Source organism: Sebastes umbrosus, chromosome 7 (genome assembly GCF_015220745.1).
Source record: "Sebastes umbrosus isolate fSebUmb1 chromosome 7, fSebUmb1.pri, whole genome shotgun sequence".
Lineage (NCBI taxonomy): Eukaryota > Metazoa > Chordata > Actinopteri > Perciformes > Sebastidae > Sebastes > Sebastes umbrosus.
This window is the reverse complement of record NC_051275.1, coordinates 35,937,031-36,055,772: the sequence shown is the minus strand read 5'-3', so window position 1 is coordinate 36,055,772 and position 118,742 is coordinate 35,937,031. Positions and strand designations below refer to the sequence as shown.

General features: G+C 39.9%; 14 protein-coding genes and 1 pseudogene across 17 annotated transcripts; 10 read left to right on the top strand and 5 right to left on the bottom strand.

The window, feature by feature from the left end:
- The first annotated feature begins 11,013 nt into the window (after nucleotides 1-11,013).
- LOC119490981 (putative gustatory receptor clone PTE03) lies at nucleotides 11,014-11,974 on the top strand. Its single transcript, XM_037774532.1, has one exon. The coding sequence runs from the start codon at nucleotides 11,030-11,032 to the stop codon at nucleotides 11,972-11,974; it is 945 nt and encodes a 314-aa protein (XP_037630460.1). The 5' UTR covers nucleotides 11,014-11,029.
- Nucleotides 11,975-13,673: 1,699 nt separating this feature from the next.
- Nucleotides 13,674-24,856, bottom strand: pgm2l1 (phosphoglucomutase 2-like 1). Its single transcript, XM_037776262.1, has 14 exons — nucleotides 24,553-24,856; nucleotides 20,482-20,649; nucleotides 20,241-20,347; nucleotides 19,047-19,131; nucleotides 18,881-18,964; nucleotides 18,577-18,773; nucleotides 17,902-18,091; nucleotides 17,729-17,826; nucleotides 17,267-17,447; nucleotides 16,846-16,939; nucleotides 16,539-16,668; nucleotides 15,374-15,563; nucleotides 15,115-15,248; nucleotides 13,674-14,962 (listed from the first exon to the last, which is right to left on the bottom strand). The coding sequence occupies exons 1-14, from the start codon at nucleotides 24,661-24,663 to the stop codon at nucleotides 14,860-14,862; spliced, it is 1,872 nt and encodes a 623-aa protein (XP_037632190.1). The 5' UTR covers nucleotides 24,664-24,856; the 3' UTR covers nucleotides 13,674-14,859.
- Nucleotides 24,857-25,736: 880 nt separating this feature from the next.
- On the bottom strand, nucleotides 25,737-29,375 carry lipt2 (lipoyl(octanoyl) transferase 2). 4 transcript variants are annotated; one of them, XM_037774807.1, is made up of 4 exons: nucleotides 29,222-29,375; nucleotides 27,872-28,186; nucleotides 27,675-27,801; nucleotides 25,737-26,400 (listed from the first exon to the last, which is right to left on the bottom strand). In XM_037774807.1, exons 2-4 carry the CDS (start codon nucleotides 28,178-28,180, stop codon nucleotides 26,141-26,143), a joined length of 696 nt encoding a protein of 231 aa, XP_037630735.1. In that variant the 5' UTR covers nucleotides 28,181-28,186; nucleotides 29,222-29,375; the 3' UTR covers nucleotides 25,737-26,140. The 4 variants fall into 4 exon arrangements, with proteins under 4 accessions (XP_037630735.1, XP_037630733.1, XP_037630734.1 ...); XM_037774805.1 differs by having other exon boundaries at nucleotides 29,194-29,353; XM_037774806.1 differs by having other exon boundaries at nucleotides 27,872-28,196; nucleotides 29,187-29,308.
- Nucleotides 29,376-30,318: 943 nt separating this feature from the next.
- rnf169 (ring finger protein 169) lies at nucleotides 30,319-44,210 on the top strand. Its single transcript, XM_037774760.1, has 6 exons — nucleotides 30,319-30,753; nucleotides 38,010-38,080; nucleotides 38,225-38,287; nucleotides 38,388-38,488; nucleotides 41,033-41,123; nucleotides 41,507-44,210. The coding sequence occupies exons 1-6, from the start codon at nucleotides 30,441-30,443 to the stop codon at nucleotides 42,641-42,643; spliced, it is 1,776 nt and encodes a 591-aa protein (XP_037630688.1). The 5' UTR covers nucleotides 30,319-30,440; the 3' UTR covers nucleotides 42,644-44,210.
- A 672-nt stretch (nucleotides 44,211-44,882) lies between these two features.
- On the top strand, nucleotides 44,883-54,253 carry spcs2 (signal peptidase complex subunit 2). Its single transcript, XM_037774810.1, has 7 exons — nucleotides 44,883-44,888; nucleotides 46,896-46,967; nucleotides 51,716-51,799; nucleotides 51,886-52,046; nucleotides 52,537-52,671; nucleotides 52,779-52,968; nucleotides 53,947-54,253. The coding sequence occupies exons 1-6, from the start codon at nucleotides 44,883-44,885 to the stop codon at nucleotides 52,963-52,965; spliced, it is 645 nt and encodes a 214-aa protein (XP_037630738.1). The 3' UTR covers nucleotides 52,966-52,968; nucleotides 53,947-54,253.
- A 2,451-nt stretch (nucleotides 54,254-56,704) lies between these two features.
- Nucleotides 56,705-74,670, top strand: abcg1 (ATP-binding cassette, sub-family G (WHITE), member 1). Its single transcript, XM_037774757.1, has 15 exons — nucleotides 56,705-56,835; nucleotides 58,580-58,811; nucleotides 61,268-61,385; nucleotides 62,433-62,565; nucleotides 64,709-64,759; nucleotides 64,849-64,994; nucleotides 66,539-66,662; nucleotides 66,749-66,863; nucleotides 69,578-69,723; nucleotides 70,224-70,325; nucleotides 72,901-73,069; nucleotides 73,223-73,323; nucleotides 73,460-73,618; nucleotides 73,735-73,853; nucleotides 73,936-74,670. The coding sequence occupies exons 1-15, from the start codon at nucleotides 56,773-56,775 to the stop codon at nucleotides 74,162-74,164; spliced, it is 2,007 nt and encodes a 668-aa protein (XP_037630685.1). The 5' UTR covers nucleotides 56,705-56,772; the 3' UTR covers nucleotides 74,165-74,670.
- A 3,661-nt stretch (nucleotides 74,671-78,331) lies between these two features.
- On the top strand, nucleotides 78,332-81,197 carry LOC119490979 (annotated as a pseudogene).
- Nucleotides 81,198-83,158: 1,961 nt separating this feature from the next.
- LOC119490978 (olfactory receptor 11A1-like) lies at nucleotides 83,159-84,109 on the top strand. Its single transcript, XM_037774531.1, has one exon. The coding sequence runs from the start codon at nucleotides 83,159-83,161 to the stop codon at nucleotides 84,107-84,109; it is 951 nt and encodes a 316-aa protein (XP_037630459.1).
- Nucleotides 84,110-86,861: 2,752 nt separating this feature from the next.
- LOC119491114 (olfactory receptor 11A1-like) lies at nucleotides 86,862-88,076 on the top strand. The gene has a single exon (XM_037774787.1). It carries the CDS (start codon nucleotides 86,994-86,996, stop codon nucleotides 87,957-87,959), a length of 966 nt encoding a protein of 321 aa, XP_037630715.1. The 5' UTR covers nucleotides 86,862-86,993; the 3' UTR covers nucleotides 87,960-88,076.
- An 8,395-nt stretch (nucleotides 88,077-96,471) lies between these two features.
- On the bottom strand, nucleotides 96,472-97,401 carry LOC119491118 (olfactory receptor 49-like). The gene has a single exon (XM_037774792.1). The coding sequence runs from the start codon at nucleotides 97,399-97,401 to the stop codon at nucleotides 96,472-96,474; it is 930 nt and encodes a 309-aa protein (XP_037630720.1).
- A 4,712-nt stretch (nucleotides 97,402-102,113) lies between these two features.
- LOC119491130 (olfactory receptor 11A1-like) lies at nucleotides 102,114-103,034 on the bottom strand. The gene has a single exon (XM_037774818.1). It carries the CDS (start codon nucleotides 103,032-103,034, stop codon nucleotides 102,114-102,116), a length of 921 nt encoding a protein of 306 aa, XP_037630746.1.
- A 1,308-nt stretch (nucleotides 103,035-104,342) lies between these two features.
- On the bottom strand, nucleotides 104,343-105,266 carry LOC119491119 (olfactory receptor 11A1-like). The gene has a single exon (XM_037774794.1). The coding sequence runs from the start codon at nucleotides 105,264-105,266 to the stop codon at nucleotides 104,343-104,345; it is 924 nt and encodes a 307-aa protein (XP_037630722.1).
- A 1,581-nt stretch (nucleotides 105,267-106,847) lies between these two features.
- On the top strand, nucleotides 106,848-107,780 carry LOC119491117 (olfactory receptor 11A1-like). Its single transcript, XM_037774791.1, has one exon. It carries the CDS (start codon nucleotides 106,848-106,850, stop codon nucleotides 107,778-107,780), a length of 933 nt encoding a protein of 310 aa, XP_037630719.1.
- Nucleotides 107,781-109,881: 2,101 nt separating this feature from the next.
- On the top strand, nucleotides 109,882-110,814 carry LOC119490977 (olfactory receptor 11A1-like). Its single transcript, XM_037774530.1, has one exon. The coding sequence runs from the start codon at nucleotides 109,882-109,884 to the stop codon at nucleotides 110,812-110,814; it is 933 nt and encodes a 310-aa protein (XP_037630458.1).
- Nucleotides 110,815-114,373: 3,559 nt separating this feature from the next.
- Nucleotides 114,374-115,303, top strand: LOC119490976 (olfactory receptor 11A1-like). The gene has a single exon (XM_037774529.1). The coding sequence runs from the start codon at nucleotides 114,374-114,376 to the stop codon at nucleotides 115,301-115,303; it is 930 nt and encodes a 309-aa protein (XP_037630457.1).
- The last annotated feature ends 3,439 nt before the right edge of the window (nucleotides 115,304-118,742 follow it).

Below are 118,742 nucleotides of genomic sequence, written 5' to 3'. Positions count from 1 at the left end.
CCTGAGCACCCGGCGTAAACCCACACTAACCTGCATGTCTTTGGACTGTGGGAGGAAACCGGAGCACCCGGAGTAAACCCACGCTAACCTGCATGTCTTTAGACTGTGGGGGAAACCGGAGTACCCGGAGTAAACCCACGCTAACCTGCATGTCTTTAGACTGTGGGGGAAACCGAAGTACCCGGAGTAAACCCACGCTAACCTGCATGTCTTTGGACTGTGGGGGAAACCGGAGCACCCGGAGTAAACCCACACTAACCCAGGGGAACATGCTAACTCCTTTCTTGCTTTCCTCACTTCTGTTTCGCTTCACGTGCTCTGAAGCCGAATCGGCGGAAAAACTTCCAACATGGGCAGACTCGAGCTGACGATGCGGGACACTCCGAAGAAACTCGTCCGTCGGCTTGGTGTGTCAGGACCTTTCGTCTTGAGCCCTGAACAAACGAGTACCGTCACCTTTTCAGAGTTTTGGCATGGACTTGGTACCGGTATCATCGCTGGTGACATCCCTCTCGCACCATATGTATATATTGCGTTGATATTTTATTACTCATATTATGTCCAGTACAGTAGCGGAGGGGGCAACCAAGCATTTCACTGCACAATGTAAATGTCGAGTATCTGACAGGAAACATAGAAACTTGATCTGTTCCTCCTCTATCAATCTCTGCCTATTTCTTTATATCTTTTTATTCTTTATTATTTGTTTTCCATGCATCAATTAGGAAATGAGACTAGTGCAGCAGTTCAACATACAACTGTGTATTTAGTGATAAAAGCAACACGTTGGTCCCAGATGTAGGTTTATATGTTAGAATAGATATAGATATAGATATAGATATAGATATCGATATAGATATCAGGACGCTGTTGGCCCCTGAGGGCCGTGGTGGCCATTTTTCTTTTTTGCTGGTTGTCATTCTATCATGAAGGTAAAGGAGGTGAAGTTTGACCCTGAGTTGACCTTCATGCGTTTTTCTTTAAAAAGTACCCTTAAAACCATCTGATCTGATTCACCAGCTGGTCTGACCTGGTTGGTACTGATGGACTCTTCAGGTTCAGGGTTAGAATTAAAACAAATTAGTGTCAACGCGTTATTATCACGTTAACTTTGACAGCCCTGATTATTATTATTATTATTATTATTATTATTATTATTATTATTACTATTATTATTATTATTACTATTATTATTATTATTACTATTATTATTATTATTATTATTACTATTATTATTATTATTATTATTATTATTATTATTATTATTATTATTTTATTATGTTATTATTACTTCACATCTCCAGCAAACAGTCGACTTCATTATGACTCACATAACTGATGATATCTGTGTTTTATTCTTATTATCTGTGTTGTATCTTCAGTTAACAGTTATCAGCATTTAGTTTTTATTCTTTGACAAAAATACATTTTATTATAGTTTTTATTTAGTATTCTTCAAAACGTTGGATAAATATTAGTGTGATCGTTTTCTGTGAGGAAGTGAACAGCTGACGGCCAACATCTGGAAACAAGCAGCTGTGATTGGCCAGAGGAGGTTACAGCTGGTTCAGGGTCCGTCACAGGAGACCTCCTGGAAGGTTCTGAATCGGGTCGGGGTCCGTCACAGGAGACCTCCTGGAAGGTTCTGAACCGGGTCGGGGTCCGTCTCTGAGCCGGGTCGGGGTCCGTCACAGGAGACCTTCTGGAAGGTTCTGAACCGGTTTGAGAGTCCCTGGAAAGGTTGTCGGGATCCTTGTGAAGGTTCTTCGAGGCCCTGATGATGATCCGGTTCAGCACTGAGGAGGTTCTACCTGTCCTCGAGCAGGTCAGAGAGGTTCCTAGAGAGGTTCTTTTGGTGCTTGAAGAGTTCTAGTAGCTTGTTCTGGAACAGGTTCTTATGGAGGATCAAGTAGTTCTTGAGGATGTTCTGGTTGTTGAGAGGCTCATGGAGACCCCTAATCGGGGTTGTAGGGGCCCCTGAGGACTGTGGATCGGGGGCCATTGTTGAGGATATGAGGAGGTTCTCGGTACCGCCGGGCTGGAGGCTCTATCACACTACATCTGCTCCGTTAGTCCCGTAAACTGAGACCTCGGGTTGAATCGGGACAACAAACCGGACTTACATGCAGGAGAACGGCGTCTGGTTTCCTAGGTTACGTATGTTGTGATGTTTGTGACGTGTTTTCCGTACGTATTTTACTTAGTTTATGTACTTATGTTAAACCCAACCGTGACATTCTAGTTCACTACGGTACCGGGATCTTCACTTTAACTCTGAGACACTACAACCTCCGAAACATCACACGTTATCGTCACGTTCACGCGTTATCATCACGTTAACGCGTTATCATCACGTTAACGCGTTATCATCACGTTAACGCGTGATCATCACGTTCACGCGTTATCATCACGTTAACGCGCTATCATCACGTTCACACGTTATCATCACATTCACGCGTTATCATCACGTTAACGCGTTATCACGTTAACGCGTGATCATCACGTTAACGTGTTATCATCACGTTCACACGTTATCATCACGTTCACGCGTTATCATCACGTTCAGGTTGACAGCTCAGATAAAAACCTGCATGTTCTACGACAGGACGTCTGTTAACCTCCCGTTGTCTTCCCGTCGACCCGATCTGGTTTGACTGTTTTTAAAGTATAAACTATAAATTATCACCAAATTCTGAGTTACACCTTTTTGGCCAACTTCATTCCAACTCATTACCACAAAGTTTACACTTTTCTGGGGGAATTTAAGGTTAAAAAACTTAACTTCCATGAAATTAAACCTAATTTATGAGTATGGATGGAGATGGATCATCACAGGCTGGTATATGTAGACATGTATATGTCAACGTTTAGTCAGAAAACATCTTTGAAACCATTTCAACTTTTTAAATGGGAGCAAATACTGACACCTCTTGTACCAGCTGTTGCACCACAGGTGCTATACATTTGGATAAAATACCCATAATGCAACAAAAGTAGTGGTCATTCATTTGTTTTTTCGTGTCATTTAGATTAAAGAAATCCATATTTATGATATAATGAAGTTTGGACCCGAGGACAACAGGAGGGCTGACATCATCGCTGGGTGATGATGTTGCTGAGCGGTCTGAGGGGAGGTCATTACCGGCCCCTGAGGACCGGTGGAACCAGAGCTCCGGTCTGCTCCGGCTGATTGGTCTCACTGTGACTGATGTGAAGACAAACATGTTGACTGAGAGGCTGGAGTGACCTTTGACCTCAGGGAGTTGGTATGGTGATGTAACACCAGCAGACCTTCAACTAACATTCATCTCAGCTTTTATTTATTACTTTATATCTTTATTGAGTTTAAAAGGACATCAACAGGAAGCACATATTGATATTAGAGCTGTTTATCTGTTCTAAATGAACCTTAAAGGGAGATCAGTCAAGTAGTTAATCCTTTTTAGAGAGTCAAATACGTCTTTTCTTTCATGTTCGTTCTTTTATGAACATAAATAAATACTAATATAATAAATATATTTTGCACTCTGTGGCTCCCGTACATTAAACGGTCAGCTCTGTAATCAGGAGGATTTTAGATTTTTTGAAGAGTCATTAAATTATAAGAACCGACCAGTTCATGTGTGTATCGTTCGGTCTTAAATAATAAAGATATATTCCCTAACGTAGCAACGTTACTACGGTAAAACACGTAGCAACGTTACCACGGTAAAACACGTAGCAACGTTACTACGGTAAAACACGTAGCAACGTTACCACGGTAAAACACGTAGCAACGTTACTACGGTAAAACACGTAGCAACGTTACTACGGTAAAACACGTAGCAACGTTACTACGGTAAAACACGTAGCAACGTTACCACCGGTAAAACACGTAGCAACGTTACTACGGTAAAACACGTAGCAACGTTACTACGGTAAAACACGTAGCAACGTTACCACCGGTAAAACACGTAGCAACGTTACTACGGTAAAACACGTAGCAACGTTACCACCGTTAAAACACGTAGCAACGTTACCGCCACTAAAACACGTAGCAATGTTACCGTCGGTAAAACACGTAGCAACGTTACCGCCGGTAAAACACGTAGCAACGTTACTACGGTAAAACACGTAGCAACGTTACTACGGTAAAACACGTAGCAACGTTACTACGGTAAAACACGTAGCAACGTTACCACCGGTAAAACACGTAGCAACGTTACTACGGTAAAACACGTAGCAACGTTACCACCGTTAAAACACGTAGCAACGTTACCGCCACTAAAACACGTAGCAACGTTACCGTCGGTAAAACACGTAGCAACGTTACCGCCGGTAAAACACGTAGCAACGTTACCGCCTCTAAAACACGTAGCAACGTTACCGCCGGTAAAACACGTAGAAACGTTACCGCCGGTAAAACACGTAGCAACGTTACTACGGTAAAACACGTAGCAACGTTACCACCGCTAAAACACGTAGCAACGTTACCACCGGTAAAACACATAGCAACGTTACTACAAGCAAAACACGTAGCAACGTTACCACCGGTAAAACACGTAGCAACGTTACCGCCGGTAAAACACGTAGCAACGTTACCACCGCTAAAACACGTAGCGACGTTACCACCGGTAAAACACGTAGCAACGTTACTACGGTAAAACACGTAGCAACGTTACCACCGTTAAAACACGTAGCAACGTTACCGCCACTAAAACACGTAGCAACGTTACCACCTCTAAAACACGTAGCAACGTTACCACCGGTAAAACACATAGCAACGTTACCACCGGTAAAACACGTAGCAACGTTACTACGGTAAAACACGTAGCAACGTTACCACCGGTAAAACACGTAGCAACGTTACTACGGTAAAACACGTAGCAACGTTACCACCGTTAAAACACGTAGCAACGTTACCGCCACTAAAACACGTAGCAACGTTACCGCCGGTAAAACACGTAGCAACGTTACCGCCGGTAAAACACGTAGCAACATTACCACCTCTAAAACACGTAGCAACGTTACCACCTCTAAAACACGTAGCAACGTTACCACCGGTAAAACACATAGCAACGTTACCGCCGGTAAAACACGTAGCAACGTTACTGCCACTAAAACACGTAGCAACGTTACCGCCGGTAAAACACGTAGCAACGTTACCGCCGGTAAAACACGTAGCAACGTTACCGCCGGTAAAACACGTAGCAACGTTACCACCTCTAAAACACGTAGCAACGTTACCACCGGTAAAACACATAGCAACGTTACCACCGGTAAAACACGTAGCAACGTTACTATGGTAAAACACGTAGCAACGTTACCACCGGTAAAACACATAGCAACGTTACTACGGTAAAACACGTAGCAACGTTACCACCGTTAAAACACGTAGCAATGTTACCACCGCTAAAACACGTAGCAACGTTACCACCGGTAAAACACATAGCAACGTTACTACAAGTAAAACACGTAGCAACGTTACCGCCGGTAAAACACGTAGCAACGTTACCACCGGTAAAACACGTAGCAACGTTACCACCTCTAAAACACGTAGCAACGTTACCACCGGTAAAACACGTAGCAACGTTACCGCCGGTAAAACACGTAACAACGTTACCGCCGGTAAAACACGTAGCAACGTTACTACGGTAAAACACGTAGCAACGTTACCACCGCTAAAACACGTAGCAACGTTACCACCGCTAAAACACATAGCAACGTTACTACGGTAAAACACGTAGCAACGTTACCACCGGTAAAACACGTAGCAACGTTACTACGGTAAAACACGTAGCAACGTTACCGCCGGTAAAACACGTAGCAACGTTACCGCCGGTAAAATACGTAGCAACGTTACCGCCGGTAAAACACGTAGCAACGTTACCACTGGTAAAACACATAGCAACGTCACTGCCGGTAAAACACGTAGCAACGTTACCACCACTAAAACACGTAGCAACGTTACCACCACTAAAACACGTAGCAACGTTACCACCGGTAAAACACGTAGCAACGTTACCACCCCTAAAACACGTAGCAACGTTACCACCGGTAAAACACGTAGCAACGTTACCGCCGGTAAAACACGTAGCAACGTTACCGCCGGTAAAACACGTAGCAACGTTACTACGGTAAAACACGTAGCAACGTTACCACCGCTAAAACACGTAGCAACGTTACTACGGTAAAACACATAGCAACGTTACCACCGCTAAAACACGTAGCAACGTTACCACCGGTAAAACACGTAGCAAAGTTACTACGGTAAAACACGTGGCAACGTTACCGCCGGTAAAACACGTAGCAACGTTACCGCCGGTAAAACACGTAGCAACGTTACCACCGGTAAAACACGTAGCAACGTTACCACCTCTAAAACACGTAGCAACGTTACCACCGGTAAAACACATAGCAACGTCACCGCCGGTAAAACACGTAACAACGTTACCGCCGGTAAAACACGTAGCAACGTTACTACGGTAAAACACGTAGCAACGTTACCACCGCTAAAACACGTAGCAACGTTACCACCGGTAAAACACGTAGCAACGTTACCACCGGTAAAACACGTAGCAACGTTACCACCCCTAAAACACGTAGCAACGTTACCACCGGTAAAACACGTAGCAACGTTACCGCCGGTAAAACACGTAGCAACGTTACTACGGTAAAACACGTAGCAACGTTACCACCGCTAAAACACGTAGCAACGTTACTACGGTAAAACACATAGCAACGTTACCACCGCTAAAACACGTAGCAACGTTACCACCGGTAAAACACGTAGCAAAGTTACTACGGTAAAACACGTGGCAACGTTACCGCCGGTAAAACACGTAGCAACGTTACCGCCGGTAAAACACGTAGCAACGTTACCACCGGTAAAACACGTAGCAACGTTACCACCTCTAAAACACGTAGCAACGTTACCACCGGTAAAACACATAGCAATGTCACCGCCGGTAAAACACGTAACAACGTTACCGCCGGTAAAACACGTAGCAACGTTACCACCGCTAAAACACGTAGCAACGTTACCACCGGTAAAACACGTTCAGGTCAGGTACGCAGCGATTCTCTAAAACTGGTTGACTAGCTCCCACTGATTATAGAGTAACATCTGTAACATCTGTAACACTTCAATGTGGGTAGCCCCGGTGTCGATGGTAAACAGTGTATTCTCCTGTTGGTATTGACTCTTGTTGTGAGTTGTTTGGTGGATGATTGAACTCTCTATCAGTAACAAGGAACAAACAAGACATATTGATTGATTGAATCCACCGTCAGGAGCCTCAGTAGCGGTAGAGGATCCATACGCAGCCACAACAGCCTGGCACCTCCTCCTCATGCTGGTCACCAACCTGGTCACACGTTGCTGTGGGATGACGTTCCATTCCTCAACCAGGATTGGTTGCAGGTCAGCCAGCGTGGTTGTGTTGGTCACTCTAACACGTACAGCACGCCCAAACTGATCCCACATGTTGAATTGGGTTGAGGTGTGGACTCTTGGCAGGCCGTTCCATTCTCTCTCCTCCCACATTGTGGAGGTAGTCTGTGATAACCCTGGCTCTGTGGGGGGGGCGTTGTTTCTTGGAGGATGAAGTTAGGTCCCAGATTGTGGAGATATGGGATCACCACTGGCTGCAGAATCTCATCCTGATATCTCACTGCATTGAGATGGCCTTCAATGATGACAAGCCTTGTTTTGCCAGTGAGGGAGATGCCCCCCCCACACCATGACACTGCCCCCACCAAAAGCTGTTACTCCATCGGTTCAACAATCAGCATAGCGTTCTCCACGTCGTCTCCAGACTTTGACCCTGCAATCTGACTTTGGCAGACAGAACCTGGACTCATCACTGAACATGACATTCCCCCACATGTTCAGGTTCCATTGTCTGTGTTGTCGACACCAGCGCCAACGGGCCTGACGGTGAAGGGCAGTCATTGCAGGCTTCCTGGTCGCCTTATGAGCTAGACACCAAATGATCCCTTTTGTAGAGCGCAGCACACAGCAGGCCCTATGCACACAAACAAAACAAGAGCTCAGAACAAGAGTCAACACCAACAGGAGAATACACTGTTTACCATTGGCAGAGCATTTTGGAACATGTTTCTTGGGCGCTCCCCACATCATCAGCTGTGCTGCTCATCCCACAAATGCATGATCCTTACAAGTGTGACATCATTTTGAAGGTCAATAAACAGGCTTTCAACCATGTAGAATACAATGACCATTAGCATTGTAACAACAGAGAAATAATCCACCAAACACAAGTTTAACTACTTTCTTTTCCCAGTTTATTTGCTCAGTGACCTCTCAGGAATCATCAGCCACATCTGGTGCTTCTATCAACATCTGCACCGTTTCACTGAAACATTGATGTTATCCACTCGATTATGTTTAATATCAGCGTTGACTTCTTCTTTAAATATTATTTAAATTATTGATATGAATGTCTGCCAAGATGATCAGAAGGGGGCGTGGCCTCAGCCTCGCCACTGTCTACCTGTCTACCTGTCTACCTGTCTACCTGTCTGTGAGCAGCGTTCAGGTGTATAAGAGCTGCTGCTCTCTGACTCTGTTCCTCAGCAGGACAGTCGGCTGCTCACCGTTTATTACTTATTTATTACAATTTATTAGTTTATTAGTTATTCGTGACTGATTATTAATCTGGTTGATGATGTTTTATTTATTCATGTGAAGAACAATCAGAGCTGCAGTCGTTTGTGTTGTTAATAATAATAATAAAAATAATAATAATAATAATAATAATAATAATAATAATAATAATAATGTCACTGAGCAGTTTACGTCATGTTTTCTCATTAGTAGTTTATAACTTTAAAGAGTTAATAACATTCAGTTTGATGTTATATACAGTCTGATGTGGAGTTTTTGATGTTATATACAGTCTGATGTGGAGTTTTTGATGTTATATACAATCTGATGTGGAGTTTTTGATGTTATAAACAGTCTGATGTGGAGTTTTTGATGTTATATACAGTCTGATGTGGAGTTTTTGATGTTATATACAGTCTGATGTGGAGTTTTTTGATGTTATAAACAGTCTGATGTGGAGTTTTTGATGTTATATACAGTCTGATGTGGAGTTTTTTGACGTTATATACAGTCTGATGTGGAGTTTTTGATGTTATATACAGTCTGATGTGGAGTTTTTTTTACGTTATATACAGTCTGATGTGGAGTTTTTTTTACGTTATATACAGTCTGATGTGAAGTTTTTGATGTTATATACAGTCTGATGTGGAGTTTTTGACGTTATATACAGTCTGATGTGGAGTTTTTGATGTTATATACAGTCTGATGTGGAGTTTTTTTTATGTTATATACAGTCTGATGTGGAGTTTTTGATGTTATGTACAGTCTGATGTGGAGGTTTTTACGTTATATACAGTCTGATGTGGAGTTTTCTTTACGTTATATACAGTCTGATGTGGAGTTTTTGACATTATATACAGTCTGATGTGGATTTCTTTTACGTTATATACAGTCTGATGTGGAGTTTTTGATGTTATATACAGTCTGATGTGGAGTTTTTGACGTTATATACAGTCTGATGTGGAGTTTGTTTTACGTTATATACAGTCTGATGTGGAGTTTTTGGTGTTATATACAGTCTGATGTGGAGTTTTTGATGTTATATACAGTCTGATGTGGAGTTTTTGATGTTATATACAGTCTGATGTGGAATTTTTGATGTTATAAACAGTCTGATGTGGAGTTTTTGATGTTATATACAGTCTGATGTGGAGTTTTTGATGTTATATACAGTCTGATGTGGAGTTTTTGATGTTATATACAGTCTGATGTGGAGTTTTTGATGTTATAAACAGTCTGATGTGGAGTTTTTGATGTTATATACAGTCTGATGTGGAGTTTTTGATGTTATAAACAGTATGATGTGGAGTTTTTGATGTTATATACAGTCTGATGTGGAGTTTTTGACGTTATATACAGTCTGATGTGGAGTTTTTGATGTTATAAACAGTCTGATTTGGAGTTTTTGATGTTATATACAGTCTGATGTAGAGTTTTTTGATGTTATAAACAGTCTGATGTGGAGTTTTTGATGTTATATACAGTCTGATGTGGAGTTTTTGATGTTATATACAGTCTGATGTGGAGTTTTATTTACGTTATATACAGTCTGATGTGGAGTTTTTGACATTATATACAGTCTGATGTGGAGTTTTTGATGTTATAAACAGTATGATGTGGAGTTTTTGATGTTATATACAGTCTGATGTGGAGTTTTTGACGTTATATACAGTCTGATGTGGAGTTTTTGATGTTATAAACAGTCTGATTTGGAGTTTTTGATGTTATATACAGTCTGATGTAGAGTTTTTGATGTTATAAACAGTCTGATGTGGAGTTTTTGATGTTATATACAGTCTGATGTGGAGTTTTATTTACGTTATATACAGTCTGATGTGGAGTTTTTGACATTATATACAGTCTGATGTGGAGTTTTTTTGATGTTATATACAGTCTGATGTGGAGTTTTTGATGTTATAAACAGTGTGATGTGGAGTTTTTTTTACGTTATATACAGTCTGATGTGGAGTTTTTGATGTTATAAACAGTCTGATGTGGAGTTTTTGATGTTATATACAGTCTGATGTGGAGTTGTTGACGTTATAAACAGTCTGATGTGGAGTTTTTGATGTTATAAACAGTGTGATGTGGAATTTTTTTTACGTTATATACAGTCTGATATGGAGTTTTTGATGTTATAAACAGAGTTTCTGACGTTATAAACAGAGTTTTTGAAGTTATATACAGAGTTTTTGAGGTTATAAACATAGTTTTTGAGGTTATAAACAGAGTTTCTGATGTTATAAACAGTTTCTGAGGTTATAAACAGAGTTTCTGAGGTTATAAACACAGTTTTTGTGGTTATAAACACAGTTTCTGAGGTTATAAACAGAGTTTCTGAGGTTATAAACAGAGTTTCTGAGGTTATAAACACAGTTTCTGAGGTTATATACAGAGTGTTTGAGGTTATAAACAGACTTGATGGAGAATAAGTCTGAGCTGGTGTTGGAGCTTCAGGGTCTCAATGACTCGCTGACCAACCGCCAGACGTTCTTCGCCTTCGCTCTGATGTCGTACGTCTTGACGATCTTCGTCAACGTGACGCTCATCGTCACCGTCTGTCTGGAGAAGACGCTCCACCAGCCGATCTACGTCTTCATGTGCAACCTGTGTTTTAACGGCATCTGCGGAGCGTCCAGTTTCTACCCGAAGCTGCTTCACGACCTTCTGGCCGACTCTCACGCCATCACGTACTCCGGCTGTCTGGCGCAGCTGTTTGGCGTTTACTGTTACGTCTTCTGCGAGTTCACCAGTCTGACCGTCATGGCGTACGACCGCTACCTCGCCATCTGTAAGCCGCTGCAGTACCAGACGCTGATGACGGGGCAGAAGGTGGCGCAGCTGCTGCTGCTCACCTGGTGCTTCTCGCTGCTGGAGACGGCGATCGGCGTCACGCTGACCGCCAACCTGCCACTCTGCAGACGCCACGTCAAGAAGATCTTCTGCACCAACTGGGAGGTGGTGAAGCTGTCGTGCTCCGACACGACGGTCAACAACATCTACGGCTTCGTGCTGACGTTCTCGCACATCCTGCAGACCGTCCTGATCCTGGTGTCCTACACCCACCTGGTCCGAGCCTCGCTCCGGTTGCACTCCGACCGCAGGAAGTTCGTACAGACGTGTCTGCCGCACCTCGCCACGCTGCTCGTCTTCCTCGGCTCGCTGATGTTCGACATCATGTATTCCCGTTACGGCGGCGGCGGCGGCGGCACGCTGCAGGCGCTGCAGAACGCGCTGGCTGCAGAGTTCCTGGTGGTCCCGCCCCTCATCAACCCCATCATCTACGGCATGAATCTGCACCAGATCAGGACCAGAATCCTCCAGAACTTCACCCACAAACCAGAACCCCACAAACCACGCCCATGAAAACCACATCAATAAAGTCCTGATTCTACTGATTCTACTGACTCACCTGATTCACCTGATTCTACTGATTCTACTGACTCACCTGATTCTTCTGATTCTACTGATTCTACTGACTCTACTGATTCTACTGATTCTACTGATTCTACTGACTCTTCTGATTCTACTGATTCTACTGACTCTTCTGATTCTACTGATTCTACTGACTCACCTGATTCTACTGATTCTACTGACTCTTCTGATTCTACTGATTCTACTGACTCACCTGATTCTTCTGATTCTACTGATTCTTCTGACTCTACTGATTCTACTGATTCTACTGACTCACCTGATTCTACTGACTCTTCTGATTCTACTGATTCTACTGACTCACCTGATTCTACTGAATCTTCTGATTCTACTGATTCTACTGACTCACCTGATTCTACTGATTCTACTGACTCTTCTGATTCTACTGATTCTACTGACTCACCTGATTCTACTGAATCTTCTGATTCTACTGACTCTCCTGATTCTACTGACTCTCCTGATTCTACTGACTCTTCTGATTCTACTGACTATACTGACTCTACTGACTCTCCTGATTCTACTGACTCTTCTGATTCTACTGACTCTCCTGATTCTACTGACTTCTGATTCTACTGACTCTCCTGATTCTACTGACTCTACTGACTCTCCTGATTCTACTGACTCTTCTGATTCTACTGACTCTCCTGATTCTACTGACTTCTGATTCTACTGACTCTCCTGATTCTACTGACTTCTGATTCTACTGACTCTCCTGATTCTACTGACTCTTCTGATTCTACTGACTCTCCTGATTTTACTGACTCTCCTGATTCTACTGAGTCTCCTGATTCTACTCTCTCCTGATTCTACTGACTCTTCTGACTCTTCTGATTCTCCTGATTCTACTGACTTCTGATTCTACTGACTCTCCTGATTCTACTGACTCTACTGACTCTTCTGATTCTACTGACTCTCCTGATTCTACTGACTCTCCTGATTCTACTCTCTCTCCTGATTCTACTGACTCTACTAAATCTACTGACTCTACTGATTCTACTGACTCTCCTGATTCTACTCTCTCTCCTGATTCTACTGATTCTACTGACTCTACTAAATCTACTTTGTCGCAATGTTCTTGAATGTTTCTGTAAAGCACTTTGAATTGCCCTGTTGTTGAAATGTGCTATACAAATAAAGCTGCCTTGCCTTGCCTTGCCTTACTGACTCTACTGATTCTACTGAGTCTCCTGATTCTACTCTCTCTCCTGATTCTACTGATTCTACTGACTCTACTAAATCTACTGACTCTACTGACTCTACTGATTCTACTGAGTCTCCTGATTCTACTCTCTCTCCTGATTCTACTGATTCTACTGACTCTACTAAATCTACTGACTCTACTGATTCTACTGAGTCTCCTGATTCTACTCTCTCTCCTGATTCTACTGATTCTACTGACTCTACTAAATCTACTGACTCTACTGACTCTACTGATTCTACTGACTCTACTAAATCTACTGACTCTACTGACTCTACTGATTCTACTGATTCTACTGACTCTACTAAATCTACTGACTCTACTGAGTCTCCTGATTCTACTGACTCTCCTGATTCTACTGACTCTCCCGACTCTACTGACTCTACTGATCTTTTGACTCTACTGATTCTAAATAATGAACAAATAGAAAATATGTAATAGTTTTACTAAGTTTTATTGGTGGATCATCAGAGAACCACGTTAACAAGAGGTCTCACTCTGTCCTCCGTCCAAACAACCAAACTGAGGAACACATTTAACCATTTAACCGAGTTAACCGAGTTAACACGAGGAGCTGAATGATTCTTTAACACAACAACAACATGAAGCGTCTCATAAATATCTTTTATCTCAGAGTATAAAAATAATAACATCACAGGATGTGAAGGGAAACTTTAACATTCAGCTAAACATCCAAAACTACAAAGAAGATAAACAGCTGATTTTCACTCCATATATGGAAGTTCATTGATAACAAAACTGTTGACCCAAAACAAACTAAATGTAAAAGTCTAAATTTAAAGTTGTCTGAATCCACGGTGACGTCTTTAAATGTCTCGTCGTCGTCCGACCGACAGACCGGAGAGGAAACCAGCAGACTGAGCCGGAACCACAGAACTCACGATTCAAACGATCAATCGATTATTACAATTGTTTTGTTGAAATTGAACAGTTTCAACTTTAATAAGATAAATAAGATGAAAATAAAAAAAAGCTTCATTGCAAAAAAGTAAAAAAAAACATTAAAAAAAATCTTTAGGAGAGAAGTCTACTACAAGTCCCAGAGTGCATTGCTGTAAGAACTATCCAATCAGAGAGCTTCAGACTCTCTACTGTTAGACTATGGATTTTTGGTGAATTCTTGGTTAATCAAAATACTCTAAAAAGCAACTCTTCTTCTGTGGTCTTTTGGTTTTTATTAATGATGAAGAAAATGATCTTGTTATAACATAACAAAAAAAAAAATTTTTTGTTGCGGTGGCAGCATTAGGCCACCGTACAGAAACTCGTCGTGTTTGTTTTGTCGTTAATGAACTTCCTTATAAAACTAATTTATTTCAAGTCTTCACAGTTTTGATTTTTACAAACTGTTTAATTTATATTTCTTTCTATGAAAATACATTTATCAATACTTTAATACTTCCTCTGTCCTGATAACCAATCACAATGATCTCTCTTTGGTTGTCCATCATGCTCTCTGCTCTATGACGGACACTAAATATCGATCTATTGATGATATTGATCGACACCACAGGGAGGAGCAGCGGGCTGCTCTGATTCGTCTACGAACACGACAGGATGTGACATCATCGACAGGAAAACAGCAGCGGGGGAGGCGGAGCTAGTCGCAGCGGCGAATCAGGCGGTTCCTCTCCGGCTCCAGGAACTCGTCCAGCAGGGCGGCGGTGATCTTCTCCAGCTCGTCCTCCAGACGGGACGCCTCGCTGCAGCGAGACGGTGATGTCATCATTTTAATATCATTCATAGTTTTAACACATTTAACCAATTTCTTTAACACAACTTGTGATTTTTAGGTTGCAGCGTTTTAAAGCTAAAGGGGAGATCCTGGTATCATATATATATATATATCTCCTACCTGTTCCCCGGTGCGGCGCAGTACTCTGTATAGTATTTGATTTTGGGTTCGGTTCCGCTGGTCCTCAGCGTCGCCACGACGCCGTTCTGGAGAGTGAAGGTGATCATGTGACTGCTCCTCGTCACAGGAAGTACCTCCACAGGAAACACAACTACATTTACTACAGGTACTTCACAACACGTTGTACTAGTACTACGTTTACAGCTGCAGTACATAATGAGTACTTCAACACATTGAGGATTCATGGATGGTTTCTCACTGATCGGAGGTCGGGCCGGCTGCTGTCGTATCCCGTGGTAACGTCTCTGACGTGGTCGATCCGGACGCCGCCGCACGTCTTCGGGTACGAAGCTTCACCGTCGAAGTTTCTGATGCGGCAGAAGATCCTCGCGATGGTTTGGGGGTTGTCACAGATGACGTACGAGGTTTTGGACACGTGGTGACCGTACCTGGAGACAGGAAGTCACAACAGGAAGTAGTGATGTCACCATACCAGAAATCTAGAAGTCGATACCAGAACCAGAGAAACCCACCATGTTCTTTATTTAATCATTAAATAAAGAGAATAGAACGTTATTAATCCTTCAGTTATCTGATCGCGTTTCATGGATGTCAGAGATAAAACAACACTGTCAGGAAATACATAACTCAAACTGAACTCTATTAATAACTCTGATAACCCTGACCGTGATCTAGAGGAACTAAAGCAGCGTGAGAACGTTATAACATTGTAACGTTGTAACGATGTAACGATGTAACGTTGTAACGATGTAACGTTGTAACGATGTAACGTTGTAACGTTGTAACCATGTAACGTTGTAACGATGTAACGTTGTAACCTTGTAACGATGTAACGATGTAACGTTGTAACCTTGTAACGATGTAACGTTGTAATGTTGTAACGATGTAACGTTGTAACGATGTAACGATGTAACGTTGTAACGATGTAACGTTGTAACGATGTAACGATGTAACGTTGTAACGATGTAACGTTGTAACCATGTAACGTTGTAACCATGTAACGATGTAACGTTGTAACGTTGTAACCATGTAACGTTGTAACCATGTAACATTGTAACGATGTAACGTTGTAACGTTGTAACCATGTAACGTTGTAACCATGTAACATTGTAACGATGTAACGATGTAACGATGTAACGTTGTAACGTTGTAACGATGTAACGTTGTAACGATGTAACGTTGTAACGTTGTAACGTTGTAACGATGTAACGCTGTAACGATGTAACGATGTAACGTTGTAACGATGTAACGATGTAACGTTGTAACGATGTAACGATGTAACGTTGTAGCGTTGTAGCGTTGTAGCGTTGTAACGTTGTAACATTGTAACGTTGTAACGTTGTAACGTTGTAACGATGTAACATTGTAACGATGTAACGTTGTAACGTTCTAAGCGTACGTACGTCTGGTAGATGTTGTGCAGCTGCTGCTTCAGACTCAGGTTCTTGTTGTGGAGGTAAGAAGTCAGTTCAGCCACGACCGCCGCCGAGCTCACGCCGTCTTTCTCAGGAACCAGACTGCCACACAGGAACCCTGAAGACATGGAAGCACAACGGTCTGACTGGGACCGGCTCACACCGTCGGTCTCAACTGGACCACAATCAGAGATATTTACCTTCCAAATATTTAAATACTAATAATAATACTACGGAGCCGAGAGAATAAACCGATCAGGATCTTTCTAGAAAACTCAGTAAAATGTAAACTCACCTATTGACTCCTCGAAGGCGAATATGACGCTGTTTCCTGTTTTGGAGAGTTCGTGTATTCTGTTCCCGATCCACTTAAACCCAGGAAGAGTTTCCTGTTGAACACAGACCATCATCATCATCATCATCGTCATCACTTTAACAGATGTGATAACATCTCATTAGTCACTACGACTGGCAATCGATTAAGATATTTAATCACGATTAATCGCAAATTAATCACACATTTTTTATCCGTTCTAAATTGAAGGTACCTTAAAGGGAGATTTGTCAAGTATTTAATACTATCTACTAATACTACTACTAATCTACTAGTACTACTAGTACTACTACTAATCTACTAGTACTACTACTAAAACTAGTCTTTATTTTAGATCAACGGTTAGTTTAACAGAGTCGTGCCAGTAGTAACGTTTGCTGACCTCGAAGTGGAACCCCTCGATGCGAGCGAAGGCCTGCAGGATCTTGGAGGACACTGTGGTGGCCAACATGTAGACCCTCTGAGTGTCTGCAGGATCTGGATGAGCCTCCTTCCAGTTGAAGAACATCCACCAACCCAACAGAGCCGCCAGCTCGTTACCGGTGAACACCTTCCAACCGCACCTGGAAGACAGCCGGGGACAGGTGAAATACACCTGGAAGGTTTCTGGCTTTAACGCCGACAGCCTGCAGAGGTCTTGGGTCTGGGTACTAGCTGCGGAGGTCTTGGGTCTGGGTACTAGCTGCGGAGGTCTTGGGTCTGGGTACTAGCTGAAGAGGTCTTGGGTCTGGGTACTAGCTGAAGAGGTCTTGGGTCTGGGTACTAGCTGCGAAGGTCTTGGGTCTGGGTACTAGCTGCGGAGGTCTGGGGTACTTAAGTGCCTTTGAGCAAACATTACAGTTACCCGTCAGACTTCTCTGCGACAGCCAGCCGGTCGGCGTCGGGATCCGTCGCCAGGACGATGCGAGCGTTTTCCCGCTCTGCCAGAAGAAGAGAGAGCTCCTGAAGAAGAAAAGAACCGATCACTAAAACAGAAATAATAAAACCCTGAACTGAAGAACCAGATCGGCCTCCTACCAGGACCGACTCCCCCTCCTCGGGGTTGGGACAGCGAACCGAGGAGAAGTTGGGGTCGGGGTCTTTCTGCTCGGGGACGGGGATGGGCGGACTGAAGCCAAAGGCGTGGAAGGCCTGCTGGACGAAGACGTGTCCGACGCCGTGGAACGACGAGTGGACGAACTTCAACGGACAGCTTCTGTTCAGATCCCTGAGAGACACCAGAGATACGTCAGACATCCGGTCGTCCCGGTCCTACCTGAGGACGGGTTTGTCCAAAGTAACCGGAGATATGTGGGTTTTTTAACAACGCGTTTGCGTCACATAAGTGTCGTGTTCATTTCTGATGACGTTCACATCCAACGCTCAAAACAGACGCAGGATACGTGAGGCAGCGTCACGCACAGTAGTTCCCTTCACTGCCCTGTAGACCTTGAATCCTCTAGAGCTGTAGAGGTCTAGGGACTAGCTGTAGAGGTCTAGGGACTAGCTGTAGAGGTCTAGGGACTAGTTGTAGAGGACTGAGGACTAGCTGTAGAGGTCTAGGGACTAGCTGTAGAGGTCTGAGGACTAGCTGTAGAGGTCTAGGGACTACCTGTAGAGGTCTGAGGACTACCTGTAGAGGTCTAGGGACTACCTGTAGAGGTCTGAGGATTAGCTGTAGAGGTCTGGGGGGGACTGGCTCCGTCTTCTTACCTGTGGAAGCAGAGGGAGGTGAGCTCGTCCATGTAGCAGCGGTTGATCTGGGTCAGGGGGTCGGTCCTCAGGGAGCAGCTCTCCACCAGCTCCTCCTCCCAGCAGGAGGCGCTCCAGGGCTCCAGCTGCTCCTCGATACTCTGCAGGATCTCCTTGTCGTGAGGCGAGGAGATCTGAGCACCGTTACACCAGTACACCTGCAGAGGGCGATGCAGACCTGAGGGGGGGTTGTATTTGACCAGCAGCAGTGACCCGTTTCCTGTTTGGCGTTTAACACCAGCCTGACTCCTGGCGGTTCTCTGACCTTGTATCCGTTGTCTTCTTTAGGATTGTGAGAGGCGGTGATCATCACTCCGGCGGCGGCGCCGAGCTTCTTCAACGCGTACGGCTGGAAACAAATACACACATTTAATAACAAACTACAACACACGGCACAGGTGACAGGAAGTGATGCGTTACTGTCTCCTCACCACATATGGCGTCGGGACGAACGTGGAGAAAAGATGAACGGGAATGCCTCTGGTTAGCATCACAGCGGCCGTCAACTTCGCCAACCTCAAAGAAACAAACAATAAAATGTGTACTGTAATTCGTATACATCCCATGAAACCAATTCGTATTTAATCCACGTAATCGTGAACCAGGAAGTATAAACAACGGCGAACGGCGTATAGGGAGGAGGTCGTGGTGGACGGGTGGGTCTAAACACACCAGACTGTCACCAGGAGACCGCTACTATTGGTGCCCCGTGTGAGGCCAGAAGTCAACGTTGATTTATTTGTTATGTAACTTCCGTACTTAAGTTAACGCCACTTCCGTAGTTGTTTTAACCCAAACCACCATCTTTTCCCATACTAAGTAGTTTCCTGTGAAGACGGAAGTTTATTTTGAAAAGACTGCATGCATGTAACGAGCGGAAACTGACACGTGTTGTCGGACATTTGTAGAAAAACGGACGAAAAATGAGGAATAACTTTTTGTAAGATGTCACACGAACCGTTGATATGAGGATACGTTGGAGATGGTCATCCTGTTGGACACTTCCCTCTACTTTCAAAATAAAACACACCAGACTTTCACCCAGGAGGCCACTATTGGTGCCCCGTGTGAGGCCAGAAGTCAACGTTGATTTATTTGTTACTTAAGTTAATGCCACTTCCGTAGCTATTTTAACCCAAACCACGATCTTTTCCTAAACTAAGTAGTTTCCTGTGTAGACGGAAGTTTATTTTGAAATAACTGTATGCATGTAACGAGCGGAAATTTCCACGTGTTGCTGGACATTCGTAAAAAAATGCTTGAAAAATACACGAACCGTTGATATGAGGATACGTTGGAGACGGTCATCCTGTTGGACACTTCCCTCTACTTTCAAAATAAAAGCTGGACCACCAGATGTTGATGGTTATCTTAAAAGTCAAAACGACTAAAATCACATTCAGTTTGTTGGAAAATGATCTCGTTTTTAATAATAGTAAAATTAATTTAAAAGTAGATATTAGCTAAATATCATAGCGGCCGTGTTAGCTTCGTTAGCTTCGTGGTAACTTCTATTCTGAACCAGATGTTTTTCTTGATTGGTTCTTTCTCCTTTTTTATGAATAATTGAACCTCGTTATTAGAATCGTGATAATAAAGTCTGTTCATGGTGTGTTAGTGGTCACCTCTGACTGCTGCAGCCGCTCTCCTCCTGACCTCTGTTGTCAAAGCCAACAACCAGTCCTCTGCTGCTGAAGTCTGAAGAACACCTGCACAGGTACGAGTATAAGCCCTGCAGACGGACAGACGGACAGACATCAGGGTTAGAGGCTGTAGTCAGTCACAGTCAACGCTGTAATAACGTGTTGTTAACGTGTTGTGTGTTCCCAGTAGACTGGACCAGTAGGTGGGTTTAACTGGTCTGACCTGGGTGGACTGGATGACGGTGAGGTCGTTGATCCGGTTGAATCCGGCTCCCATCGGCGCTCTAAGTCCCGCCGTGCCGAAGCTCATCCTGCTGCCGAGTCTCGTCCTCAGATCCTCCAGACGACCCGCCGCCACCAGAGACTCCACCTGGGCCCGGGTTCGCCGGTTCTACACCACAGAAGAAGAAGTCCATCACGGTCTGATATACACTCTGTAGTTTATCTCATCCAGCGTCTAGTCCAGCAGTCAGCAGCTCTTCAGCTCCTCTCCCCTCTAACCCTAACCCTCTCCAGAGGCTCCCTGTGATCTTTAACCATGGACATGAATAACTGTTCTTTGTTTACACTTTCATGTTTATTGATCATTGTTGTAGGTCTATGACACGACGGTACGACGGAGTATTAGGGCCCCATTGAGGAAAAACAATAAACCTGAGATTTAGAGAATAAAGTAAGAATATTATAAAGTAGTCATTTTACGTGTTATTTAATTTTTTTCTTGTAAACTTGTGGCTTTATTCTCGTTATATATTACAACTTTTTTTCTCGTAAAGTTATGACTTTATTCTCATAATATTACGCCTTTATTCTCGTAATATTATGACTTTTATTTCTCGTAAAGTTATGACTTTATTCTCGTAATATTACGACTTTTTTTCTCGTAAAATTATGATTTATTCTCGTAAAGTTATGACTTTATTCTCGTAATATTATGACTTTTTTTCTCGGAAAGTTTAGACTTTTTCGTAATATTCCGACTTTTTTTTCTCGTGAAGTTATGATTTATTCTCGTAATATTCCAACCTTTTTTTCTCGTAAAGTTATGATTTATTCTCGTAATATTTCGACTTTTTTTTCTCGTTAAGTTATGATTTATTCTCGTAATATTATGTATTTTTTCTCGTAATATTCTGACTTTTTTTTCTCGTTAAGTTATGATTTATTCTCGTAATATTCCGACTTTATTCTCGTAAAGTTCTGACTTTGTTCTGTAAATCTCAGATGTTTTTTCCCTCAATGTGGCCCTAATACTCCGTAGTCCATTGTCTCTTTGGCCCTCACTGCATTAGACTGATATACTATATACTTAGACTATAAACTGTGTCACCTTCATCACAAAGATCACATGTGTTTTGTGGATCCAGACAGATTTATTTGTTTTTTTTGGCCTAAAATAGCTCTTTAGATAGTGAAGGCTGCTGACCCCTGACCCCTGACCCCTGGTCTAGAGCTCCACACGAAAATAGTCCCTAACAAAGTCTCTGTTTCCTCTGTTTGTTGATAAAAACTACAGAAATTAAACGACTATATATATATATATAAACTAGAGATCAGAGTCTTTAACGTCCTCAGTAGGAACCAACGAGCTCTCAGCTGAGAGACACACACAGGAAGTCAGACAGTATTTAGAGACGCACTAACATGAGATTTAATAACAATAAGTAAAAATATAGAATAACACCAGACTGATCCTTTAAAGAATAATGACCTAGATATGATACATAAATAATGTAATAATACATTTTAAACAGAAAACATATCAACAAAATAGTAAAGCTGAAATAAGAAAAATAAGAGTCGAATATAATAAAATGCAGCTTTCAAAATAAAATAAAAACACACCACAATAATATTAACAATATTAATTCACTTCATCATTTCAGTCATTTATGAATCAAAACTTCCTCTGAATCTCTTTAGTTTTATAAACTAAACACGTGACGATGTTAACAACACAAATAAATAAATAAATAGTATTATTTATTAATATTATTATTAATAATAATAATAATAATAATATTAATATTAATAATAATAATAATAATAATAATGAAAATGATAAAATAATGAAATAAGTTGTTAGTTGCAGCCTTAACTGGAACAAAATCTTATGAATTTCTATTAATAATCTCTGTCTGACAGATATGAGAGAGATCACACTGATAATGATATACACAAATAAATAATAATAACCAATAATAATAATATAATAATAATAATCAATAATATTAATAATTAATCATAATAATTAATAATAAGGAATACATAATTAATAATACAAAAATAATAATAATAATTAATAATAATAATTATTATTATAATAAGTGACACAGCCTGCTGTCTGTCTGTGGATTTCTTCCAGGCTGTTGACATTTACACTGGAGGTCAGAAACATTCATGACCTTTAAAATTACATAGCAGCGTGTGTGTCCGTGTGTGTCCGTGTGTGTGTGTTCTCAGTTACTACAGTAACTGGTCTCAATCTAGTGATTTATTAAATCAGTTTAAAGACTGTACATTATAATGTAATAATGTGCATTAAAGACTGAATTATAATGTAATAATGGGTGAGTGAGTGCAGAATGAGGATGGATGCTCTGTATAAAGACATGACTCTAACAGGAGTCCCGCTGACTGTTCGTGTCTTCTTGCTACCTGTAAACCAGCTGAGTCATGCTGCGGTTTAATCTTCTGATAACCCACTAAAATAATCTGCATCATGACCCAGACAGCCGGCGCTGTTCCGCTGTTCCGCTGTTCCGGCCTCCAGCTCCACACTGCGGATGACTCAGAACTCCCATTTACATTCTGGCAATATTAGAATTTCCTGCATTACAAAACAACATTAATGACGATAAGAAGCGTGGTCTGGCGGGTTTTCTGAAGTGGTTGGTTCTAGTGAAAAATTTGGCATTCAGAGTTTCAACCCAGACGCTCTTATTTAAAAGGACTGTTTTAACTTTTTACACCTATAAATGTACCGGGTCGGGACACATGCGCTCGCGTGTGGCCGGAGTCTCTGCTCCTCTGCTCCTCTGCTCCTCTGCCTGCCTTCACTCACACACCACACTCCTTCTCTCTCTCTCTCTCCACCTCTCCCGTGCATGCTGCTCACTCCACACTGCAGAAGAGTTAGTTTAGCTCTGAGAATATCTAGTGAATGTTCAGTGGACGTTTGTGCAGAAATAACTGCTGCAGCTCCTCCAGACCAACAGAGGTTTCCCGTGTCTTGTGAAGTGACGGGGCTCCGCAGAGAGAAACGTTATCGTCTCCGACCAAAACTCCGGCGTCTCCCCCGTTCCCTCCGGCCGCGGTCGGGAGGCTGAGGCGGGAAAAGCCAACACTAGGATCAGCATTGATTCATGGAGAGACCTTGGTCTGGTCAGCTAACATTACTGCCAAGCAGCTGAAATATAGAGTGATATTGTGCTTTTAGCTGACGTGTGTCTCCTCACTGTGTTGAGCGATGCTCCTTCATGTCTATGTAGAGCGAGCACAAGCGCCAGCAACAGGACGCTGACTTTAGTTGACTTAACGGACACAGGTGAAGCTGTTAACAACACATTTAGGATTCTTACAAACAGTCCCTTTAAAATATTCCTAATTAATTATAGCTGCAGCGCCAGCTTTTCCTACACGCCTCAAACGCAACGGAACTCAGCATCTCAGTTTCTTACAAGTTTCTGTTTAATGAAATTAAGAGCTCCTTTAATGATGAAATTAAGAGCTCCTTTAATGATGAAATTAAGAGCTACTTTAATGATGAAATTAAGAGCTCCTTTAATGATGAAATTAAGAGCTCCTTTAATGATGAAATTAAGAGCTCCTTTAATGATGAAATTAAGAGCTCCTTTAATGATGAAATTAAGAGCTACTTAACTGTGTGATTTATATGCCGATGTTACCAGACCATCCTGATAATCTATAAAATGCAGTATTTTAAACCGTTATTACTGCATGTGTTTATCTAAATGAAATCTGTGTTTAAAATGCTAGATTCTTTAATGGAGTCTGGTGTGACAGTCCCTCCTCAGTCACGTCCAGTAGCACACACTTCAGTTCCCAGCTGTGTTTAAAGAAATTAAGAGCTACTTAACTGTGTGATTTATATGCCGATGTTACCAGAACATCCTGATAATCTATATAATGCAGTATTTTAAACCGTTATTACTGCATGTGTTTATCTAAATGAAATCTGTGTTTAAAATGCTAGATTCTTTAATGGAGTCTGGTGTGACGTTCAGGACTTCAGCTCCAGCTGTTTGAACTTGACGCCCTGACAGACGCTCACCTGGTCCCAGGTGAGCCACCGGAGCACCGCCTGGTCCAGCTGCGGGTCGCCGGTACTCTGAGTCCCCGGGTCGGCGTTCAGGTCCCCGGTGACTCCGGTAAAGTCTCCCATGATGACGGACTGAGCCCGGCGAGCTAACGGGCTGCTGTTAGTGCTGCCGGTGCTCAAATCTCCGACTCTGAGGGTGGACCTTAAACCTCACACACCGAGGCTAATGTTAGCTACACAGCTAGCAGCTAGCAGCTAGCCTCATGCTAACCGGTAAATATTAACTCAAGTTTCACAAACACCGTCAAGTCCTCAGGAGGCGGGAAAAAGAACTTCCGGTCAATTTGTAAAATAAAAGTCCCCTTTTATCAAAAGATAAACAAGTAAACTTTTTTTTATGGAGGACACAACCTGACAAAATAAATAAATACTAAATAAATAAATGTCATTAAATGTAGCAAAAATAATATTAAAAATAAATGTAGCCATTAATTAATTGATCAAATGTGACATAAATTGATATTTTTTTTTATTCATCTTTGTATTAATTCCCTTATTTATTTACTATTCTCTTTAATTTTCCCTTTTATTTATTTTTATTATTTGTCAAAAACTATTCATCTAGTCTTGCATTTATTATTTATTTATTTTTTCATGCACTTATTTGATTTATTTTTAGATGTATGTATGTATTTATTTGTGCACGATTTTCCCTTTGCATTTCAGCTCTTATTTATTTCTGTATTCTTTTCGTTATTTACAATTCTGTTTAATTTTTCCTTTTCTTTATTTGTGTTCACTTTATTATTTTTCAAATTTATTTATCTAGTTTTGCATTTATTTTTTATCATTTATTTATTCATGCACTTATTTATTTTTAAATATATTTATTAATTTATTTCTGCACAATTTTCCCTTTACATTTCAACTTTTATTTTTTTCCCCCCTAACTTATTTATTTCTGTATTTTTTTCTCATTCTGTTTAATTTTCCCTTTCATTTATTTATGTGTTCATTCTATTATTTTTCAACTTTATTTATCTAGTTTTGCATTTATTTTTTATCATTTATTTATTTATTCATGCACTTGTGTATTTTGAAATGTATTCATTAATTTATTTCTGCACAATTTTCCCTTTGCATTTCAACTTTTATTTTTTTCCCCTAACTTATTTATTCCTGTATTCTTTTTTTTCATTTCTTTATACATTTCTGCCTCATTATGCAAATGAGAGGGCTGTCACTGATCATTTGTCATCGTGGGGTCAGAGGTCATGACTATATGCTAACTAGCTATACATAAATAAATAAAAGGTCAAATTAAACAAAGAGTAAATAAATAAGAGAATTATATATTGATTGTAATATATTGAGGTATTTCTCATATCCCCGTCATATTTACCAAGTAACAAAGCAACACGGAATCTGAACCTTAAATGAAAAGTTAAGGATATTTCTAGCTACACATTCAGAGCTGCTTTTAGAGGTAAACTTTAAAGGTCTTTTTCAGCTCACAGGATACAACACGTTAATCAGACAGATTTAGATGAACACAGTTCCAACAGAACGTCTGCTGTGTTTTAATGGATAAAGTCTGTCTCTACGCTGACGACGCTCCGCTGTCCGGCTCAGTTTCAGGTATTTGTGCGTCCGTCAGCCGACAGTCGAACTGATCCCTGAAGGCGTCCAGCAGGTGAGGGATGGTTTCCTCCACGCCGACGTCTCTCTGCAGCTCGGCGCTCAGCGACGTCACGCCTTTACCTTCGATGCCGCACGGCACGATGTGGCCGAACCACGACATGTCGGTGTTACAGTTCAGAGCCAAGCCGTGAGAAGTGACGTAGTGACCGCAGTGGATTCCTACGGAAACACAACAACAAGAAAACAACATTCACCCGACAGGACTGGAGGAAGTTAAAGCTGCAGTGCGTAGAAATCCGGAAAACGCAAAATCCTGCATCCCCTCGAGCTGCTCTCTCCTCTCTCTCCTCTCTCCGCTCTCCCCCCTCTGTCCGAAGCCCCTCCCCCCACACGAGAACGGGCATACGCATGCGCTTCATACGTGCTCGCTACATCTGAGGAGGCTACCGCAGCGAGCTACACATTACCTTCTAACGACATCAACAGTTTGGACTGTCTTTTTGAAAGTCTGTCTTTCTTTTTTTGGGTTGTTTTGAGGTGTAGGCAGTTGCTGCCAATGCTGGAATAGCAAGCTTTCCAGTAGGTTGTTCCGCCATTGACCGAGGCTTTCACTATCTGCAGAGACCAGACGTGAACGCGCATCTCCTTTTGTGGAACAGCCAATAGGAACGCTCTCTCTGAAATGCCCTGTGATTGGTCAAAGTCTGCCGTCACGGGCAAGATTTTCTAAAGCCTGTAAACAGAGCCATGAGGAGGTGCAGAGGTGTAGTTTTCTCTCAGATCACTTGAATTACAATATGCTGAAAGGTTATTATGGAATTTTTGCCAAATTATGCCAAAATATTGTTGCCTACTGCCACTTTAAGGGAGGTTAACGGAGGTTAAGGGTACAGAGTCGACTGTATCTGCTAAAGGTCTTCTGTTGGTGACACTTTCTCCGACTAAAGGGTTTGTAAGGGGCTAAAAGCTTCAGATACCCTTAATTTGTACCTTAAAAGGGTCTTGATTTTTAATTGCAAATTCAGGGATTCAACACAAATTTGAGGTTAATCAATGGATCATAATATATTTTTTAATGGTTTATTTAATTCAGTTGTTTAAGGTTTTTTTAAGGGATCAAACCTTAACCCTAATGTACTAAATAACATCATACGTACCTTTTATTAATTTGTACTTTAGAAAGACTTTCATTTTTTCAGATGAACTGAGGGATTTGTTTGTAATTCAGTGAGTTAAGAGGTTTTATGAATCTAAACTTTAAAGGGGTTTAAGGTCTTTTTCAGCTAACAGGATACAACTTGTTAATCAGACAGATTTAGATAAACAACAGAACGTCTTCTGTGTTTTAATGGATAAAGTCCGTCTCTACGCTAACGACGCTCCGTCGTCCGGCTCAGTTTCCGGTGGTTTTCGTCCGTCAGCTGACAGTCGAAGAAGAATAAATAAAGTAAAGTCAGAGCAGTAGAAGGACGGCGGCGGTGGTGGCGGCGTACCGATGGCACAAATCTTGTTGTCTCCGACCCAGACTCCGGTATGAGGAGACGTGGAGGCCTGGATGCGGAATCTGCTGCAGACGGAGATGATGGTCTTCTCCAGCTCACAGACGTACCAGCGAACGCTCTGAGGGGAACAGATCACACCTTTGACTCACATTCAACCACATTCAACTCAACCGTGAACCTCTTCACACCTTCCTGAAGCTGCTCAGGTGGAGGACCGGGTAGCAGACCAGCTGGCCCGGCCCGTGGAAGGTGATGAGTCCTCCTCGGTTTGCGCGGTGGACATCGGCACCCAGCATGCGGAGGCGGTCCAGCAGGGCGGCCGGGTAAGGTTTGTGGCGGATCCCCGTGGTGTAGACCGGCGGGTGCTCACACAGCAGCAGAGCGTGAGCCGGACCGGACCGGTGCCGGTTCACGTAGACCTGCTGCAGCCGCAGAGCCTCCTGGTAGGAGACCAGGCCCAGACGGACCACCTCCACCACTGGCCTGCTGCCCTGCATCCAGGACTGGAAGTAGGAAACCACACCCTGACATTAATACACAAACCTCCAGTTAAATGAGGCAGACTAACGGGGTTTTTATGGCCCTGAGCAGCTTTTTGTGACAGGAAGTGACCGGTTAGAGGTCTACGGTTTGGACTGCTGGTTCTGGGTTCAGCCAGAACAATCTACCTTCATTTCAATTAAATTCATATTACTTTATGTTCTGTGAGGAACTTAATTTACATTAATAATCTTCTTCATGATTATATGAAACAACAGTCCTTTAAAAAAAAACTTTAATTAACCCCTGATAATACACCTTAATCAATAACACACCTGGAGTTATTAAGGTTTACGTTAGTATTCATTATTATTTAACAGGGTTAACCCAGATCTGGGACACACTAATTAATTAAATTAATCAATTTCTGCAGGGATTAAGGGGGTTTGTAAGGGACTAAAATCCTCTAAACATTTCACAAAACAACAACATACCCTTAATTTGTACCTTAAAAATGGCCTTGATATTTAATTAAGAGTCACATTCAGGGATTCATCAAATTTGAGGTTAATGAATGGCTCATAATGTGTGTTTTTAATGGTTTATCTCAGTGGTTTAAGGGTATTTTAAGGGATCAAACCTCAAAATTACTAAATAAAATCACAGGTACCCTTTAATTCGTACCTTAAAACGAAAGTTGGAGTTAATTGATGGATTACATTAAATATATTATAATATATTAAGGTATTTTTTAACTGTTTATTTTCACAATTTTAACACTTAATATAGCAAATAGTATTAAATCCATCCAGGAATTTCTACCAATTGTTTTAATTTTATTTGGTGAACTTTAGAAGAGATTTACTCTTTAAAAAATACCTAAATACTATTACAATTAATTAATTGATTAATTAAACCATGAACATCCCATAAAAAGCCTCTATTGGTTAAACCTCTCTGACTGACTGCACACTCTCTCAACGGTTCCGCTTTAACATCACTTCAGTTCCATCACATAATCGATGTTTACCTGTCAGGTGTGTTGGTACCTGTCTTACCTGTCTGACCTCTCTCTCCTCTCTCTCCTCTACCGGCTCGCCTCTCTGCGCTCCGCCATTGTTGTTGTTGTTGTTCTTCTTCTTCCTCGGTGAAATAGGTCTATTTCCGGTTCCTGCAGCACTCCGCTGCCATCAGCCGACCTGAACATTGAAACCTTTCACAATAAGAGATAGATTAGTTTATTTTATTCATTAGAAATGTGTTAAAGTACTTAATTTAATTAAAAGACGTTGCAATAGTTTGGAAAAATCCAATGTGGTTCATTTTATTTATTTAATTTTACCTTTATTTTACCAGGAACTAATTATTATTATTACTATTATTGTTATTATCATATTATTATAATGATAATTATAATTGTTCTTATATTATTATTATTATTATTGTTATTATATTATAATTATTGTTGTTATTATATTATTGTTATTATAATTATTGTTTTTATATTATTTGTATTATTGTTATTATTATAATATTATTATTATTATTGTTATTGTTATTTTAAATATTCATCTACATAAAAATGTCATCAGTAAGACCTTTAATTTTTACATCTGGTCATATCTTATGGTTAAATATAAAACTCGTTACGGTCATAATAAAATAAAATAAATATATAAACGCGTTTTATTTTGAAGTCATGATTCAAACATCAGAGGGGCGCTCGCGCCGTGCTCCAGCTCCGCTGTTGGCGGGCTTCACGAGGAGGAGGAGAGGAGAGGAGAGGAGGAGGAGGAGGAGAGGAGGAGGAGGAGGAGGAGGAGGAGAGGAGGAGGAGGAGAGGAGGAGGAGGAGGAGGAGGAGGAGGAGGAGAGGAGGAGGAGCGGAGAGGAGGAGAGGAGGAGGAGGAGAGGAGGAGGAGGAGGAGGAGGAGGAGGAGGAGAGGAGGAGGAGGAGGAGAGGAGGAGAAGCGGAGAGGAGGAGAGGAGGAGGAGGAGAGGAGGAGGAGGAGAGGAGGAGGAGGAGGAGGAGGAGAGGAGGAGAGGAGAGGAGGAGGAGAGGAGGAGGAGGAGGAGGAGGAGAGGAGGAGGAGCGGAGAGGAGAGGAGGAGGAGAGGAGAGGAGAGGAGGAGGAGGAGCGGAGAGGAGGAGAGGAGGAGGAGAGGAGGAGGAGAGGAGAGGAGGAGGAGGAGAGGAGGAGGAGGAGCGGAGAGGAGAGGAGGAGGAGCGGAGAGGAGAGGAGGAGGAGCGGAGAGAGAGAGAAGACTCAGCAGGGAAGATGGCGACCGCAGGGTCCGCCGAACGGCCCGGCAGACCGGCCAGCGCCTCCGCCGGCAAGTACCGGGCCGGGTCCGGAACTAGGTGCGGGTCCCGGTCCGGGTCCGGGTCCGGCCCGCTGGAGACCGCCGGGTGTCCGCAGGCCGGCGGCAGCGGCAGCGCGGCGCCCTGCGGACACCCGGCGGCCTGTCCGCTCCTCACAGCCCAGAGACGCTCCGGCAGCGGCAGCAGAGACCGAGACCGGCTCCGGAGGAGGACTCACCCGGAGAGGAGCAGCAGCAGGCCGGCCAGGAGGGACTGCGACAGCCGCAGAGGTCTGTGTGTGTTCACCGGCTGAAGCTGCAGATCACAACCTGCTAGAGACTAACTTTCCTCCAACTTTAACCTGAGAGAGCAGCAGGCCATGTTACACTAGCATTAGTACTAATACAGGAATAATATAGTACTAATATAGTACTAATACAGGAATAATATAGTATTAATACAGGAATAATATAGTATTAATACAGGAATAATACAGGAATAATATAGTACTAATATAGTACTAATACAGGAATAATATAGTATTAATACAGGAATAATATAGTATTAATACAGGAATAATATAGTATTAATACAGGAATAATATAGTATTAATACAGGAATAATATAGTATTAATACAGTAATAATATAGTACTAATACAGGAATAATATAGTATTAATATAGTACTAATACAGGAATAATATAGTACTAATACAGTAATAATATAGTACTAATACAGGAATAATATAGTATTAATACAGTACTAATACAGGAATAATATAGTATTAATACAGGAATAATATAGTATTAATACAGGAATAATATAGTACTAATACAGGAATAATATAGTACTAATACAGGAATAATATAGTATTAATACAGGAATAATATAGTATTAATACAGGAATAATATAGTATTAATACAGGAATAATATAGTACTAATACAGGAATAGTACTAATACAGGAATAATATAGTATTAATACAGGAATAATATAGTACTAATACAGGAATAATATAGTATTAATACAGGAATAATATAGTATTAATACAGGAATAATACAGGAATAATATAGTACTAATATAGTACTAATACAGGAATAATATAGTATTAATACAGGAATAATATAGTATTAATACAGGAATAATATAGTATTAATACAGGAATAATATAGTATTAATACAGGAATAATATAGTATTAATACAGTAATAATATAGTACTAATACAGGAATAATATAGTATTAATACAGGAATAATACAGGAATAATATAGTATTAATACAGGAATAATATAGTATTAATACAGGAATAATATAGTATTAATACAGGAATAATATAGTATTAATACAGTAATAATATAGTACTAATACAGGAATAATATAGTATTAATACAGTACTAATACAGGAATAATATAGTATTAATACAGGAATAATATAGTATTAATACAGGAATAATATAGTACTAATACAGGAATAATATAGTACTAATACAGGAATAATATAGTATTAATACAGGAATAATATAGTACTAATACAGGAATAATATAGTATTAATACAGGAATAATATAGTATTAATACAGGAATAATATAGTATTAATACAGGAATAATATAGTACTAATACAGGAATAGTACTAATACAGGAATAATATAGTATTAATATAGTACTAATACAGGAATAATATAGTACTAATACAGTAATAATATAGTACTAATACAGGAATAATATAGTATTAATACAGTACTAATACAGGAATAATATAGTATTAATACAGGAATAATATAGTATTAATACAGGAATAATATAGTACTAATACAGGAATAGTACTAATACAGGAATAATATAGTATTAATACAGGAATAATATAGTACTAATACAGGAATAATATAGTATTAATACAGGAATAATATAGTACTAATACAGGAATAGTACTAATACAGGAATAATATAGTATTAATACAGGAATAATATAGTACTAATACAGGAATAATATAGTATTAATACAGGAATAATATAGTACTAATACAGGAATAATATAGTATTAATATAGTACTAATACAGGAATAATATAGTACTAATACAGGAATAATATAGTACTAATACAGGAATAATATAGTATTAATACAGGAATAATATAGTACTAATACAGGAATAATATAGTATTAATATAGTACTAATACAGGAATAATATAGTACTAATACAGGAATAATATAGTACTAATACAGGAATAATATAGTATTAATACAGGAATAATATAGTACTAATACAGGAATAATATAGTACTAATACAGGAATAATATAGTACTAATACAGGAATAATATAGTATTAATATAGTACTAATACAGGAATAATATAGTATTAATACAGGAATAATATAGTATTAATACAGGAATAATACAGGAATAATATAGTACTAATATAGTACTAATACAGGAATAATATAGTATTAATACAGGAATAATATAGTATTAATACAGGAATAATATAGTATTAATACAGGAATAATATAGTATTAATACAGGAATAATATAGTATTAATACAGTAATAATATAGTACTAATACAGGAATAATATAGTATTAATACAGGAATAATACAGGAATAATATAGTATTAATACAGGAATAATATAGTATTAATACAGGAATAATATAGTATTAATACAGGAATAATATAGTATTAATACAGTAATAATATAGTACTAATACAGGAATAATATAGTATTAATACAGTACTAATACAGGAATAATATAGTATTAATACAGGAATAATATAGTATTAATACAGGAATAATATAGTACTAATACAGGAATAATATAGTATTAATACAGGAATAATATAGTATTAATACAGGAATAATATAGTATTAATACAGGAATAATATAGTACTAATACAGGAATAATATAGTATTAATACAGGAATAATATAGTACTAATACAGGAATAATATAGTATTAATACAGGAATAATATAGTATTAATACAGGAATAATATAGTACTAATACAGGAATAATATAGTACTAATACAGGAATAATATAGTATTAATACAGGAATAATATAGTACTAATACAGGAATAATATAGTACTAATACAAGAATAATATAGTATTAATATAGTACTAATACAGGAATAATATAGTATTAATACAGGAATAATATAGTATTAATACAGGAATAATATAGTATTAATACAGGAATAATATAGTATTAATACAGGAATAATATAGTACTAATACAGGAATAATATAGTATTAATATAGTACTAATACAGGAATAATATAGTATTAATACAGGAATAATATAGTATTAATACAGGAATAATATAGTATTAATACAGGAATAATATAGTATTAATACAGGAATAATATAGTACTAATACAGGAATAATATAGTATTAATATAGTACTAATACAGGAATAATATAGTATTAATACAGGAATAATATAGTATTAATATAGTACTAATACAGGAATAATATAGTATTAATACAGGAATAATATAGTATTAATACAGGAATAATATAGTATTAATATAGTACTAATACAGGAATAATATAGTATTAATACAGGAATAATATAGTATTAATACAAGAATAATATAGTATTAATATAGTACTAATACAGGAATAATATAGTATTAATATAGTACTAATACAGGAATAATATAGTATTAATACAGGAATAATATAGTGTTAATACAGGAATAATACAGGAATAACATAGTCATAATATAGTAATAATATAGTCATAATATAGTCATAATATAGTACTAATATAGTCATAATATAGTACTAATATAGTCATAATATAGTACTAATATAGTCATAATATAGTCATAATATAGTAATAATATAGTACTAATATAGTCAGAATATAGTACTAATATAGTCATAATATAGTCATAATATAGTAATAATATAGTCAGAATATAATAATAATATAGTACTAATATAGGAATAATATAGTACTAATATAGTATTAATATAGTACCAATATAGTCATAATATAGTAATAATATAGTATTAATATAGTCATAATATAGTCATAATATAGTAATAATATAGTATTAATATAGTCATAATATAGTACTAATATAGTATTAATATAGTCATAATATAGTCATAATATAGTACTAATATAGTATTAATATAGTCATAATATAGTATTAATATAGTACTAATATAGTACTAATATAGTATTAATATAGTCATAATATAGTACTAATATAGTATTAATATAGTCAGAATATAGTATTAATATAGTCATAATATAGTATTAATATAGTCAGAATATAGTACTAATATAGTATTAATATAGTCATAATATAGTCATAATATAGTATTAATATAGTCATAATATAGTACTAATATAGTATTAAAATAGTCATAATATAGTCATAATATAGTATTAATATAGTCATAATATAGTACTAATATAGTATTAATATAGTCAGAATATAGTACTAATATAGTATTAATATAGTCATAATATAGTCATAATATAGTATTAATATAGTCATAATATAGTACTAATATAGTATTAATATAGTCAGAATATAGTACTAATATAGTATTAATATAGTCATAATATAGTATTAATATAGTCAGAATATAGTATTAATATAGTCAGAATATAGTACTAATATAGTATTAATATAGTCAGAATATAGTATTAATATAGTCAGAATATAGTATTAATATAGTCAGAATATAGTATTAATATAGTCAGAATATAGTACTAATATAGTATTAATATAGTCATAATATAGTATTAATATAGTCATAATATAGTACTAATATAGTATTAATATAGTCAGAATATAGTACTAATATAGTATTAATATAGTCAGAATATAGTATTAATATAGTCAGAATATAGTACTAATATAGTATTAATATAGTCATAATATAGTATTAATATAGTCAGAATATAGTATTAATATAGTAAAAAATATAGTACTAATATAGTATTAATATAATAATAATATAGTATTAATATAGTATTAATATAGTCATAATATAGTACTAATATAGTACTAATATAGTCATAGTAACTCTATCCTGGTCTCACCCGGGTCACTGGTCTAACTCGGATCAGAACTCTATCCTGGTCTAACCCGGGTCACTGGTCTAACTCGGGTCAGAACTCTATCTTGGTCTAACCCGGGTCACTGGTCTAACTCGGGTCAGAACTCTATCTTGGTCTAACCCGGGTCACTCAGTGACCTGTATACAAGCTGCAGACAGACAGTATAATATAAACCGGGTTATATTTTATAGTTGGGGTCAGATTTGTAATGAAGTCTGGTGGAGGAGGACTAGTCTAGACATGTACAGCTGGAGGAGGAGCTGATGTACTACAGTACAACTGTAGTACAACTGCTCCTACTACAGTACTACTGTAGTACTGCTCCTACTACAGTGCTACTGTAGTACATCAGCTCCTCCTCTAGTACTACTGTAGTACTGCTCCTACTACAGTGCTACTGTAGTACATCAGCTCCTCCTCTAGTACTACTGTAGTACTGCTCCTACTACAGTGCTACTGTAGTACATCAGCTCCTCCTCTAGTACTACTGTAGTACTGCTCCTACTACAGTACTAAGGTAATGCTGCTCCTACTACAGTACTACAGTAGCAGGAGCTGATGTAGTACTGTAGTTGGAGCAGTACTACAGTAGTACTGTAGTAGGAGCAGCATTACAGTAGTACTGTAGTAGGAGCAGTACTACAGTAGTACTAGAGGAGGAGCTGATGTACTACAGTAGCACTGTAGTAGGAGCAGTACTACAGTAGTACTGTAGTAGGAGCAGTTGTACTACAGTTGTACTGTAGTACATCAGCTCCTCCTCTAGTACTACTGTAGTACTGCTCCTACTACAGTACTACATCAGCTCCTGCTACTGTAGTACTGTAGTAGGAGCAGCATTACCTTAGTACTGTAGTAGGAGCAGTACTACAGTAGTACTAGAGGAGGAGCTGATGTACTACAGTAGCACTGTAGTAGGAGCAGTACTACAGTAGTACTAGAGGAGGAGCTGATGTACTACAGTACAACTGTAGTACAACTGCTCCTACTACAGTAGTACTACTTGTGTCCAGCTGTGTTCATCTCTGTTTTCACCATTAGTTCTTTATATTCTCACAGTGATTGATCAGTTGATGAGGACTAAAAGTGATTGATCAGTTGATGAGGACTAAAAGTGATTGATCAGTTGATGAGGACTAAAAGTGATTGATCAGTTGATGATTGATCAGCTGATGACTAACAGTGATTGATCAGTTGATGAGGACTAACAGTGATTGATCAGTTGATGATTGATCAGCTGATGACTAACAGTGATTGATCAGTTGATGATGACTAACAGTGATTGATCAGTTGATGAGGACTAACAGGGATTGATCAGTTGATGAGGACTAACAGTGATTGATCCGTTGATGATTGATCAGCTGATGACTAACATTGATTGATCAGCTGATGATTGATCAGCTGATGACTAACAGTGATTGATCAGTTGATGAGGACTAATAGTGATTGATCAACTGATGATTGATCAGCTGATGACTAACAGTGATTGATCAGTTGATGAGGACTAATAGTGATTGATCAGCTGATGATTGATCAGCTGATGACTAACAGTGATTGATCAGTTGATGAGGACTGATAGTGATTGATCAGCTGATGATTGATCAGCTGATGACTAACAGTGATTGATCAGTTGATGAGGACTAATAGTGATTGATCAACTGATGATTGATCAGCTGATGACTAACAGTGATTGATCAGTTGATGAGGACTAATAGTGATTGATCAGCTGATGATTGATCAGCTGATGACTAACAGTGATTGATCAGTTGATGAGGACTAATAGTGATTGATCAGCTGATGATTGATCAGCTGATGACTAACAGTGATTGATCAGTTGATGAGGACTAATAGTGATTGATCAACTGATGATTGATCAGCTGATGACTAACAGTGATTGATCAGTTGATGAGGACTAATAGTGATTGATCAGCTGATGATTGATCAGCTGATGACTAACAGTGATTGATCAGTTGATGAGGACTAATAGTGATTGATCAGCTGATGATTGATCAGCTGATGACTAACAGTGATTGATCAGTTGATGAGGACTAATAGTGATTGATCAGCTGATGATTGATCAGCTGATGACTAACAGTGATTGATCAGTTGATGAGGACTAATAGTGATTGATCAGCTGATGATTGATCAGCTGATGACTAACAGTGATTGATCAGTTGATGAGGACTAATAGTGATTGATCAGCTGATGATTGATCAGCTGATGACTAACAGTGATTGATCAGTTGATGAGGACTAATAGTGATTGATCAGCTGATGATTGATCAGCTGATGACTAACAGTGATTGATCAGTTGATGAGGACTAATAGTGATTGATCAGCTGATGATTGATCAGCTGATGACTAACAGTGATTGATCAGTTGATGAGGACTAATAGTGATTGATCAGCTGATGATTGATCAGCTGATGACTAACAGTGGTTTTGCTGGTTCGTCTCTTCAGAGTTCTTCGTCTCTCCGGCTCTCGTCCCAAAATGTTGTGACGTTTCATCAGGACCGACCGGGAAGCACAAGGTGAGCCAGGTTTCCTTCTGTCAGTGAACGCAGCAGCATCCATAGACATACATACACATAGATATATATATACATAGATATGCTTTATATACATAGACATATACAGTCTTTCTGTGTATTCAGACGGTGGTTTGTGTGTTTCAGCTGTTGTTGTCTGAGGACAGAGAGGAGGTGAAGAGGAGGAACTGTAAAGACGATGAAGAGCCTGTAAGTCCTGTGTTATACAGTATTTAAACTACTATTATTTATTGATACTGTACATTTAAAGTACTGTTCTGAGTGTTTAAATGTGCTTGTTGTCCTGTAGGGAGTTCTGTCTGACTCTGAGAACGAGGAGCCGATCAGCAGGAGGATCAGAAACATCTCAGCCTTCATCAGGAAAACCAAAAGCTGTGCAGCCTTCACAGGGTGAGCTCAGCCTGAAACCTGTCTGACCTGAGATAGACAGATAGATAGACACCACATTGGTCTTTGGATCGTACGTCAGCGTCGCCGCCATATTGGGGAGGTCAGGACCGGCCTGTAAACACACACTAGTGAACCGGGAGCTGCTGTTTCTCTGGACAAAAACACTGAACACGTTGGCTAAAGCTGACTAGCTAACGCTGGCTAGCTAACGCTGGCTAGCTAACGCTGACTAGCTAACGCTGGCTAGCTAACGCTGGCTAGCTAACGCTGGCTAGCTAACGCTGGCTAGCTAACGCTGGCTAGCTAACGCTGACTAGCTAACGCTGACTAGCTAACGCTGGCTAGCTAACGCTGACTAGCTAACGCTGGCTAGCTAACGCTGGCTAGCTAACGCTGGCTAGCTAACGCTGACTAGATAACGCTGGCTAGCTAACGCTGACTAGCTAACGCTGGCTAGCTAACGCTGGCTAGCTAACGCTGGCTAGCTAACGCTGGCTAGATAACGCTGGCTAGCTAACGCTGGCTAGATAACGCTGGCTAGCTAACGCTGGCTAGATAACGCTGGCTAGCTAACGCTGGCTAGATAACGCTGGCTAGCTAACGCTGGCTAGATAACGCTGACTAGCTAACGCTGACTAGCTAACGCTGACTAGCTAACGCTAGCTAGCTAACGCTGACTAGCTAACGCTGGCTAGCTAACGCTGGCTAGCTAACGCTAGCTAGCTAACGCTGGCTAGATAACGCTGACTAGCTAACGCTGGCTAGCTAACGCTGGCTAGATAATGCTGACTAGCTAACGCTAGCTAGCTAACGCTGACTAGCTAACGCTGGCTAGCTAACGCTGACTAGCTAACGCTGGCTAGCTAACGCTGGCTAGCTAACGCTGACTAGCTAACGCTGACTAGCTAACGCTGACTAGCTAACGCTAGCTAGCTAACGCTGACTAGCTAACGCTGGCTAGCTAACGCTGACTAGCTAACGCTGGCTAGCTAACGCTAGCTAGCTAACGCTGACTAGCTAACGCTGGCTAGCTAACGCTGGCTAGCTAACGCTGGCTAGCTAACGCTGGCTAGCTAACGCTGGCTAGCTAACGCTGACTAGATAACGCTGGCTAGCTAACGCTGACTAGATAACGCTGGCTAGATAACGCTGACTAGCTAACGCTGGCTAGCTAACGCTGGCTAGCTAACGCTGGCTAGCTAACGCTGACTAGCTAACGCTGGCTAGATAACGCTGGCTAGCTAACGCTGGCTAGATAACGCTGGCTAGCTAACGCTGGCTAGATAACGCTGGCTAGCTAACGCTGGCTAGATAACGCTGGCTAGCTAACGCTGGCTAGATAACGCTGACTAGCTAACGCTGACTAGCTAACGCTGACTAGCTAACGCTAGCTAGCTAACGCTGACTAGCTAACGCTGGCTAGCTAACGCTGGCTAGCTAACGCTAGCTAGCTAACGCTGGCTAGATAACGCTGACTAGCTAACGCTGGCTAGCTAACGCTGGCTAGATAATGCTGACTAGCTAACGCTAGCTAGCTAACGCTGACTAGCTAACGCTGACTAGCTAACGCTGGCTAGCTAACGCTAGCTAGCTAACGCTGGCTAGATAACGCTAGCTAGCTAACGCTGGCTAGCTAACGCTGGCTAGCTAATGCTGGCTAGCTAACGCTGACTAGCTAACGCTAGCTAGCTAACGCTAGCTAGCTAACGCTGACTAGCTAACGCTGGCTAGCTAACGCTGGCTAGCTAACGCTGGCTAGCTAACGCTGGCTAGCTAACGCTAGCTAGCTAACGCTGACTAGCTAACGCTAGCTAGATAACGCTGGCTAGATAACACTGACTAGCTAACGCTGGCTAGCTAACACTGACTAGCTAACGCTGGCTAGCTAACGCTGACTAGCAACTATCGTTGTCTTGTTTTTTTAACAATGGCTGAAGAGAATCCTAGTAGCGTTTCAGAGACGGAGAGAAAGGGTTGCTAATAGATTAGCATCATTTCCTCTCCGTCTCTGAAACGCTTCTCTGATATTGTAGCTCTAGAGCTCCAATCACAGTTACTCATCTCTAATGTCTGAGATCTGGATTCAGACAACAACACAGAGGACATTTAGATGTGGAGCTTTAGCCCACTGCTAGCGTTAGCCTCCAGCTAATGTTAGCCAATTGCTAGCGTTAGCCTCCAGCTAATGTCAGCCCACTGCTAGCGTTAGCCTCCAGCTAATGTCAGCCCACTGCTAGCGTTAGCCTCCAGCTAATGTCAGCCCACTGCTAGCGTTAGCCTCCAGCTAATGTCAGCCCACTGCTAGCGTTAGCCTCCAGCTAATGTTAGCCCACTGCTAGCGTTAGCCTCCAGCTAATGTTAGCCCACTGCTAGCATTAGCCTCCAGTCTTTCCTTTGTTTAGCCTCCAGCTAACACCGTGACCTCATCATGACCTCATCGTGACCTCATCGTGACCTCACCGTGACCTCATTGTGACCTCATCATGTTAAAGGGTCTATAGTAATGATGTGTCTGACCAGCTGACCTGTGTTGTTCTTCTTCAGTGGTTCTCAGAGGAGTCAGAGCTGCACCGACCCGATGGAGGACAGAGGAGCGAAGCTGAAGGTCGTCACCCAGCCGGCCCTCATGGACACAGTACGTAGTGTATATGTCTATATATGTTTATATATATTTATATATAGGCCTGTCACCATATCGTATTTAGTTGGATGATATATAAGACCATTTTATTCCACTGGTTTAATGATCATATATCATCATACATCATAATAAATCTAAAGTCTGACCCTGCTGCTGAATATTAATGTCCACCAATACTTTTAAAAATATTACAGAAGGTCAAGAGATCCACACACACAGGACAGAGAGTCCGCTCCATCATAGGAGATAAAGATCAGAGTATAGTTAGGTTGTCTGTCTGTAGTATGAATCTGCTAAAAGACGTTATAATAAAGACGTTTTAATATGATTCTAGTGGCTACATGAGCTAACGTGGTTGTGTTGTTCTGGTCCGTCAGGTGGGCATCGGTCACAGTTCCACAGCAGGAATCCTCCTCTCCTCTGAGAACAGTCGCTCCGTCTCGGCTCCCATCACCGCTCCGGACCGGAGGCTCACCTGGCGAGCTGTCGTCTCGTCGTCGTTATCGTCGACTCCTCTGGGCGTCCCTCCGCCGCGCCCCGAGCGCTCCATCAGCCCCGAGAGCAACGACAGCATCTCGGAAGAGCTCAACCACTTCAAACCCATCGTCTGCTCGCCGTGCACGCCGCCCAAACGCCTGCCAGACGGCCGTCTGATGGAGCCCAACATCGTGAAGTCCACGCCCCGGAACCTGACCCGCGGCCTGCAGAAGGCCACCAGCTACGAGGCCAGTCCCGCTGTCCTGCAGAAGTGGCGGCAGATCGAACTCGACCGCCAGAGCCTCAAAGTGAACTCCAAGGCGACGCTGACGAGCCCCGTTAACGAGCTCCACGGCAAGACCGGCGGGGGGGAGGAAGCAAAGACCCGTCGGTCCCTGGCGGGACGGGACGGAGACGGAGTGACGGCCGTCAACAAGAGGAGGCTGCTGTTCGACCCTCCGGCCGGAGACGCGGACCCCTTCCAAAAACAGTCTGTGAAGATCCGGGTCCCCGCGATCCGCTACAGCAGCGAGGCCACTTTCAGAGGAAGTTCAGACTTTGAGCCGACAGTCGGCGCTCCAGAGTCCTGCAGCGGGGGACCGCTTTTCAGCCGGAAACAGTCCTTCTCGCCGTACACTAAGAACTCCGGGTTCCAGTCCTGTAAGTTAGTGCCAAAGGACTCGCAGAGTCCGAGGAAGGAGTCCGACAGTAGCCTCCACAACCAGTCTACCTCAAGGAGGGGCAAGAAGCGGGAACAGAAGACCAAACACCTGGACTCGGAGCGGGACTCGGATCTGAAGAGGAGCTGGTCGGTCAGCCAGGAGGCCTTCGACGAACGCTACATCCGTCAGATCCGGCAGGAGCGTCAGGACCGGGCGATCGCCCTGAAGCTGCAGAGACAGTTCGACCTGGAGAACCAGACCGTCAACCGCCGGAGGAGCCCCGACAAGTACTTCCTGCGGTCCTGGATGTCCAATCAAAACCACCGCAGGAGGCGTGGCCTGAGGAGATCTCGACGAATCAACAAGAAGCACTAGAGAGCGAGTCGCCTGCTGGAACTTGGAACAAAGAGGGACAGGAAGTGGTTCATATTATGCAAAGTGACGAAAGGTTTGAATGTTTTTACACGAACAGTGGAGGAAAACGTTCCATCAACTTCCTCCAGACGTTGTTTAGTTTGATCGTTTCACCAGCAAATCACCAAAAACTGAACGAGGATCAGTCTGAAACCTGAAACCTGGACTGCCATCGGCACGTCTCTGGAGGACCCACGAGATCCTGGACCAGAACTCATAAAATACACAACTGTTGCTGTATAAATCTGACTTCAGGGTCCACTGGAGGTCTGAGGCTTCAGGGTCCACTGTAGGTCTAAACCTTCAGGGTCCACTGGAGGTCTGAGGCTTCAGGGTCCACTGGAGGTCTGAGGCTTCAGGGTCCACTGGAGGTCTAAACCTTCAGGGTCCACTGGAGGTCTGAGGCTTCAGGGTCCACTGGAGGTCTGAAGCTTCAGGGTCCACTGGAGGTCTAAACCTTCAGGGTCCACTGGAGGTCTGAGGCTTCAGGGTCCACTGGAGGTCTGAAGCTTCAGGGTCCACTGGAGGTCTGAAGCTTCAGAGTCCACTGGAGGTCTAAACCTTCAGGGTCCACTGGAGGTCTTAAGCTTCAGGGTCCACTGGAGGTCTGAAGCTTCAGAGTCCACTGGAGGTCTAAACCTTCAGGGTCCACTGGAGGTCTGAGGCTTCAGGGTCCACTGGAGGTCTGAAGCTTCAGGGTCCACTGGAGGTCTAAAGCTTCAGGGTCCACTGGAGGTCTAAACCTTCAGGGTCCACTGGAGGTCTAAAGCTTCAGGGTCCACTGGAGATCTGAGGCTTCAGGGTCCACTGGAGGTCTGAAGCTTCAGGGTCCACTGGAGGTCTGAAGCTTCAGGGTCCACTGGAGGTCTGAAGCTTCAGGGTCCACTGGAGGTCTGAGGCTTCAGGGTCCACTGGAGGTCTAAACCTTCAGGGTCCACTGGAGGTCTGAGGCTTCAGGGTCCACTGGAGGTCTAAACCTTCAGGGTCCACTGGGGGTCTGAGGCTTCAGGGTCCACTGGAGGTCTAAACCTTCAGGGTCCACTGGAGGTCTGAAGCTTCAGGGTCCACTGGAGGTCTGAAGCTTCAGGGTCCACTGGAGGTCTGAAGCTTCAGGGTCCACTGGAGGTCTAAACCTTCAGGGTCCACTGGAGGTCTGAGGCTTCAGGGTCCACTGGAGGTCTGAAGCTTCAGGGTCCACTGGAGGTCTGAAGCTTCAGAGTCCACTGGAGGTCTAAACCTTCAGGGTCCACTGGAGGTCTGAGGCTTCAGGGTCCACTGGAGGTCTGAAGCTTCAGGGTCCACTGGAGGTCTAAAGCTTCAGGGTCCACTGGAGATCTGAGGCTTCAGGGTCCACTGGAGGTCTGAAGCTTCAGGGTCCACTGGAGGTCTGAAGCTTCAGGGTCCACTGGAGGTCTAAACTTTCAGGGTCCACTGGAGGTCTGAACCTTCAGGGTCCACTGGAGGTCTAAAGCTTCAGGGTCCACTGGAGGTCTGGGTCTTCAGGGGCCCCGTATCTCCTCCCACTCTGGGTCCTGGTCCACCTCTGTAGCTGACTGGAGTCTTCCAGTCTGAACGTCTTTCAGATGTTTTGAAGCTCTGGATTCTGGCCCGCTGAGGCTCATGGGTACTGTAGTCTTTGTTTAGAGCCAGACCGGTCTGGAGCCGCGTGATTGGACGAGAGGAAGAAAAGCTTTGAGGAAACAAAGAGAAGAAGAGTCAGAGTTTAATGTCTGAAGCTGCGTTCACGTTTAGTATTTCCTCCTGGAGTGTGCCGGTGTAGAAGTATAAAGTACCTCAACTTGTACCTCAGTACTCGTACCTCAGTACTCGTACTTCAGTACTCGTACTTCAGTACTCGTACCTCAGTACTCGTACCTCAGTACTCGTACTTCAGTACTTGTACTCCGTTGTTTCCTCTCTAATGTGAACGCGGCTTCACTGTTAATCCTTTATTTCACATTCCTGCAGCTTCACATTCGTCTCTCTTCTGTTTGTTTCTGTTAAAGTTGTGACATCATCAGGTCAGGAGAAGGGAGACGGCTGTTATCCTTATTATCATCATTGATATTATTATTATTATTATTGTTATTGTTATTGTGTGTTATTGACAGAGTTTCTAGTGTTTCTCTTCAGAGACTCTGAAGGGCTTCTTTTCTTTCAGCTTTACAACACTGATATGCACATTTTATAAAGTGTTCAGATGTGTGTGTGTGTGTGTCTGTGTGTGTGTGTGTGTGTGTCTGTGTGTGAGTGTCTGTGTGTGTGTGTGTGTGTGTCTGTGTGTCTGTGTGTGTATGTGTGAGTGTGTGTGTGTGTGTGTGAGTGTGTGTGTCTGTGTGTGTGTCTGTGTGTGTGTCTGTGTGTGTCTGTGTGAGTGTGTGTGTCTGTGTGTGTGTGTGTCTGTGTGTGTGTGTGTGTGTGTGAGTGTGTGTCTGTGTGTGTGTGTCTGTGTGTGTGTGTGTGTGTGTGTGTCTGTGTGTGTGTGTGTGTGTCTGTGTGTGTGTCTGTGTCTGTGTCTGTGTGTGTGAGTGTGTGTGTGTGTGTCTGTGTGTGTGTGTGTGTGTGTGTGTGTCTGTGTGTGTCTGTGTCTGTGTGTGTGAGTGTGTGTGTCTGTGTGTGTGTGTGTGTGTGTGTGTGTGTGTGTGTCTGTGTCTGTGTGTGTGTGTGTGTGTGTGTGTGTGTGTGTGTGTGTGTGTGTGTGTGTGTGTGTGTCTGTGTGTGTGTGTGTCTGTGTGTGTGTGTGTGTGTGTGTGTGTGTGTGTGTGTGTGTGTGTGTGTGAGATGGGGGGGGGTAATGCTGAGTGCCAAATGATCAGAGACGTCTGATGGACCATGTGACCGTGTTGATAGTTGATAGTTTTGTATGAGAGGAGATCTGTAGCTGCTGGAACCAAGAACAACCTGAATGACCTGAAACACCAACGTGTCCTGTCTTCTTCTTGCTGTGTGTATATTTATTTATAGGGATATATATATTTATATAAATTTAAAAAAAATAGCTGAAAAAAGTGAAAAGATATCCAAAAACTGTAAAAAGAAAGAAACATTTTTCAAAAATCCACAGACGGTAACAGAGTAAAGAGAAGAAGTTGAAACGTCCAAAAACTAATGGACAATTATTCTAAATTTATTAGTAAAATATGTGAAAATGGTTTTGAAAATATCCAATAAATATGTGAGAAATGTCTGAAAAATATCCCACCAAAAAATCTGGAAAACATCCAAAACCGAATTGGAAGAGCAGGTGAAACATCCCAAAAAATATTACACAATTATCTGAAATATATTAGTAAAATGTGTCTGAAAAATATTCGAAAAATTCTTAGTAAAATAAATTTAAAAGAAATATAAAAGATTTTAGAAAAATAGCTGAAAAAAAGCGAAAAAATACCCTAAAAATTAAAAGAAAAAGAAATATTAGAAACATTTTCAAAAATCTATATATGGTAACAGATTTAGGAGAAGATTGTTGAAACATAAAAAATATCCCTTAAAAATCTGGAAAAAGTCTGAAAACGTTGGAAGAGCAGGTGAAAAATATTAATAAAATATGTGAAGAATATTTGTAAAAAATGTCTGAAAAATATTCGAAAAATCATCAGTAAAATATGTGATAAGATTTTTGAAAAATAGCTGAAAATAATATTAGAAACAATTTTTAAAAATCCACTGACGGGGAACAGAGTAAAGAGAAGAAGTTGAAACATCCATAAAATACTGTACTTTATTAAATACTGTAGAAGTGAGAACATTAAGTCCCCATTCAGCTGAAGGTTATAGAGTTATAGAAAGAACTGATCTTTTCATTATTTATAGTATTATACATATATAATACTAGATATTATAGAAAGAGCTGATCTTTTATTATATCTAGTGTTATATAATATCTTATACTAGATATTATATATATATATATATTATAGAAAGAGCTGATCTTTTATTTTGATGGGGTTTATTATTTTTCTGTTTCGTGTTTTTGAGCGCGCACCTTGCTGCTGCTTCCGCCTCGGGCACGCGAACGCGATGACGTGTCGGCCGTTGAGATGTCGGTGAGGGCCAAACAGAGGCGTCTACGTCACACAGGGGGCGTCGGTGAGAGCCAATCAGAGGCGTCCACGTCACACAGGGGGCGTCGGTGAGAGCCAATCAGAGGTGTCTACGTCACACAGGGGGCGTCGGTGAGAGCCAATCAGAGGCGGCCAGGTCACAGGAGGCGTTTCCTGTTTCCGGAGCGGAGGAGAAGATGGCGACCGCGAGGAACGGAAAGGCTGGCCTGCTGGAGAAGGTTCGTTACTCTGTTAAAGAGTTACTCTGTTACTCTGTTACTCTGTTAAACTGCTCAGTAGACTGAGATGCTGGTGATGGTGGTGTAGACCTGCTCAGTAGACTGTTAGAGCTGATGCTGCTCAGCCTGCTGCACCAGACTCCATACAGAAAACAGCCCATTCTAGTTTATTTACTATTTAATTTCACTCAGAGATCAGTCAGTAATCTGCTTCATTTACAGCCTAAAGATGAACGTTTCGGCTCACTGCTCTTGTAAAGGGATGTATTGTTATAAGTCACTGGTCTTAGTTATATCTCAGAGATGCTGGGGGTCTGTCTACCAGCAGAACCTCCAGAACAATGTTCAGCCCTTATATCACACACATTCACCTCAGGAATGTTATTCTAAAGGCAATATATCATATCAACGTCTGCCATCAAAAAATATGTTTTATTATATACACATATATATTATTAATAATAATAATAATAATAATAATAATAATTTGTATAGACAGGGAGGAGAACTGATTATTATTATTATTATTATTATTATTATTATTAATAATAATGATAATGATAATAATAAAGCATATAGGCAGGGAGGAGAACTGATTATTAATAATATAATAATAATAATAATAACAATAATAATAATAAAGCATATAGGCAGGGAGGAGAACTGATTATTAATAATATAATAATAATAATAACAATAATAATAATAAAGCGTATAGACAGGGAGGAGAAGTGATTATTATTAATAATAATAATAATAATATAATAATTAAAGCTGCAAGCAGCGATGAACGGGCCCTCGCCCCCGCGGGCACGTCTGGGGAACCCGCACGTCGGGATACCCGCTGTCGTGCATTCCCGTGAAAGTCGGAAACTGCACGCAACAGTTAGAGTGAATTTTCTGCTTGGAGCATGTGGCGCTGGAAATGAACTGTTGAGAACATGTGGGGCATCCTTTAAAGCACTTCTATGAGGGTGGCTGGCAGTATACAACCATTTCCTGTTGTCAGTAGGTGGCGCTATGACTATCACTCATAATGGCACGTATATGTCTTCAGGCCTGGACTCTTATAAAACATGTCAAATTTGGGGAAGATTGGACAATGTATCGTCAATTTACAACAATTTCCTGTTTCCTGTAGGGGGCGCTATGACTTTCACTTTTAATGTCACATATATGTCTTCAGGCCTGGTCTCTTATCCAGCTTGTGAAGTTTGGGGCAGATGGGACTAGGTAAAGTCAAGTAACAACAGCATCCTGTGTCATGGCGAAACATCAAAATTCGCCGCGCCGCCACAAGAACGCCGTTGCACGAAAACACAAAAGCTTCGCAATTTAGCATCGTGAAGGTGTTGAGATTCTGCTGCCCGACTTTGAGATGGATCGCTTGTATCCTCTAGGAGGAGTATCGCAAAGTTCCATACCTAAAAAGAGACAAAATGGCGTCTTTGCACATGACGTATGACATCACCGTTCGAGCGATCAAATATTTCTTCGCAATTTAGCATCACAGTAGTTTGAGGGCTATACCACCCAAATTTGACGCGGATCCGATAAACTCTCTAGGAGGAGTTCGTAAAAGTATGCAAAAAATACATGAAAAACGCACATATTCCAATATGGCCGACTTCCCGGTGGGCGTAGCTAATGAAACCCGATGAGGAATATGTCTGAAATAATGAGCAGGATGTACCTACCAAATTTCATGAATATAGGATCAACTTTGACCAAACTATGGCGTTCCATGCGTTAGGGGGCGCTATAGAGCCGGCTAAACATGCTGAACCCAATAACTGTACATTTACATAAAGTTCACAGGTGTCCATCATTTTGCCAAGTTTCATGAGTTTTCGAGTACCTCAAGGTATGTTCAAAACCTAAAAGACATAAGGGGGCGCTAGAGAGCCAACATGCCACGCCCAAGCAAAATTTCACCACTAAATCAAAGTAATTACGAGTTTGGATGTTCGTGTAAAGTTTCATGAGTTTTTGTGCATCCTAAAGTCTTCAAACATGTGTTCGTAAATTTTAAAATCACACAGGAAATCCAAGTTGGCTGACTTCCTGTTGGTCGAAAAAATCTCAAAAATATTTAACACGAACTTCAAGACGTATGCAATTACATACTTGAATTTCGTGAAGATCAAAGAAACTTTCCCTGAAAAACTGCCTACATTAGGGGGCGCTATCTCGCCCGCTGGCGACACCCGATCCGAATCACTACAGAACTTTGAATTTCGCACCACTTCTGACGCATATTCCACTTTTGGTGAGTTTTTGGGGATGGAAAAGGTCCCAAAAACGCGATCTCCCGGCAGAAAAAGAATAATAATACATAGAAAAACAATAGGTTTCCTTGCACTTTCGTGCCAGGACACCGTTGGGGTCCTGGCACTTTCGTGCTCGGGCCCTAATAATAATAATTAAAGCTGCAAGCAGCGATGAACGGGCCCTCGCCCCTACTTGCGCGTTGAGGATGCTGGCGGGACGCCGACCGACGCGGCCGGGCACCGTGAAACCGAAACTCTGACGAGCGCCATGACGCCTGCCGCAAGGCTCTACGACAAGCGGTTCACGAGTTATGAAGGGGGGCGTGGCTAATGTGTAGGGGGCGGGGATAACAACACCAACTTAACAGGCACTCTCTGCTGAGTGATATAACACCTCCCACAAGACTCTACGACAAACGGATCATTAGTTATGAAAGGGGGCGGGGCTAATGTGTAGGGGGCGGGGATAACCTTCACCAATGAAACAGGCACTCTCTGCTGAGTGATATGACACCTCCCACAAGACTCTACGACAAACGGTTCATGAGTTATGGAAGGGGGCGGGGCTAATGTGTAGGGGGCGTGGCTATGACTATATTTTTGCATTTACATATAATCAGGACTGGACCCTTATCATACCTGAGAAATTTGGGGAAGATCGAACTATGTACAGTTGAGTTAGGGTTAACCCACTCTCTGCTGAGTGATATGACACATCCCGCTAGACTCTACGACAAACGGTTCATTAGTTATGAAAGGGGGCGGGGCTAACGTCTTGGGGCGGGGCTATGAGTATAATTTTTCATATACATGTCATCAGTACTGGACCACCATCATACCTGAGAGATTTGGGGCAGATCGGACTATGTACAGTTGAGTTACAATAACTGCCTGTTTCATGGCGAATGGCTCAAAATGGCCGCCACGCTACGGTCAGGTCGTTAAGTGAAAACTCACGATTTTAATAACTTTTCATCCTCAAGGTCTTAAGATGGTCCTGACCAAATTTCAACTCGATCTGATTAAATCTGTAGGAGGAGTTCGTTAAAGTACGCGGCCTATAAAACGCTAAAAGTGACATGAAATCCAATATGGCCGACTTCTGGGTGGGCGGGGCTAATGAAACCCAATGAGGAATATGTTTCAAATGATGAGTGGGATATGCATACCAAATTTCATGAATATCGGATCAACTTTGACAAAGTTAAAATTTCAACGCGTTAGGGGGCGCTATAGAGCCGGCTAAACACACTGAGCCTAATGGCTATACAGTTACATAAAGTTCACAGGTGTCTATCATGTTGCCAAATTTCATGCGTCTACGAGTATGCCAAGGTATACAAATGGATGTTCAAAGGCAAAAAGGACATAAGGGGGCGCTAGAGAGCCAACATGCCACGCCCAAGCAAAATTTCACCACTGAATCAAAGGGATTACCTGTTTGGATGTGCGTGTAAAGTTTCATGAGATTTGGTGCATCCTAAAGTCCTCAAAAATGTGTTCGTAAATTTTAAAATCACGCAGGAAATCCAACATGGCTGACTTCCTGTTGGCCGAAAAAATCTCAAAAATATTTAATGTGCCATTGAAGATGTGAGCAATGACATACTTAAATTTCGTGAAGATCGAAGTAACTTTTTCTGGCAACCTGCTTTCTATAGGGGGCGCTATCGAGCCCGCTGGTGCACCCGAGCCCAATCACTACAGAATATTGCAATTTTCGCCACTTCTGACGCATATTCCAATTCTAGTGAGTTTTGGGGATGGCTAAGGTCGTCAAAAACGCGTTCTTGCAGCAGAAAAAGAATAATACTGACAAAAACAATAGGTTCCTTGCACTTCGTGCCAGGACACCGTTGGGTCCTGGCACTTTCGTGCTCGGGCCCTAATAATAATAATATAATAATCTAGACAGGAAGGAGGAGTGATGAGTAGTCATGTTATTCATATTAATAATAATGAGAAGTGATGAGTAGTCATGTTATTATTATTAATAATAATGAGGAGTGATGAGTAGTCATGTTATTAATATTAATAATAATGAGGAGTGATGAGTAGTCATGTTATTATTATTAATAATAATGAGGAGTGATGAGTAGTCATGTTATTAATATTAATAATAATGAGGAGTGATGAGTAGTCATGTTATTAATATTAATAATAATGAGGAGTGATGAGTAGTCATGTTATTAATATTAATAATAATGAGGAGTGATGAGTAGTCATGTTATTCATATTAATAATAATGAGGAGTGATGAGTAGTCATGTTATTAATATTAATAATAATGAGGAGTGATGAGTAGTCATGTTATTCATATTAATAATAATGAGGAGTGATGAGTAGTCATGTTATTATTATTAATAATAATGAGGAGTGATGAGTAGTCATGTTATTATTATTAATAATAATGAGGAGTGATGAGTAGTCATGTTATTCATATTAATGAGTAGTGATGTTATTAATATCTGTGTTTCAGTGGAGGATCGATGAGAAGCCGGTGAAGATTGATAAATGGGACGGAGCCGCTGTGAAGAACTCTCTGGATGACGCCGCTAAGAAGGTGAGCTTTTATTGTGAAAGGTGGTCAGACTGCTGATGTGATGGTTATGGATCAGTGATCAATAATCGGTGCTGCGCCCCCTTCAGGTGCTGCTGGAGAAGTACGGGTACGTGGAGAACTTCGGGCTGGTGGACGGCCGGCTGCTCATCTGCACCGTCTCCTGTCTGTTCGCCATGCTGGCTCTGGTCTGGGACTTCCTGCACCCCTTCCCCGAGTCCAGACCGGTCCTCGCCTGCTGCGTCATCTCATATCCTTCAACAGGCAGGACACAGGAAGTCCACCTGAGACCACCTGAGACCACCTGAGACCACCTGAGACCACCTGGGCTCATTAACGGCTCATAATGTGGTCTGTGGGTCAGTTTGTGTGTGGGAGGACTGGGGGGTCTGGGAGGACTGGGGGGTCTGGGAGGACTGGGGGGTATGGGTGGACTGGGAGGACTGGGGGGTCTGGGAGGACTGGGAGGACTGGGAGGACTGGAGGACTGGGGGGTCTGGGAGGACTGGGGGGTCTGGGAGGACTGGGAGGACTGGGGGGTATGGGTGGACTGGGTGGACTGGGTGGACTGGGGGGACTGGGAGGACTGGGGGGTATGGGTGGACTGGGTGGACTGGGTGGACTGGGAGGTCTGGGAGGACTGGGAGGACTGGGAGGACTGGGGGGGTCTGGGAGGTCTGGGAGTTCTGTTGGTAATGTTCAGGTTGTGGTTGTGGTCCCTAACCGCCCCCCTCCATCACGTACTTCATCATGATGGGCATCCTGACTCTCTACACCTCCTACCAGGAGAAGAACATCTTCCTGGTGTCGCTGCAGAAGGATCCGGCCGGGATGGATCCGGATCACATGTGGCAGCTCTCCTCCTCCCTCAAACGGTCTGAACCTTTTACCCAGCATGCACTCTGATGACGCACTCATATATATATATATATATATGTATATATATGTATAGCATGTTAACGCAGTGTGTTGTGTGTCTCAGGTTCGATGACCAGTACTCTCTCAGAGTTTCCTTCTCTGATGGAACGTCGAGGAACTCGCGGGAAGCCGAGTTCACGAAGTCCGTGTCGGCGTTCTTTGACGAGAACGGGACGCTGTCCATGGACCAGTTTGAGAAGTGTGTCTCTAAACTTCACGACACGCTGGCCTCCGACAAGAAGACCAAATAACACGTCAGTACGTCAACGCGTCAACGCGTTAACGCGTTGACGCGTCAGGTTGTTTGTGATCTCTGGTTTCATTTCTAACCTGCAGAGAAAATCCATCACAGTCAAAGTTTAGTTTCTGTTTGTCACGATGACCTCATCGTTCCCTGTTAACGCAGCACCTGGTGCTGTGTTCAAGGACCGTCAGAGATTTGAGAGTCAGCTGTAGTACAAGATATAGATCCAGTATAAATCTGAAGGTTTGTGCCCTCAGCCTCCGTCCTCTCCACGCCTTCCCATTCATCGTCTGTGTGAGCAGCCGTGCAGCAATGCATTCTGGTAGCGTGGCGGCGCGATTCGAGAGACGCTGGCCGCTCCTCATTTACATAAAGTTGAGGTCTCGGCTACTTTATGTAAATCAGGGGCGTCTGACGCGACTCGTCGCCTCTGGAAACTCCCTAGAAACTTTAAACTAACCGTTGATCTAGAATGAACAGATTCATCAAAAATGTTTTCAGAAACACATCTCTGAACTATTTACATGAAATAAGAGGAGAAGTTTCCACACGAGCCGCCATGTTGGTTCCGGTTTCAAAGCTGGGAGCAGCAGCTCACGGAGGGAAAGAGTTCGTCCAATCAGGAGTCTAGAAGCAGCCCGTCAAGCGTCCAATGCTGGGAAGAGAGGCGATCCCTCGCTGTGGACACGAACCCTCACTGTTAATGTTAATGTTTACAAAATCACCTCTTGTATATCAAAAAAACAACTTGATTTTGGTCGGAGCTTTCAGCTGCATCGTGTGGCCTTCATCATCCACAGAGGAAGACCACACGTTGTGGCTGAAAGCTTCTTCGATCCAAATTTAAAAGTGAGCTTTCTGTGTGTTGACGTGCGGTCGTCCTCATCAGATTCAGTCCTTTGAGTCCTGAGAGACGGATTCTGTCTCTCTGGGTTTATTGACACATTCATCATTTAGTTATTAAATATTCCTCCTTCTATTCTTTCAGCTGATGGAAGTCGCCGCCGTCGTCTGCTGGTTTTATTTCATCACTTTCTTGGCTCTCTTTTGGTCTCGAGTGTTTAATTCTGTTTTAAATGGTCATAACATTATTAGCATCAATCAGTGAATGCTAACGAAGGTAAACACGGACGCAGTGGTTTTCCTCCTCACGGACAAACTCAACAGGAAGTGGACCGAATGTCGACCAAACTTGATTTTGATTGTTTCATTTAATTCCTGTTATTATTTCTCTGTAATTCTCATCAGTGGAAACATGTCTGAACTTATTAAAGATGGAGATTGTTACCAAAACACTGATGGTCTCGTATTCTGTAGTACCACAGCCATCCAGCAGGTGGAGCTGTTCACTGATGGTCTGGTATTCTGTAGTACCACAGCTCATCCAGCAGGTGGAGCTGTTCACTGATGGTCTGGTATTCTGTAGTACCACAGCCATCCAGCAGGTGGAGCTGTTCACTGATGGTCTGGTATTCTGTAGTACCACAGCTCATCCAGCAGGTGGAGCTGTTCACTGATGGTCTGGTATTCTGTAGTACCACAGCTCATCCAGCAGGTGGAGCTGTTCACTGATGGTCTGGTATTCTGTAGTACCACAGCTCATCCAGCAGGTGGAGCTGTTCACTGATGGTCTGGTATTCTGTAGTACCACAGCTCATCCAGCAGGTGGAGCTGTTCACTGATGGTCTGGTTTTCTGTAGTACCACAGCTAGTGATGGCGAGATGAAGCCTCATGAAGCTTTGAAGCTTTCCAGCAAATTGGTTCGGAAAAGGGTTCATTGCTCGAGGCTTCATGTGCTCACGAAACCGCCTGGTGGTCAAAGAGTGTAAAACAGGCAGATATGATCTTAACCATGTGATAAGATAAGATAAGATATTCCTTTATTAGTCCAGCAGTGGGGAGATGTGCAGTGTGCAGCAGCAAAGGGGAAAGTGCAAAAAACAAAATGCATCAGCTAACACAGTAAAAAAAGAGCTAAACAAAGTGTAACAAAATATGAACCAAGTATAAAGATAGGAAGTATAAAAATAGGAGCAGTATATACTGCATTGACAATAAACAGACTATTAACTAAATTGCACAAGTGGAAAATGATATTACACAGAGAGAATGAATGAATGAATGAATGAATGAAAATCCACTTGAAAATATCAGGTTATTGTCAGTTTGTCAGTTTTTGTTGTGTAAGTGCTCTACTGGGAGCCGTGCTGGTTGAGGTCTACTGGGAGCCGTGCTGGTTGTGCTCTACTGGGAGCCGTGCTGGTTGAGGTCTACTGGGAGCCGTGCTGGTTGTGCTCTACTGGGAGCCGTGCTGGTTGTGGTCTACTGGGAGCACAGATCTGTGATATTCTGTATTTAGAGCCAGTAAAGGCTGTTGGGAATGACTATAAACAATGAAAAAAAATCTATTACCATGTAATCAATTTATATATATATATCATATATAATAAAATGTCTATTTAGTAAGTATATTATGAGTATATAACATACATGTATAATAAACTGTCATTGTTTTGTGAGTAATGCATCTTATGTGTGTAAACCAATCCTTTGGTCAGTAATTGTATTGTAGTGTAGTGTAATATAATATAATAATTGCAGGAGGGGTAATATTAGTGTTCTGTGTCACTTCTGGAAAGTGGCATTGGTTTAACCAGTGAAGATCTGAACCACTTCATGAACCAGTCAGCGGTACGGCCGGGCAGCGAGGCTTCGGATGCCATCAATGACGTCATTGGTCTAAAACGATACAAGCCCCGATACGCGCATCGCAGGAAACTTCCTGGATTACTCGACACACGCTCCGAAGCCTCGGCACAGCACGTAACATCACTAACCACAGCGCATCCAGCAGGTGGAGCTGTTCACTGATGGTCTGGTATTCTGCAGTACCACAGCTCATCCAGCAGGTGGAGCTGTTCACTGATGGTCTGGTATTCTGCAGTACCACAGCTCATCCAGCAGGTGGAGCTGTTCACTGATGGTCTGGTATTCTGCAGTACCACAGCTCATCCAGCAGGGGGAGCTGTTCACTGATGGTCTGGTATTCTGCAGTACCACAGCTCATCCAGCAGGGGGAGCTGTTCACTGATGGTCTGGTATTCTGCAGTACCACAGCTCATCCAGCAGGTGGAGCTGTTCACTGATGGTCTGTGTGCTTTAAATGCAGTTAGTAGTTACTGTATATTCAAACTGACTTAATTCTTTATTTGGATCAAAGTGTCAGTCGTCTTCCTGACTGTTCTCCACTAAAACAGCATTAATAATAATAATAATAAAACTAATTCAGATCACACATGAACAAGAAAACAAGAAAAGACAAATACTGTATAATAAATATCAGAAAATAAGTGAAATGACACGAAAACAAACAAAACTGTCACAAATCAATAACTACAAAAACAAATAATAAAAAACAAAATGTTTCCATAACATCAAAATTTAAATCTATATACTGTATATGTGTGTGTATATATATATATATATATATATATACAGTATATATATAAGTATACATATTTCTATATGTATGTCAATATTAGGGATATATTGTATCTATCCATAGATAGATAGATAAGGTGTCTGATCTTTACTTCAGTAAAGAAGTACTTATACCACAGTGTAGAAATACTCTTTGACAAGTAAAAGTTCTCTTTACTTAGTAAGTAAAGTAAGTGAAATGGGCGGGGCCAGCAGCCCAGTGGGCGGGGCCAGTAGCCCGGTGGGCGGGGTTAGCAGTCCGATGTGTGTCTCTGATCGGGATCAGACCAGTGTGGGGGGAGCAGAGTGTCGGAGTGTTGCTGTCTCTCGGCCATGGCCTGTCTGATGGCCGCCTGGTCCGTCCACAACCCCACCGTCACCAACTCCATCATCATGGTGAGTACTGACAACACACACTGGGGACATGGTGGACATTTGCTGGGGACATTTATCAGAGACATATTGGACATTTATTAGAGATATATTGGATATGTTTTGGAGACATATTGGACATTTTTTCTAGAGACATACTGGACATTTATTGGAGACATATTGGACATTTTTTCTAAAGACATACTGGACATTTATTAGAGACATATTGGACATTTTTTCTAGAGACATACTGGACATTTCTTGGAGACATTAGACATTAATTGGAGACACATTGGACATTTATCAGAGACACATTGGACATTTATCAGAGACACATTGGACAATTATTAGAGACACATTGGATATTTACTGGAGACATATTGGACATTTATTAGAGACATATTGGACATTTACTAGAGACATATTGGACATTTATTGGAGACATATTGGACATTTATTAGAGACACATTTGACATTTATTGGAGACACATTGGACATTTATTAGACACATATTGGACATTTATTAGAGACATATTGGACATTTATTAGAGACATATTGGACATTTACTGGAGACATATTGGACATTTATTAGACACATGTTGGACATTTACTGGAGACATATTGGACATTTATTGGACACATATTGGACATTTATTGGAGACATATTGGACATTTATTGGAGACGTATTGGACATTTATTGGAGACGTATTAGAAACATATTGGACATTTGGACCATATAGATCAGGCTTGGGTCATATAGACGAGGCGTGTGCTTGGCGTGTTTGTGTGTGTAGACAGTGTGTCCCACAGTGTATCCCACAGTGTGTCCCACAGTGTGTCCCACAGTGTGTCTCACAGTGTGTCCCAGTGTGTCTCACAGTGTGTCCCACAGTGTGTCCCACAGTGTGTCTCACAGTGTGTCCTACAGTGTGTCCGACAGTGACCTCCTGCTGCTCCTGTATGGAGGCAGATTAGTGCCCTGTATGGAAGCAGGAGGACGCCGACATTCACAACAGCAGAGAAGCAGCTGACAGATAATCTGCTGATGGTCAGGTCCGATAGGACGACCTCGGTCCTGGTTCCTGTTGGTCCTCTAGCTTCAGTCTCAGTACACAGAACAACAAAATATAACAACACACAAACCTGCTCCATGTTCTCCAACATTATAGACCACCTGTAAGGTAGAACCTGTTCCATGTTCTCCAACATTATAGACCACCTGTAAGGTAGAACCTGTTCCACGTTCTCCAACATTATAGACCACCTGTAAGGAGGAACCTGTTCCATGTTCTCCAACATTATAGACCACCTGTAAGGAGGAACCTGTTCCATGTTCTCCAACATTATAGACCACATGTAAGGTAGAACCTGCTCCATGTTCTCCAACATTATAGACCACCTGTAAGGTAGAACCTGTTCCATGTTCGGTTCAGGATCAGGGTCAGGATCAAAGAAAGGTTGGTCAAGGTCAGGATCAGGGTCAGGATCAGGATCAGGGTCAGGATCAGGGTCAGGATCAGGATCAGGATCAGGATCAGGGTCAGGGTCAGGATCAGGATCAGGGTCAGGATCAGGATCAGGGTCAGGATCAGGATCAGGGTCAGGATCAGGGTCAGGGTCAGGATCAGGATCAGGATCAGGATCAGGGTCAGGGTCAGGATCAGGATCAGGATCAGGATCAGGATGCTCTGAGGTGTTTGTGATGATTTACAGGTAACAGATACTATCGATGACATCATCATGGCGTCTCTGATTGACTCCCTCAGAACACCAACGGGCCCCCGGACCTCATGTTGGACCCCCGGACGGTGTGCGTTTGTATGGACGAGGTGGTCAACAAGCGGCCGGCGGGCGGCCAGCAGACGCCGCTGAAGAAGGTGGACAACAACGTGACGGAGGCCCAGAGGTTCTCCTCGTTACCACGACGACCGGCGGTCAACATGGAGTTCCAGGACGTCTCGTACTCCGTCAGGGAGGGGCCCTGGTGGAGGAAGAAAGGTATGATGTCATCGCTTTACTGTGATGTCATCGCTTTACTGTGATGTCACCTGGTTTACTGTGATGTCATCAGTTTACTGTGATGTCATCGCTTTACTGTGATGTCACCTGGTTTACTGTGATGTCATCGCTTTACTGTGATGTCATCGCTTTACTGTGATGTCATCAGTTTACTGTGATGTCATCGCTTTACTGTGATGTCACCTGGTTTACTGTGATGTCATCGCTTTGCTGTGATGTCATCAGTTCAGATGATATATATGTATATATATACACATATATACATATATACTCTATATATACTGTATATGTATATATATATATATGTGTGTGTGTGTATGTATATATACACACACACACATATATATATATACATATATATATGTGTGTGTATACATATATATATATATATATATATATATATAATATATATGGGAGGGTGTGTGTGCGTGTGTGTGTTCCAGCCTCTAATCTCTTAATCTCTCCTCTAAATAGCAGCAGGTCAGATTAGAATCAACTCAGAGAGAAAATACAATACTGACAACAGAAACTGCACTAAACCTGCAAATACTACTAATGTACTACTAATATAATATTATTAATGTACCTCATCAAAATACTATTAATATACTACTATTAATATTCTACATGTTAATACTATGAATATGATATTAATATGATAGTATTAATGTTCTACTAGACAGACTCAGATGTGGTTTAATCCAAACTGTAAAATTGAACCCCAAACAGTCTGAAATCAATCTGTGACCGAGGTGATACAACTAGTGATCAATAATGTGAAGCTGATTATCAGGAGGAGGCTCTGAGAGGGTTCAGAGTTCAGGGTTCAGGGTTCAGAGTTCAGGTGTTTTCAGGTGTGTTCAGGTGTTTCGGGTGTGTTCGGGTGTGTTCAGGTGTTTTCAGATATGTTCGGGTGTTTTCAGGTGTGTTCAGGTGTTTCAGGTGTTTCAGGTGTTTCAGGTGTGTTCAGGTATTTTCAGGTGTTTCAGGTGTTTTCAGGTGTTTCAGGTATTTTCAGGTATTTTCAGGTGTTTTCAGGTGTTTTCAGGTGTTTTCAGGTGTTTCAGGTATTTTCAGGTGTTTCAGGTGTTTTCAGGTGTTTTCAGGTGTTTCAGGTATTTTCAGGTGTTTCAGGTGTTTCAGGTGTTTTCAGGTGTGTTCAGGTGTTTCAGGTGTGTTCGGGTGTGTTCGGGTGTTTTCAGGTATGTTCGGGTGTTTTCAGGTGTTTTCGGGTGTTTTCAGGTATGTTCGGGTGTTTTCAGGTGTTTTCGGGTGTTTTCAGGTGTTTTCAGGTGTGTTCAGGTGTTTCAGGTGTTTTCAGGTGTGTTCGGTTGTTTTCGGGTGTGTTTTCAGGTGTGTTCAGTTGTGTCCAGGTGTTTCATGTGTTTTCAGGTGTGTTCTGGTGTGTTCGGGTGTTTTCGGGTGTTTTCGGGTGTGTTCGGGTGTGTTCAGGTGTTTCAGGTATTTTCAGGTGTTTCAGGTATTTTCAGGTGTTTCAGGTGTTTCAGGTGTTTTCAGGTGTTTTCAGGTGTTATCAGGTGTTTCAGGTATTTTCAGGTGCTTCAGGTGTTTCAGGTGTTTCAGGTATTTTCAGGTGTTTCAGGTATTTTCAGGTGTTTCAGGTGTTTCAGGTGTTTTCAGGTGTTTTCAGGTGTTATCAGGTGTTTCAGGTGTGTTCAGGTGTTTTCGGGTGTGTTCAGGTGTGTTCAGGTGTTTTCAGGTATTTTCAGGTGTTTTCAGGAGTTTTCAGGTGTTTTCAGGTGTTTTCAGGTGTTTCAGGTATTTTCAGGTGTTTCAGGTATTTTCAGGTGTTTCAGGTGTTTCAGGTGTTTTCAGGTGTTTTCAGGTGTTATCAGGTGTTTCAGGTATTTTCAGGTGCTTCAGGTGTTTCAGGTGTTTCAGGTTTCAGGTATTTTCAGGTGTTTTCAGGTGTTTTCAGGTGTTTTCAGGTGTTTCAGGTATTTTCAGGTATTTTCAGGTGTTTCAAGTATTTTCAGGTGTTTTCAGGTGTTTTCAGGTGTTTTCAGGTGTTTCAGGTATTTTCAGGTGTTTTCAGGTGTTTTCAGGTGTGTTCAGGTGTTTTCAGGTGTTTCAGGTGTTTTCAGGTGTTTCAGGTATTTTCAGGTGTTTTCAGGTGTTTCAGGTGTTTTCAGGTGTTTCAGGTATTTTCAGGTATTTTCAGGTGTTTTCAGGTGTTTTCAGGTGTTTTCAGGTGTTTCAGGTATTTTTAGATGTTTTCAGGTGTTTTCAGGTGTTTCAGGTATTTTCAGGTGTTTTCAGGTGTTTTCAGGTGTTTCAGGTGTGTTGGTGTCAGATTCAGGTGAAACCAGCCGGAGACAGAAACCTGTGCAGTAAGCTGAAGTGAAACTGGGAACAAAGAGCTGTTCTGAGATCTGCTGGGAACCTGCAGGCTGATTGTTTGTGTTCCGTCTCAGGTTACAAGACTCTGCTCAGAGGGATCTCTGGGAGGTTCACCAGCGGCGACCTGGTGGCCATCATGGGGCCCTCCGGAGCCGGCAAGTCTACCCTGATGAACATCCTGGCCGGGTACAGGTGGGTCTGATACGCTGCTGGTTAATATTAATATTAATGTTTTAATGAATGCTCTGCTCCTCACAGTGTTTATTTAATTATTCATTTATTGGACCGGGACAATAAAGTTGAAATAAAGTACGACCGATGTCTGTAGGACCTCTAACCCGGGTTAATGTACAGACCTCGTCTCTCTTTAGGATGTTAACAAATAAAAATACATCATAAACTTCTGACATAAAAACGTTCTGTATCGAGTTGAATCTGAATCTGACTGCAATGAAAAATGACAAACATTTCTGATCGTTACCAACAGCAATCCTGTTGCTCCTGTTGCTCCTCGTCCTGTTGCTCCTCTTGCTCCTGTTGCTCCTGTTGCTCCTGTTGCTCCTGTTGCTCCTGTTGCTCCTCTTGCTCCTGTTGCTCCTCTTGCTCCTGTTGCTCCTGTTGCTCCTCGTCCTGTTGCTCCTCTTGCTCCTGTTGCTCCTGTTGCTCCTGTTGCTCCTGTTGCTCCTGTTACTCCTGTTGCTCCTGTTGCTCCCGTTGCTCTATATATATATATATATAACATATATCATATATATAACATGTATATAACATGTATATATATATATATATATACATATATATATATATGTATGTGTGTCTCCAGGGAGACGGGGATGAAGGGGGCGATCCTGATGATATATATACTGTATATATATATATATATATATATATATGTGTGTGTTTGTCTCCAGGGAGACGTGGATGAAGGGGGAGATTCTGATGATATATATATACTGTATATATATAACATATATATATAACATATATATAACATATGTATATATATATATATGTATGTGTGTCTCCAGGGAGACGTGGATGAAGGGGGAGATTCTGATGATATATATATACTGTATATATATAACATATATATATAACATATATATAACATATGTATATATATATATATGTATGTGTGTCTCCAGGGAGACGGGGATGAAGGGGGCGATCCTGATGATATATATACTGTATATATATATATATATATATATATATATATATATATGTGTGTGTCTCCAGGGAGACGGGGATGAAGGGCACGATCCTGATCAACGGGCGTTCCAGAGACCTGCGCTCCTTCAGGAAGGTTTCCTGTTACATCATGCAGGACGACATGCTGCTGCCTCACCTCAGCGTACACGAGGCCATGATGGTACAGGAAGTACTAATACTACGCTGTACAACAGCAGGACTTTACTCTTAGTACTATTAACTAATGATTGTTTTCATTATGGATTCTTATGATCATTATTTTCTCCATTAATCGATTGATTGATTGTTTTTTAAAAATAGTCAGAAATGACGTCACAATAGTCCAGAGGGACACCCCCACTGTGATGGTTTAATCCAAACCTCAATATTATTACTAAAACATGAATATTAACATGAACACTGTTAACATTATTATTAATACATTAACACTATTAACATTATTATTAATACATAAACACTATTAACATTATTATTAATACATAAACACTATTAACATTATTATTAATACATGAACACTATTAACATTATTATTAATACATTAACATTATTAACATTATTATTAATACATGAACACTATTAACATTATTATTAATACATGAACACTATTAACATTATTATTAATACATTAACATTATTAACATTATTATTAATACATAAACACTATTAACATTATTATTAATACATAAACACTATTCATATTATTATTAATACATAAACACTATTAACATTATTATTAATACATGAACACTATTAACATTATTATTAATACATGAACACTATTAACATTATTATTAATACATTAACATTATTAACATTATTATTAATACATAAACACTATTCATATTATTATTAATACATAAACACTATTAACATTATTATTAATACATAAACACTATTCATATTATTATTAATACATAAACACTATTAACATTATTATTAATACATAAACACTATTCATATTATTATTAATACATAAACACTATTAACATTATTATTAATACATTAACATGATTAACATTATTATTAATACATAAACACTATTAACATTATTATTAATACATTAACACGATTAACATTATTATTAATACATTAACATTATTAACATTATTATTAATACATAAACACTATTAACATTATTATTAATACATAAACACTATTCATATTATTATTAATACATAAACACTATTAACATTATTATTAATACATGAACACTATTAACATTATTATTAATACATGAACACTATTAACATTATTATTAATACATTAACATTATTAACATTATTATTAATACATAAACACTATTCATATTATTATTAATACATTAACATTATTAACATTATTATTAATACATAAACACTATTCATATTATTATTAATACATAAACACTATTAACATTATTATTAATACATAAACACTATTCATATTATTATTAATACATAAACACTATTAACATTATTATTAATACATTAACATGATTAACATTATTATTAATACATAAACACTATTAACATTATTATTAATACATTAACACGATTAACATTATTATTAATACATAAACACTATTAACATTATTATTAATACATTAACATTATTAACATTATTATTAATACATAAACACTATTAACATTATTATTAATACATAAACACTATTAACATTATTATTAATACATAAACACTATTAACATTATTATTAATACATTAACATGATTAACATTATTATTAATACATAAACACTATTAACATTATTATTAATACATTAACACGATTAACATTATTATTAATACATAAACACTATTAACATTATTATTAATACATTAACATTATTAACATTATTATTAATACATGAACACTATTAACATTATTATTAATACATTAACATTATTAACATTATTATTAATACATAAACACTATTAACATTATTATTAATACATAAACACTATTAACATTATTATTAATACATAAACACTATTAACATTATTATTAATACATTAACATTATTAACATTATTATTCATACATTAACACTATTAACATTATTTTTAATACATAAACACTATTAACATTATTATTAATACATAAACACTATTAACATTATTATTAATACATAAACACTATTAATATTATTAACTAATTAATTATTGACTAATTTACACATTTATTAATTGATTAAATGGTTAATTGGTTAATTGACTGATTGATTAATTTATGAATTGACTAATTGACTAATTGACTAACTGACTAATCGACTGATTGATTAATTGACTAGACGACAAATTGGACCCCTGATGGATCTTGTGTGTGCAGGTTTCAGCCAACCTGAAGCTGCAGGAGAAGGTGGAGACTCGCAGAGAGATGGTGAGTTTTGACCCCCGACTACTTCCTGGTTCTATACCGCGTATAGATATATGATATCCGAGGTTAAAGCGGTCTCCGTGTGTGATCAGGTCCGGGAGATCCTGATGGCTCTGGGTCTACTGGACTGTGCTAAAACCAGGACGTCTCACCTGTCGGGGGGTCAGAGGAAGAGACTGGCCATCGCTCTGGAGCTCGTCAATAATCCTCCGGTCATGTTCTTCGATGAGCCCACCAGGTCAGAAACAGAGACCTCATAGTGAAGGGGGGCCACCTGAGTCTGGTTCCGTTTCACTCCTTTGATTCAATTTGATTTATTATTGTCATTTTATGTTTTATAATCAAGATTCAATCATTTATGGCCACAGACAACAGACACATACTGCCACAATAACTAACAGGAAGCAGACAACGAATCCAAACATTGAAGGTCCTGTTCTGTTCCCAGATGATTATTAATACCGATGATGGACAGGGATTACTTTAGTAGTTTGTATTATTACGAGAATCAAGTCATAACTTTACGAGAAAAAAGTCGTAATATTACGAGAATCAAGTCATAACTTTACGAGAAAAAAGTCGTAATATTACGAAAATAAAGTCATAACTTTATGAGAAAAAAGTCGTAATATTACGAAAATAAAGTCATAACTTTACGAGAAAAAAGTCGTAATATTACGAGAATCAAGTCATAACTTTACAAGAAAAAAGTCGTAATATTACGAGAATCAAGTCATAACTTTATGAGAAAAAAGTCGTAATATTACGAGAATAAAGTCATAACTTTATGAGAGAAAAAAGTCGTAATATCAGTCTAGATGATGTTTTTTAGTAAATTCTTTCCCATTCTACCTGTAAGGATGGAAGGAGTGTCGTGTAACGCCTCCTGTGACTCGACATTCTCCAGAAATAATCCCGACCTGTTTAATGTTGGAGCTCAGACTCGTCGCCCGTCCTGCTCAATCCGTTCACCTTCAGACTTTCTTTGTTTACCTGAATGGTTTCAGGCACATACAACTAAAAGTTCTGTTTCTACTTTAGAAGCATCATCATCATCATCATCATCATCATCATCACACTCCTGCCAGCAGAAGCAGAGATTTTATTCCTCAAAGACTTTGTAGTACTTTATTAAAACAGCCGGAGACACACTGAGGTGAAGCAGGAAGACATTCCACTAACATGATATTTATACGCTAAAACAGTATGTGAGATATTTTAGTCTGACTGAAACCTGAGTATGAAACCAATAGTAGGTGAATTACAGACTATTTCTGGTGAAATATTACAGTATGCAACGCTGGACACTACGGCGGCATGAATAATCCCACAATGCAATGCGATAATGTTCATAACAGACGTTGACGGACAGCTCTGTAACGTCAATAACGCTTCAATATAACATTTGACTTTGCTAGGTGTAATATATTTATTTTTAATTTATTCAGAATTTGATTCTCACAAACTGTTGTTTTGGTCACATGAGGTTGGTAACCATGGTTACACGTCTCTCAGGAAGTGACGACGTAAGTTACCGCTCAGACACAAACTGCTGTTTATTCACACTAAAACAATAGATAGTACACCTGTTGGGTAGGTATGTAGTGCAGAGTATGACTGGATCAGTACCTCCTCCTCCATAATTACTTCCTGTCAGCTGATATCGTTCACATACACCGCAACAGGAAATAAACTGGGACCCAGTTGTAGTGTTTACAACTGTGAAATGGTCTATAATACTACTACTACTACTACTAACATAAAGAACTTCCTGTGTGTCAGCGGTCTGGACAGCTCGTCCTGTTTCCAGGTGGTCTCTCTGCTGAAGGCTCTGGCTCAGGGAGGACGAACCGTCATCTGCACCATCCACCAACCCAGCGCCAAACTGTTCGAGCTCTTCGACAAGGTCATCACACACACACTGGACTACATTACCCAGCAGCACCGGAGGCACAAACTCTCTGATCCTGATGTTGTTATTGTGTGTTCCAGCTGTACGTCCTGAGTCAGGGTCAGTGTATCTACAGGGGGAAAGTCTCCAGTCTGGTTCCCTACCTCAGAGACCTCGGACTCAACTGCCCCACCTACCACAACCCGGCTGACTTCGGTAAGAACCTGAGCCGACACGTTTAACTTCTGTTTACAGCTGACTACAATATCGCTGATATTTCTACACAACATTTAGCAAAACATGGAAATACTCAAGTAAAGTACAATCTCCTAGTAACAGTGGTACTAACAGTGGTACTAACAGTGGTACTAACGGTCGTACTAACGGTCGTACTAACGGTCGTACCAACGGTCGTACCAACGGTCGTACCAACGGTCGTACAAACAGTTGTACTAACAGTCGTACCAACAGTCGTACTAACGGTCGTACTAACGGTCGTACCAACGGTCGTACCAACGGTCGTACCAACGGTCGTACCAACGGTCGTACTAACGGTCGTACAAACAGTTGTACCAACAGTCGTACCAACAGTCGTACCAACAGTTGTACTAACAGTCGTACAAACAGTCGTACCAACAGTCGTACCAACAGTCGTACTAACAGTCGTACTAACAGTCGTACTAACAGTCGTACCAACAGTCGTACCAACAGTCGTACCAACAGTCGTACTAACAGTCGTACTAACAGTCGTACTAACAGTCGTACCAACAGTCGTACTAACAGTTGTACTAACAGTCGTACCAGTTGTACTAACAGTCGTACTAACAGTTGTACTAACAATCGTACTAACGGTTGTACTAACGGTCGTACAAACAGTTGTACTAACTGTCGTACTAACAGTTGTACTAACAGTCGTACTAACAGTCGTACTAACGGTCATACAAACAGTTGTACTAACAGTCGTACCAACAGTTGTACTATCAGTCATACTAACAGTCGTACTAACGGCCATACAAACAGTCGTACTAACGGTCGTACTAACGGTCGTACAAACAGTTGTACTAACGGTCGTACCAACGGTCGTACCAACAGTTGTACTAACAGTTGTACTAACTGTCGTACTAACAGTCGTACCAACGGTCGTACCAACAGTTGTACTAACAGTTGTACTAACGGTCGTACAAACAGTTGTACTAACAGTCGTTCTAACAGTTGTACTAATAGTTGTACTAACAGTCGTAATAACCGTCGTACTAACAGTCGTACCAACAGTCGTACTAACGGTCGTACTAACGGTCGTACCAACGGTCGTACCAACGGTCGTACCAACGGTCGTACTAACGGTCGTACAAACAGTTGTACCAACAGTCGTACCAACAGTCGTACCAACAGTTGTACTAACAGTCGTACAAACAGTCGTACCAACAGTCGTACCAACAGTCGTACTAACAGTCGTACTAACAGTCGTACTAACAGTCGTACCAACAGTCGTACCAACAGTCGTACTAACAGTCGTACTAACAGTCGTACTAACAGTCGTACCAACAGTCGTACTAACAGTTGTACTAACAGTCGTACCAGTTGTACTAACAGTCGTACTAACAGTTGTACTAACAATCGTACTAACGGTTGTACTAACGGTCGTACAAACAGTTGTACTAACTGTCGTACTAACAGTTGTACTAACAGTCGTACTAACAGTCGTACTAACGGTCATACAAACAGTTGTACTAACAGTCGTACCAACAGTTGTACTATCAGTCATACTAACAGTCGTACTAACGGCCATACAAACAGTCGTACTAACGGTCGTACTAACGGTCGTACAAACAGTTGTACTAACGGTCGTACCAACGGTCGTACCAACAGTTGTACTAACAGTTGTACTAACTGTCGTACTAACAGTCGTACCAACGGTCGTACCAACAGTTGTACTAACAGTTGTACTAACGGTCGTACAAACAGTTGTACTAACAGTCGTTCTAACAGTTGTACTAATAGTTGTACTAACAGTCGTAATAACCGTCGTACTAACAGTCGTACCAACAGTTGTACTAACAGTCGTACTAACTGTCATACTAACAGTCGTACCAACAGCTGTACTAACAGTCGTACTAACGGTCGTACAAACAGTTGTACTAACAGTCGTACTAGCAGTTGTACTAACAGTCGTATTAACAGTTGTACTAATAGTTGTACTAACAGTCGTATTAACTGTCGTACTAACAGTCGTACCAACAGTTGTACTAACAGTCGTACTAACGGTCTTACAAACAGTTGTATTAACAGTCGCACTAACAGTCGGACTAACAGTCGTACCAACAGTTGTACTAACAGTCGTACTAACGGTCGTACTAACGGTCGTACAAACAGTTGTACTAACAGTTGTACTAACTGTCGTACTAACAGTTGTACTAACAGTCATACTAACAGTCGTACTAACAGTCATACAAACAGTTGTACTAACTGTCGTACTAACGGTCATACAAACAGTCGTACTAACGGTCGTACAAACAGTTGTACTAACAGTCATACCAACGGTCGTACCAACAGTCATACTAACAGTTGTACTAACTGTCGTACTAACAGTCGTACCAACAGTTGTACTAACAGTCGTACTAACAGTCGTACTAACGATCGTACAAACAGTTGTACTAAAAGTCGTACTAACAGTTGTACTAACAATTGTACTAACAGTCGTAATAACTTTCGTACTAACAGTCGTACCAACAGTTGTACTAACAGTCGTACTAACAGTCGTACTAACGGTCGTACAAACAGTTTTACTAACAGTCATACTAACAGTCGTACTAACAGTCGTACTAACAGTCGTACTAACAGTTGTACTAACAGTCATAGTAACAGTCATAGTACTTTGAATGTGTTCTTCCAGTACTTGAGTGAAGTACCAGCGGTTGTGTTGTGTTCAGTGATGGAGGTGGCGTCTGGAGAATACGGGGACCAGATGGTCCGACTGGTGAAAGCCGTCCAGGACAGGAAGTGTGAGAAGGATCATCAGAACGAACTAAACGGAGACACCAACCTCCACCCGCTGCTGTGGCAGCGCACAGAGGAGGTGAAAAACAAACGCACCACGCACTTTACATCCATCCATCCATAGAAATGTCCAGTTAACTGAGATAGAAAACAGAAATGACTGACACACTGAGAACCGATGAATGCTAAAAACTAATCACATAAATATTTCAGCTTGCATTTAATTATATTATAATGTAGGTTTAGGATGCTTTTTGTCCTTCATCCCTATGAATAAAATATAAATAAATGTAAATTCATAGGAAAACACTGATATATATGTATACATTATTATATTTATCATGATTTAGTGTAACAGTCGATACAATAAACAGATTTTAATTTTTGTTTTTGGTCTATTGAGTAAATTAAATATCAAATTACTTCATCACAAAATCTCGTAATGAATCAGTCCTGATTAGTGATTACCAACACTGCTGTGTTCTATAGTTACTGTATATACAGCATATATAGTAAATGAGACCTCATGGTGTTTTTACATCTTTATTTGCTAGTATTTCCGTGTATTGTTTCTCTCAGGAGAGCTCATCGTCTGAAGGTTGTCACAGTTTCTCAGCCAGCTGTATGACTCAGTTCTCCATCCTGTTCAGAAGAACGTTCCTCAGCATCCTCAGAGACTCGGTGAGAAAACACAGCGACACCCGGTGGACACTGACAGCTACTGCAGCTCCGATAAAGACACACAGAATAACAGGGAAACTGCACTAACAGTCGTACTAACGGCCGTGCTAACAGTCGTGCTAACGGTCGTACTAACAGTCGTACCAACAGCCATAATAACAGTCGTAGTAACAGCCGTAGTAACAGTCGTGCTAACCTTCGTACTAAAAGTCGTACTAACAGTTGTACTAACAGTCGTAGTAACAGCCGTAGTAACAGCCATAGTAACAGTTGTACTAACAGTCATACCAACAGCCGTAATAACAGCCGTAGTAACAGTCATAGTAACAGTTGTACTAACAGTCGTAGTAACAGCCGTAGTAACAGTCGTACTTACAGTCGTACTTACAGTTGTACTAACAGTCGTACTTACAGTCGTACTAACAGTCGTACTAACATTCGTACTAACAGTCATACTTAAAGTCGTACTAACAGTCGTAGTAACAGTCATACTAACAGCCGTAGTAACAGCCGCAGTAACATTCGTACTAACAGTCGTACTAACAGTCGTAGTAACAGTCGTAGTAACAGTTGTAGTAACAGTCGTACTAACAGTCATACTAACAGCCGTAGTAACAGCCGCAGTAACAGTCGTAGTAACAGTCGTAGTAACAGTCATACTAATAGCCGTAGTAACAGCCGTACTAACAGTCGTAGTAACAGCCGTAGTAACAGTCATACTAACAGTCATACTAACAGCCGTAGTAACAGCCGCAGTAACAGTCGTAGTAACAGTCGTAGTAACAGTCATACTAATAGCCGTAGTAACAGCCGTACTAACAGTCGTAGTAACAGCCGTAGTAACAGTCGTACTAACAATCGTAGTAACAGCCATAATAACAGTCACACTAACAGCCGTACTAACAGTAAAAGTAACAGTCGTACTAACAGTCATACTAACAGCCGTAGTAACAGTCGTACTAACAGCCGTAGTAACAGTTGTAGTAACAGTCGTGCTAACGGTCGTACTAACAGTCGTGCTTATGGTCATACTAACAGCCGTAGTAACAGTCGTACTAACAGCCGTAGTAACAGTTGTAGTAACAGTCGTGCTAACGGTCGTACTAACAGTCGTGCTAACAGTCGAAGTAACGGTCATACTAATGGTCTTACTAACAGTCGTAGTAGCGGTCGTATTAACAGTCTTAGTAACAGTCGTAGTAACAGTCGTACTAACAGTCATAGTAACCGTCTTACTAACAGTCGTAGTAGCGGTCGTACTAACAATCGTAGTAACAGTCGTACTAACAGTCATAGTAACAGTCTTATTAACAGTCGTAGTAGCGGTCGTACTAACAATCGTAGTAACAGTCGTGCTTACAGCCGTAGTAACAGTCGTACTAACAGTTGTAGTAACAGCCGTAGTAACAGTCATACTAACAGTCATACTAACAGCCGTAGTAACAGCCGTAGTAACAGCCGCAGTAACATTCGTACTAACAGTCATACCTAAAGTCGTACTAACAGTCGTACAAACAGTCGTACTAACAGTCGTAGTAACAGTCGTAGTAACAGTTGTAGTAACAGTCGTACTAATAGTCATACTAACAGTCCTACTAACAGCCGTAGTAACAGCCGCAGTAACAGTCGTAGTAACAGTCGTAGTAACAGTCATACTAACAATCGTAGTAACAGCCATAGTAACAGTCATACTAATAGCCATAGTAACAGCCGTAGTAACAGTCGTACTAACAGTCGTAGTAACAGCCGTAGTAACAGTCGTACTAACAATCGTAGTAACAGCCATAGTAACAGTCATACTAACAGCCGTAGTAACAGTTGTACTAACAGCCGTAGTAACAGTTGTAGTAACAGTCGTGCTAACGGTTGTACTAACAGTCGTGCTAATGGTCATACTAACAGCCGTAGTAACAGTCGTACTAACAGCCGTAGTAACAGTTGTAGTAACAGTCGTGCTAACGGTCGTACTAACAGTCGTGCTAATGGTCGTACTAACAGTCGGACTAACAGTCGGACTAACAGTCGAAGTAACGGTCATACTAATGGTCTTACTAACAGTCGTAGTAGCGGTCGTACTAACAGTCGTAGTAACAGTTGTACTAACAGTCATAGTAACAGTCTTACTAACAGTCGTAGTAGCGGTCGTACTAACAATCGTAGTAACAGTCGTGCTTACAGCCGTAGTAACAGTCGTAGTAACAGTTGTAGTAACAGCCGTACTAACAGTTGTAGTAACAGCCGTAGTAACAGCCGTACTAACAGTTGTAGTAACAGCCGTAGTAACAGTCGTACTAACAGTCATACTAACAGTCTTACTAACAGTCGTAGTAGCGGTCGTACTAACAATCGTAGTAACAGTCGTGCTTACAGCCGTAGTAACAGCCGTAGTAACAGTCGTACTAACAGTCGTAGTAACAGCCGTAGTAACAGTCGTAGTAACAGCCGTGCTTACAGTCGTAGTAACAGCCGTAGTAACAGTCGTACTAACAGTCGTAGTAACAGCCGTACTAACAGTTTTACTAACAGTTGTACTAACAGTTGTAGTGACTCATCCACCATCTCATTGGTCGAGCAGGTGCTGACTCACCTGAGGATCTCCTCTCACATCGGGATCGGTGTCCTGATCGGTCTGTTGTACCTCGGCATCGGGAACGAGGCCAAGAAGGTTCTGAGTAACTCCGGGTTCCTCTTCTTCTCAATGTTGTTCCTCATGTTCGCCGCTCTGATGCCCACCGTCCTCACATGTGAGTCACCGACCGAACGTCACGTCATACAAGTACATTTACTCAAGTACTGTACTTCAGTACAAGCTTGAGGTACTATTTTCTTCTCATGCTACTTTCTGTTCTACTTCAATCCATTTATGTTAAACGTTGAGTTGTGTGTTTGTGCTTCAGTTCCTCTGGAGATGGGAGTTTTTCTGAGGGAACACCTGAACTACTGGTACAGTCTGAAGGCCTACTACCTGGCTAAAACCATGGCTGACGTCCCCTTCCAGGTATTCTATATACTTTACTGAATACTGTCCTGTACTACCTCCCTTCTGATTTACAGGTAGTATTATATACTGAATACTGTCCCCTGTGTTGTACAGGTAGTATTATATACTGAATACTGTCCCCTGTGTTGTACAGGTAGTATTCCCAGTGGTGTACTGCAGTATTGTGTACTGGATGACGGCCCAGCCCGCGGACGCTGGCCGGTTCTTCCTCTTCCTGTCTCTGGGGGTTCTGACCTCTCTGGTGGCTCAGAGTCTGGGTCTGCTGATCGGAGCGGCGTCCACCTCCCTGCAGGTCAGAGGTCAACCTGGACTCACCTGGACTCACCTGAACTCACCTGGACTCAGCTGTCAGTGAGCTCGCTGACAGCTGAGCGACCTAATTTAGGCGTGTTTGTTGTCTCCCGTCAGGTGGCGACGTTCGTGGGTCCGGTCACGGCGATCCCGGTCCTGTTGTTCTCGGGGTTCTTCGTCAGTTTCGACACCATCCCCTGGTACCTGCAGTGGATGTCCTACATCTCCTACGTCAGGTGGGGACGCCGTCTCGCTGCACCAGTAGTATGTATATTTAACTGAGCCTCCGTCTGAGCTGATCCTAAAAGCGTGTTTCAGGTACAGCTTCGAGGGCGTCATCCTGTCCATCTACAGTCTGGACCGAGAGGACCTCCACTGCGACCGGGACGACACCTGCCACTTCCAGAAGTCCGACGCCATCCTGAAGGAGCTGGACATGCTGGACGCCAAACTCTACCTGGACTTCATCGTCCTCGCCGTCTTCTTCTTCTCTCTGAGGCTCATCGCCTACTTCGTCCTCCGGTACAAGATCAGCGCGGAGAGGTAGACCGGGACCAGGAGGGACCAGGAGGGACCAGGAAGGGGACCAGGAAGGACCAGGAGGGACCAGGAGGGACCAGGAAGGACCAGGAGGGACGAGGAAGACAACATCTGAGTGGCAGAGTCCGGCGTTTAGGACAGATCCTTTAGGCTAACGTTAGCGTGTTAGCTTCATGTGAACTCTGACTCTACTTTGACTCGCTGTTAAAGACACGAAGAAGAGACTAGGATCTGGTTTCAGGTCTCTGAGTGTCATTAGAGGACAGAGTGAGGACTCATCAGGTCCTGCAGGGACAGGAGCTGGTCTCCTGAGTCCTGGACTGTGCCACAACCTGCAGGACCACAAGAAACCAGAGAACGGCTGATGTTTAGGGACGGACTCTCTGGACATTAATGTAGTTTTACCTGTTACGTCCTCAGAGACACTGTTATCAATAAAGTTATTATGTCCTGATTAAAGATCAATAAAGTTATTATGTCCTGATTAAAGATCAATAAAGTTATTATGTCCTGATGAAGTTGGTGATGAACCTGATGTGAGACTGGAATGAGAGTGTTGGGTCCAGGATGACACCCGGGTTGCGGACTTCCGAGGATGGGGTGAAAGAACAGCCATCAACGTCCAGATGTAGATCTCCAACCTTCCGGAGCAGGGCCTTGGGAGCCACAACCATGAGCTCGGTTTTGTTGCTGTTGAGTTTTAGGAAGTTAGATGACATCCAGATTTGTATTGCATGCAGGCAGTTTACAAGTGACTGTGGGGGGAGCTGGGTGGATGGTTTGGTGCTAAGATATAGTTGTGTGTCGTCAGCATATGAGTGAAAGCTGAGACCGTGGTGGCGGATGATCTGACCAAGGGGGAGCATGTAGATGGTGAAGAGGAGGGGTCCCAGCACAGAGCCTTGAGGTACGCCATGGTTGACTGGGGCCGAGGTGGAACTGGAGTCTCTGATGGTGACAAACTGTTTTCTGTTTGTGAGGTAGGACTGAAACCAGGAGAGAGCTGAACCGGTGAGGCCAAGGTAGTCAGATAGGCGGGTGAGGAGGATGGTGTGGGAGACTGTGTCGAAGGCAGCTGAGAGGTCCAGGAGGATGAGGATGCTGATCTGACCAGAATCTGCAGCGATGAGGAGGTCATTTGTGATTTTGATGAGGGTGGTCTCTGTGCTGTGGTGTGGTCTGAAGCCAGATTGAAAGGTTTCGTAGCGCTCATGGTTGGTCATATGTTGATGGAGTTGGGCGGCCACTGCTCTTTCCAGAATTTTGCTCAGGAAAGGAAGGTTGGAGATCGGTCGGTAGTTGTTGCAGTCATCCTTGTCCTGACCTGGCTTTTTGAGGATGGGAGTGACTGAGGCCATCTTGAGGCTATCGGGTACCAAACCAGATGCCAAGGAGGAGTTGATGATGTTCACCATAATGGGGCACAGGGCAGGTAGGCACGCCTTGACCAAGGCTGTGGGCATGGGGTCCAGAGAACAGGTGGAGGCTTTGGCCTTAGTGACCAACTTGGCGACCTGAGGAGCACATACAGGGGAGAAGGAGGAGAGGGAGCACTGAGGCAGGCGAACATCCAAGGGAGCCACGCCCAGTGGCTGAGGTGTGTGTCGGAGGGGGGCAGGCGCCAAGAGCTGCTGATGGATGGACTCAACTTTATCCTGGAAAAAGTCCAGGAACTTAGTGCACAGGTCGGGGGCGCCTGAGGGGAGGGGGGGATCGAGGGGGCGAAGGAGCCGGTTGATGGTGGTGAACAGCATTCTGGGGTGGTTTTGTTGGTTGGCAATGAGGCTGGAGTAGTAGTGTGTTTTGGCCTGGGAGAGAGCTACTTTGTAGGCCCTCACATGCTCTTTATAGGCCTCAAAACTTGAATATTTGGATTTGAGTACATAAAGAACATCACTGTGAGGATACATGATGATATAAAAACCTACAGTATATAACGGACCCTCTCTTTAAGTTTTAAGCAGAAATGTGACGTAACCGGCCTGATTACAACATTTATGATGTGAAGAATCATTTCAGGAAAAACATTTCTTTGCTTTTACCTTTTTATTATATTTCCTGTGCAGTCGCAGCACATTTAATGACGTCATTTGTCTGATTGTGTCTTTAAGCTTCGATGTTAATAAAAAGTATTTTCTCCCGTATAACATCAACTAGCAGCAGCTTTACTGTAATTATTGAGTTGTATGCTTCATGCACCGCCTTTATGTGATTATTTATAGAATATTTGAATCATAATATCGGTCAGTAATATCACCATAAGGTATTTCAGCTCTAATGTCTCCTAAAAGAGCTAAAAAAGGTTAATAATTATGAGTTAATATGAAAAGATTTGATTATTGGAGCTTTAATCAGACAAACAATCCAACGTTACTCTGGTGTAAACCTCTCCACGGTGTCGGGGGGGGGGGTTACATCACTGCAGCTCATTAACCAAGTCCCTGAGGTCAAAGGTCACTTCAGCCTCTCAGTCAACATGTTTGTCCCCGAGGCGTCTTCACATCAGTCACAGTGAGACCAATCAGCCTGAGCAGACCTGAGCTCTGGTTCCACCGGTCCTTAGAGGGCTGGTGATGACCTCCCCTCAGACCGCTCCGCTGACGTCCTCTGGATGGACAGAACCACATCAGGAAACGTCCCTGAACACATGAAGTCCGTCTTTAATCAGAGACTTTCAGTAACACTCCGAAAGCCGTTTCAAACCTGCCTCGTTTGGTCTGGATCTTTTGACTTTTCAGTTTGATCCAAACCAGAATGACAAGTGTGAAACGTCCTCCGGACCAGAGGACTGGGGGTGGGGGGAGTATACAAAGGTGTTGCTGGTGGTAACTTTTATACTGTTAATTAATTGACTCATTAGAAAGTAGTATTTGGGTAGAATAAACCCTCAAAACTGTAAGTCGTTAGACAGAAAGTAGTATTTCACTGAAATAAACCTTTAAAATTATAAGTACTTGGACAGCAAGTAGTATTTTAGTGGAATTAACCTTTTAAAGCAATAAGTCGTTAGACAGAAAGTGATATTTGGGTGGAAAGTAGCAATAGTCACAGTAGTACTACATGTAGTAGTAGTAACAGAAGGAGCAGTAGTAATAGTAGTAGTAGCAAAAGCAGCAGCAGCAGCAGCAGCAGAACTAGTAGTAGTAATAGTAGTAATAGTAGTAGAGGTAGTAGTAGAGGCAATAGGAACAGCAGCAGGAGCAGTAGTAATAGTAGTAGTAGCAGTAGTAGTAGTAGTAGCAGCAGCAGTAGTACTACTAGTAGTACTAGTAGTAATAGTAGTAGAAGTAGTATTAGACGCAGTAGGACCAGCAGCAGGAGCAGTAGTAGTAGTAGTAGTAGTAGTAGCAGTAGTAGTAGTAGCAGAAGGAGCAGCAGCAGTATTACTAGTAGTAGTAGAAGTAGTAGTAGTAGAGGCAGTAGGAACAGAAGCAGGAGCAGTAGTAGCAGCAGTAGTATTAGTAGTACTAGTAGTGATAGTAGTAATGGTAGTAGAAGTAGTAGTAGAGGCAGTAGGAATACCAGCAGCAGCACTATTAGCAGCAGTAGCAGTAGTACTAGTAGTAGTAGTAGTAGTAATAGTAGTAGAAGTAGTAGTAGAGGCAGTAGGAACAGAAGCAGGAGCAGTAGTAGCAGTAGTACTAGTAGTGATAGTAGTAATGGTAGTAGAAGTAGTAGTAGAGGCAGTAGGAACAGCAGAAGCAGCACTATTAGCAGCAGTAGCAGTAGTACTACTACTAGTAGTAGTAGTAGAAGTAGTAGTAGAGGCAGTAGGAACAGAAGCAGGAGCAGTAGTAGCAGCAGTAGCAGTAGTACTAGTAGTGATAGTAGTAATGGTAGTAGAAGTAGTAGTAGAGGCAATAGGAACTGCAGCAGCAGCACTATTAGCAGCAGTAGCAGTAGTACTAGTAATAGTAGTAGTAGTAGTTATAGCAGTAGTAGTAGAAGTAGTAGTAGAGGCAGTAGGAGCAGCAGCAGGGGCAGTAGTAGTAGTAGTAGTGGTTGTAGTAGTAGCAGTTAGGCAGTTGATTTTGTACAAATCTACCCTTCAAATCTCTGCTTCTTAGTCAAAAACCTTGAGTCCAATCGGCAAAATAATATTATCATCAGAGAGACGAGTCTCTGCCGAACGCATTGATGTCGTTTGTATGTGTGTAGAGTCAAAAATGCGATCATGGTAGCAGGTTAGAAAAGTCCTTTGTCTGCTTTCCCTCAGACATTTCTCGTCTGATTTAACATTGACTTCAATTGGGGATTTGCTTGGACTTCCTCTCACTTTGGGGATCCTAGAGCCAAATGTGTAAGTCTGTTTGATTCCATAGTTACATGACTGCGGTCAGCACAACATTTCCTACAATTTTACCTAAATTTTATCCATAAAGAGTGAAAATTGTGGGTTTGGGAGCAATTTGTTCGTAAACGTTACAGACGATTTTAAAGGTCTTCTGCACTCTAGCTCTGAACATTCCATCCAATACACACCCATTATAAACTCGGAAAAGGTCTGAAAAAAGCATAAAATTTAAAATGTGACAATTCAAAAACTATAAAAGATATAAAAAATCTGAATGTATGTTTAATAGTTCAAAGTCTTGTAACCTGTTTAAAGTTTAAATGGTGTCTGTAGCTGAAAGTATGCGGGAGCAGTAGCATTTCGAAGTGAGGTATGTTTAAGAGGATTTGAAGACTTTCTCCATTGGGTTACATAGTAAAAAACAAAAAGAGAAAAAAAGTTTAATATTCTAAAAAGTATAAATGGTAGAAAAAAGTTGAATGTAAGAACTAATGTCCTTAAAGAGCTGAATATTATGATAGTTGAACAGTTTCTGTAGCTGAAAGTATGCAGAAGTAGTTAAAGTCTAAAAAAATGTACAGAAGAAATAGAAGTTGAAGTTGAAGAAACCTTAGAAGAACAACAGTGTGAATGCTGCTGAATCAGCAATTAGGAGTGAGAAAGTCCAAGTCGGACGGGTGGGAGGGGAAGTTTATGGGTCAAAATAACAGGGCTTTCATTCAGGAGACCGCTGTTCGTGTCCAATGTGAAACCAAGTCAACGTTGACTTATTTTTCCGTAGTTTTGTTACGCAACTTCAATTCAACTTCATCAACTTTATCTTATTTCATTCTTGAAGCTTATGTGCATGTTGTAAATTTAAAGTACTTGTATTTTATGATAACTGCAGTGTTGTACATTGTTATTGTCAACACATTTCTCATCGTGGTTATCTGTAGTAACAGAAGTTTACATGAACCTATATACCTTTTCCTGTGCAGCCTGTTTGTAAATGACCTGTATGGTAGTACAGGGTTGTTTCCATTCCTTCTGGTTCAGATCCTCTCTGACATCCACATTGTTTCTGCTCCGCTCTGTTTCATACAGATCTTCTGTGTTTATTCATATGGAAATATAGAAATTTGTAGTTTAGCTGTCATGTCTTATGACAGATATCTTGCTATCTGTTATCCTCTACAATATAACACACGTATGACATTTAACAAGGCACTTTACTTTATTATTGTCGTCTGGTTTTACTGTTTGAGATTCTTAATCACTTTATCCTTAAACATCCGTTTAACACTTTGTGGAAACATCATTAACAGTTTGTGTCGCGGGGTTCTATGTCAAAACTCCGTGCAACATGAAAAACACTGGCATAGTCGGAAAACGTTGTATTAATCCCTTTTTATTATGCCGGCCTCCCAAAGTGCAATCATTGCTTACTATTTACAAAAAGTGAAAAATAGAAAATAAGCTATGTACAAAACATCAAATAGTACTGAAAATCGAGTTCCTCAATAACTCCATGATTTCTTTCAGAACAGGTAAAAACAATCCAAAAATACAATCTATATGTTACCTTCCTGAGTGTTACCTTCTCTGTCAACACTTCAAGATCAGACTCAGCTCAGCTGGCCAAGATGACCCCCTTTTAAACCAATAGCCCCCCCCCTGGGCGTATTCCTTACACAGAAAAATAACAATTAACATTATTCTTCATCATAGAAGATATTCATAGCCCCTTTAACCTAGGCATATTTTACATTTAAATGATATACCTCTGTCTAAACATTCCCCCCCCCTCAACCAAAACAAGTTCATTTGCAACAAAATCACAATTCCAAATAATAAACATATTTAAACTGATCACATGATCTCAAAACGCGCGAGGGCACCCTTTATAACGGGCTTTGTTACGGCCCTGTTTGCTCGTCAATCCCGTGAATGGGACATGACAGGATGGACAGGATGGACACGCAGCGTTTCAGCAGCTGCTGAGTGAGAATCATGTCTGTGTGAATATATGCGTGTAGGAAACAGCAGAACAATCAAGCGTGCAGCTTTGGTCGCACTACTGACAAACAGCTCAGGGGAGAGGGAGATGTCGCGATGCGTTTTAACTACGAAGTGAATCAGGAAGGGAGCGCAGACATGTTTGGCGTGTGTGTGTGTGTGTGTGTGTGTGTGTGTGTGCGTGTGTGTGTGTGTGTGTGTGTGTGTGTGTGTGTGTGTGTGCGTGTGTGTGTGTGTGTGCGTGTGTGTGTGTGTGTGCGTGTGCCTGCGGCGCAGCGGAGAAATGTGTGTGTGCGTGGCCTGAGGTGATGTGCGCGCTGCCCACAGTCAGTGACGGCTACTCCGTCACAGTTTGTATTGTCAGAACTACCTTGTTGTTAAGTTGGCGTGTTCTGACATCAAAGTAAATAACTATTATGGACTTTTTAGCACTGTTGTCTCCATCTTAGTCCCTCTGCTTCCAATCCTTTACTCTTACATGAAAATTCTCAAAGTGTGTTTTTCTGGTTCTAAACAGACCATACAGAAAGCTGTCAGTACCTGCACACCTCACCATGCTTCACTGCTCAACTGCTCTTTTGGGTGTTTATTTCAAATAATTTAGGGTAGGTTTAATATGACCAGTGTACCCAGAGTGATGCAGATCATTCTGTCGCTATATTTTCTCATCATGCAGCCACTTATGAATCCTTTCATGTTTGGATTGCAAATATCAAAAATATGGAATACATGTAAACATGTCCTCTGATGTAAAATGTTGGCCTGTCGCAGAGATACTATGTGGATGTTATAACAAAAGTTTCAGTGAATATTTTACAATATGTCGTTTTAAAGTGTTGATTTTGCAAAAAATAAAGCCCAACACGGATTATTTTGGGATATGATGAAATAAAATAGATCCAGCAGTGAATTTTAAAAACATGGAAAGTATGACATGAGCTCAAAGAGGACTCAGAGGGAAATATTGAGTAGTTGATTGTATTTCTTGTATTCATTTCAGACATCAACCTCTTATATTGTTATACTGATAACAAAACTCATGATTAGTGGCTAATTCACAGGGGGCCAAAGCAAAAGCACTGCGTAAACATAACAGGTTTTTCTGTTAGGCAGCCAGTTAGTGCTTTCATCATCACCCTTAACATAGAGAAAGGATGGAATAGGCTGTTTCTGAAAGGTGAGCTGATTATTCAATTCAATTTATTTTTATATAGCGTCAAATCATAACAGAAGTTATCTCGAGGCGCTTTATATATAGAGCAGGTCTTAGACCATACAACATTATGTAACACAAACAACTTTTTTTATCAAACCTCTTACTGGGTAATGCAGGATGACAACCACTCCACCTGTCTTAATCTGTGAGTAAGCGGGGTTTCCTAGTCTTGTCTGCAGGGGCTGTGTTCTAGCAACTGCCTAGCAACTGTGGGACCTTCGCACAGCCGCCACCAAAGCTATAGCAGTTGTAACTTTGTACACCCAACAGAAAGTCCATCATCATATGGACATATGACCTGCCCTTGTTCGTCAATAGGCCGCAAGTATGCAACTGCCCTGTAAGCTCCTTCTGACGCATCACAGAATACATGGAGGTCCGTAGTCATTGCAGCAGGGTCGGTGTATGGTGGGTCGTAGCACCGAGGAATCTCCACTTCGTTCAGGTCACATAGCTCGACTTTCCATGTCTGCCATCTTTCCAGTCCTGCTGCTGGATAGGGTCATCCTAACCACGCTCAGTATTCCAAAACCTTGGTTGTGCATGGAAGTAGGTAACCCAATGGATCTTATTGGGATGCAAGCACCTTGTATATGTGTCTAAAGGTGGGCAGCGAAGATTCCTGGGTTCTACTACTGCCACTAATACTACTACTACTAATACTACTGGCGGTACTGGTACTGTTTCTAAAACTAACACTAACAGTGCTACCTTTGCGACTGCTGCTACTAATACTGGTATATAACTAATAATACAACCTGACTACCATTACTGCCACTAATACTGCAGCTTGTACTACTATTACTGCTGTTAATAATATTAGCAATAACTATTCATTGTTAGATTGTGTGCATTTCAACTCTATTCAGGGCTTACACAGACATAAAATAAACTATAACTGCAAATTAAATGAAGCTCCCAAAGATCAAAGATGTCCTTTCATATTTATTTATTAACATTTTTGTTAACTTTTTTGATGATGATTTTGAACTTCATCCGTCATCCGACAATTTTGAAATCAGGACATTAGTTCCTTTGACTGACTAAAGTGTGCAAAATAGCTCAAAGTGTGTTCGAGGGTTAATTACAGTATTCCCTGCTGACGTGACATGACTGAGGTGGGACTGTTGTGTTGATGTGTCCTTCTCATGGAGAGGTATAAACAGCAGACATCATTGCAGCCCTTGAGCTACTGCAGCATTCTGAAACGCAGCAGGCGACACATTTTGGGCTATGTGTCTGAATGTTTCTGTGTCACTTAAAGAAATCAATTTAAATGTATTTATACATTCAGTGAGGCTTGGGGAGTAAATGGTAAGTATTTGCTTATTTAGTTGTTTCTTTGTTTTGTTTTTTGCGCTCGATCATTTTAAATGAAAACAATTGTGAAGCTCAGCAAATATGAAAATGTTGCTTGTGTCGTTCAGAACAAATGAGTTTTGAAAAATGAGAATAAACCTTTTTACAATTTGTTTTTGTCACCTAAAACTAGAATGATGATAAATTCAACTTTATCTTACTTCATTCTTAGCACTTATATACATGTTGGAACTTTGAGGTACTTGTATTTTATGATAACTGCAATGTTGTACGTTGTTATTGTTATTGTCAACATATTTCTCATTGTGGTTATCTGTAGTAACAGAAGCTTACATGAACCTATGTACCTTTTCTTGTGCAGCCTGTTTGTAAATGAACTGTATGGTAGTACAGGGTTCTTTCCATTCCTTCTGGTTCAGATCCTCTCTGATATTCACACTGTTGCTGCTCCGCTCTGCTTCACACAGATTTTCTGTTTGTATACATACGCACATGTAGAGTATCTAAACTTAGCCGTCATGTCTTATGACCGATATCTGGCCATCTGTTATCCTCTACAATATAACACACGTATGACGTTTAACAAGGCGGTTATCTTTATTGTTGTGTTATGGTTGTACTCTTTTGTGAAATTCTTAATCACTTTATTCTTAAACATCCGTTTGACAATGTGTGGAAACGTCATTAACAGTTTGTATTGTCATAACTACCTTGTTGTTAAGTTGGCGTGTTCTGACACTCAAGTGAATAACTATTATGGACTTTTTGGTACTGTTCTCACCATCTTAGTCCCTCTGCTCCCAATCCTGTTCTCCTACATGAGGATCCTCAAAGTGTGTTTTTCTGGCTGTAAACAGACCAGACAGAAAGCTGTAAGTACCTGCACACCTCACCTCGCCTCTCTGCTCAACTTCTCCTTCGGTTGCTGCTTTGAAATACTTCAGAGTAGGTTTGATATGAGCGGTGTACCCAGAGTGATGCGGATTATTCTGTCGCTGTATTTTCTCATCATACAGCCACTTCTGAACCCTTTCATGTTTGGATTGCAAATGACAAAAATACGGAATACATGTAAATATGTCCTCTGTTATAAAATGTTGGGCTGTCGCAGAGATACTACGTAGATGTAATAACAAAAGTGGCCTTGAAATGTTCTGATTAAAAAAACATGCTGCTGAATGGAAAAAATGTGACAATGTTTATACTGGTGATTATAATGTATTATATACTGTATATCCACATGCCCAGTGGTCATGAATCCAGAGACAAGTTGTGTTTACACAGAGCAATATACATGTATACTTCTAATTAAAAGGGCAAACATCTTTAAAACACAAGAAATAAAATGTGTTAATTTAAACGATGCATGTATAATTATTTTAAAGCTGAATTGACTTCATCAAGTGAAAAAGATATTAAAGAAGGTGGTGTTTTTATCCAGCTGGTGGTGACTTAGATTCACATAATCATTTTCAATGCTTTTGCTTTTGCAAATATAGTATATAAATTGATAGTATATAGGGTGCTCCAGAGAAGACGTATTTCTGTAGGTCAACCAGGAAGTGATTATCTCCCTGATTCCCTCCACTAACAGTCAATGCGATTGTATTTTGGATTATTGCAGAAATGATTCTCTGTGGTAAACACATGTTTATGATACTGACACATTTTATTCATCAAGATAATCTCCACTAATGAACACCAGATGTAAAAAGCTAACGTTAGGCTTTAAGCCAACTCCACCACGGTCACATGAGCGTGAGTATAAACACAGCGAGGCTGTAAAGGAGGACGAGTCGGCGTGATGACGTTTAGTCGTCTCATTTAGACACTCGTTAACAAATCGTCTTTTTTAAGACACTTTAAGGCTTCACAATTCACCAGTGGTTTATTTCTGATGGATTTTATATCGTAGAACAAAATGTCTAACGCACATGTGTCCCACAATGCATCTGGATTTTGTTACCTGCGCACTGTAGCGTCTCAATATCAGCTGTTTCTGGCAGCGGCGCTCTAGCAGAGTGATGTGGTCGCCAAAATGTCCAAGAATAATGTTTGTGTGAATATATGTGTACAGGAAACAGCAGAACAATCAAGTGTGCACCCTTGGTCGCACTACTGAAGAACCGTTTAGGGGAGAGGGATATGTCGAGAGGTGTTTTAACTCCTTAGTGAATCAGGAAAGGAGCGGAGAAATGTTGGTGTGTGTGTGTGTGTGTGTGTGTGTGTGTGTGCGTGTGTTTGTGTGCGCTGCCCACCGTCAGTGACAGCTACTCCGTCACATTGTTGTACCATAGTTCTGCACCTCTCAACTGCGACCAAAAAGTTAAACAAAGTCAATGTAATAAATAGTGCTTGATAATATTTGTGTGATGGTAATAAAATAACTTTATTATTCACTTTGATGGATGAGTAATGATGAGGGTTTCTTAATCTCATAAATTCATGGGATTGGGATCTATGTTAGAATAACACATAGAAATGTGAGTGTGTGTGTGTGTATGCCCACATTCAGTATTTCTGTGTCTACGTACATGCATATATATCGATGCACAAGCATGTGTTTTTGTTACTGAACTCATTTTTTAAATAAATTGTACAATAGTTGTACACTTGAATGTCTGCTTGCAATCATTTTTCCTAGACTTCTGCTTTCGGAGCTAGTTATTAATTAAGTTATTACTGACTCACTCATCCATCCATCTTCAACATCTTATCTGGGTCGGGTTGCGGGGCCAACAGCTCAAGCAGGGGACACCAAACTTCCCTTTCCCGGGCCACATTAACCAGCTCTGACTGGGGGATCCCGAGGCGTTCCCAGGCCAGTGTGGAGATATAATCTCTCCACCTAGTCCTGGGTCCATCCCAGCTGGTCGTTCCTGGAACACCTCCCAAGGGAGGCGTCCAGTGGGGGGGGGGTGGGCAAAGGAGCAGCGGCTCTACTCCGAGTCCCTCACGGATGACTGAGCTTCTCACCCTATCTCTAAGGGAGACGCCAGCCACCCTCCTGAGGAAACCAATATTATTACTAAAACCAATAATAATCGAATACAGAGGCAATATGTAATATGATAAAGAGTAGATATATTATATATTCTTACAGTTACAACCGGCACTTTGAGGGCAACCATAATGCTGATGTGGTCCGGGATGAAATTGAGTTTGACACCCCTGATCTAACGTATCTGACTAAAAACCCATTGACCTCCAGACGAGGGAACAGGAAGTGAGATCATGCTGACTCATTTCTGGGGTTTTAGGACTCATTACACTGCACCACTCTATTGATATCTGAGCCTTCGCACGGCGAATAAAGGCATCAACCAATCACGTTGTGCATCGTAAATTTACAAGAAAAGAATCTGAAATTTGTAAGAAAGAAAACGTATATATTCTCTGTGATTATAAAGTTGTAGATTTGCAAGAACAAACTTGGAAATTTGCAAGAATATAAAGTCAGAAATTTGCAAGAAAAAAATCATAAAGACAGAGCCGTTTATACGTCCACCACAGTACAGGCTTACAGCATACAGCTTAGTCCAAGAATAATGGGCTTATTAGAAGATAATAAAAGTGATGAATTACAGCCAATATCTCCATTATTAAAGCCGCACACAGCTAGCAGGAAGCTGGCGGAACCAGAGATGCTACCGCAGCGCCCTCTAGCGGCTGCTGTCAGAACAGCAGCAGAGTTCAGTCTCTTTACTTCTGAACTGTTTGGTGTCGCTGGTTGAACTGTTGTCATTCTGGGCTGTGATTGGCCGTCATGGCCAGGAAGATGACCTGGAGGTGTCTTGTTGGTATTCTGGTGTATTTAAAGAGTATAATGCAGCAGCAGGCGACCAACACTGAACTGTGTGTGAGCTGCTTGTCAGATTCAAGGAAACGGGCTGATGAAGCAGCCGGAGATTTTACAGCGTCACTGTTTTTCAATATGAGGTCTTGAATCATGTTTATTGTGAGTATAAACAAGAGAAGCAAAGCTTTAAGAATTCCCGTTTTTAAAGAATGATGTTGAATTCAACGTCCTCAACTTTATCTTATTTCATTCTTGAAGCTTATGTGCACGTAGGGACTTTGAGATATTTCTATTTTATAATAACTGCAATGTTATATGTTGTTATTGTTATTGTCAACACATCTCTGGTGGTGGTTATCTGTAGTAACAGAAGCTTACATGAACCTATGTACCTTTTCCTGTGCAGCCTGTTTGTAAATGAACTGTATGGTAGTACAGGGTTGTTTCCATTCCTTCTGGTTCAGATCCTCTCTGACATTCACACTGTTGCTGCTCCGCTCTGCTTCCTGCAGATCTTCTGTCTGTACTCTTATGCAAATATAGAATTATGTAACTTAGCCGTCATGTCTTACGACCGATATCTGGCCATCTGTTGTCCTCTACAGTATAACACACGCTGGACATTTAACAAGGTGTTTATCTTTATTGTTGTTATATGGTTGTACTCTTTTGTCAGATGCATCATCAATATATCCTTAAACATCCGTTTGACTCTGTGTGGAAACGTCATCAACAGTCTGTATTGCAGAAACTACCTCATTATTAAACTGGCGTGTTCTGACACTCATGTGAATAACATCCACGGATTGTTCGGTGTTGTTCTCTCTATTCTAGTCCCTCTGCTTCCGATCCTGTTCTCCTACATGAGGATCCTCAGAGTGTGTTTCTCTGGTAGTAAACAGACCAGACAGAAAGCTGTCAGTACCTGCACACCTCACCTCGCTTCTCTGCTCAACTTCTCCTTCGGCTGTTTATTTGAGATACTTCAGAGCAGGTTTGATATGAGCGGCGTACCAAGAGCGATGCGGATCATTCTGTCGCTGTATTTTGTGATACTGCAACCGCTTCTGAATCCGATCATATACGGGATGCAAATGTCCAAAATACGAAATACATGTAAACGTCTCTTCTGTTGTAAAATGATGATTAGTCACAGAGAGCCGATGTTGACGTAAAAAGTCAGTAAATCATTTCTGACCTTCTGTCACTGGATCATCTGAATAATGTGGTTTATTCAAATCAAATTACAGTAATGAACTTTAACAAAATATGGCAAAAGTTAACCCCATAAAGGACAGGACTCAGTGGGAAATTATATATCTATATATATATATATATATATATACAGTATATGTATAGTTTTAAATTGCACTTTATTTAAAGGGGATATATCCTTCTCATTTCCATGTTGTATTTGGGGTTTCTACCAGGACATGTTTACATGCTTTACTGTAAAAACAAATACACTTTCTCATACTGAATATACTTGTATTCATCCTCTGTCTATTTTCTTTTAATTGGTGCACTTTACAAGTAGTCCAACAATGATGAGAACAAGAGGAGAAATACTCACGAAAAGAAGACAAGGTGGAGCTCAGAGACGGACATGACACGGAACAAACCAAACCAACATAATAAATAAAAAATAAAAATAAAGGATGAAATAATATTAATAATAACTCTACTAAATAATTAATTCAATAAATTTAAAATAATAAAAAAAATGATAATAATAATAATAATAATAATAATAATAAGAAGAATTAAAGCCGCAAGCGGCATTTCGCGGGTTATAGCCTTTCGCGCTCAAAGCGCCCCCCTAGTCGCCGATTTGAATGAAACTTTCAGCAGATGTTTCAGCTACTCTTGTGAACATATGCTGCAAGTTTGGAGACGATGGGCCAAAGGCTTGGGAAGTTAGGTCTAGTGATGTGCTGAGCCCGCCCCTTAAAAATGAAATGGTCAATAACTTCACAACACAATGACATATCAACAAGCTTTATGCAACTTTTGATGAGCCTGGTCCAATAATGATTCACAGAAAATATGCCAGCAATCAGACCTACGGTTTCGGAGGAGATGTCAAAAATGTGTTTTTCAAAGAATTCAACATGGCGGAAAATCTAGTCAGTGGACTTTCGTGGTCCAAGAGACTTTTTTGTAGATCACATTCAGCAGCACATGTCTGTCAAATTTCTAATCGACGGGACTTATGGTGTGAGGGGGCTGGCCGTGAAAAATTTTATAGCGCCACCATGTGGCCAATTGTTTTCATATTTTATGTGAAGCATTATGACATCATGTACAGTTATGGTACCAAGTTTCATGTCTCTAGCTCGTTCCAGCTCACAGCAAATTGAGCAAAGGCATAATTTAGCATAAAATGCTAAATAGGCCACGCCCACATGCACCGATCAATACGACACTTCAGATCTGTGTTAATACTTGCCCCCAGAGTATGTGCACCAAATTTGATAAAATTCTGTCCACCGGATCTTGCGCTATAAGTTTTTGACAGTTTTGGCGCCCCCTATGGGTCAAGCGGAAAATGCTTTGGTACGCCTATTCCCAAACACGTACTGAAGATATCTACCAAGATTGATGATGATTTGACTAATGGTCAATGAATTATGGCCAATTTCCTGCTAAGCTCCGACCATTGAAAAGTTTGTTGGTCAACAGCTTCATAACGCAATGAGGTATCAACACGCTTTATGCAACGTTAGATGACATTAGTCCAATGATGATCCACTGAAAATTTGGTAGAAATCGGACCAACGGTTTAGGAGGAGATATCAAAAATGTGTTTTTCAAAAAATCCAATATGGCGGAAAATCTAGTTAAGCGGACTTTAGTGGTCCCAGAGGCTTTATTGTAGATCACATGGAGCTGCACATGTCTGTCAAGTTTCAAGTCAATCGGACTTACGGTGTGCGGGGCGTGGCCTTGCCAAAATCGCATGTTTGGGCGTTAATTACAGCGCCACCATGTGGTCGATTGGGGTCATAGTTCTTGGGAAGCAGCTGCACATCATTTCCAGTTAGTGTGCCAAGTTTCATGTTTCTAGCTCATTCCAGCTCACGGCATTTTGCGCCTATTCGGCAGACAACAAATAATAATAATAATAAGAATAATAACAAATCGGAGCAAACTTAGAAGGGTTATGCCCCTTCGGGGCTATAACCCTAATAATAACAAATCGGAGCAAACTTAGAAGGGTTATGCCCCTTCGGGGCTATAACCCTAATTAAAGCCGCAAGCGGCATTTCGCGGGTTATAGCCTTTCGCGCTCAAAGCGCCCCCCTAGTCGCCGATTTGAATGAAACTTTCAGCAGATGTTTCAGCTACTCTTGTGAACATATGCTGCAAGTTTGGAGACGATGGGCCAAAGGCTTGGGAAGTTAGGTCTATTGATGTGCTGAGCCCGCCCCTTAAAAATGTATTGATCAATATCTTCACAACACAATGACATATCAACAAGCTTAATGCAACTTTTGATGAGCCTTGTCCAATAATGATTCGCAGAAAATATGCAAGCAATCAGACCTACGGTTTAGGAGGAGATGTCAAAAATGTGTTTTTTTAAAGAATTCAACATGGCGGAAAATCTAGTCAGTGGACTTTCGTGGTCCAAGAGACTTTTTTGTAGATCACATTCAGCAGCACATGTCTGTCAAATTTCTAATCGACGGGACTTATGGTGTGAGGGGGCTGGCCGTGAAAAATTTTATAGCGCCACCATGTGGCCAATTGTTTTCATATTTTATGTGAAGCATTATGACATCATGTACAGTTATGGTACCAAGTTTCATGTCTCTAGCTCGTTCCAGCTCACAGCAAATTGAGCAAAGGCATAATTTAGCATAAAATGCTAAATAGGCCACGCCCACATGCACCGATCAATATCACACTTCAGATCTTGGTTAATACTTGCCCCCAGAGTATGTGCACCAAATTTGATAAAATTCTGTCCACCGGATCTTGCGATATAAGTTTTTGACAGTTTTGGCGCCCCCTATGGGTCAAGCGGACAATGCTTTGGTACGCCTATTCCCAAACACGTACTGAAGATATCTACCAAGATTGATGATGATTGGACTAATGGTCAATGAATTATGGCCAATTTCCTGCTAAGCCACTCCCATTGAAATGTTTGTTGGTCAACAGTTTCATAACGCAATGAGGTATCAACACGCTTTATGCAACGTTAGATGACATTAGTCCAATGATGATCCGCAGAAAATTTGGTAGAAATCGGACCAACGGTTTAGGAGGAGATGTCAAAAATGTGTTTTTCAAAAAATCCAATATGGCGGAAAATCTAGTTAGGCGGACTTTAGTGGTCCCAGAGGCTTTATTGTAGATCACACGGAGCTGCACATGTCTGTCAAGTTTCAAGTCAATCGGACTTACGGTGTGCGGGGCGTGGCCTTGCCAAAATTGCATGTTTGGGCGTTAATTACAGCGCCACCATGTGGTCGATTGGGGTCATAGTTCTTGAGAAGCAGCTGCACATCATTTCCAGTTAGTGTGCCAAGTTTCATGTTTCTAGCTCATTCCAGCTCACGGCATTTTGCGCCTATTCGGCAGACAACAAATAATAATAATAATAATAATAATAAGAATAATAACAAATCGGAGCAAACTTAGAAGGGTTATGCCCCTTCGGGGCCATAACCCTAATAATAACAAATCGGAGCAAACTTAGAAGGGTTATGCCCCTTCGGGGCTATAACCCTAATAACAAATCGGAGCAAACTTAGAAGGGTTATGCCCCTTCGGGGCTATAACCCTAATAATAATAACAAATCGGAGCAAACTTAGAAGGGTTATGCCCCTTCGGGGCTATAACCCTAATAAGAATAATAACAAATCGGAGCAAACTTAGAAGGGTTATGCCCCTTCGGGGCTATAACCCTAATAATAATAATAATAATAACAAATCGGAGCAAACTTAGAAGGGTTATGCCCCTTCGGGGCTATAACCCTAATAACAAATCGGAGCAAACTTAGAAGGGTTATGCCCCTTCGGGGCTATAACCCTAATAATAAATAATAAGAATAATAACAAATCGGAGCAAACTTAGAAGGGTTATGCCCCTTCGGGGCTATAACCCTAATAAGAATAATAATAAGAATAATAACAAATCGGAGCAAACTTAGAAGGGTTATGCCCCTTCGGGGCTATAACCCTAATAAGAATAATAACAAATCGGAGCAAACTTAGAAGGGTTATGCCCCTTCGGGGCTATAACCCTAATAATAATAAGAATAATAACAAATCGGAGCAAACTTAGAAGGGTTATGCCCCTTCGGGGCTATAACCCTAATAACAAATCGGAGCAAACTTAGAAGGGTTATGCCCCTTCGGGGCTATAACCCTAATAATAAATAATAAGAATAATAACAAATCGGAGCAAACTTAGAAGGGTTATGCCCCTTCGGGGCTATAACCCTAATAATAATAATAATAATAAGAAGAAGAAGAAGAAGAAGAAGAAGAAGAAGAAGAAGAAGAAAGGAATTAAAAATCAATCAATCAATGAGTAGTTAGATATTTAGAAGTGTCAGCTATTGTAATATGGAGAGACCTGCAGGGCTGAGCACTGGCTATTAACCCTCTGAGAGCCTCAATAGAGCTGTTTAGTCTCTTTTAGGGGGGCCCAGGGGGTCTTTAGGGGGTTTTTAGGGGGTCCAGGGGGTCTTTAGGGGGAGATAGCAGGTCAACAGTAGATGTCACATAGAAGTGGTGAACATCATCTGAAAGCTGGAACCTGGAGATTAATTTGAGATGGAGTTCAGCACTGAGAGTCAAGTTGTTCTAGTCATAAAGAGAAGTATATGATGGTCATCCCCATGCTCTATTATGTCTCATAATTTGTTGCAGCAGTTTTTGGGGTTGATACCATTTGTTCCACAGATTTGGTGCTAAATTTAACCATTTTTTTATAACTGGAGAATTGATAAAAATAATCAGTAATCCCTCCAAAATAACACATTAAGACACCAAGACCTTGAGGAACACCATAGAAAAAGACATGCTGTGATTTGGGATCAAAAACTTTTGACATTTTTGAGATTTCTGCATTTTTTTCGGCGATAGGATGGCGAGCAGAAACCCCCTTAACTAGGTAAGCCATCCGTCCTCTGAATGCTCTAGGTCTCTAGTCTGATCCATCCGTCCTCTGAATGCTCTAGGTCTCTAGTCTGATCCATCCGTCCTCTGAATGCTCTAGGTCTCTAGTCTGATCCATCCATCCTCTGAATGCTCTAGGTCTCTAGTTTGATTTTTGGGACTTTTTTCCTACATTTTTGGGACTTTTTTTACGAACATTTTCGTACATTCTTCTGACTTTTTTTCCTGCATTTTGTCGTACATTTTTCAGACTTTTTTTGGCCATATAAATTGGCCATTTTTCAGACTTTTTTGACATTTTGGGGACTTTTTTTTTGGACATTTTTCAGACAAGCAGAATTTTGGAGCATTATTTAGCCTTTTGACAAGCTAGTTTACATGGTTGGTACCTAGTTTCATATGATATCTATAGCTTCACTTTTGCTTTAAAACTGAGGCTGCTAGAGCCTCTGAAAGACAGTAAAGTCTCAGAGGGTTCATATTTTAACCATCAGTAACAGTCTTTGGGTCCTCTGATGATGACGTCAGTCTGCTGCTGTGCGCATGACCTGATGTGAATGTTATAAAGAAGCAGACGTTTCAGTTCGCTGTGATTTCGTGGTGACAGCAGATGAATGTTAAAGGTTCATACCATGTTTAATTTTCATATTACTTTGTATTAAGAGAATATTCAGTTTAAGGTATTTATCATGATTGCTTAATGAAAGAGAACTGAATACTATTCATGAGATCTTCTTCGTTGTAGTTAATATTAGTACAATTACCTGAAAGCAGCTTCATGATTCCTTTACCAGCCAACAAACTCTACTGTGGGAGCTACTCCCTAGTTAAACTGGCCTGTTCTGACACTACAGTTAACAACATCTATGGACTCATCCTCAGTTCTCTCGTAATCTCATCTGTTGGATCTCTGATCCTCTACACGTATATAAAGATCCTTAAAGTGTGTTTCTCTGGCTGTAAACAGACCAGACAGAAAGCTGTCAGTACCTGCACACCGCACTTATTTTTACTGCTCAACTTCTCCTTCAGTAGCTGCTTATGAAATCATACAAAACAGGTTCAACGTGAACAGTTTACCCAATATGTTGAGGATCTTTTTATTGTTATATTTTCTAACATACCAGCTGCTCTTCATCCCTGTGATATACGGCCTGAATCTGTCCAACATCCGTATCTTATTTAAAAGTCTGATTTCTGCTAGAATGTCATCAAACAGATGAGGAAGAAGAGAATCTTTGGTAACTCTTTGTTTTACAGGTCCGCAAACTTCATAGTAATCAGGTGATAATTAACAAGTAACCTGTTTGAAATTTCTTTGGAATTACTGCCAAATTACCCCAATATTTACCTCAACATTTATCAAACATTACCCCAATATTTACCTCAACATTTATCAAACATTACCACAATATTTACCTCAACATTTATCAAAAATTACCCCAATATTTACCTGAACATTTATCAATAATTATCCCAATACTTACCTCAACATTTATCAAAAATTACCCCAATATTTACCTCAAAATGTATCAAATATTACCCCAATATTTACCTCAACATTTATCAAACATTACCCCAATATTTACCTCAACATGTATCAAATATTACCCCAATATTTACCTCAACATTTATCAAATATTACCCCAATATTTACCTCAACATGTATCAAACATTACCCCAATACTTACCTCAACATGTATCAAACATTACCCCAATATTTACTTCAAAATGTATCAAATATTACCCCAATATTTACCTCAACATTTATCAAACATTACCCCAATATTTACCTCAACATGTATCAAATATTACCCCAATATTTACCTCAACATTTATCAAAAATTACCCCAATATTTACCTCAACATTTATAAATAATTACCCCAATACTTACCTCAACATTTATCAAAAATTACCCCAATATTTACCTCAACATGTATCAAATATTACCCCAATATTTACCTCAACATTTATCAAACATTACCCCAATATTACCTCAACATGTATCAAATATTACCCCAATACTTACCTCAACATTTATCAAATATTACCCCAATATTTACCTCAACATGTATCAAACATTACCCCAATACTTACCTCAACATGTATCAAACATTACCCCAATATTTACCTCAACATGTATCAAACATCACCCCAATACTTACCTCAACATGTATCAAACATTACCCCAATATTTACCTCAACATTTATCAAACATTACCCCAATATTTACCTCAACATTTATCAAACATTACCCCAATATTTACCTCAACATTAATCAAACATTACCCCAATATTTACCTCAACATTTACTTTGTTTGGCTGGTAATTTATTTAATACATCTCCAGGAAAAGAATAAAAAGGTGATTGATCTGCTTTATTTCAATGTCTGCTGATAAATAGATAATAATTGGTATAATAACTGATTTGAAATGTCATAAAACCTCCCTGAATTATGACATTAGCTACCAGGTTGTAGACAATAATTATAAATCATGTTTATAATAAATGATAATTAGTAAGTAACCTGTTTGAGATTTCTTTGGAATTATTGCCAAATTACCCCAATATTTACCTCAACATTTATCTAAAATTACTTTATTATAAACATGATTTAATAATGATATCATCTAAAGGTTAAAATAGGGCCCTGAGGCTGAGGACCAGCTGCTCTTCATCAGAGGTGGAAAACCAAAACTAAGAAATTTAAACAATTTATTATGTTAATTATTATCTATTTATCAGCAGACATGGAAATAAAGCAGTTCAATTCACTTTTTATTCTTTTCCTGGAAATGTATTAAATAATTTACCAGCAATTGGGAAATAACATAATATAATTATCAAATCATGTTTATAATAAAGTGTTTTTAATAAATGAGTAATTCCAAAGAAATTTCAGAAAGGGTTATTTGCTAATTATCACCTAATTACCATGAAATTTATGGCCCTGTAAAATGAAGTGTTACCTTATTTTGTTATTTATGAGGAAACATCAGACTTGACTTAAAAATTGCTTTCATGACTTTGTAAAACACAATGTAACAAATAAATACATAGATAACACATCATAAATTTGATGAATTGTTATTCATTATTTAAATAATAAATCGTACACCAGTAACTTGGTAAAAAAAATTTAATTAACAGGAGTTATGATTCAAGTTTAAACCTTTTTGATGCAGCAAAAACTGGTCAAAACCTCAACAGGAATTAAAATTCCACTATATAAACCTAGAATTGAATTCAATGGATCGGCCTGATATCTGATCCAGTATCGGTATCGGTGCATCCCTAGTGTAGACTTCACATTTTTGCAGTTGGAGGATGTAAGAACGACTTCAGGCCTTTAGACAACAACAAAGTTAAAATGTTAAAAAATAACCTGTTTTATAAGAATACTGCAATTACAGAACTTGGCAATTTGTCACTAAAAAGATTCAAACCTTCAAACCAACATTTGTTCAGAAATTTATTTTTCACTATTCACATTACAAACACAGACAAAGCATCAGATTTATTTCATGCTACTGAAGCCGAGGATATAAACTACATCTTACCGAAGACCAGACTTTTACATATGATGCGTATTTTTGTCAGGTTCAGTCCGTATATTAGAGGGTTGAAGAGCGGCTGGCAGGTGAGGAAGTACAAGGATAAAAAAATGCGCAACATAACGGGTGCACCGTTCATGTTTAACCTGCCTTGAATTACTTCAAAGAAACAGCCGAAGGAGAAGTTGAGCAGAGAAGCGAGGTGAGGTGTGCAGGTACTGAAGGCTTTCTGTCTGGTCTGTTTACTACCTGAATAACACACTTTAAGGATCCTCATGTACGAGTAACATATCAGAACAGCCAGAACGATTAACACAGTGAACACATAACTGAGTCCATAGATGTTGTTGACTGTGGTGTCAGAACAGGAGAGCTTCACTATGGAGTAGTTATCACAGTACAACCTGTTGATGATGTTCCCGCACAGCTGTAGAGAGGTGCTCAGCGACATCATCACAATAATATTCAGAAGAGGGAATAACCACGTTAGAGCGATCAGCATGGCCACCTTGTTATGTGTCATACGTGTGTTATACTGCAGAGGACAACAGATGGCCAGATATCTGTCGTAAGACATGACGGCTAGATTATAAAACTGCACATTTGCGTAAATATACAAACAGAAAATCTGCAGGAAGCAGAGCGGAGCAGCAACAGTGTGAATGTCAGAGATGATCTGAACCAGAAAGAATGGAAACAACCCTGTACTACCATTCAGTTCATTTACAAACAGGCTGCACAGAAAAAGGTACATAGGTTCATATAAGCTTCTGTTACTACAGATAACCACCACCATAAAAAGATTAGCACAGACAATTAACACGTATAAAGACATGATGATAATAAAAAATAAGTATTTAAACAGCCCGATGTCAAAGTAGGCGGTGAAAGTGAAATATGAAACCTGAGTAGAATTTATCATCATCCTTCATCAAGTCAGCAGGATGAACACTAACAGTTAACAGTTAACAGTATTCAGTTAACATTTAACAGTTAACAGTATTCAGTTAACAGTTAACAGTATTCAGTTAACAGTATTCAGTTAACAGTTAACAGTATTCAGACAACAGTTAACAGTTAACAGTTAACAGTTAACAGTTAACAGTTAACAGTATTCAGACAACAGTATTCAGTTATCAGTTAACAGTTAACAGTTAACAGTTAACAGTATTCAGACAACAGTTAACAGTTAACAGTTAACAGTATTCAGTTAACAGTTAACAGTATTCAGACAACAGTTAACAGTTAACAGTTAACAGTTAACAGTATTCAGTTAACAGTTAACAGTATTCAGACAACAGTTAACAGTTAACAGTTAACAGTATTCAGACAACAGTATTCAGTTATCAGTTAACAGTTAACAGTTAACAGTTAACAGTATTCAGTTAACAGTTAACAGTTAACAGTATTCAGACAACAGTTAACAGTTAACAGTTAACAGTTAACAGTTAACAGTATTCAGACAACAGTATTCAGTTATCAGTTAACAGTTAACAGTATTCAGTTAACAGTTAACAGTTAACAGTATTCAGTCAACAGTTAACAGTTAACAGTATTCAGACAACAGCTAACAGTTAACAGTATTCAGTCAACAGTTAACAGTTAACAGTATTCAGTTATCAGTTAACAGTTAACAGTATTCAGTTAACAGTTAACAGTATTCAGTCAACAGTTAACAGTTAACAGTATTCAGACAACAGCTAACAGTTATCAGTTAACTGTTAACAGTATTCAGTTAACAGTTAACAGTTAACAGTATTCAGCCTGCAAACATCAACTCAGACAACAACACACAGGTGACAGATCCTCTACACTCACCACCTTCTCCCTGTCACTATAATGTTTAGGGTATAGATCATTACTCCGCTGAGTGGCTGCAGTCAGACTGATCTAAATCGAAACTTTGCTTCTTTTAATCTCTTCCAGTCAGATGACGCAACGTCATCACAGCCTCATCTATCAGCCCGTTAACAACATGACATGTTACAACACCACGTAATGATTCTTTACCGTTACATATCCAATTTTTCATTAGTCCATCAATAGGACATTTATTTTTATAACTGAATAATCATTTAAGTCGTAACTGTTAAAACTCTGCTAACTAACCGGAGGTTCAGAGTTCACCTTGGACAGAATAAGAGTGCATGGAGAAAACAGTCAAACGGGCTCCCACAAGGGTCAGTCCACGCCCCAACCCTGTTTAACCTTTACACAAATGACCTACCCACCACTAAATCCCGTAAATTCATCTACGCTGATGACATCTGTCTGGCAACCCAAGCGCCAGACTTTGACTCTCTGGAAATAGGGGGTTACGGAAGACCTCGCGAAGCTGGACCAGTACTGCAAAACCTGGCGCCTAAAACCAAGTCCCGCTAAAACAGTCTCCAGTGTATTCCACCTCAACAACGCAAAAGCTGCTTCAGAGCTAAATATCCAACTCAGCGGACTTAAGCTGAAGCACGCCCTCAACCCAACTTACCTGGGAGTGACCCTTGACAGGACCCTATCCTTCAAGGAACACCTGAAAGGAACGGCAGCTAAGGTGAAGACTAGAAACAACCTGCTCTTTAAGCTCGCTGGCTAAAAATGGGGGGCAGCAGCCTCCACACTGCGCACCTCGGCACTGGCCCTTGCTTACTCTGCAGCAGAATACTGTGCCCCTGTTTGGTCCAGGTCACCCCATACACACCATGTGGACACCCAGCTCAACACAACCGTGCGAATCATAAGCGGGCGGGACTATTCGTTCAACACCACTCCCCTGGCTCCCTGTCCTATCCAATATAACCCCCCCACATATCCGGCGAGTAGCATCTACTCAAAGCATGCTTCAAAAGGTCGAAGACTCTGCCCACCTACCAATCCATACAGACATCTTCAACCCACCCACATGGAAGAATACCCCACCAGCCGACTTCACCACCCAATCAGCTTGGGAAAAGGAATGGGAGCCCAAGGATGTCCCAAACAAACATCTGGTGTCAGACCCCACCCAACAGGTCCCTGGCACCAACCTGCCAAGGATACAGTGGTCAACTCTTAATAGATTCAGGTCCGGACATGGCCCCTGCTCGGCCAGCCTTCACAAATGGGGCAGCAGCCCAAGCCCATTGTGTGCCTTTGGAGAGGTGCAAACAATGGAACACATCATTGAAGCTTGCCCGCTCCACAGTCTAAAAGGAGGGTTAGTCACCCTCCATACAGCAGACCAGGAGGCAACTGCATGGCTCAAGGACTTTGCATTCGCTAAATAAATAAATAAAATTTAAGTCGATATTATTAATAAAGTTATACCATTGGCAGAGCATTTTGGCAAATTTTTCTTGGGCGCTACCCACATAATCAGCTGTGCAGCTCATCCCACAAATGCATGATCCTTACAAGTTGGACATCATTGCGAAGGTAAATAAACAGGCTTTCCAACGATGTAAAATACAATGACCATTAGCATTGTAACAACAGAGAAATAATCCACCAAACACAAGTTTAATAACTTTGTTTTTCCAGTATATTTATTTATTAAATAGAACCTTTTATACAAATGGTAAATGGTAAATGGACTTGGACTTATATAGCGCTTTTCTAGTCTTCCGACCACTCAAAGTGCTTTACACTACATGTCAGTATTCACCCATTCACACACACATTCATACACTGATGGCAGAGGCTACTAAGGTGCTATGCCTCCGGGAGCAATTTGGGGTTAAGTGTCTTGCTCAAGGACACATCGACATGTGACCCGGAGCAGCCGGGGATCGAACCACCGACCTTCCGATTGGTGGACAACCTGCTCTACCCTCTGAGCCACAGCCGCCCGCTACAAACAACTAAAATGTAATGTGGTTCACAAAAAGATGACAAATACATATAAAAATACATGCAAAAAATAGAACAACCTTTGTATACATTTTCCATATCATGATTGATAATTGATATCAATATAGTGATAGTGATTTCTGCAGAGCCTCATAGAACCAGGGTTACAACATGTCAGCAATGTCTCTTCATGTGGTGCTGAGATTTTGTGAACGTGACTTTTACTGCATACTGTATAGTATATACAGTAGTAATAGTATATAGTACTATTTTTTGTTGAAGTGAATCAGTGGTGAATCATGTTCTCAGTGTTGAATGGTGAATGTGAATTTATTATTTAATTCACGTTCTTTCATTTTGTAACATTATAAAATTTAAACCAAATTCTGCCAAAGCAGATTAAAGTTCCGTAGACCCGAGGCTCATTGATGCACGTGGGGGGGGCGAAGGCTGGCCCGTGTTGTCCAATACGATCCAATAGAAGAGCTACTGGAGATCAAACTGCTGAAAAAATGAATGATGGTTCTGATAGAAAGGTGTCAGAGCACACAGTGAGGAGCAGTTTGTGCGTACGGGGACCGGTCAGGGTGACCTGATGACCTCATGTTATGGCTGATTGGTGTATGGGTGTATATACAGTATATATATGTATATATATATACTGTATATACACACATATGTATATACATACATATGTATGTATATATATGTATATATATATACTGTATATACACACATATGTATATACATACATATGTATATACTGTACATATATATATATATACTGTATATACACACATATGTATATACATACATATGTATATATGTGTATATAAATATGTGTATATATATATGTAAACATATGCATATATACATATATATGTATAGTGTATATACACTGTGTATATACATTATATAGATATGTAAACATATATGTAATGTATATACACTGTGTGTGTGTGTGTGTGTGTGTGTATACAGTATATAAATATATATATATGTGTATATATATATGTGTGTATATGTATATGTATATGTATATATATATATATATATATACACAAATATGTGTATATATATATGTGTATGTATCCAAGGTGTTGATTATCTCATCACTACTGAGGATTGCTGATACAAGATTCCGCTCATAGTCTGAAAATCTGAACAGATAATGACCCTAAAACACAAGATGGCAGCAGAGCCTGGATCATGTCACATTTCATTCCATATTCTCAAGATTTCACATTATATATATATAATAATTTCCTAAATGGCATGCCATAATATATATATGTGTGTGTGTGTGTTTAAAATAGATCTGTTTATATTGTAGTGTCATTGTTCTGTGTTATTGTTAATACTGTACTGTTCAAATTTCACTAATTTTCTACGTTTTGTTACGGTACATTAACAGGTAAATAACAGGTTTATTGTAATAAATACAGTACTGTAGGTTATACAGTAGCACACAATATATAACATTTTATTATACAGTATGCCAAAAAATACCACTATAATACTGTACTTCATCATGGTGAAATTAACAGTAGGTTGTATTAAAAATGACATGAAATTCGACCATGGTATGAAATACAGCAACTACTGGATAAGGGTTGACAGTAAGTTTCTGTTAATTTGACAAAAAAAAAAAACATCTCATAGTGCGTGTTTGTTTGTTTTTTTATTTTAAAAACTTCGAATATTTACATGTAATAAATGTATAGACGTTGTTGTTGACACTTCTATCATCACAATTTCAATTTTCATTTGGTTCTTTTCATATTTTCTGTTTGTTTGTTTTTTAATGCTGAGAGCTCACATTTTGCCAAAGATAAGAGTTTTACACATCATGCATATTTTGGTTAAATTCAGTCCGTACAGTAGAGGGTTGAAGAGCGGCTGGCAGGCCAGCCAGTACAACGATAAAAAGATCCTCAACATGTTGGGGAGATTGTTCATATTAAATCTGTTCTGTATTATTTCAAAGAAAGCCCCGAAGGAGAAGTTCAGCAGGGAAGCCAGGTGAGGTGTGCAGGTACTGACAGCTTTCTGTCTGGTCTGTTTACTACCAGAAAAACACACTTTAAGGATCTTCATATACGTGTAAAAGATTAAAAGTACAACACAAATTGTTGCAGCTGTGTAAATCATCCCATAGATGTTATTAACTGTAGTGTCAGAACAGGCCAGTTTAACTATAGAGTAGTTGTCACAGTAGACTTTGTTGATGACGTTGCCACACAGCTGTAAAGAGCCGCTGAGTGATATCAACACACCGATTGCAATAAAAGGGTATAACCACGTTAGAGCTATGAGTACGGCTGTCTTGTTGTAGGTCATATGCACATTATACTGTAGAGGATAACAGATAGCCAGATATCGGTCATAAGACATGACGGCTAAGTTACAAAACTCTACATTTGCGTACGTATAAACACAGAATATCTGTGTGAAGCAGAGCGGAGCAGCAACAGTGTGAATGTCAGAGAGGATCTGAACCAGAAGGAATGGAAACAACCCTGTACTACCATACAGTTCATTTACAAACAGGCTGCACAGGAAAAGGTACATAGGTTCATGTAAGCTTCTGTTACTACAGATAACCACGATGAGCAAAAGATTAGCACAAATAATTAACACATACAAAGACATAACAATAATGAAGTATAAGTACTCAAAAGGCCTGGTGTCAAAGAAGGGAGAAAGTGTGAAATATGAAAACTTTGTAGAGTTCATGACGATCCTCCTGTTGGCTCACAGAATAAATACACCTCCTCACACAGGATGTTAAAACGTGTTAAATGTCTAATTAAACGGATTTAGCAGCAGCAACACAATAAAACAGGGTTTAGTAGTTCAGAAAAGTGGAAACACATTCTGTAAACCAAATATTCTCTCACTGAAAATCGACATGAAACTCAGGTTAGAAGTTACCGAACACTGTTTCAGACAATGTTTGAGTTCATCTGCTGCTTCAGCTCCCTCCTCTCCGAGCTGAAACTCTGCTGCTGCTGCTTCTTTTAACCTTTTCAAGTCAGGAGACGCCCACAGCAGCACACTGACGTCATCACCACAGAACACTCTGAGTATTAATGATTTATGATTATCAGGAAAGAAAAATCTCTAAATCTCAACAAGTTAAAAGTAAATTAAATATCTGGATGACGTTGACAGAGTAGTGGGGATATTAAAAAGATTCAGAGGGCCGTTCTGAGTCGGTCAGCTGTTGTGAAGAAGTAGACGTTCATATACTCTGATATTTATTTACAATATATACTATAGCTACACAGGACCTACTGCGGGACCCTGAGCATTCTTTTCTTAAACCTAACTTGTTTTATTTAAAAAAGACAGGAGCGGAAGTTGACATGTGCGTCCCGTGTTGCTGGACATTTGTAGGAAATCACAAGAAAAATACGTTGTTGAAAGTCGTGCTGAACGTCACGCAAACAAAGGGAAATATGCGTTTAAATTTCGTGACGATTTCACGACCCACGTGAGACTGTGTTGATTTATCTGGTAAATACATGGTACATAGTAGTATATTATTGGGTAATTACCTGTAATTACCACTGGTAAATAATTAGGTCAATAAAAAGAAACTACAGATGAAAATCTTTATTATGTCCCATCAACTCTAATAAGTAGATATGACCAGTTTATGTTGGTAATAACTTTCTAGGAAACTAGACAAGGTTTATGTTGGTAACAGTCCACGTTCAATTATGTTCATTCTAAAAATTGAAATATTGTCATGTTTTATTTAGTAATAAATACAAATAAATTTGTGTTTTGTGTTTTTAATTGATTTCCAATAATAAATATATACATACATTTGCAAAAGCAGCATATTTGTCCACTCCCATGTTGATAAGAGGATACAATATTTGACAAATCTCCCTTTTAAGGTACATTTAGAACAGATAAATAATGTGTGATTAATTTGCGATTAAAATGTATTTTAATTGATTGACAGCCCTATCAAATATATATTATAATGCAACCATAAAATGTGAAAAGTAAAAGCATTTCAGGCACAACAAATCACATTTTACCAAACAGAACACTTTTACATGTGATGCGTATTTTGGTTATTTTCAGTCCGTACAGAACAGGGTTAAAGAGCGGTTGACATGTCAGCCAGTATAACGATAAAATAATGCGCAACATATTTGATACATATTTCATATTAAATCTGTTCTGTATTATTTCAAAGAAGCAGCCGAAGGAGAAGTTGAGCAGAGAAGCGAGGTGAGGTGTGCAGGTACTGACAGCTTTCTGTCTGGTCTGTTTACAGCCAGAGAAACACACTCTTAGGATCTTTATATACGTGTAGAAGATTAAAAGTACAAGAATAACTGTTGTAAAAGTGTAAACAATCCCATAGATGTTATTGACTCTGGTGTCAGAACAGGCCAGTTTAACTATAGAGTAGTTGTCACAGTAGACTTTGGTAATAATGTTCCCACACAGCTGGAGAGGGACGCTCAGAGATATCAAAATATAAATAGCAATAAAAGGGTATAACCATGTTAGAGCAATAAACGTGATAACCTTGTTATGTGTCATACGTGTGTTATATTGTAGAGGACAACAGATGGCCAGATATCGGTCATAAGACATGACGGCTAAGTTACTAAATTGTATACTTGCGTACGTATAAACGCAGAAGATCTGCAGGAAGCAGAGCGGAGCAGCAACAGTGTGAATGTCAGAGAGGATCTGAACCAGAAGGAATGGAAACAACCCTGTACTACCATACAGTTCATTTACAAACAGGCTGCACAGGAAAAGGTACATAGGTTCATGTAAGCTTCTGTTACTACAGATAACCACGATGAGCAACACATTGGCACTAATGATCAACACATACAAACACATGATAATAATGAAGTAGAGATATTTAAACAGCCCGGTGTCAAAGTAGGCAGTTAGTGAGAAATATGGAACCTGAGTAGAGTTCATCATGACGGATGAACCAGTTGTTAAACTGACTTTACAATTTTATAAACCTCTTGAACCCCACAGATCTGATCAGACAAAACCAACCTGTGTTTTGCAGACAAATATGAATCTGGCTTGCAGGTCTGAAATAAGAACACCATTAATGATAAATGTGTTCATTCTTACATTTACCGAACACTGTTTCAGACAATGTTTGAGTTCATCTGCTGCTTCGGCTCCCTCCCCTCCGAGCTGAAACTCTGCTTCTGTTGCTTCTTTTAACCTTTTCAAGTCAGGAGACGCCCACACCAGCAGACTGACGTCATCACCACAGAACACTCTGAGTATTAATGATTTATGATTATCAGGATAGAAAAATATCTCTAAATCTCAACAAGTAAAACTTAAATTAAATGTCTGGATGAAGTTGACAAAGTAATGGTAATATTAAAAAAGATTACCCAACCCACGATCTTTTCCTAAAGCTAACTAAGTCGTTTTTGTCACGTTAGTTCCGTACTTAAGTCACGCCACTTCCGGCGTTATTTTGACCCAAACCACAATGAGAATTATTATTTTTTTAAAACAATGAGCTCAAATCTCTGAACAATTAGTTTGATGTTCACAACAGATTCTAATTTCTCATTCATTCAAGCAGATTGCACGTGTTTTAAATGTGTTTTGTTTAAGAGTCGGTACAATTGTTGACAGTTTGCACAACAACCACTCTCACGTGGATTATTGAGTTGATTCTCAGTGAAACTCTTCACAATTTCTAAACATTCTTTCATCGTTTTAAACATCACATGCAAAATGATCCATTCAATTATCGAAATCTGTCAGACATAAACGTATATTCCATAAATAATTTTTTTTACTGAACTAGAATATCAAACATGATGCCCTCTACACTATGTATGTACTCTGTTTCCTCCCACAGTCTAAAGACATGCAGGTTAGCGTTAACACATTCGATCTTTCGGAGGTTGTAGCGGCTCAGTCGTAAAGCTAGAGTGAAGATCCCGGTATCATAGTAAACTAGGGAACCTGATGAATCCATCGGTACCAACCAGGTCAGACTATCTGGTCAGGAAGGAGGTTAAATAACGCTCCAAAGTTATGCATAATTAATTTATGATTAATCATGATTAAATGTTTTAATCTATTGACACATTAATTAATTAATTAATTAATTAATTAATTAATTTTTCAATGATCTTTCTACTTTGTGTGAAACTAAATTTTGCCTTTATTCAGGCATCATTTAGAAATCTGTGGTAACCAACTGGTGTGGGCGTCTCCTGACTTTAAAAGGTTAAAAGAAGCAGAAGCAGAGCTCAGATCAGTTAGGACGGACTCTCAGTCTGACTACAGGTAAACAGATTAATGATAGGAGTTACACAATGCCACCAACTGTCTCCCACACTGTCTAACCTCAGTGTTAAAGACTTTAAATAAGAGTATGGTGAGTTTGGGTAAATGATCTTTACTGTATGACGGCTGAATGTTATCAGTGTGTTTAACCCTTTAAAACAACATGTGGACCTCAGTGGAGTTAGTGTGTCCTGTGAACAGTGTTGGGACTTCTTTATGAAGTAAACAGAGATGATGATGATGAACTCTACTCAGGTTTCATATTTCTCACTAACTGCCTACTTTGACACCGGAGATTTAACATACTTATATTTCATTATTATCATGTGTTTGTATGTGTTGATCATTAGTGCCAATGTGTTGTTGGTGGTGGTTATCTGTAGTAACAGAAGCTTACATGAACCTATGTACCTTTTCCTGTGCAGCCTGTTTGTAAATGAACTGTATGGTAGTACAGGGTTGTTTCCATTCCTTCTGGTTCAGATCCTCTCTGACATTCACACTGTTGCTGCTCCGCTCTGCGTCCTGCAGATCTTCTGTTTGTATTCTTACTGTGGTGTTGAGTATCTAAACTTAGTCGTCATGTCTTACGATCGATATCTGGCTATCTGTTATCCTCTACAGTATAACACACGTATGACCTCTAACAAGATCGCTGCGCTGATAGCTGTAACGTGGTTTTGTCCGTTACTGCTGTGTCTCGTGATGGCGTCCTTGAGTTCCTCTCTCCGGCTGTGTGGGAACATTATTAACAAAGTCTACTGTGATAACCACTCCATAGTTAAACTGGCCTGTTCTGACACTACAGTTAATAACATCTATGGACTCATTATTTCTACACTCTCCATCTTTTGTCCTCTGATTCTGATCTTCTACACGTATATAAAGATCCTCAGAGTGTGTTTCTCTGGCTGTAAACAGACCAGACAGAAAGCTGTCAGTACCTGCACACCTCACCTGGCTTCTCTGCTCAACTTCTCATGTGGAGCTTGTTTTGAGATATTACAGAGCAGATTTAATATGAACAATCTACCCAACATGTTGAGGATCTTTTTATCGTTGTACTGGCTGACCTGCCAGCCGCTCTTCAACCCTCTACTGTACGGACTGAATATGTCCAAAATACGCATCATATGTAGAAATCGGCTCTTTGATAAAATTTAGGTCTCTTATGTGACACCTCATCTTACAGGTCGGCACATTTCATAGTAATCAGGTGATAATTAGAAAGTAACCTGTTTGAAATTACCTCGACTTTATTTACTAATCATATTCTGCTATTTCCCAGAGCAGGTGATAAACTGTTCGTGGTTGTGCTGTGAGCTGTTAACCCTCAGAGTCTGATTCTGTTCAGCATCACAAGCAGCAGCTTCCAGCCCCCCCACACTGTGTCCATGTAAAACACTGGAGGCCTCATTATAATCTATTAACCTGGTAGAATTACATAAAATACATAACCAGCTAATTATCAACTGCTTATTGGGAAATAAAATATAATTCTACAATTATTTTGATGTAATTTCCAAGAGATCTCAAAGAAGTTATAAACTATTATTATATTATAAACTAAACTATTATTATTATTATTATTATTATTATTATTATTATTATTATTATTATTATTATTATTATTATTATTATTATCTACTCACCAGTAAACAGTTTGTAATCCTGTTTATTAATTAACTTTGATTTACTGTCCTGGTGATGTGTTAAAGAAACTACCAGAGATTTATTACCTGCTTTGGGAAATAACAGAATATAATTAATATATAATATTGGGGTAATGTTTGATAAATGTTGAGGTAAATATTGGGGTAATTTGGCAGTAATTCTGAAGAAATCTCAATCCAGTTACTTACTAATCATCAATGATTACCAAGAGATGTGCCGACCTGTAAGATGAAGTGTTTCTGGACCTCAGATATTAAAAATGTATTTGTGGTTGTTAATGTCTAACGTGTTTTTAAGAGCCTTAACATGCAGCTGCTGTCTGCTGATTATATTATTATTATTATTATTATTATTATTATTTTATCTTCATGACCATTTCACATGAATGCACAGCTTCTTATCATATTGGTATGAGATGCATTTACACAAAGAAACCTGACATACAGGAATATAAACACATGAAGAGTGTCTGATTTGATCAGCTGCAAATGAATCATATATGATAATGTCAACATGTTCTTTAAAATGTGTATTAAGACTCATGTTGAATACCTTTATAAAATTAATAATAACAATTATTCTGTGGAGTTTTGATGGATTTTATTTGCCACTAACTGACTGATATTTATGATGAATCCTGTTAAACTCAGTTCTAGTCCAGAGATCTCCGTCAACTTCAACAACTCACAAGTTATTGATTCCTAACGTGAGAAATGTTCATGTGATAATCCCACAGGGGTTTAACATTAACAGGGTTTTTTATCTTATAACCATATATATTTTAATAAGCACCTTTAAAAAAATAAAGAAATCTGTCTGACGTCTGATCTGATCACCCAGAACACCCTTTGGAAATCATCAAGACTCAGAAAAATCAGTTTTCTGCAACATTTAGGAAGATTTAGCGCCTATTTGGCAACCATTTAAAAAAAATGTATACGTAGCAACGGTCCGTTATACGTAGCAACATTCCGTTATACGTAGTGACGGTCCGTTATACGTAGCGACGGTCCGTTATACGTAGCAACGGTCCGTTATACGTAGCAACGTTCCGTTATACGTAGCAGCGGTCTGTTATACTTAACAACGGTAGGTTATACATAGCAACGGTCTGTTATACGTAACAACGGTCCGTTATACGTAGCAGCGGTCTGTTATACTTAACAACGGCATGTTATACATAGCAACGGTCTGTTATACATAGCAACGGTCTGTTATACTTAACAACGGTCCGTTATATGTAGCAACGGTCTGTTTTTTCAAAGAAATTTCAAATGCGTTACTTGCTAATTATCACCTAATTACTTTGAAAATATCAGACCTGTAAAATGAGGTGTTACCTTTCACAGTGATGCTTCTGAGCGATGTCAGTGGGTCGTCTCAAGGTGAGGTCATGTGACTTGAAAAGGTTAAAAGAAGCAGAAGCAGCGTTTCAGCTCAGTTCGGAGGGACTCAGTCTGACTGCAGCAGGTAAATGTGAGGATGTCATCAACTAACTGTGGCTTCTAATCTGAACATTATAAAGACTTTAAGGAAGGGAATGATACATCATCTGTTCTGCGTCATTACACTGAATTTTGTTTATGTGAGGATGATGATGATGAACTCTACTCAGGTTTCATATTTCACACTAACCGCCTACTTTCACACCGGGATGTTTAAATATCTCTATTTCATTATTATCATGTGTTTATATGTGTTGATCATTAGTGCCAATGTGTTGCTGGTGGTGGTTATCTGTAGTAACAGAAGCTTACATGAACCTATGTACCTTTTCCTGTGCAGCCTGTTTGTAAATGAACTGTATGGTAGTACAGGGTTGTTTCCATTCCTTCTGGTTCAGATCCTCTCTGACGTTCACACTGTTGCTGCTCCACTCTGTTTCCTGCAGATCTTCATCGTGTATTCTTATGTTTGTGTGGAATTATTGAACTTAGCCGCCATGTCTTATGACCGATATCTGGCTATCTGTTATCCTCTACAGTATAACACACGGATGCCATTTAATAAGATTGCTTTTCTTATTGCTCTAGCATGGTTTTATGCTTCTGTTGCATGTTTTGTTCCAATAACTCTGAGTGTCCATTTACAGCTGTGTGGGAACGTCATTAACAAAGTCTACTGTGATAACTACTCCATCGTTAAACTGGCATGCTCTAACACTACCGTCAATAATATTTATGGACTTATTGGTACTTTTGCTGTAATCATATGTCCTCTATCTCTGATCCTTTACACCTACATGAGGATCCTCAGAGTGTGTTTCTCTGGCTGTAAACAGACCAGACAGAAAGCTGTCAGTACCTGCACACCTCACCTCGCCTCTCTGCTCAACTTCTCCTTCGGGGCTTTCTTTGAAATAATACAGAGCAGATTTAATATGAATGGTTTACCGTTTATGATCCGTATAGTTTTATCTCTATACTTTCTAACATGCCAGCCGCTCTTTACCCCTTTATTATACGGCCTGAACATGTCCAACATCCGTGTCATATGTAAAAAGCAATTTTTTTCTAAAATATAGTCCGCTGACGGTCATCCCAGAGATTTGCTGTTTTGATTTGTTGTGCTTTACAAATACTGTGCATTTAGCCATAGGATGGAGAATAATGTAAAATGACATGTTGTGAACTGCTGAAACTGTTTTGCCTCTACAAATACAGGGACCATATAGATTTACATAATGTCGATATTAGGGATGCAATGACCCAAATTTTTCAGTCCCGATAGCTTGGCTTTGAGTATCACCCGATACCGAGTACTGATCTGATACCAGTATTTAATTAATAAACTGTATGCCTCACTGTGACTGGGATCATTCTGTTATGTCGAAGGCAACATCAGGCTGGACTTAAACTTTACTTTCCTAACATTGTAAAACAAAATGTGACCAATGGATACATACATTTATTTGTTATTTAGTATTGAAATAATAAATTGCACTGCAGCAACTGCTAAAGATTTGAACAGGAATTAAAACTACAGCACATAATGTATATAGTATATAAACATAAAGTTGAATTGAATAGATCGGCCCTGTTGTCACCGATATCCGATCCAGTATCGGTATCGGTGCATCCCGAGTCAATATTAAAAATAATCATGAAGTACAGTTTTTGAAAGCAGCTTGCATCACATTGTGTCAGATTGAGAAATGACTTGTATAACTTTAACAGAAGAGGGTAAACAAAATGCTTTATTGTTAATCAGCAGGACTTTGGGTAACACTTCATTTTACAGGTCCGCAAATTTCATAGTAATTAGGTGATAGTTAGCAAGTCTCCACAGATGTAACCTAGTAGCTGATGTCATGAATCAGTTATTATTATCTATTCATCAGCAGACATGCAAATAAAGCAGATCAATTGTTTTTGTATTCTTTTCCTGGAAATGTATTAAATAAATGATCAGTTATTGGGAAATAGCGGAATATAATTATTAAATAATGTTTATAATAAAGTAATTTTCGATTAAATATTGGGGTATTAATTGGCAGTAATTCCAAAGAAATCTCAAACAGGTTACTTGCTAATTATCACCTGATTACCATGAAATTTGCGGACCTGTAAAATGAAGTGTTTCTGGACTTTGTCAAGTCCAGTTTGTGTGATTCTTTATTAGCTTTGAAAGAAACAACTTTCACCCAATAAACAGTTTAATAATGCCTTAAACTTTCATTTCTTCCCTTATGAAAAAGTAGTTAACTTCAAGTTTATTTTATCAAGTGAACTGAAGTAAAGTTCACGTTTATTTCCCAAGTATACTTTATGTAGGCTAATAAGTATACTACTATCAATGTACTAGTAGTATACTTGTTAGTGTACTACTTCAATACTTCTTGGAACTTAATTGGCCCACTTTAGTTTATAAAAGTATACTTTTAAGTGTACTTTAAGTGTAAGAATAGTAAACTTTAATAACACAACTAGTTTACATCTAAGTTGTATTTTGTACTGCAACTATACTATGAAGTGAACTATATTACAAGTGAACTTATAGGTATACTGTTAGTTTACTAGTTATATACTTGTAACTCACTTTTTAGTTTATGAAAGTACACTTTATACACTCAGTAAACTACTAGTTTAATAGATTTTACTGCAAGTAAACTTGTAAGTTTTTTTTAACTTATAGTACTTCACTAATGATTTATGCATTACATACATTGAAGTGGGATTAAAAAAAATATATATATTTTTTTTTCTCACATTCCTCCACGGTGAACGGAGGATGCAAAAACGTAGAAATTTCATGATGAATTGAAGTAAACTCATATCAAAACATACGTTTACAAACGCTCACACACTCTAATAGGCTACTCTATCAAAAAGTAGGTATAAGCCAAGTATACTTAGATTTTCCTGTATACTTCTCAGTATAAGCCAAGTTTACTTAAGTATATTTTTGTTAAGTATATCTCTGATAAGTATATAAAAAGTAAACTGAAAGCATACTCTCTTATTTGAAGTTTAAAATGAGTATAGTATTTGCACGCTTGAATAAACTTCTTTTTGGTAAGGGTTTCTTCTGGGAGGTTTGAGTACAACAACAACAGCAGGGACAAACCAAGAAGACCTGAACATTTCAGCCTTTGTTAAGTGTTTCTGAGGACCAGTCCTCTCCTCTAACACCACATTGTCTGTCATTTGATATCTATGAGCCTCACCTCCTGACAGATGGTGGTTGTTAGCTTGTTCTAAAGCTGATGAGAGGGAACAATGATGTTTTATAGCTCTCTCTTAAAACAGTACATTCAACAGTCCTCACATACATGCACAACCTCCATGGAAATAAGAAAGATTTCTTAAAAAGTAGTCAAAGGGGAGTATCAATAAATAAAAGTGACATATCAATAATGATAATAATAAAAAGGGATGTCAATCAATGACATGCCATAACAGTTTTACTCGCCAAAATTTAGTTTAAGTTTGGAGCGTTATTTAACCTCCTTTGCGACAAGCTAAGCAAGCGTTAAAACGATTTTATATTATCGCGTTAACTTTGATGTCCTAAAAAAAGATTAAAGTAAGTAGCATATCCAGCATGATGTTAATTTAGTAAATTATGGTCCCATTTAGAGTCTAATAGACCATAAAGCAGGGGATGCTTTAGGGCGGGGCTACCTTGTGATTGACAGGTCGCTACCACGGCGTTGTCAGTGTTTTCATCTTAAAACTTTCACACTTTCACAGTGTGTTTTCACTTCATCAGAGTTAATTAAAAACGGTTTTGGTTGCCAAAAAATGTCTTATTCAGCATTCAGCTGTACTTAGCTCCACCCTCTCAAGTCATTTCTGGTTGCAAATAACCAAATTGGTGACGGACAAAAACCAAGATGGCGACGGCCAAAATTCTGACCTTGAGGCTTCAAAACGGTAGTCTACAAACCAATGGGTGACGTCCCGGTGACTACGTCCAATTCTATACAGTCTCTCATCGTTACCCGCACCTAATCCTCTGACCACATCACCCCCATTCTCATCCGATGCAATCCTGAACACTACAAACAGGTGTAGGTAAATGGTGGATTAATGGATGGATAGCAGAAATTGATTGAACCATGTCTATGTAGGATGTTGCAGGAAGCTATTCTGTTTCTTCATTTTTACTAAACTTTCTTTCAAAAATTGAAAACAGCAGGCTCTCTACAAGCTTTACTTTTTTCTTGCTGACATTAAGCCAACATGAGTATCAACCAATGGGACCTTTCATAATGAGGTCACTCTGCTGCTGTGTGTGTCCTCTCTCTCTTGAAAAGTTTAAAAGTGGTTGAAGCAGAGTTTCTGCTCAGTAAGGAGGGGCTCATGACTGCAGCAGGATAAATGCTCAAATTCACTCGTCGAAAGCGTCGCTATTTGTCAAAACATATTCATTTTGAAGAGTAAATGGTCCATTTAGGGGTGTATTTTACGGTTGTGTCCATGATAATGAATCTGTTTAGTGTTACTACTCTGACTTCTGTTTTTGTGTGTTTGATATTTCAGTTGTACATTGTGGCAAAATGCAAGTTTAAACCAGTTCAATTTTTACAGATCGAAAAGAAGAGAATGCAATAATTGTTGTGGTAATCCAGAAGGTAGATCATGATAAACTCTACACAGGTTTTCTATTTCACACTTAGTGCCTACTTTAACACAGGGCTTTTCAAATACTTACATTTTATAATTATTATGTCTCTATATGTTTTTATTATTAGTGCTAATCTTTTGCTCATCGTGGTTATCTGTAGTAACAGAAGCTTACATGAACCTATGTACCTTTTCCTGTGCAGCCTGTTTGTAAATGAACTGTATGGTAGTACAGGGTTGTTTCCATTCCTTATGGTTCAGATCCTCTCTGACATTTACACTGTTTCTGCTCCGCTCTGTTTTTTGCAGAATTTCTTAATATTTTTTTATGGAGCTGTAGAATATTTAAACTTAGCCGTCATGTCTTATGACAGATATCTGGCTATCTGTTATCCTCTACAATATAACACACGGATGACATCTAACAAGATTGCCATGCTTATTGCTGTAGCATGGCTATACCCTTTGTTTATATGTGTTGTCATGATAGTTTTGAGCTCCTCTTTACAGCTGTGTGGGAACATCATTAACAAAGTTTACTGTATCAACTACTCTCTTGTAAAGCTGGCATGCTCTGATGCCCAAGTAGTTAGTACATATGGGCTCGTTGCAACATTTGGAACAATCTTTGTTCCTCTAATTTTAATTCTTTACACTTATTTGAAGATTTTTAAAGTGTGTTTTTCTGGTTCTAAACAGACCAGACAGAAAGCTGTCAGTACCTGCACACCTCACCTTTCTTCTCTGCTCAACTTTTCCTTTGGCTGCTGCTTTGAAATAATACAGAGCAGGTTCAATATGAATGGTGTACCCAATATGTTGCGTATTTTTTTATCATTATACTTTCTTACATGTCAGCCTCTCTTCAGTCCTGTAATGTACGGCCTGAATCTGTCCAAAATCCGTAGGACATGTAAAAGTCTGATTTCAAATATGCACCGTTAATATTAACAGTTATCTAACAACCTGTTTTCTTTCACCTAACCAGACCTGTAGCATTTAAATGATGAACTGTGCATTGTGTTATAAATTAAAACATATAGTACATTTTACTTTGTTTTTCAATCTGTACAGAAACAGTAGTGTGCACCAAGTTGTGGCAGATTAAGAAATGAGCTAAATGTATTTAAAAGCAGAAGGGAAATCGAGTCATTCATAATCAATAAACAGCATGTGTAACACATTTTTCTCAAACAGAATCAGACTGGTAGTTGTAAACTAATCATCACAGAACAGTAGCCGTTAAAATGTCTATCAAAAGTAACTGGGCCTACCTTAGAACAGCATTAGCATAGCAATTTTACATGGCTAAGCAACACTGTTTAACTTTGACTTCTGTGAATGTACCTGTATTGATTTGGTTTAAAGCTATTCACTGAGTTTTATTGTTGTGATATTGTTGTAGTCAGGATATTTGGGTAACCGGCGTTGCCACATTTGATGTGTTATTTATGCTTCACACAGACGTCGTCTCTCTCTCACACACACATACACGATCACACACTGTTCTTGGTTTATTTAGTTTAGTTATTTAGTTAGATTTATATTGTTTTAAACTATTATTATCTTGTAAATAAATGTTTGTGGAATATGCATGCTTGTCTCGTTAATGTTGCATAAAAGTAAATAATGCCAAACGCTGCCATGTCAAGAACTATGTAATCCTTCAACTTTTACTGCCTATTGATATGGTGAATTATGGTTATAGTGATAGTCCAAATTGATAGTTAAGTATATTTTATGAAACTATTTTATGAAAGTACATTAATTGGTTATCATTTTTTCTTTGTTTCAAAGAGTGGTGCCCCGAGGGTGATTTAATATACATTTAATTATATTATTCAATATAATCAATAATTATTTTGATAATCATTAATTACTTTTGGCAGCCATTTTAATATCTTTTGAGCTTAGGTACCAGTATAATTTGGTGCACTATTATAATTTATATATATCAATGATTTATTAATATTTATTTTATTAATATTAATATTTATCTTATTTTCTAATAACTAGACCAAATCCTATCTGCATCCCCAACATTAATGGTGCCCCGTGTGAGGCATAGTATTGTTGGCAATATTAATTTCAGCATAATTTTTGAATAATATGATTTAATTTATATTAAATTATCCTCAGGGCACCACTCTTTGCAATCAAGAGAAAATTATACCAAATTAATATAGTCTAATAAAATGGTCTCATAAAATATACTAAACTATGAATTTGGACTCTGATTAATAATTAAATTAATAGAGATGAAAGGCAGTAACAGTTAGGTACAAAACTTATATCATAGGGCTGGTAGCACACTGTGGCTCTATCTCAGGCTCTATTTATCTCACTCAGGCTGGAATGCAAGGCAGTAACAGCCAGGTACAAGCTCTCTATGTTGCAAAGGGATGGTGGCATGCTGTGTCCTAATTAAAGGAACACTTGAATTAACAGCAAATTATGACAGCTTGACTAGAATGCATTGAATACTTAGTATCCGAATGCTGAACCAAAATTATTTCAAGTTCTACAGGGTATAAATTGAATAAGAAGCAACAACAAGTACTTAAAAATAACACTATGAAGGCTTAAAATGTTATAAATAATCCAAATCTCTCAAATAACAATTCTCTCCACAATGTACCTGTTTATAAGTGCAGCTGGACGTCTACTCCTGTGGAGAACTTGTGGTGTAAAATGTGAACAGTTTTTGTTTGTTTATAAGTGGAATAAGACATTTTGGAGTTAACCAAAAATTATGCTGAAATTAATATTGACAACAATACTATGCCTCACACGGGGCACCAATAATGCTGGGGAAGCAGATAGGAGCTGGTCTAGTTATTAGAAAATATTAAAGATACATATTGATAAAATAAATATGAATAAATCATCAATACATATTAGTAATAAGAGGGCACCAAATTGTACTGGTACCTAAGCTCAAAAGATATTAAAATGGCTGCCAAAAGTAATTATTGATTATATTGAATAATATGATTTAATGTATATTAAATCATCCTCAGGGCACCACTCTTTGAAACAAAGAAAAAATGATAACCAATTAATGTACTTTCATAAAATAGTTTCATAAAATATACTTAACTATCAATTTGGACTATAACTATAACCATAATTCACCATATCAATAAGCAGTAAAAGTTGAAGGATTATGTATTTCTTGACATGGCAGCGGTTGGCATTATTTACCTTTATGCAACAATAATGAGACAAGCATGCAAATTCAAAACATTTATTTACAAGATAATAGTTTAAAACACAATATAAATTTAACTAAATAACTAAACTAAATAAACCAAGAACAGTGTGTAATCGTGTATATGTGAGAGAGAGAGACGACGTCTGTGTGAAGCATAAATAACACATCAAATGGGGTAATGCCAGTAACCCAAATATCCTGACTACAACAATATCACAACAATAAAACTCAGTGAATAGCGTTAAACCAAATCAATACAAGTACATTGACAGAAGTCAAAGTTAACTACCTTGCTTTGTTCCTGTTGCTTAAAATTAGCTGGCAGACTTCGTCATAGTTGCTGGTGATAAACTTGTTTACTCTGAGTTAGCAGTGTAAACAGAGCTAAGCAGGAATCTTAAAAAAGGCAGGCACTTGTGTCTTCTGCATTAGAAGAAGTTCTTTTTATAGCGATTTTTAGGTTGTAGCAGCTCGGTTTTAAAGCTATGGTGAAGATACTGGTATCATATGAATCTAGAAACCTAAGGAATCCATTGGTACCAACCATGTCACACTAACTTCTTCTGAAAGAGGCTAAATACCGCTCCAAACTTATGCTAAATTTTGGCGAGGAAAAACTGTCATGTCCATTTTCAAAGGGGTCCCTTGACCTCTGACCTCCAGATATGTGAATGTAAATGGGTTCTATGGGTACCCACGTGTCTCCCCTTTACAGACATGCCCACTTTATGATAATCACATGCAGTTTGGGGCAAGTCATAGTCAAGTCATCACACAGACACAATGCTGCTGTTGTTGCCTGTTGGGCTGCGGTTTGCCATGTTATTGCATATTTGCATATTTTTTATACTAAATGCAGTACCTGTGAGGGTTTCTGGACAATATTTGACATTGTTTTGTGTTGTTAATTGATTTCCAATAATAAATATATACACACATTTGCATAAAGCAGTAGGATGTTGCAGGAAGCTATTCTGTTTTATTTTTACTTTTATTAAACTTTCTTTCAAAAATTGCAAACAGCAGGCTCTCTACAAGCTTTACTTTTTTCTTGCTGACATTAAGCCAACATGAGTATCAACCAATGGGACCTTTCATAATGAGGTCACTCTGCTGCTGTGTGTGTCCTCTCTCTCTTGAAAAGTATAAAAGTGGTTGAAGCAGAGTTTC

Bases quoted from the DNA above. Each gene is read 5' to 3' on its own strand.
- lipt2 (XM_037774807.1), bottom strand. From the start codon at position 28,180: ATGCAGGGCAGCAGGCCAGTGGTGGAGGTGGTCCGTCTGGGCCTGGTC. The intron at 27,802-27,871 runs GTGTGAAGAGGT...TGTTCCCCTCAG, and splicing joins ACCTGAGCAGCTTCAGGAAG to AGCGTTCGCTGGTACGTCTG. The intron at 26,401-27,674 runs GTACGCCGCCAC...GTGTTTCCGTAG, and splicing joins CAACAAGATTTGTGCCATCG to GAATCCACTGCGGTCACTAC.
- spcs2 (XM_037774810.1), top strand. The intron at 51,800-51,885 runs GTGAGCTTTTAT...CGCCCCCTTCAG, and splicing joins TGGATGACGCCGCTAAGAAG to GTGCTGCTGGAGAAGTACGG. The intron at 52,672-52,778 runs GTCTGAACCTTT...TGTGTGTCTCAG, and splicing joins CTCTCCTCCTCCCTCAAACG to GTTCGATGACCAGTACTCTC.
- LOC119490976 (XM_037774529.1), top strand. From the start codon at position 114,374: ATGATAAACTCTACACAGGTTTTCTATTTCACACTTAGTGCCTACTTT.
- LOC119490981 (XM_037774532.1), top strand. From the start codon at position 11,030: ATGGAGAATAAGTCTGAGCTGGTGTTGGAGCTTCAGGGTCTCAATGAC.
- LOC119490977 (XM_037774530.1), top strand. From the start codon at position 109,882: ATGATGATGATGAACTCTACTCAGGTTTCATATTTCACACTAACCGCC.
- rnf169 (XM_037774760.1), top strand. From the start codon at position 30,441: ATGGCGACCGCAGGGTCCGCCGAACGGCCCGGCAGACCGGCCAGCGCC. The intron at 38,081-38,224 runs GTGAGCCAGGTT...TGTGTGTTTCAG, and splicing joins GACCGACCGGGAAGCACAAG to CTGTTGTTGTCTGAGGACAG. The intron at 38,288-38,387 runs GTAAGTCCTGTG...GTTGTCCTGTAG, and splicing joins GTAAAGACGATGAAGAGCCT to GGAGTTCTGTCTGACTCTGA.
- pgm2l1 (XM_037776262.1), bottom strand. From the start codon at position 24,663: ATGGGAGACTTTACCGGAGTCACCGGGGACCTGAACGCCGACCCGGGG. The intron at 17,827-17,901 runs GTAGGAGGCCGA...TTTCTTCTTCAG, and splicing joins AGGAGGGGGAGTCGGTCCTG to GAGCTCTCTCTTCTTCTGGC. The intron at 14,963-15,114 runs GTAGGAGATATA...GTCTCGCTGCAG, and splicing joins TGCGCCGCACCGGGGAACAG to CGAGGCGTCCCGTCTGGAGG.
- LOC119491114 (XM_037774787.1), top strand. From the start codon at position 86,994: ATGATGTTGAATTCAACGTCCTCAACTTTATCTTATTTCATTCTTGAA.
- LOC119491117 (XM_037774791.1), top strand. From the start codon at position 106,848: ATGATGATGATGAACTCTACTCAGGTTTCATATTTCTCACTAACTGCC.
- abcg1 (XM_037774757.1), top strand. From the start codon at position 56,773: ATGGCCTGTCTGATGGCCGCCTGGTCCGTCCACAACCCCACCGTCACC. The intron at 62,566-64,708 runs GTACAGGAAGTA...TTGTGTGTGCAG, and splicing joins GCGTACACGAGGCCATGATG to GTTTCAGCCAACCTGAAGCT. The intron at 73,619-73,734 runs GTCAGAGGTCAA...GTCTCCCGTCAG, and splicing joins CGGCGTCCACCTCCCTGCAG to GTGGCGACGTTCGTGGGTCC.
- LOC119491118 (XM_037774792.1), bottom strand. From the start codon at position 97,401: ATGATGATAAATTCTACTCAGGTTTCATATTTCACTTTCACCGCCTAC.
- LOC119491130 (XM_037774818.1), bottom strand. From the start codon at position 103,034: ATGAACTCTACAAAGTTTTCATATTTCACACTTTCTCCCTTCTTTGAC.
- LOC119490978 (XM_037774531.1), top strand. From the start codon at position 83,159: ATGATGATAAATTCAACTTTATCTTACTTCATTCTTAGCACTTATATA.
- LOC119491119 (XM_037774794.1), bottom strand. From the start codon at position 105,266: ATGATGAACTCTACTCAGGTTCCATATTTCTCACTAACTGCCTACTTT.